At 37.3% G+C, this 144,179-nt stretch overlaps 3 protein-coding genes across 6 annotated transcripts in view; 1 reads left to right on the top strand and 2 right to left on the bottom strand.

Moving 5' to 3' along the window:
* Window positions 1-3,348: 3,348 nt before the first annotated feature.
* LOC117329537 (eukaryotic translation initiation factor 5B-like) lies at window positions 3,349-106,434 on the bottom strand. 4 transcript variants are annotated; one of them, XM_033887526.1, is made up of 27 exons: window positions 106,241-106,425; window positions 102,586-102,705; window positions 101,991-102,099; window positions 78,415-78,582; window positions 78,149-78,154; window positions 72,598-72,870; window positions 71,831-72,043; window positions 70,519-70,618; window positions 69,350-69,453; window positions 68,195-68,311; window positions 67,795-67,945; window positions 67,393-67,485; window positions 66,285-66,506; window positions 65,602-65,756; window positions 64,729-64,836; window positions 59,921-60,031; window positions 57,709-57,776; window positions 57,103-57,244; window positions 55,992-56,123; window positions 55,348-55,530; window positions 43,400-43,561; window positions 42,376-42,507; window positions 28,547-28,678; window positions 28,022-28,098; window positions 23,621-23,924; window positions 12,701-12,862; window positions 3,349-5,712 (listed from the first exon to the last, which is right to left on the bottom strand). In XM_033887526.1, the coding sequence occupies exons 1-27, from the start codon at window positions 106,285-106,287 to the stop codon at window positions 5,605-5,607; spliced, it is 3,699 nt and encodes a 1,232-aa protein (XP_033743417.1). In that variant the 5' UTR covers window positions 106,288-106,425; the 3' UTR covers window positions 3,349-5,604. The 4 variants fall into 4 exon arrangements, with proteins under 4 accessions (XP_033743417.1, XP_033743415.1, XP_033743416.1 ...); XM_033887524.1 differs by having other exon boundaries at window positions 70,513-70,618; XM_033887525.1 differs by lacking the exon at window positions 78,149-78,154 and having other exon boundaries at window positions 70,513-70,618; window positions 106,241-106,434.
* A 19,433-nt stretch (window positions 106,435-125,867) lies between these two features.
* LOC117329538 (FMRFamide receptor-like) lies at window positions 125,868-128,539 on the top strand. Its single transcript, XM_033887529.1, has 2 exons — window positions 125,868-125,920; window positions 126,663-128,539. Exon 2 carries the CDS (start codon window positions 126,687-126,689, stop codon window positions 127,854-127,856), a length of 1,170 nt encoding a protein of 389 aa, XP_033743420.1. The 5' UTR covers window positions 125,868-125,920; window positions 126,663-126,686; the 3' UTR covers window positions 127,857-128,539.
* Window positions 128,540-132,662: 4,123 nt separating this feature from the next.
* Window positions 132,663-144,179, bottom strand: part of LOC117329539 (urea-proton symporter DUR3-like) — a 14,002-nt gene continuing 2,485 nt past the window's right edge. Inside the window, exons 2-8 of the mRNA XM_033887530.1 lie at window positions 141,620-141,742; window positions 140,907-141,150; window positions 140,083-140,199; window positions 139,175-139,811; window positions 138,462-138,627; window positions 137,526-137,929; window positions 132,663-137,090 (exon numbers count right to left, since the gene is read on the bottom strand). Coding sequence (XP_033743421.1) covers window positions 136,477-137,090; window positions 137,526-137,929; window positions 138,462-138,627; window positions 139,175-139,811; window positions 140,083-140,199; window positions 140,907-141,150; window positions 141,620-141,684 — 2,247 coding nt within the window. The 5' untranslated portion in view covers window positions 141,685-141,742 and the 3' untranslated portion in view covers window positions 132,663-136,476. The remainder of the gene's footprint in view (window positions 137,091-137,525; window positions 137,930-138,461; window positions 138,628-139,174; window positions 139,812-140,082; window positions 140,200-140,906; window positions 141,151-141,619; window positions 141,743-144,179) is intronic.

Genomic DNA, 144,179 nt, shown 5'->3' on the forward strand with positions numbered 1-144,179 from the left:
AATACAGAGTCTAAAACATACCCGTTTAGATAGTGAAGGACTTGAAATTAAAAAAAATCTTTTACGTGTAATCGTTTATTTGATATAAGTCAATATTAACGGGCATGCTATGTTTGTAATAAAATTACATGTACATAATCACATACATGTAAATTTTCCGTGTTTATGATATATACTTTAGAGTCAATGCCCCAGGGCGTTAAAACTGTACCTGTTGTCTCCATCCCATGATCGTAAGAGGCGACTAAATTTGGATTTTTCTCCTTGACACTGTCTCACTTTGACCTTTAGTCGAGCGTTCGTCCCTGTGAGGAAGGCTTTGGGTTCTGTTCCCTGGCGAGGAGGAAGGCTTTGGGTTCTGTCCCCTGACCGAGAAGGGAGCCTTTGGGTTCTGTCCCCTGGCCGAGGAGGGAGCCTTTGGGTTCTGTACCCTGGCCGAGGAGGGAGCCTTTGGGTTCTGTCCCCTGACCGAGGAGGGAGCCTTTTGGTTCTGTCCCCTGACCGAGGAGGGAGCCTTTGGGTTCTGTCCCCTGACTAAGACAATTCTATAGAATAGTAGTTGCTACTGCTACTTAACTCCCAAAATACAAACGCAGATATCTCGCACACAGGGGAGGCCGTCCTTCAATGGCCTTAGCTGTTGATAGGGAATTAAACAATTCAAAACCAAATCTCAACAGTCAACCTGACCTTGGCCTGCGTGGTTGGATTGTATTAATCAAGAGTCTACTAATTTATAAGACGTACAATTTAACAAGGTGGGGATGACATACCGGGACCTTTACTCGCCATGGCAATTTGTGCCGAGGCATATAGGTCACCCATAATTGTACTGAGAATTTACGGTTACGCTCGTATGTAGATTGGAAAATATCAGAAAATAAGCGATGTCACCGGAAGACCCTAGTGATATACAATTACGAAGTACATGTACCGTCATCATCGTATATATCGTATACAGATTAACACAGGGACTTGGCTAACTTCGTCTATGGACCGGGGGTTGGCGATTAGAGCCAAGCCCTGAGGATATTCACTTTTGGCTACCCTTATATACAGCGACATGACTTACAATGGAATTCATAATTTACATAAAAATAAATCGAAACTAAAAAGATTCTAAATCATGTTTTGTAACTTGAGCAGTGCTCCTTCTTGTTTAATATTCTTAGAAATTATCACAAATATATATTGCACAAAATATTGTTAAAATTGTATTTACTCTACGCCATGTATCATTGTTATATACGCGACCCCTTGTTAGAGAAATTAGTGCGTCTGATTGATACCAATAAAACCTTGAAATCTTGAATTCAAATTTTGTTTTTCCTTCGTGCAATCCTGGTACAAATGGTTCGTCCATCCGAAGTATATTTTTTTATTGCTACACTTAATCAGAGACGTACATGTCTTAGATACAGTCCTGTATTGACCTTTTTATACCTGCGTATCAGAGGTCAATCACCCATATTCAAGGTCATTATAAGTAAATAATACCGATGATTCCAATTCTTGTTAATGGAGAAAAAACATGCTAATTATAGGTCCCATCTGGTCTGGACGAAAAACGTAGGTTCCTTCAAAATAGTAAACACTTATATCAGATTCTATATCGACATATCTTAATTTGAAGTTATACCATTTTGAATACACTTTATTTTTCACTGATCAACCTCCCATCTGATCTATATGAGAGTTAACTCCCTTTCTCACCGGTAAAAACGAGGGTTACAGCAAGGGGCTGAAAAAGGGAAATTTTCTTTTGAGCAAACCTGTTATTTTCAACTAAATAAATGGATTATGACTTGCATGGCAGTCACCTAAATATTGTTCAAATTGCTGTCACAACATCATAACAGTTTTGAATTATCTCCCCTTTCACAATTAATCTATGGATCAGTGAGAATTCTACCTTATTATAAATACCAAAGTGTCACCTGTTCTTAATGTACATTTCCTTATCACTAAGGTTAGTTAAGAATTGGACAATATAATCCAGACAACAATATAATCCAACTACATGTATTCCCCTTATGATTTTCTCAAAAAATCTCAAACAAGGGCTCAATGGTCTGAATCGCTCGTCTGTTATCCAGTGATCCTTTTTATACAAAAACATAATTAAGAACAGGTGTATCACATACCAAATATAAGATCTCAGGGTCTCACACTTATTTGAAATGGTGTCTTTTAAATATTTTGGCCAATATAACTCATTTAAACTCAAATTATGGTCCAGGTAATTCATTTGGACAAACTTCCTTGCCTTCACCCAAGCATGCTACAGACCCAATATGAAGTCCCTGGGCCTCTTGGTTATTAAGTTGTTTAAAGGTTTTAGCCTATTGGACCACTTTGACCTTAAATGTAGGTCAAGGTCATTCATTCGAACAAATGTTGCCCATTACCCCAGCATGCAACAGACCCAATATCAAGTCCCTGGCCTCTTGGTTACCTAGAAGAAATTGTTTAAAAGAATTTAGCTTATTTGACCCCTGTGACCTGAAATGAAGGTAAAGGTCATTCATTTGAACAAACCTGTTAGTCCTTCACCCCAGCAATCTATAGACCCATTATGAAGTTCCTGGGTCTTGGTTATTTAGAAAAACTTGTTTAAAGATTTTAGCCAATCGGCCCTTGTGACCTTGAATGTAGATCAAGGTCATTCAGTTGAATAAAATTGGTAGCCTTTCACCCCAGCATGCTACACACCAAATCCTTCGGCCTTTTGGTTATTGAGAAGAACTTGTTTACAGATTTTAGCCTATTTGACCCCTGTGACCTTGAATGAAGGTCAACTTCATGTTATTTGAATAAACTTGGTAGCCCTTCATCCCAGCATGCTACATGCCTTATATTAAGTCTCTGAGCCTCTTGGTTATTGAGAAGTTGTTCAAATGGAAAAGTTGATGCTGGACTGACGACAGACAAGACAACTGGTCAAACTACAGTCCCCAACTACATGTAGAACAATGTACAAATTGTAGGTCAGTGTGACCTACTTTTTGTACATGACACATACCACACCAAGTGAACATTTGCCTTAAGTATGAAGTTTCAGTGACATGAAATGTATGATAGGGCCCAGACAAGTAAAGGTGAGGAAGGACAGACGAAGGAGAGACGAAGAGAGACGAAGGAGAGACTAAAGGAGAGATGAACACAACACAATCCAAAAGTTCCTGGTTCCTGTCGGTGACGTTATTTAATTGCTATAGCAACCCATACTTCTGTACAACAAACATGTGCTTTTACCTAAGGTTGTGAGAATATTATGAATACATAGCGATCATATTATATCCATATTTGAGAGTAATCTCTCATTCAAACAAAAAACACCAGACACAGTTATAGTACTGAAGAAATAGAATTTATTCTTGATATATTCAACTTATTTCTTCATCATCCATAGCAACTGCAAAAGAAGCATTTTGGGAGAGAATTGCAATCTTTTGTAAAAATAAATATCCCCCAAAATTTTTCAAGCATTTTGAGAATTGTGGAGATTTTCCAGCTTGTCTTTGTAAATGCTGTACATAGAGGTACCTCTATTAACAGTTTATATAATACACAGACAGAGGTGCATCACAAAATATCTACTTTTTTCGTCGGTATTTCATACACCTACATTTCATCAAAAACCACAAGGAATCGTCAAGATGAAGAAATTTCATTTCTGATTGACAAGTATTTAGACACAGACTTGGATTAATATTAACTCGAAGTCCGTGATTTAGATAAATGCTGTAGGTGTTGGACAGAATCTTATTATGGACAAACTGGCTGTTTCAGATTTGTAGTGGACACCTGAAATGCTGCAGTCATTATGGACAATTTTACTGCTACAAAGTACTTTTACAGTACACACTGCTGCAGTCTTGTTTAATTACGTGAAAAATGACTCAACTTGTATTATATGCTATTGGTGCATAAATCATTATAACCACGACAATCTTGTTTATGAATGGATAATTGCAGTCTTCCATATGAAATATCCCTACCTATTTTATTTTTTATTATATATCTTTCGACTTTTCTCTAGGTACTGTTTCATGATCACACACGAGAAACTACCAAATTACCTTTAACATAACCCATATTCTGAAATAAAATGAAAAATATATGCTACTTTATCATCAATTTATCCCCTTGGGAGGAAATAGCTCCACACTAAAATATTGGTATGACCTGATGCATAGCCGATTTAAGTGGTGATAATTCTGAATTATCAACAAACCAGCTGTACAATTAGAAATTAGAATATACTGTTTGGAAACATGACTTCAGAGTTGCTTTTTCATTTGTTTATTATTTTATTTAAGAAGGCGTTGTATACCACTAGGCATTATTCTGAAGTCTAGTAGATGAACCAGAACACATATGAATGTAGTAGAGAGTTGATTCTTTGAGAATCTTTCCAAATGGAAATTTTTCTCTGCTGGTTTTATAAACAAAAAAGAGAGTTCATTTTAAGGGAGATAACTCAAATTACATATACTAAAGATGGTAGAAGGTACCATAAAGCCTTAAATCATTTCAGATTATCAGGCGAGGCACAGTGAAGGATCAGACCCTTGTTAACACCTCCCACAGAGGGATTATGTGGAATGAATTTAGTAAATATCTTCTTCACAAACCTTTAGTAAGGAATAGTCAGATCTGTTAATCTGTTTCTGACCTCCACATGTAAAACATAAAATTCCACAAAATTACAGGACTTCCAACAGCATTTTCGTTTAGTGTTGGTTTTAACACTATTCCTTTAAGGACTCAAAAATGTTTTCAGATATGTTTTACTCTGTGATATGATATCAATATTATTGCCTTATTAAGAATTGATTTCCAAAAGGCTTGAGCTAATAAAAATGGTACTGGTTGTTTTTTGTTAATTTGTTAAGGCCAAGTATACCGATGCAGCTGTTTTAATGATAAAACAGAATCCTATTTCAGAGCCATTTTCACAACCCTCAACATTATGGAGATTGAACAAAATAAAAGGAGTTTTGTTGGTTACTTCCCTTAGAAAGGTAAAACTTTTTTCATTTTGAGATTGCACAACCACATCTCAGCTATTCTAGATTTTTTTTTTTTCAGCCTTTGAAAACAAATCCACTCCCGATGGACTCTATAACATATCACCCTCTTGTCCACAGGGAAAATAATAAAAGTTGGACAATTAAATGCTGTTTTACAGAATTAACTAATGATTTTACAGTAGTAATGTAACCAACAACAACACCACGCTACCTCCCAGAGGTAAGTGTAGGTAGAATTGGCCATATATCCAGTTGCTACTTATTATCATCCAGTAATTTTCCCCCATAAGATCATAAGAGCATGCTGTCAGTCTCTTTTCCGTGCCATTCAATTAACAGCACTTAATTCTTCCTCCTGGTCACGTTATCTGGGTATTCTTTTTTTCAGCAAGAAAAAAGCATGAAATTCTCTCATAAGCACTTGTTACCATGGAAATATTCCTCCATGAAATTCTAAGAGCCAGATCTATATGACATGTTAGGGACTGAGAGTCCTAAAGGTGTCTCAAACTCTCTTTCCTTGGTCATGTCTTTCATCCAATCACATGCATGCAGACGTCCAGGGATTTCATAAAATCTCAAATTTCTTTTTAAGTTCAACCATGAGTTGCCAGTCCTGTTTCAGCATGTCCTCACGGAAGTAGTTCTTCACAGCGTCTATAGAGTTCCTGGAGATCTGTAAGTACAGGAGAAACATACAATAATGAAACAAATACAACTGTATGTGTAAACTGGACATACTGGAAGCTTGCACAAAAATTACATGAAATAAGGTTTGCTGTATCCTGCTTTTAAAACTCCAAAATGACAAAGTACCAGAAATCACTCAACCGGATGACAGTAGGAATTTGGATGTAATTTTTCTCTCTTTGGTATAAGCTATGCCAATAGGTGGCGCTACTGGTATTTGCATGTGCAAATGGGCCTAGGTATAACTTATACGTGTCATTCAGGCGACACAGGTAATCGTGAGCACACGTAAATATTCATCGGGAGTTTTCTGTACACAAAAATGGAGGGCAGCGGTTTGAATGCTGCCAGTAATGTCTTGTTAAATGACATTTTCCAACAGTTGGATACAGAAAGGTGAATTAAGGCGTATTTAGATACCACTATGTGAAATTCAAAACAGGAGAGATGTATCTATGCCTACGTTGCTGTGAAATACAGTTGTTGTATTTGTGTTGTTTATCCTATCGGATTAGGTAGAAGAGAAAAAACAAAGCTTATATCAAATGTATAACTAAACTTTAATATTGGATTAGTTTTGAAACTAGAAAATATTTATAAGACATAAATGCCCCCACTGCCACTTGACACTCCGAAACAAAGTTTGGTGAGGATCGCATCAGCATTTCCTGAGATTAGCTAGTTACATTGCATCAGGACGGGATGGGATGGGATGGACATGGGTTACACTATATGCCCCCCTCCGTTTCATGCGGGGACATAAAACTTTAAGCCAATTATCAAAATTCCATGTTGTTTTTCACCCAAAAATTGGACCACAGTAATCCAAATTTTCTGTTTTGGTTCTGATTTTAGTTGTATGCTCAATGATCTTTAACTAGGTACCAACCTATTAAAATTTTTCATCAACAAAAATTGATCTTTTCTGAAAATTTTGTATCTGTTGTACATTTTTGCACAGGTAACTGATAGGAGAGGTGTACTCGCTCGCACCAGTTCTGAAATTCCTTGTTTGCAGTCAGACTGGAATCAAGTTGTCAGCGTAATCTGTGCTATATCCTGCCCCCACCCCCCGGGGAGTCTGGACTGGCCCCAGTGACAGGTACATGACAGCGGGGATTATCTTTTGTCGTCCTGTAATCCCTGACACGGGGCCAATACATCAGGTAGATATGACAGGTATGTACAGGTATTCAGGTGACACCTGATAAGTCTTGTGACCAGGTCATCGATACTGACTGATGACAAAGCAGCCCCTAGTACTACCTCGTAACCTGTCAAAAGCAAAACCCTGTGTAAAACAGAAACCTGTGTAAACTAGACTTTTAACCATATTTTGTCCTTCAGAATCTCTCCTGTTGAATAAGTGGATCACAGAACAAAGCTAAAACGGCAGGGTGTCCAACCACATGTCGAGGTCTGACCTTGGGGAGTACAAATGGCGAGGTCTGACCTTGGGGAGTACAAATGGGTCGGACATTGATTCACCCGAGGTAAAGCTACAAGCTGCTGCTTAAATCATGGCGACTGTACGCTGTCATAATCAGGGAAGGAAAAGTCTACAGGAAGAATCATTTAAGCAAACTAACCAGAACTTTAGCTATAAGTACCATGTTTCTACTATTCAGCACCATATGAAAACCTATGGCTTTTGAAATTCATGCAAGTGCCACTTGCCTACAAAATATTAAACATACAATCATCAATTGGGATTCCAATTGGAGTGGAAAAAAACCTTGACAATTATAATCATTTAATTCTAGAGGATACTGTTTATACAAAAATGTGAATTATTACCTTACACATTATTTCTTTAATTATAATTAGAGCTACCTCCCTTAAGAAGTTTGTAATGCAAATTAGCTGATTATTGAGATCTGGAGAATATGAACACTGAACAACAAACTCTTGTGTCACTTTCAAATGTGTGTCATCAACCATTCAAATGACCATACATAAATATATATCAAACTAGATTTCTAACAGTGTCAAACGGAGGTAGATATACAAATCCAGTATGGTAGCATATATCCTTAAACTAGGACACAAAGTTGTGTGTTTTATATAAAGTGAAGAAATTGTATACAGAAGTAAGCCATTCAACAAACAAGGCCAAAAATAGATATCAAATTCACCAGTCAGAAAATCTTTCAGTGCATGTTATAGTTTCAGGCCAAAAAAAGATATTATTTTCTTTTCCGATTATAGACTTGGTGTCAAAAAATGTCATAAAGAGAGATGAGATCAGTGAATGTGTGGAAAAGGCCAATGTATACTGTTGATAGTGAATACTTAATACTCGGCTGGAGGTAGAAAACAAGTGACAGAGAACTCCACTTCAGGATCGGAAATAATCTTATTTACTTAAACTTTGTGACTGATATGATATATATATACAGTGCTTACAAATGAAAGATTTTCTTTTCCAAAATCATATTGTTAAAGTTGTTTTGACCAGAAAACTTGTCTTCATACTAATTTACTTGGATACATAAATAATATAAGTATTTATGTTTATGAAAGTTATCAATTTACTGGTATATGTATTTAATGAATAATACACATACCACTGGCAACTGACAGGAGATAAATTTACAAATCCTTTTGAGCTATTAAGCAATAATATAATTTATGAGCAGTTACAATACAATCTATTTACTATGTGGAAAAGTGAACTTGCGTTGTAAACAACATCTAAGGAATTCCTTCATGATATGTACTGGATGACCCCGCTAAATCACCTGCACTTTTGAAGGATGTATATGTCAGAAGATGCCCCGCTGTGATTTGCTGAATTCTATGACAACACACCATAGACGCATGTGATTAAATACAAAATTACCTGATGAGAAGAAGAACTTATATCGCCCAGATCAACCTACTTCTAATTTTGTATTCATCAAAACATGTTACGCACAAACAATGTTCCCACAAAACCATGTCAACTTGACAATTCTTCATATTTGCTTTGAAGTTCATTGTACTATTCTATATTCTACATAACACGAAGGTCTGTCGGTAGTAGAGGAATAAGATAATGATTTTTATTTCTGAAAATCTTATGAAAAATAAATGATCTTGGCCGGCCATAGTGGTATGGGGACAGGTGTACTGTATATATCTGACCTGACTAAGTTTATTACTAACACTCCTATCCACTCGGCCCTGGACAACAACATCAGCCTACGACTGATTTCTGATCCCTCGGATCAACAAACATCCGAAGTGAATGTCTCCCCCTGCCTAATTGAAATGTAGACAGACATGAACCCGTCTTGTTTCTAGTGCAGAACCCATCCACCTAATATCTCCTACATTGTCCTGATGATTTCATCATACCTGGTAACATTTACTTTTTGCAAATCACTGTACTGATCAGAATTAATCCCATGTTATAGTCCGACTCACACAGACATCTTATATGATTCCCGGTGCTTGCTTGCAAATAAGAACTGAATATTTCTTCAAAATTATATACAGGAGAGACAAGAAAACAATTTTAGCTCATCAGGCTTAAGTTGTTGTACACTTGCCAAGTTTCAGGTTATTCATGTGTCAACAGACATTAAAAACTAACAAAAGAGACCCACAGGGCCTGTATCGCTGGCATATTTAATGGTGTTGACAATATACATATATCTAATGCTGAAAAATCCTTGAGAGTTGAGAAGTCACTTGACGTATGACTTGTGTACTTATACCACAGATTCTAAGGTTTTGACATATTCTGTTCTGAGTGAGGGTTAAATCATTTATCTAAATAATTTTGATCTGCAATACTCATCAAGATAGTGATGCAAAGTGTACAAGAAATTTTTGACATCTGATTTTTCGGCATAGCTGTATAATATTCTTTTGGCCCCGGATATGAAGCGACAGGTGTGGCGTTACTGGTCAAGATGAAGTATGTGTTTGGTCAATGTAGTGGTAAATGCAAAATGCAGATATGCAGTTAAAAATGAAACAAAGTTAAGATTGAATGCAAGCTGAATAAGTGGACGTATCTTTTCAAATGACACATATATTCCTGATTCAAATGCTGTCTTATTATCACCAAAAATGATTCAAACTGATATAATTTTGTTATCCATGCTGAAACGCATTAGTTCACCAGCATTTTTACATTATAACAACTAGCATTAAAACTATGCCATTTATCTCTTTTAAAGATATTTCTTGTTTCTGATATAACAGACTTATTAATTTGCAAAGTTAAGATCTTCACTCTACAAGCTAGCTCTATGGGTCAACAACCATGTTTCTAGGCCCCAAGGTTCTCTTGAAGAAGTTTATTTAATGGTTTGATTGACAAATGGAAGCCAAGATAGGTATATACCTGCCTTAAGGTTCGTTTTGGACAGTCTGAACTAAAACACTGAGTGGGGAAGCGACCACTGGGTGCTGTGCGATAAGCTCCAAGTGACTAGTAAAATCGTCCCATACTAGCCCTGTACATGTGTAGTAATCACTGTCATTCTAACTACAGGCGAACATACAGTGATAATTATTGTCACCAGGAAATCACTTTTCACAGCTGACAGCTCAACCACAGCCCTAGTTAGTCTCACAGCTCTATACTACCTGGTGTTACTACTGAGATACCTCAGAATATCAGCTCTCCTCATTGTCGAGGAGCTGGTTTTCCAAACTACCTGGTGTTACCAGAGATACCTCAGAAATATTATCTCTCCTCATTGTAGAGGTGAAGGTTTTCTAACAGACAGGGCTTACAGGGTTAGGGAGTAGGGTTCTAATAGACAGGACTACAGGGTTAGGGAGTAGGGTTCTAATAGACAGGGCTACAGGGTTAGGGAGTAGGGTTCTAATAGACAGGGCTACAGGGTTAGAGAGTAGGGTTCTAATGGACAGGACTACAGGGTTAGGGAGTAGGGTTCGAATGGACAGGGCTACAGGGTTAGGGTTCTAATAGACAGGGCTACAGGGTTAGGGAGTAGGGTTGGAATGGACAGGGCTACAGGGTTAGGGAGTAGGGTTCTAATAGACAGGGCTACAGGGTTAGAGAGTAGGGTTCTAATAGACAGGGCTACAGGGTTAGAGAGTAGGGTTCTAATGGACAGGGCTACAGGGTTAGGGAGTAGGGTTCTAATGGACAGGGCTACAGGGTTAGAGAGTAGGGTTCTAATAGACAGGGCTACAGGGTTAGGGAGTAGGGTTCTAATGGACAGGGCTACAGGGTTAGAGAGTAGGTTCTAATAGACAGGGCTACAGGGTTAGGGAGTAAGGTTCTAATAGACAGGGCTACAGGGGTAGGGAGTAGGGTTCTAATGGACAGGGCTACAGGGTTAGGGAGTAGGGTTCTAATAGACAGGACTACAGGGTTAGGGAGTAGGGTTGGAATGGACAGGGCTACAGGGTTAGGGAGTAGGGTTCTAATGGACAGGGCTACAGGGTTAGAGAGTAGGTTTCTAATGGACAAAACAATGGTGAAGGAAATCAATTGTGGGGATCATGATGCATCTTTTTACAAACTATTTGAATAAGTGGTCAAGTGTGATATTTGACCCTTTCACCTTTTCTGGTTTGTCCACCCAAATTTAATGAATGCAACCTTAGCCTAGAAACATTTTTCAAAAAACTTGGTCTTCAGTAAGGGCTTTAATATATGATGTATTTTTGAAAGTCTATTCTGATATATTTTAAGTAACCTTGACCTTGACCTTAGGAAGTTATCTAAAACCCCTAATGCCCATCTCGGCATAATCTCTCGAAAATGACCAAATGACCGATAGAAAGATGGACACTGTGATTATAGAGCACATGCATTGGAAGACCCTAATTATTTTGGAGGGACACAGGGTTTGTTGTTATTTTGGAGGGACACAGGGTTTTGTTGTTATTTTGGAGGGACACAGGGTTTTGCTGTTATTTTGGAGGGATACAGGGTTTTGTTGTTATTTTGTCATCATTCTTTAAAGCAATGTAGGTTTATGTTTTTTTGTGGAGAGGGATTATATAAAACAATTCCCAAAGACATGATGGAAGTGTGAAGAATGGTACAGTCCTGTAGAAACAGGTGTTGGATTTGTATTTCTGAACTTAATAAGAGGCAATATTTTCTGAGGATATATTTTCTATATCAACAAGAGGCCCATGTGGCCTGCAATTAACCATAACAATGCATGCTGCATTACCATTGTAATGCAGCATGCAAATAGAACCTGCCACACAGCCATCAGCCATAGGCTTTAAGAAACTAGGAAATGTCTGAAAGACATGAATGCTCCGTACCCTACCCATGTAAGTTACTCTCCTTGCTTGGTAATTTTCTATAAAAAGTAACGTGACCTTAAACTTGACATATGAAGCGGAAGTATGTAAATGTTTAATGATGTTACAAAGTGACAGCGACCATGACCTTGACCTTGGACATCATAGAAATATTCTGATAAAGTTTGATCAGAATCCACAAGGTCATCATAGGAAATATTCTGATCAAGTTTGATTACATTCCACAAGGTCATCACAGGAAATATTCTGATAAAGTTTGATCAGAATCCACAAGGTCATCAAAGGAATTATTCTGATAAAGTTTGATCAGAATTTGCTAAGAAATGAAGTTGCTAATGCACTATCCCTGAATGGGATGAAGCAGGACAAGGTATAATGTGACAGGAATGGATGGGCCAGACACACAGAGAAAAGTGTTCCCTTGGTGGTGGGGGTGTAAGACGTCGATGACAGATGCCAGACGTCGCATCATGACACAAGGTAACCAGCGTTTCCTGGCAGGTGAGCTAACCAGTGTGACCCATCACATGACACTGATGTAACCGAGATCACAAATACACACCTGAAAAAGCTTCATTTAAATCTCAAAAATCTCAAGAATCAACAAAAAAAGGAATATCTGCACGAGTAAGTAATTACCATTTCCTGTTTTTATACAAAGGAACTGACTTTACAGCTACACCTTGGCACATCAGCATTAATATGTTATGTCATTGTAAACATACCTTGCTCACAAGCATGTCCGTTTCGTCAAAATGTCTGCCAATCATCTTAGGGGTGTCGCCAGGAATGGGTTCCACTTTTATACACACTTCCATGCCTTTCCTGGCAATGTCCAAGTGTTTGTGGTTAGCCTCTAAACTGGTAACCCGTCCAATATCCAGGAACTGTAACAAAAAAATATCTATATATTCAAATTGAATGTTACGCATCTATGTAAGGATCAAAGAACATCATTCATGGACAACAGGCACTTGGGGCCAGTATCATTCTTCATATCATTATGGTCACATTGCATTGTAGTTAATTTCACTTCAGCAGGCTTTAAATCTACACTTACTTAAAAAAAAAATCCACTGAACATGTTCTGTTATGGGACCCCTATATCCCAGTTTGTATTAAAAACCTGTTGACAACAAGAAGACTCTAACATATATGCTTCTGATGAAGAAGATTTTGTGAGGAATTCTACTTGTCCACATACAAAGCCCATTCTCTTAGATATCCCTTATCATTTGTTTGGTGTCCCCCCCCCCCCCCCCCCCCCCCCCTCTTATTACTTTGATATAAATTTGCCTAATTTCGAACTTCAAGTGGGTAGATCAATTGCGAAAATTACCCCCATGTGAATTCGCGAAATCATACCCCCGTGAAAATAACAAAATTTACAGTAGAAGAAATGAAAAGATGATAAGTTTTTCAGCCATCTGAGCATAATCGGGGATATAACTTATAACCTGTTAAAAGCCTTCAAAACCATACCCAGGAAACTTTCCAGGTAAGGCTCCAACAGGTGTATAATAGCATTATCTCGCAGTTACCCAACACCTGTGAGCTAAAATGATCGGAGAAACAGTTTACATAACACATTTAACTGTGTAGAGGACTGAGCTAAAATGATCGGAGAAACAGTTTACATAACACATTTAACTGTGTAGAGGACTGAGCTAAAATCATCGGGGTAACAGTTTACATAACACATTTAATTGTGTAGATCGAGGACTGAGCTAAAATGATCGGGGTAACAGTTTACATAAAACATTTAACTGTGTAGAGGACTGAGCTAAAATGATCGGAGAAACAGTTTACATAACACATTTAAATGTCTTTAATAACTAGGTATTTCTTCTTTTCACTTTTGATTTCACAAAATTCCAGAACACATCCGTGTCATGATTTTTACGAAAATACCATCTCTGGTAGTTCCAGGAAGAATGATTTGTTTGAAATGTTTGTTCCCCTTGGCCCATTAATGGTACCAGTAAAATCAAATCAAAATATCCTACATTTTCTGTATTCGTAATCTGTACCACAAAAGCTAGTAAATAATTTGCCCCATACTTGAGATAACCTATCTCAGTACACAGCCTTCTATGGTAACGGACAGGATTATAACATTATAATGAATTGGACAGGAAGTCAGAAACGTAAGTGGTCAGATTTTACAGTTTTTATTTGAGCGGTTTTGACCCCTACAGACACCCCACTACAGTGTTAGACCACTATTCTGTTGGCTGACAGGTAGACGGTAGGGAGGGAGGAGGAGGAGGAACACAGGTGTGGGCAGACCGCCAGACCCCACTATCTTCCCTCCAACACAAATCATCTGATTAAGCAAGATGTGCCGTTTCCTGTTTAAAAGTGCAGTACCAGTATTGTAGGAACTCTTTTAGAGTTCATCTTGTGATTTCCAGGCAGATAATGAGCTCGTCCTGAGATGGTATCTGCTTCCGAATATTAACAGCTAGCAAAGGCAGATTAGAACTAAGAAAAAAAAATTAACCCTGTGAAGAGCCGTCAAAACTATAAAAGTTAGCTGTAACACTTCTGCGTTATGAAAATGTAATATCAAGATTTCTGTATCTTATCTCTATACTCAGGCAGGGGTAACACCATACTACTTCCTTTCCGGCCCCTCCCCAGGTATGGGTTAGAACAAAGTGTCCACCTAAGGTATGTATTAGCCTCCCCCCTCCCCCCCACCCCCTGACTGAGGTATACATTATGACATAAACCTCTCCTTGCTCCAAAAGGCAAGCATAATGTCCATCCCCTAGGTATGGATTATGATTGCATCTCCTTTCCCCTAGGTGTGATAGTGTTTCCTACCCACTTGGTATGGGTTATGATAGTGCCTCCTGCCCCCTTGGTATGTCATGGGTTATGATAGTGTCTCCTGCCCCCTAGGTATGGGTTATGATAGTGTCTCCTGCCCCCTAGGTATGGGTTATGATAGTGTCTCCTGCCCCTAGGTATGGGTTATGATAGTGCCTCCTGCCCCCTAGGTATGGGTTATGATAGTGTCTCCTGCCCCTAAGTATGGGTTTCGATAGTGTCTCCTGCCCCCTAGGTATGGGTTATGATAGTGTCTCCTGCCCCCTAGGTATGGGTTATGATAGTGTCTCCTGCCCCCTAGGTATGGGTTATGATAGTTGATAGTGCCTCCCGCCCCCTAGGTATGGGTTATGATAGTGTCTCCTGCCCCCCAGGTATGGGTTATGATAGAGCCTCCTGCCCCCCTAGGTATTGGTTTCAATAGTGCCTCCTGTCCCTAGGTATGGGTTATGATAGTGTATCCTGCCCCGAGGTATTGGTTATGATAGTGTCTCCTGTCCCCTAGGTATGGGTAATGATAGTGCCTCCTGCCCCTAGGTATGGGTTATGATAGTGTCTCCTGCCCCCTAGGTATGGGTTATGATAGTGTCTCCTGCCCCCTAGGTATGGGTTATGATAGTTGATAGTGTCTCCTGCCCCTAGGTATGGGTAATGATAGTGTCTCCTGCCCCTAGGTATGGGTAATGATAGTGTCTCCTGCCCCCTAGGTATGGGTAATGATAGTGTCTCCTGACCCCTAGGTATGGGTTATGATAGTTGATAGTGTCTCCTGCCCCCTAGGTATGGGTTATGATAGTTGATAGTGTCTCCTGCCCCCTAGGTATGGGTTATGATAGTTGATAGTGTCTCCTGCCCCTAGGTATGGGTAATGATAGTGTCTCTTGCCCCCTAGGTATGGGTAATGATAGTGTCTCTTGCCCCCTAGGTATGGGTAATGATAGTGTCTCCTGACCCCTAGGTATGGGTTATGATAGTTGATAGTGTCTCCTGCCCCTAGGTATGGGTAAAGTTAGTGTCTCCTGCCCCCTAGGTATGGGTAATGATAGTGTCTCCTGACCCCTAGGTATGGGTAATGATAGTGTCTCCTGCCTCCTAGGTATGGGTTATGATAGTTGATAGTGTCTCCTGGCCCTAGGTATGGGTTATGATAGTGTCTCCTGCCCCCTAGGTATGGGTTATGATAGTGCCTCCTGCCCCTAGGTATGGGTAATGATAGTGTCTCCTGACCCCTAGGTATGGGTTATGATAGTGCCTCCTGTCCCCTAGGTATGGGTTATGATAGTGTCACCTGCCCCTAGGTATGGGTTATGATAGTGTCTCCTGACCCCTAGGTATGGGTTATGGTAGAGTCTGCTGACCCTAGGTATTGGTTATGAGAGTTTGCTGACCCCTAGGTATGGGTTATGATAGTGTCTCCTGTCCCCTAGGTATGGGTTATGATAGTGTCTCCTGCCCCCTAGGTATGGGTTATGATAGTGTCTCCTGCCCCTAGGTATGGGTTATGATAGTGTCTCCTGCCCCTAGGTATGGGTTATGATAGTGTCTCCTGACCCCTAGGTATGGGTTATGATAGTGTCTCCTGCCCCTAGGTATGGGTTATGATAGTGTCTCCTGACCCCTAGGTATGGGTTATGATAGTGTCTCCTGCCCCTAGGTATGGGTTATGAGAGTCTGCTGACCCCTAGGTATGGGTAATGATAGTGTCTCCTGCCCCCTAGGTATGCCATGGGTTATGATAGTGCCTCCTGTCCCCAAGGTATGGGTTATGATAGTTGATAGTGTCTCCTGCCCCCTAGGTATGGGTTATGATAGTTGATAGTGTCTCCTGCCCCCTAGGTATGGGTTATGATAGTGCCTCCTGCCCCCAGGTATGAGCTATGGCTCAACATCTTGTAGGTATGCCCCCCACCCTGTAATCACACAGTGCCCCTTTTCCCCTGTGGTATGTATTATGACTCCCCTTATCCCTCCCCCTGCATTATTATGACTCCCCCTCCCTCTGGTGATGACACAGTACCCCTGCCCCCTGTGGTATTATCATGACTCCCCCTCCCTCTGGTTATGACACAGTACCCCTGCCCCCTGTGGTATTATCATGACTCCCCCTCCCTCTGGTTATGACACAGTACCCCTGCCCCCTGTGGTATTATCATGACTCCCCCTCCCTCTGGTGATGACACAGTGCCCCTGCCCCCTTTGGTATTATCATGACTCCCCCTCCCTCTGGTTATGACACAGTACCCCTGCCCCCTGTGGTATTATCATCACTCCCCCTCCCTCTGGTTATGACACAGTGCCCCTTTTCCCCTGTGGTATGTATTATGACTCCCCCATCCCTCCCCCTGCATTATTATGACTCCCCCTCCCTCTGGTTATGACACGGTGCCAGATCCAGAGGTGAGGGGTTGGGGGAGTGCCAGAATCACCAGTGTGTGAGGGACTTCCACTATCACTGCCAGTAATATCCGGCACCGCTTCTGACGTCAATGAAACTGGCTCTGAGAGAAGACAGCTGCAGGGGTATACAAATACACAGGGAAGCATCTGCCCCAGTCAGCGCTGCATTCTTAACTACCCAACCTTATTCCCCCAAACAGTGAAGTAGATCTCATTTTGTTCATACCCAATAGTAAGGAATAGACATATTATTTTTGCTCTAAAACTACTATTAATCATTTTTTTGTTTTTATAGATACTTAGTAATTAGTGACACGTTATATTATTGTGTCCAACTGACATATCCCGTTGATATATAATATATTCCTCCAGACTTATTTACTTACACATGTATATTTCTTGGAAAAGTTGGTAGGAGGGAAATTAGGTACATGAAGCACCAATTTGTCACCTTGTCACAGGAAAAGTCATGGCAGGTGTAGCAACATGACATTCACATGAATTTATCTTGGCTAGGGGAAGGAGAGCGACTTCGTTGTGTAGAAAAACAAAACATTGACTTCAGTGTGAGCTTATCTCCTGAACTGAGTATAGTGATTAGATCCTGAACCGAGTATAGTGATACCGAGTATAGTGATTAGATCCTGACCGAGTATAGTGATTAGACTTAAATGTGAGTTTGTCCCCGTAACCGAGTACAGTGATTAGATCCTGAACCGAGTATAGTGATACGAGTATAGTGATTAGATCCTGACCGAGTATAGTGATTAGACTTAAATGTAAGTTTATCCCTGAAACCGAGTACTTGATTAGATCCTGACCTAGTATAGTGATTAGACTTAAATGTGAGTTTGTCCCTGAAACCAAGTATAGCGATTAGACTTAAATGTGAGTTTATCCCTGAAACCGAGTATAGTGATTAGATCCTGAGCCGAGTACTATTAGTGATTAGACTTAAATGTGAGTTTGTCCCTGAAACTGAGTACTTGATTAGATCCTGACCTAGTATAGTGATTAGACTTAAATGTGAGTTTGTCCCTGAAACCGAGTACTTGATTAGATCCTGAACCGAGTATAGTGATTAGACTTAAATGTGAGTTTGTCCCTGAAACCGAGTACTTGATTAGATCCTGACCGAGTATAGTGATACGAGTATAGTGATTAGACTTAAATGTGAGTTTATCCCTGAAACAGTGTATAGTGATTAGATCCTGAACCGAGTATGTGAGTTTAGATCCAGAACCGAGTATAGTGATCAGACTTAAATGTCAGTTTGTCCCCGGAACCGAGTATAGTGTTCAGACTTAAATGTGACTTTTTAACCCTGAAACTGAGTATAGTGATTAGGCTTAAATGTGAGTTTGTCCCCGGAACCGAGTATATCCTGGTATATAGTGCTTTGACTTCAGCACAGGGGAAATAAGAAACAGCAATTTCACTTCAGTTGAAAATAATCATGGAAAACTGGATAGAGATTTAGATATCAATATGAGTTTATCTAGGGGAACTAAGTATTGGTATTTGACATTCGCAGGAAATTTATCAAAGGAGAAACTTATCAGAAAAACTTAATTTTTTCGAAGTCTAATGCTACAGACATTTTGCCCAAGTACCTCTGCTGTTAAGTACTGGATGCAATACAGTATGTTGGTATTACACATTATAACTTGGGCATCCTGCGGGTGTCAATTTGAGTTTGACTAGAAATGGGGTTATAATTTCTCTTTAAGCTCCAATATCAAGGAAATCATCATCTCTGTGCTGTAGGCAAATGGAACAGTTATGCAAATAATTTCTTATGCATTTACCAGTTAATTCACTTTTTCCAAGCTCCCTAACCAAATCTGTTCCAATCTTACTGAGGGGTGATAAGGTCAAGGTCAGTCATTTATCTCTGTGAATCTTGGAGCCAATGAGGCCTATGATTGATAGGTGGTGTCTATTTCAATGTATCAATATATACTACCGCTGACAAAATCAATCTGTACGGTCAGGTTTTTATTTAGAGGTGACGATTAAAGCGTTCCACATCAACACACACGCACACAATTCCACTGGCCCAGTAAGTCCCAATACACACATTTAGATCCCAGTGATCTAAGGTGAAGCTAGATGTCTACTAAATATATCAATGGGAACCTTGTCAATCCCAGATGGACCTCTAAATATGCTATTCATTGCTGGATCAAAGACATTTTTTATTTCAAGATTTTACTTGTATGGTTTCTGGATTTTCCAAAATGCTATTTTTTCTTTTAATACAAAATCACATTTCCCAGAAGATATACACATACCTTTATTTAGCTAAATAAATATTTTACATCTTTGCATCAGCTAAGTTCATAATGGTCACAGTGCCCACAGATAATGGAACTATGAAGGGTCATTTTTTTGTGACAGTACACTAAATGCTGCAGCATAAAATCCCTGCCCAGTTCTATATTGAAAACATTGTTTGTTGGTTGAGCTTATTTCCCCATGAACAGTCAAGATCACTTTGATTTAGGGGGTGGGGTGGGGTTGTCTCCTTGTGGTAGTTTGTGGCTACCTCACTGAGCTGGGGGGGGGGGGGGGGGGGGGGGGGGGGGGGGGGGGGGGGGGGAGGAATCTCCTTGTAGTAGTTTGTGGCTACCTCACTGAGCTGGGGTGGGGTGGGGTGGGGTGGGGTGGGTCTACTTGTAGTTGGTGGCTACCTCACTGAGCTGGGGGGATTCTCCTTGTAGTAGTTGGTGGCTACCTTACTGAGCAACATATGATAGGCATGCAATCCAGAGAAATAAGGATAAAGTGAATGGGACAAGGACACAACCATGACAGCACAGACCAGCGAGTTTCTCGCCTTCCTGAGAAACGCATACTGCCACAGGTAAGGATATAGTCAAACCATGCACCTCAGATCTTAACCAGAGGTTATGTAGGGCAATATTGATTAAGTATCTGGTCATCAGTGAGTTGTACAGGGAAGCATGCTATGAACCAGTCCTGTTGCCAGTTTTCATTTTATTAACATATTCTCTTCACATTTTTTGTCCTTTGTTGGGAAGAAACCTGACGTATTTAGAAAGGCGAACCAGTTGTCAGTATAATGTGACCGGGTGGGGTACATTAACGTGTGCTGCTGGGTGTCTTCAGCAGTATGCTTCAGTGAGGTGGCACTATAAATCGGCAAAAGTTTCGGCCTATCACAAGGAGACTTAACATGAACATACCGCAGCCTCCCAAAACACACATACGCACTCACCACACGCATGCATGTCGCACGCACAAGAGGCCGTTCCTTAAATGACCTTAGCTGTTAATAGGATGTTAAACAAAATAAACCAAACCGAACCAAACCAGTATTCAGAAAGGAATTTTCAGGAGTAATCTGCAAATTTTGAGATCTCAAATTGGAAATGGGGCCCATTATCATACCCCCAAAAACCATCAGAGAAAGCCCTGTTTGTCTTCTGAAATGCACAGAAACACATTTTGATACATAGTAATTTATCATACGCAGAAAATACTTTTTGTGTTATATAAACTTGCAGACATAGACAGAGCTTCATACAGAGAGAACCTGTTATATTATGTATACTTGCGCTGTAAAGGTCGGCATGTTCCCATGGCCGTACCGATGACACTGAATTTGACATTGCTGCAACCCTTAACCAACAACACGCTACAACGATTACTACAACAAAAACTGCCAAACTGACAAGGAATTAACAAAACTGCAGATATCACCTTGAAAATTGCATAAGAAATAAAACGCTTTTGTCATCTAGAATGGCAGTATGAACTGTCAATTATGCGATGACATTTACAAATGAACTTTGCCCCAAGATGGGAACTAGCTACTGTTATGTATGACATATGCTCTATACTCCATAATTATATCTAGCTTCTCCGGAAATGGGGCCCCCTTTTCTACTAAATTAATCTTTTACAGTAGAGATTTACAAAATTTATGCTAATTACACAGCCAAAGAGGCCAGCGTTGCCTGCAGTACAGTAGACAGCATACTGGAACAAGTTCCTCATACTTCCCCATATCTTCCTTTACAACGTAGATCAAAATTCAACTACATTTTTTTAAAGTTGAATTTTTTTTCTCTGTTGTACATCAGAAAAAAACCCACATTGGGGTCAACTTCATACCTAGCAAATTTTCAGTTATGAAACATTAAATTTGATGACTTGGCAAGAGAAAAAATCAAAACAAACGAACAGCTAGCCAATCCTTCAGGTGTTGTTCCAGGATATGGGATCGGCTGGTATGTAGGGATGCTGTAAAACAAGACACAGTCTCTCATCTACACATACAACCTCACTAATACAAATCTTTTATATATCGGAAAGATTTTATTTGAAGTTCCAGAATATTATCTATTACAATAGTTGTTTTCTACAATAGCCATTTTTTTTTCTCAAAATGAGCTAGAATGTACATGATATATCAACGTTTCTCCTACCACTATAATTGGGGGAGAAAGCTGTTTAGTTTTCCCAATGATCAAAGTTATGAAAATTGCCCAAATCATTAAATCAGGTAATTTTCTAAGTGAGGACATGAAATCCAGCAATTACCCATTTCCAATTTTGAAACCAAAATTTCCAATTTTCGCCAGGTGGCAATTTCTCAAAATGGCCAGAGAAAATCAAAACTGACCTTCCACTATTATAATGTTCATTAAATGGTCTTGGCCATCGGTTGGCATGCACTATAATTTACAACTCTTAAGAATTTACATGCACAGAAGATGTTGAACAAGTCCAGGCTTACGGCCATGTTTTACAGGATGCCGTAGAAGAGCATCAGAAAAGGAGCCCCGCCCAGTACTACAACACGTGTCTGATATTCTCCCTATCACTCTGACAAAATAACAGTATGCACCTAGGAGGTAGATTACACTTCAAAACACTAAATCTACACTGCCAAATCGGTATAGACTTAGCATTGCTCTTCCAACACAGCAAATCTCTCAACATCTTCGAACTATCTACAATTACAGCCGCAAAATTTTAGTACGAGAAAAACTTTCAGTGAATTGAAAATCACAAAGCTAGCACATTGTTTCAGAAAATTTGAAGATTCAAATTCTGTGACTGAATACAAGTTTCATGATAAACATACCGGATGAAGTTAACCAGACGTGGAAAAAGAGAGAAATCCTCAAATCTCACTAACCACAGTTCTTATCAGTGCTCAAACTCCATTATGTACCAAGCCAAAATTCTTGCTCTGTTTATTTACAAACCTGAGTCGCGCCATAATTTTTCATCTCTGCAATCTTTGATAATTTCTTTCCCAACTTTAAAAATATTTTCAACACTTTCAGGAAATCAGATTTTTTTTTATGTAATTATCTTTTTTCTCATATATTTTTTCTACCCTATTCATCATCAGGTATACTTCTAAGTGTATTGGTATTTTGAAAAAACTTGAAACTACCGCAAATGTAAAGTATGCTGTTTTCAAGTATAAAGTTGAATTGAAATGGTCAGAATACTTAAGATTAAGATTGCTGGGTGGGCTATCCGACATATCAGGAAGCAAGTAGATGGAGGAATGTGTGAATGGAAATAATGAGGAGCACTGTATTTGACCCAATAAGCACACCCAAACTTTCAAAGTGAACAGCTGTGCTTAAGTTAAAGCCTGTTATAAGTTTCCTTTTCAAATCTCGATTTCACATGGAAATGTTTATGAACTACATCTCATGTCTGTTGTGAGCACACAATATCTTTATCAGGTTGAATATTGTAGGAGAGCTTTGGAGTGTCAGAGTGAGTGAGAGAGTGAATGAATGAGGAAGAGTAAACATGAAAGCAACAAAGTAAACAGAAGAAAGAGCGAGTAAATTGGAATTTTCTTATAGTAAGTGAACTGGAAAGGTGAGAAAATGAGAATAATTACTGTTTGTTTGTTGGGTTTATCACCCCATGAACAGCCAGGCTCATTTTAAGGCAGAGTCTTCTTGTAGTAGTTGGTGACTACCTCACTGAACAACATACAGGAGGTCCTATACATGCCATTCAGAGCTATTAAGGTAAAGTGTCTTGCCCAAGAAAAACACCACAACAGTACAGACCATTGTAATTTTCAGCCTCCCAAGAAACACAAAACCAACACGGGCAGGAAGTGCTGAACCAAGCACCTCCGATATTTAACTGAGGTTACCTGGCTGGTGCTCTAACCGACTGAGCTATCACAGCCCCTTGAACCAAGCACCTCTGATCTCAACCTAAGGTTACGTGGCCGGCGCTCTAACCGACTGAGCTATCACAGCCCCTCAGAATAACAAAGTGGTAAACTTAATTCACCATGGTTAATAAAAAAAATGATCAATATTATAATGAATACAGACTTAGAAAATACTAACAAAATTTACTGATGTTGTCAAGCGTCTTTATAAAATGACATGTCTTACCTCTTTACTTGGTACACAGAGTGGCGTCCCTTCCTTGAGGAATCCATCCTCTATGATGACACCACACACAATAGGGTCACGCGAGTTAAAGATGTACTGAGGGAGAATGCGAACTTTACATGGAAACACTGCTATATGTCTATATAGGTCCTGATTTTTCTTTTTGATAGCGTTCCTATAGGCAATGAACTTGTCAAACAAGTTATATATAATGTCCGCCGTAAATATTGTAACACCTAAACTGTCGGCCATTTCCTGAGCTTCTCTTTCCACCCGTACATCAAATGCAAGAATCACAGCATACCTATTGACAGAAAAATAAAGTCACAAAATTAGGAAATTAATTCAGAGAAAGATTTCTTAATGGGAAGACCTTTCAGCAGTTATGACATACCATTATAATTAATTTTCTGGGATCTGTTTTAATGAAAGGCTAATCCTCATACAGTTTTGCTTGCAACATAAACAACTTTCATGAATGGTCTAGAATTTATTAAAACGACTTTATGTGATGTAAGTATACTGTATGTTTGGTCAAGACCTCTTTAACAGTTTAGAAGTTTTGGTCCGCACAGGAAATTATTAGAAGAACCAGTACTTATACAACATCTGTCTCCCTTCTTTCGAAGGGGAGACATAATAATCCATGTTGTGAATTTTCTGTTTTCAAAAATCTAGTTTCATTACGTGAATAGAAGAAAGCTAATAATTCTTCCTGGACAAATATTTGATGGTTTTAATATTTTAATTCTCAGTCTTGAAATTGTGTAGCTAGCTGGTGAACTGTAAGAATTGGGGTAAAGAGTATTGTTCAATGATGCCAGCTTTATAAGATACATTTCTAATTTCCCACAATGTTGGTATTCACTTATACAGCTGGGTAGAATATTAACAGTAATGTCCAAAGACACAAAGAGAGTAAAATTTTGCTTTCAGCATAATTACACAACCTAAAATATTTCAAATCAACACCAGCTGGTCAAGCCTTAACACACAGTCTGCCTCAAGAATCAGAATTCATCCTTACTGACCCTTCAGCCAAAATAAGTTAGAAACTATCCTGCCATAAAAAATTATGTATCTAGTAAGTCAAATTGACCTAAATGTCATAAAACACTTGAGCCAACAGGGTTGGCCATGTATTTCAGCAAAAATTTTGCCATAAGAAATTTGGGATGGCCAGGCCATTTTGCCCAATGATCTAGTTTTGGACAAAGTAAAATGCTTAAACCTCATAAAAAGATAATTTTAATATTTCTAACAAAATATAATAGCTGTTAGAGCCATCAAAAACAAGGTCAAGTCTGTCATAATCATGTAGCAATTCCACAATGGATGGGTTCTGTTTCGATACTGATGTACTAAAAGAGTATGGGTGATATGTAGATAAAACGGGTTCTGTTTCGATACTGATGTACTGAAAGAGTATGGGTGATATGTAGATAAAACTAACAAGGTTGGCCAACCACTGGCAGAGTACTGGTGATGGAGTTCTCTGGGTACCAGACTTTGGTGTTAGCCAGTACAGGCACCATGACCTCATTCTGAATTCTTGTGGTCACAGTTATGATGGCCACCACTGTTTGGGAAGGTGAAAGACATTTTAACAGATTCCTTCTGGCTGTAAGGTTACTTAGGTGGATGTGAACAGCCTAGTACCAAAACCACAGAACAACTGTACTGTCTGATAACCAAGTCGATTGACAAGACAAGATGCTTCAGATATTTTTTTTATCAAAACCACAGTTTACTGTAACTAGGAAAAGACTGACAATTATTCTTTACTAGCAGCCCTGCAACGATTGCAATTGTGATATATTGTTCCCGTCAAGTAGTGTCATTGGAATCCTGAGCAAAACTCAGTACACCCTAGACAAAATACGATGTTGAGCTGCTGTCAGTTCAAATGAAATAGATTCATTTTGGATCTTCATTTAAACAATTTTCAAGTCTGAATAAAAACAAAAAAATTATTCTACAACTTCATGCTTCAAGAAACCAAAAACCTATAGAACTGTGAGGTAAACTGTATATCAGTAAGCCTATATATGTTCAGTTAACATGAAAATAATCCGAAACGGGAAAGTTTTAAAAGTGATCTTTTACCAAATTCATAAATGATTTATTCATTTGTGTAAGTAATATGTACATGCATCTAACATGGTTTTCTTGACCAGATTTGTCAAACAAGTAACTTATTTCTTATTTGATAAAAAAAATAGTCGTGTGGCACAGTGGTAGCACGCTTGCCTTTCACTTAGGCGTCCCAGGTTTGATTCCCTGTTTGGACGTAAAAAGTATGGAGACACCTGCTCGGCCATATGGGTTTTCTCCCACAGTAAGGCCCTTACACACTTCAATCTGGGCCAACAAGCGTGATAATTTTAAGTTGATACAACTTGATTCACGACTATTGTAAAATAAAGTTTATATTCAAAAAACAAAAATACCCTACAAAACTAATTTGTGTATTAACAACCTAAGAGGGTGAACTTGAATGATGAATGGAAACAAAAAACAGATCTAGAAATACTAGGATATACTTTAAAGTAATGGTGATTAGGTTGGCCGAGGACTGGCCCCTGTAGGTGACTAAGTAGAAAATTTGACCTCTGACCTGGTATTGGGAACATGAAACTGAGGGGTAAGATGGCCTCTGACCTTGCCACTTTGGTTTACTAATGGGCAGTGGTTTAGCTGACCTATAACCCAATACTAGGGATACTACATCCAGTATTGGTATTCCCAAAGGCCTCATCAGATACTCTTACCAAGTTTTCTTTCAATTTCTCTACAACTGTTCCATCAGCATACCATTTAAATTTCCACATTCTATTTTCGTCTAAGATGCCCCGATGCCCTGCACAAAATCCCCATAATTATATTCTAAGTTTGGTTTATTTAAGATAGCACTTGGTACACGGACCCAGCTGTAGCTTTTTTAATTGAGGCAGACATTATCCACATGGCCTGTATTAGCTGTTCTGTCTGAAGCCAGCGTTTTTGTGGTCAACCGCAAGTCCAGCATCAAACCAAACAGTCTGGTCAGTCTGCCAGTAAGCTGCACAAGGTCTATAACTCTGGAAGTAGCTAACTGAGGCACCTGATCATGATATTCCTATGATCAGCAATAATCCAAATTTTAAAGTCTTGTGATAAATACCAGAAAACAGTTGATATTTTGAGCATCATCTTTCCATATACTATGACTTATCAGGGTTCACCCTGGACCTAAAAATCATGGGCCATTTTGACAAGATTTCAGAAATCAGATGGGCCAAAACATAGAAAATTGAAGAAATTTGTGAGTTTTGGTGGGCCAGTTTGGAAAATATGGGGCAAATGGCCCCATGGCCCCCTCCAGAGTTATCCCTGACTTATGACAATGACATCAACTAATTAGTTCTCATCCCTAGATTACAAGACTCGTTATTAATGTGAGTATCTAACTTACTGAGACTCATATTCCATTATAATCAGATCTTGTCCTGAGAACATGAGACTGTTATAAATGTATCTAGTTCATCATACTCAGATCTGGTCCCGAGACTACGAGACTGTTACAAATATATCTGGTTTACTTACCGAGTATCATTATCCATTATAATCAGATCTGGTCCCGAGACTAGGAGACATGTCACAAATATATCTAGTTTACTTACCGAGAATCATATTCCATTATAATCAGATCTGGTCCCGAGACTACGAGACTGTTACAAATATATCTGGTTTACTTACCGAGTATCATTATCCATTATAATCAGATCTGGTCCCGAGACTAGGAGACATGTTACAAATATATCTAGTTTACTTACCGAGAATCATATTCCATTATAATCAGATCTGGTCCCGAGACTACGAGACTGTTACAAATATATCTGGTTTACTTACCGAGTATCATTATCCATTATAATCAGATCTGGTCCCGAGACTACGAGACTGTTACAAATATATCTAGTTTACTTACCGAGTATCATTATCCATTATAATCAGATCTGGTCCCGAGACTACGAGACTGTTACAAATATATCTAGTTTACTTACCGAGAATCATATTCCATTATAATCAGATCTGGTCCCGAGACTACGAGACTGTTACAAATATATCTAGTTTACTTACCGAGTATCATTATCCATTATAATCAGATCTGGTCCTGAGACATGTTACAAATATATCTAGTTTACTTACTGAGTATCATACTCCATCATACTCAGATCTGGTCCTGAGACATGTTACAAATATATCTAGTTTACTTACTGAGTATCATACTCCATCATACTCAGATCTGGTCCTGAGACATGTTACAAATATATCTAGTTTACTTACTGAGTATCATATTCCATCATACTCAGATCTGGTCCTGAGACAATTTGCTATAATTTGCATATCTCACAAACTTACTGTGTGTCATGTTCCAACATAATAGAAGCTTTCATTATGTCTTTTCTGTGGACTGGACCAATATTAATGCCCGCATACTGAAACAAATAAGATTTATTTATCAGCATTATATGCAAAAATACATGTAAAGCCATGTTATACTGTTACTGTTTGTACAGTAAAACCTTATTATACTGTTACCATTTGTACAATAAAACCTTGTTATACTGCCACCATTCACTGTCACCTTTTGTCAAGGAAAAGGAAACCATTTCACCAGTCAAAATTTTGTCACACTTCTACAGTGAATGGCATTATAATAGAATAGCTGATATATTGATAGATGTGTATAGAAAAATGTTCAGATATATGGACCTCCAATTCATCATGTCATAAGCAAGATAGTATTTGTGAGCATTGACCAACATATCGCTTTAAGTTTGATAGTAATTTTATAAGCCATATATAACAGGCAACAGCAGAAGACTACTATAAGCTTCCTCAGAAGTATGAAACATTGCTCAGATGCAGAGTATTTTTACTTACTGGAATATTGGAAACTTTAAGAAACTCCAAGAGAGCTTCCAGTGAGCCTAGCGTAGAAGCTTGAACAAACACCCCTCGCTCCGAGAGCTTAATGGCATTCAGGACTTCCCTCAAGGCTACAGACAGTTCTTCCTATAATAGATAATATTTCACATTAAAAGATTTGTGAGCAATGCATTATAAAAATGATAATAGACTCCATATATGATATGGTACAATACCTTGAAAGATTAACAAAGGGCTACAACTCCATATATCATATGGTAAAAGGCCTTGAAAGATTAACAAAGGGCTTTAACTCCATATATATGATACAAGACCTGCATTCATGAAACCTTTCTCAAGCTCAAATGAAAATCTGTGCTCAACACAACTTCCTTGAAACTCTCTTAAATCAGGATATAGTGGTTTAAAAGAAAAAAACCTAAACATAAAAAAAATAAAAAATAAAAAAATACCCGAGTTCTTCCTGAAATTTCCTCAAATCATTGAAAAAATATTAATTAGGTATTGGATTTATCAACGCAGTATTTGAGCTTGAGCACAAAATGTCTATTTGAGTATGGTTTCATGAATATGGCCTGGATCTTCTTATGCCACACCCTGGCAACATCACATTAAACAGAGTTCAATATCATATATCAATTAGGTATATTCACACTCTCTCTATATACAATTGTATGCACAGATATTTGCCCTTAAAAGCCACAAAGGGCCAACAACTGCTTACATGACATGACCTTATTTTAGTTTGAATGTACATCCCTTCACTCTAATTCCAAGATGTATTGCATTCATAATATGTTAACTATATGTAACAATGTATACAAGCTATATGTCTTGTGTAAAGTAACATCTAGTGAATAAAGGGCTATAACTCTGCTGCTATATTCTGAAAGAACCTCTATCACTTCTCGTAGCACAAGGGTAGATTTCTTTGGCTCATCTTCATCCCATACATGTTAATTTTTCTCCTTAAATTCCCACTTAAAGGCTCAGATCTAATTCATTTACAGTATAAAATGGTTTTCATTTAGCAAAATGGCAACTTTTATCATTAAGCCAAATCGCAGTCTTTGAAAGATATTTTTGTATTGTGCTTTTAGATTTTTAACAAAACTTCAATCCATGGTATTAACGATACCAAAATAATTCTTTTTTTTTAAGAAGTAGAATTACACTTATCAAACTTACTGATTGATATTGAATCGCGTCTGCCACTGTTAGTGGTGAGGAAAACATTTGTCAGACCTTTATCTCAACATTCCCCTACCCTCATCATTTCCCCCCTTGTATACCCTTTCCTCTTGTATTCTCCTTACACTTTTATATCTTTACCCTTTCACACTTTTTTCATCTTGTATCCCCTTGTATATTATAAATTTTACATCTCACACATTCTCCTATATCCCCCTGCTCTTTCACACTTTTAGATCCTCACCCCTATAACCCTCTCCATCCCCACCTTACACACCCGACCCTCCCACCCTTTCACATTTTTCACCTTCATCCATACCCTCCCAATATCCCACCTTACACACCTCTACCCTCCCACCCTTTCACTTTCACCCATACCCTCACACTTTTCCCACCTATATCCCCCTACCCTTTCACACTTTTCACCCTCACCCATACCCTCCAACACTTTCCCATACCCACTCACATCTATATCCCTCTCATACCTTAATACACCTGTATCCCCCTGCCCTCTCACACATCCCCACATATATACCCCCTACACTCACACACCTATATCCCTCTCACAGTTCCCCACACCTTATGCCCCTACTCCCTCACAGTTTCCCACCTATACCTTCTCCCACACCTTATCCCCTACCCTCACATACACCTATACCCTCTCACACTTTCTCCCACACCTTATCCCCTACCCTCACACACCTATATCCCTCTCACAGTTCCCCACCTATACCCTCTCACACTTTATCCCACATCTTATCCCCTACCCTCACACACCTATATCCCTCTCACAGTTCCCCACCTATACCCTCTCACACATCCCCACCTATATCCCCTACCCTCACATACACCTATACCCTCTCACACTTTTTCCAACCTATTGGTATACCCCTTACACTCCCAATCCTTTACACTACCCTATCAAATCTGCTATGATGGCCATGTTATCATTCAGGTTCCATCGCTTATCATGATATTTCTTTACTCTGATATTTTCTGCTGCTCCCAAGAGCAGACATACTTATCATACTATAGACTGCATGTTTAAGCCTATCATATTTGAAAACAAGGAGCTGGTATGAGCTGTGATCCCTTCTTCACAGGGTTTCAGGCCCTAGATAATTGATCTAAGTCTCTACCTTGTAATTACCTATGACTGGGGAACCACCCTTCCTATCCTCTGATAAGTTTCTATGAAAGGCTTCTCAGCCCTGCAGCATAATCTTACATACAATCAACCACAAAATCTTTTCCTTTTGCATATGTAACAGCGATAGCACACAAATATATTTTCTCCATATGTTGTTCCCAGGCTTCCTGTAACTAGTGATTCTCAAACAATTAACCTTTCCATCCTCAATCTGCCCTGCTGGACCCAGGTGTGTGACAGAGTGTACCTGAAACCTTCAGTTTAGTGAAAATGATGCCCTTTCTAGACAATTCCATATTCATCCTTCATTAAGTAATATCATGCTACAGTTTATTTTTTATTATGTCTTTATTTGCTATTAAGACGGATTGAGTCTCATTAGGAAGAGCAAGCAGAGTGAAAGAGTATATTGTAAGGAAGGGGTATATTGTTGTGAGTATATTGTAAGGAAGGGGTATATTGTTGTGAGTATATTGTAAGGAAGGGGTACTGGGGATATAGGAGAGTTACAGAGGATGTATGGGGATATGGGAGGGGGGTACCGAGGATGTATGGGGATATGGGAGGGTACAGAGGATGTATGGGGATATGGGAGGGTACAGAGGATGTATGGGGATATGGGAGGGTACCGAGGATGTATGGGGATATGGGAGGGTACAGAGGATGTTTGGGGATATGGGAGGGTACAGAGGATGTGTGGGGATAGGGGAGGGTACAGAGGATGTATGGGGATATGGGAGGGTACAGAGGATGTATGGGGATATGGGAGGGTACAGAGGATGTATGGGGATATGGGGAGGGGGGGGTACCGAGGATGTATGGGGATATGGGAGGGTACAGAGGATGTATGGGGATATGGGGAGGGGGGTACCGAGGATGTATGGGGATATGGGAGGGGGGGGATATGGGAGGGTACAGAGGATGTATGGGGATATGGGGGAGTACTGAGGATGTATGGGGATATGGGAGGGTACAGAGGATGTATGGGGATATGGGAGTACCGAGGATGTATGGGGATATGGGAGGGTACCGAGGATGTATGGGGATATGGGAGGGTACAGAGGATGTATGGGGATATTGGAGGGTCCAGAGGATGTATGGGGATATGGGGGAGTACCGAGGATGTATGGGGATATGGGAGGGTACCGAGGATGTATGGGGATATGGGGGAGTACCGAGGATGTATGGGGATATGGGAGGGTACCGAGGATGTATGGGGATATGGGAGGGTACAGAGGATGTATGGGGATATGGGAGGGTACAGAGGATGTATGGAGATATGGGAGGGTACTGAGAATGTATGGGGATATGGGAGGGTACAGAGGATGTATGGGGATATGGGAGGGTACAGAGGATGTATGGGGATATTGGAGGGTACAGAGGATGTATGGGGATATTGGAGGGTCCAGAGGATGTATGGGGATATGGGGGAGTACCGAGGATGTATGGGGATATGGGAGGGGACCGAGGATGTATGGGGATATGGGAGGGTACAGAGGATGTATGGGGATATGGGAGGATTGCTACAGAGGCTGTATGGAGATGGTGTTAGTAGGAAAACAGGATATATGGGAGATACTTTTGGAAGGTTAGAGAACAGCTAAATAGTGGCTGTATTTGATAAGTCCTGATAAATGGTACTCTAGAAGAAGGAATTACCCATTACCAGGGCCCCTACAGTCTTCCTCTTGACTTCATTTCCTGACCCAGATTTTGTGCAGGCCTGCCTATCTCCCAACATATCACACTCTTGTGACCCTGGTTTTGTTTAAATCCTTCACAATTGTTTAAGTCCTCCCCCATGTTTTTCTGATGCCCAAGCCTATTTTTTTTTCAAATTCAATTTCGAAATACACCTAAATAATTCATGAGATCGAATATGTAATTGCAGGGGTTATCTTAGTGAAGGAAACCGCTGGTGTCATCCTTAAAGGCTACTGATACATCTCAACTTTAGTCACATGGTCGTCCAACACAACATTAGTGTCACTCAACCTAACAGGGGTCAGTACCAGTGTATACTAGTCAGTCAACACTGACACTCCAGGCTCAAACATTAATGTGCTGGTTGTTTTTAAATTGAAATTGAACACTGAAGTTTTTCCAGGATTGATGTCTACCTAATATTGGGGAAACAGGGAATCTTTAAGATGAACTTATCATAGACTACCAGCCTCTCAGTTTTTGTAAAAAAAAAAAAGTCCTACTGAACTGAATATTTTATATGTACATAATATACAGGATAATACATCAGGTAGACAATGGTGTGTAGTAGTGGATATAATACAAAATGATACATTTACATACAGGTACATGACCGTACCTGAATATACATACGGTCATACGTACAGGTATGGTCATATATACTGGTATGATTATATGTAATTATGGTCATATATACAGATACATACAGGTTATGTCATACATACAGATACAGTCATACATATAGATACAGTCATACATACAGATACGGTCATACATACAGATACGGTCATACATACATACAGGTACTGTCATACATACAGGTACGGTCATACATCATACAGATACGGTCATACATACAGATACAGTCATACATACAGATACAGTCATACATACATACAGGTACTGTCATACATACAGGTATGGTCATACATCATACAGATACGGTCATACATACAGATACAGTCATACATACAGATAGTCATACATACAGATACAGTCATACATACAGATACGGTCATACATACAGGTACGGTCATACATCATACAGATACAGTCATACATACAGGTACTGTCATACATACAGATACGGTCATACATACAGGTACGGTCATACATACAGGTACGGTCATACATACATGTACGGTCATACATACAGGTACGGTCATACATACAGATACAGTCATACATACAGGTACGGTCCTACATACAGGTATGGTCATACATACAGGTAGGTACGGTCCTACATACAGGTACGGTCATACATACAGGTACGGTCATATATACATACAGGTACGGTCCTACATACAGATACAGTCATACATACAGGTACGGTCCTACATACAGATACGGTCATACATACAGATACAGTCATACATACAGGTACGGTCATACATACAGATACAGTCATACATACAGGTACGGTCATACATACAGGTACGGTCATACATACAGGTACGGTCATACATACAGATACAGTCATACATACAGGTACTGTCCTACATACAGATACGGTCATACATACAGGTACGGTCATACATACAGATACAGTCCTACATACAGGTACGGTCCTACATACAGGTACGGTCCTACATACAGGTACGGTCATACATACAGGTACTGTCATACATACGACAAGGTTATGTAGATAACATTCACTTTTTCATTAAAAATTGATGACAGCTAGTTATTAAAATATAATGGTATCTGTTTTACAAATTTGAAAACAATATTAGAACAGTAAGGAATAATAATAATTAATCATAATAATTAAATATACAGATAGTAGCTTTAATATTAATAGTCAACTATCACACTATTTTGATCTTTCAGTGGAGGAGTATGATATAGAGTTATCCGTCCCTGTGTTGTTACACACAGGAACAAGATAAATCCTCAACAGATCAAAATCAATAAATCTCATTTTTATTGATGATTATTTTATGGAAATAGAATCCAACATGGGTTTTCTCTGAGTTACCCCATTATCCTCCTACAGTAAGACCCCTTTGTACAATTTAACCTTGATCAAATAAGAGTGATTAATATAAGGCATCATAACTTGTCTCTCAGTTGTAATTAAATTGAGTTAAAAATTTCATGACAGGGCTAAAGAAAGATAGATTCTTCAGGGAAGGTATCTTCAGGATCAGGAATATTGGGATTTAGGTGTCATGAAAATTGTATGTTGAGAAGAGGAAGTCTTGAAGACTGATCCACTGGGAGGTGCTTTCTTGAAACAAATATTCTTTGTAGAGGGGGAGGCTTGAATTGTTCAATTGGCAATGTGAAGCCTTGGAAATAGTAACAAGACAAGGCTTGAATGAGGGATGATGAGAAAAAACTTGTTGGGTTGTGGAGTCGTAAGGGAAGGGGTCCTTGGAGAAGGAAACTGTTTGAGCGTAGGGAGTTATATGACAATACAAAGAGAACATTTGTTTAAAACTGAAGCAGCATTGTCTATGACTTTGCGCCAGTAGTCTTTTTACTTATCACAATTCGCTTCACTTCATTCAGAATTTATGACAATGTATCGTGTTGCACTGAAGATGATTGGTCTCGCGTACCGAGACTGAATCGTACCTGACACCTGACGGTCTACATGATATAAGGTAGGGTGGATCCCTAACAATCAATGGGGATGTCACCTACAATTCTTCTCCAATACAAACACTTTCCATTTAGATTTGTCGGATATTAAAAAGTCTTTTAGACGGCCCTAGTCCTTTATACTGCCACATGCACCTATGACTTTTTAACACTAATTTATCAAAATTAAATTTAAGATTTTTTTTTCTTTATAAAAGACCATGTGGTCTGGCAGACATTGTTGAATAAAATTTCCATCCTAAAGACAGGAAACTTTCTCATAATTCATACAGCTTCCTGCTCCATTCATCACAATAGAATGATACAATAGTAAACAAAGCAGGTCAAACATCCAGAAAACCATCACAAAAAAATAGGTCGTTAAAAATATATTACTTCCCCTATGGGAAACGTCAATAACCTATCGAGGTAGAGTGTACTTTCCTCTAACACAGGTGACATTTGTCTATTGTAGACTCCCCCACTCTGTACTTTCTCCCTTACACAGGTGACATTTGTCTATAGTAGACTCCCCCACTCTGTACTTTCTCCCTTACACAGGTGATACTTGTCTATTGTAGACTCCCCCACTCTGTACTTTCTCCCTTACACAGGTGATACTTGTCTATAGTAGACTCCCCCACTCTGTACTTTCTCCCTTACACAGGTGATACTTGTCTATTGTAGACTCCCCCACTCTGTACTTTCTACCTTACACAGGTGATACTTGTCTATAGTAGACTCCCCCACTCTGTACTTTCTCCCTTACACAGGTGATACTTGTCTATAGTAGACTCCCCCACTCTGTACTTTCTCCCTTACAGAGGTGATACTTGTCTATTGTAGACTCCCCCACTCTGTACTTTCTCCCTTACACAGGTGATACTTGTCTATTGTAGACTCCCTCACTCTGTACTTTCTCCCTTACACAGGTGATACTTGTCTATTGTAGACTCCCCCACTCTGTACTTTCTCCCTTACACAGGTGATACTTGTCTATTGTAGACTCCCCCACTCTGTACTTTCTCCCTTACACAGGTGATACTTGTCTATTGTAGACTCCCTCACTCTGTACTTTCTCCCTTACACAAGTGATACTTGTCTATTGTAGACTCCCCACTCTGTACTTTCTCCCTTACACAGGTGATACTTGTCTATTGTAGACTCCCTCACTCTGTACTTTCTCCCTTACACAAGTGATACTTGTCTATTGTAGACTCCCCACTCTGTACTTTCTCCCTTACACAGGTGATACTTGTCTATAGTAGACTCCCCACTCTGTACTTTCTCCCTTACACAGGTGATACTTGTCTATTGTAGACTCCCCCACTCTGTACTTTATCCCTTACACAGGTGATACTTGTCTATTGTAGACTCCCCCACTCTGTACTTTCTCCCTTACACAGGTGACATTTGTCTATTGTAGACTCCCCCACTTTGTACTTTCTCCCTTACACAGGTGATACTTGTCTATAGTAGACTCCCCCACTCTGTACTTTCTCCCTTACACAGGTGATACTTGTCTATTGTAGACTCCCCCACTCTGTACTTTCTCCCTTACACAGGTGACATTTGTCAAACTGTGATGCTTGGCTATTTTAGACTCTCATAATTTCCATTCTTCTTCCTTCTAAAGGTGATACTTGGCTGTTTTACATACTTGGGCCTGGAGTATCCCTGGTACCAACATAATCCTGGAACTATCTCTTGGATGGCTGACTATTATATCCCCCCTTCATTCCTCACATCGGTGCTCAAAAATCATGTTGGAGGAAACATCTTCATTAGATCAATTTGAACATTGTGAGCGGGGCCAACTACATTTGGTCACAGTTCATATTACCCATGTAGTATGAAAAATATTTGCTGTTTAATAACCAAATGCATATGACAAATATTGTCTACAGACAGATGTACGGACCAATATGGATAGACGGACACAGATGAACAGACAGACGGACAAGGTGATCAATTCCAGTATACCTCACAAAAGGCTGGCCTTTCACCTGAGGGGCCGGCGTTTAACACTGGCCTTTCACCCAGGGGCCTGCGTTTGATTCCCTGAATGAATGTGAAAAGGTATATGGGATCATCTGCCCTACCAGATGGGTTTTCTCCGAAACCACTCCTCTCACACTTCCATCCGGGATGTTTAATATGATATACTTTCTCAATTGTTGTAAAATAAGAAAAAGTTTACATTTTATTTCATACTCCATTAACTTTGTAATAACTATTATAACAGCAAACATTGCTTTATTTGTAGCATTGACAGCAGAAACACCATTCTTCCGATAAATTACAGGTATATAGCCTTGGGTGTGGTGAAGTACAGGGTGGCTTTAGTACCAGATATACCTGGAATGGACATCTACAGGTCTATTGGGTGTATTCCTTATCACAGCTATATCATAAATCACAATTTCTGACATATTTTAATTTTAGATATGATTTAGGCCTAGGTGTTGTGGGAGTCTGATCTGTTCTCACACAGGGCCTAGTAGTTTTGGATGACCTTAGGTGACCTCCGTGTGTACCTGTTAGGGTGCCAGCCTCAATACACGTGTCGCTGTTTCAAACGTGGAGCATTACTTCACTTGAATTACCACACAATATCACCATGTGATAAACAAAGGAATGAATAACACTACAAAAAATACCCCAGAAAACCCACCTCACATTTTCAAAGCCACCAAAATGTTTAGCACCTTAATCAATCTGATATAAACTGAATCCAATATAAATGAATTATTACAATTTATAGACATTTTCAGATTTTGAAAGTTTCTGTCACAAGAAAACTTTAAACTGCTGTCAAATATTCCTCCTAAGACATGTTGTTATGATTGAGCTCTATCACTCCTTTTGATTAAGACCAGGCTATCAAAATGCCCTCTTCCTCAAAAATGAATTCTTTTTACCCGCTCTCATACATCTTTGGTTCGTTTATTATCTATATATTATGTTCACAACCAACCACATACCTACTCTAGTCCCCACCTCCCTAGATATATTTTATAGCCCCTTCCCCTGCCCAGAAGTATTTTTTGATCTTAGTGTCCTTCCCCTGCCCAGAAGTATTCTATACTTCTTCCCTTCCCCAGAGGTATTCAAATGTCCTTCCCTTCCCCAGAGGTATTCAAATGTCCTTTCCCTGCCCAGAGGTATTCTATACTTCTTCCCCTCCCCAGAGGTATTCAAATGTCCTTCCCTTCCCCAGAGGTATTCAAATGTCCTTCCCTTCCCCAGGGGTATTCAAATGTCCTTCCCCTGCCCAGAGGTATTCAAATGTCCTTCCCTTCCCCAGAGGTATTCAAATGTCCTTCACTTCCCCAGGGATATTCAAATGTCCTTCCCCTGCCCAGAGGTATTCAAATGTCCTTCCCTTCCCCAGAGGTATTCAAATGTCCTTCCCCTGCCCAGAGGTATTCTATTCTTCTTCCCTTGCCCAGAGGTATTCTATTCTTCTTTCCTTTCCCAGAAGTATTTTAGTCTCTACCTCCTCTTGCAAACTTCAAATGACCTCAAAGATATTTTATTTTAGACCCCCCCCCTTCCCCCTAGATATCATAGGTACCCCCCCCCCCCCCCCCCCCCCCCCCCCCCCCAAGGGATATTTTAGGTCCCTTCCCTTCCCCTACAGATATTTTTGTCAATTCCTTTCCCGAGAGATATTCTAAGTCACCCTCCACAGTTTTGTTTTATATATAATTTCCCCTTTTTTTCTCTCTAGATGTAACAGTCCTCCTTTGAAATTTTGTGACTTAATTTAGATCACTTTTCATTAATAAATAAATATAAAGACTTGTAAACAACTTCCATTTCAACACTTATATGAAGCCTCTGATCAACCCTTATCACATATCTTCAATGAATAATATCCACCCTTGTAAATGTTTCAAATAAAACAGGACACAAATAGAATCATTGAGAAAAAAGACAGTTAATTTCACAAAATGTTCCTATCACAATACTAATTGTAGCCTGCTTGCCAAATGTTGAACATCAAGGCCAGCTAATTACCCCATAACTTTGTATGGAGCTGACGGCCTTCACATGGGCCAGTAGACCAGAAATAGTCAGCCATTCATAAAATCTATCTACAGTCAATTGTCGATAATTAATCACAGCCTTTTAATACAAAATTCATGGTGGGGACAAATGATATTTTGACAGGTATGAGTCGGCTCTTCCCCAGGTGTCATCAATAAGTTACTGGGATCAGCTTGGATATCTTCAGCTGATGTAACACAAAATCACCGCATCTGCAGATCCTTCAAATTTTTTTGTTTCCGTCTCTCCACACAAATGTTAAAATCGCCAGACATCTTATATCTCTACCTCTTAAATAATGTCTTTCTAGACTGTTCTCCGGTGTAGGTGAATGAACAACCTTGTGTTGTAGAATGAGGCTGACAAAGCCTGCACACCTGGGCTCTGTATACTGCCGTACCTGTACATAACTGACAGGAAATATCAGATTCCATTCACCAGCACTGAAAGCTATAGTCACAAACCTAACAAAAGCCGCCATATCACATTTCATCTTCACAAATCAACTAAACCCCTTCTATTACAATTGTACACTTAGACACCTGTAGTTAACGACTTACATCCAGGTAAGACCAATACTGTTACACCCGTATACTTAAGACACCTGTAGATAACGACTTACATCCAGGTAAAAACATTCTGTTACACCTGTATACTTAGACACCTGTAGTTAATGACTTACATCCAGGTAAGACCAATTCTGTTACACCTGTATACTTAAGACACCTGTAGTTAACGACTTACATCCAGGTAAGACCAATTCTATTACACCTGTATACTTAGACACCTGTAGTTAACGACTTACATCCAGGTAAGACCAATTTTGTTACACCTGTATACTTAGACACCTGTAGTTAACGACTTACATCCAGGTAAGACCAATTCTGTTACACCTGTATACTTAGACACCTGTAGTTAACGACTTACATCCAGGTCAGACCAATTTTGTTAAAGCTAATTTATACTTAAAACTTCTGTAGTTAATGATATAAATGTCCATGATTTTCCAGGTAAAACCTATAAATATGCTGAAATATGTAGCTAAAGACATGTATATTTGATTTTCCAGGTAAAATCTAGAAATATATGTGCATTTAGACCCCTGCTGTAGTTAATGACATACATATATCTCTTGATTTTCCAGGTAAAATCTAGAAATAGCTTTACATTCAGTCTTATATACATTGACATTATAGAAAAAAATAATGAGAATTTGAAATAATTCTGTAAAATACAGAATTTGGGATTACCGTTATCATAATCAAATACAGTATTCCAGCATAAAAATCACTAATATAAGATAGCCACTAATAACAGTGTGTACATAGTATGTATACACACCTGTATATTAAAGGGGTTTTTCAAAAGCTTAAGGAATTTTTTTTTTTTTTGTGGAAATCATAAAACAAATAAATAAATTCATTTTTGAAGATTATATTAAAAAAATTAAATAAAATTGAATATAATATTTTCACTATTTTGACACTTTTCTGTTGAGACACAAAGACACTTAAAGTAAATAACAAGCATACCTTATCCAGGTAAAAAAAAACAACATTCCAGTACACACCTGTATATCTTTCTGTAGCTTTGGTATACATTTCATATAAACAATCAATTATCAATCTACACATCACATTACTTAATGATTTTTTTAAATGTGGTTTTAAGAACCTTCCCTCGGAAACCTCTTAACACAGGGACCCTGCTTTATAGATTACGGAGATAACAAAGATCAGCGAAGACAATACAACTAACAGTCTGTCTCTCCGAGATAAAGACCCACGCTCTCTTTGGTAAAAAACTGCAACATCATGGACCCATTATACACATAGTGCCTGTGATTCATTTCAACAAGAGAAAAATAAATATTGTGGTTTAAATGAAAACATTTACCTTTCATTATAGGGTAATAACAGATCCCAAACTTGTGGTTTGTATATATATCTATATATTGAAAAGAAATTTTATTTGGAAAAGTTGAAAGAGCAACAAAAAACCCAGCTGATTTGTGTATCACAAGTCTGCGGTTTGAGGTTACGACTGACCTAGTGTAATTATATCACCATCACGTGTCACGGTCTGTCGACTCGGTACAGCTTGGTAGCATTTCTCTACTTACATCAATATAACACTCACAAAAAACTATACAGAACTTGCCTTTTTTCCACATATTGATTACTATACTGAATATCATTCTAACAATGAACCCCAGGACAATTTTGGTTTGGTTTCTGTCAGGTCTATAAGTAGGACAGACCACAAGCTCGAGACCTATACAAACAAGGGTGCAGCCTTTGAAATCAATAGAGATTACAAACCCAGAAAATTAACCTCCATTTTTCAATACTTTTTTTTTCACTTAGTCATGACAGTCAAGAGCTGGAAAGTGCACATGCATCATTGCCATTTTTCAAATTAGACACGAAAAAGTCGACACCGTATTATTTCTTTCCAACATTAATGCATGATATTGACATTTAAGATTCCTAAATTCAGTCACCCATAATCCTGTTTTCAACAAAATTCTGACAGCAATCTGGAGGACTATTGTACAACTTTTAAGGAGACCAGGACATTATACATGCACTTCCACACAATTAGGAGAAAATTGTATAATTTCAACGGACTCATTTGACCTTAAAAGTTCACTTTTATAGACAAATAATGGGTTGCTTTTCATAGTTAAAATTTATTCACTCTTACCAAAACAATTTAATTAAAAAGGAAGCATTTTCTATTACCTTTATTTTTGAGGTATCCATTTTTCACATTTCTATTTTTTTGAAAAGGGCACAGAAATCAACAACTTTCACAGTAATTACCAGGAAATTATGACACATCATAATGATAGGACAAATATATCAACTTCACATGACTGTAAAAACACTGAAACAGTAGGAAAGAAAATGTAAACCCAACAAATCAATGGAGCACACAGGCGGCAATGGACTGTTGTGGATGTATCCTTGAATAACACACTTTAATCCAATTGTTCTTGATAGCATGCAATGGGCCTCCCTCACTTTGTCAAGGGTGGTAGCCACCAGCTACTACAAAATAATTCCACCCCAAATAGACTTTGGCTGTTCATGAGGTGACAACCCAGCAAGCAAGCAAAATGAGATGGAAGTCTCACCTTATAATACTCGGTTTCATCCTGATTTCTGGCAACATACAGAGGTAGCCCTGCGATGGCTTTCTCCATGTCCTTGGCGATGACCTTCACCCCCTGGGCAGCCAGCACCTCCTTATGATGTTCCCACTGACTCTGTAATTTAACCACGTATTAATTACCAATAGTAATGAAGTAACAAGGGTCTACATACAAACCTATTTTTTGTTCATTTTTCGCCCTTGTTTTAACAATGTTTAGTTTAAGTAATGATTCTGTCTGCAGGTTTGTATTCCCTCCTGGTTTTAACCAAGGGTGTCAAGATAAATTTTGCCCTTATAAAATTTTCTTCTTATATATGCGTATATATTGGGTAATATATACTTTATAATATTGTATATGGTGAATTCCCGAAATTTTGTTTTGCATGCTACAAGAAAATGTACTTCTTTTTTAAAATATCAACTTTGCATCAAAGCCTTTCTGATAGAGTTTCATAATTCATTCTGTTGTGAAGGTAAAACCTCAGATTCAGCTGATTATTTGTTTCAGGAAAGAAACTGATAAAATTTGACACTTTGAATTGAATTGATAACAGTTTTGAAGTTAATCACTAAAACAATGTATACGGCAGTAATATCTAGACCAACATTTCTTGTTAGAAAAAGTTAAATATTGCAATTTGGCTATTTAACCATATAGGACACAATTTAATCTGAAATGAATCCCATTTATAACATACCTAGTGAACCCCATAAGGCTGTTTAAAGTTTGTTTTTTTGTTAACACTCCTACTAAAGAGTCAATCTAATAAAAATTTGCTGTTCAATTTAACTCTGTTTGATTGTTCACACAGAGTTAAATTGAACATTAAATTTTAATTAGATTGACTTGAAGTCAAATTTATGTGTTGACACCTGGGTTTATTACATGTTGAATATGTTAATGTGACATCGTTAATTAAGCACTACAGAATGCTGGAATTAAGTGACAAACATTTACTTAATTTAATACTTTTGTTATGACCACTGATATCCAACATACTGACCTTGACTCGGAGTTCTCTCATCGGCTGGGGCATCAGCAGACCCCTGACTTGTGTAACGATTGGCCCCTCTGTGCCAGGTACCACAATAAGGTTACCCTCTTTAAGCTTTCCATTGACCAAGATTACATCTATCGTTGTCCCCAAACCATGGAGTGCTTTCACCTAATAGAACAAATAAAATAAAGAGAAACATTTCATAAACTCGAATAAATTGGTTGAATATTGGTACTGCTCCCAACTGAAAAGAGAGTTATTACTTCCTAAATGAGACAGAATTTTTACCAGATTTAAATTGCCAGTTTATTTTCTACCCACTTCTGTTTTATCACATGTAACTGTACAGATGATCCGATCATTTGTGTGCTTGACATAATTTCAAAGTATTTAATGTATCAATGACTTGTTCACTTGCAAAATGGATTCCAATAACATGCCTACTATTCGTAATAAGGGACTCATTTATTGTTTTCACACTGACTTTCAGAGCATTTACTTCTGTTTTTTTTTTCATTATTCAAGAAAGATGTGTCGCCTTTACAGAAAATTGGGTGGATACAAGAGTTATCGAACAGAATTTTTTAATTTTAGTAACAGTGACCTTGATCTCTATTGATACCTGTATGTCGCCTGCTTTTTGCATTGGTCTATGATCTAACAGTAAAATCCTGGATGAGGTAACATCCTTCAATATATATCTGAATGCCATACATATGTATAACAAGAATTGTTTATGGATGAATGGTCGCTGGACCACATAGATACAGGGCAACTTGAATAGCCATCCATCTGCAGATTTTGGGCTAAAAACATGTTAAAACTGTTTTTGAAGAGTTATGCAATTTCCCCATTTTAACCTTTAATGCTGTAAAATTTAACCAAAGTGTCAATTTCTAAAATTTCCAGTAAAGTCCCTGAATGAAGTTTTAAACATTTCATCTTCAGTGCCAACCATCTACAGAAAAGAAGCACAGGTATATTATGTATCTAACAAACAGTATTATGTTTTGGTCAGTTGTTACCAAATGCCTGTGTCACTATAACAAAAACTTTTTTATCTAGTAATAACCTGTAAACAATAACAAGCTTGTCCATGCCAGTTGCTTCATTTTCATCTCAATTAGCCCTCATCCCAATTTGAGTCAAGTTTAAGTGTTGGCTCCCTGGCATAATACATCTTACAGTATTTTTCAACACTGCGTCCACCAGAACCTGATAATATGGTATACTAAACTCAGTCTTCCAAAATATGGGACTTATCTCATGATAAATACAATTTATTTCTAAACCAGTCCCCTAGATTCCTGGGTACATTACATGATATTACAGTATTTTTCTACACTGCTGACCAGTCCATCAGAACCTGGGCTTATCACAAGATAAATATGGTATACTAAACTCACTCTGTCAGAATCTGGGCTTATCACATACAGTATAGCACAGGATAAATACGGTATACTAAACTAACTCTTACAGAACCTGGGCTAATCACAGGATAAATACAGTATACTAAACTCACTCTGTCAGAACCTGGGCTTATTATAGGATAAATACGGTATACTAAACTCACTCTGTCAGAACCTGGGCTTATAACAGGATAAATACAGTATACTAAACTCACTCTGTCAGAACCTGGGCTAATCACAGGATAAATATGGTAAACTAAACTCACTCTGTCAGAACCTGGGCTTATCACAGGATAAATATGGTATACTAAACTCACTCTGTCAGAACCTGGGCTTATCACAGGATGAATACGGTCTACTAAACTCACTCTTACAGAACCTGGGCTTATCACAGGATAAATATGGTATACTAAACTCACTCTGTCAGAACCTGGGCTTATCACAGGATAAATACAGTATACTAAACTCACTCTTACAGAACCTGGGCTAATCACAGGATAAATACGGTATACTAAACTCACTCTTACAGAACCTGGGCTAATCACAGAATAAATGCAGCATTTTACTAAACCAGTCCCCCAGAACATGAGTTATATGTATATCAACCTTCTAATTATATATTTGTAAGAAATGATTTAGCTAATGGCCAAGATAATGTTCCACACAAGATAGTATGTTAAGATACAATGAATCAGCAGAGTGCTCCTCGTATTTATATCTATAAAATTGAGATGGACATTTATTGGGAATGTAATTTTCTCAGATTTCCACAACCTCTTATATACACATAATATATAACTTATATTATATTTCAGGATCAGGACCCCAATGTGACCTCTGTATCTGCAGCACATCTAACTCCTCCCAGTACAGAAATCCCAGACCCCCTGTAAAGATTGAAGTCTAATTCAAAGCCTATTGTTAACACATGTGTTTTAAACATAAACCACTCTCAGGATTCATGACTTTATTACATGGATTCTGTTACATGTCTCATTTTGCCCCATGAGTGAAATCGTAAACTGAAACAGAAGAAAACATTGAAACATCTGTTTCAGAGAGTGGAGAGTGAATGGTTTCTTGTCTTACAGTATAGAACTTCCAAATTAACAAAAACTAGAAATATGTTGGTGTAATATGAATGCCCCTATTCCATGCCTCTTCAAACCACAACAAACGACCTCACAAACTTATTAGAAACTTGAACTTAATCATTGTGGCAGTGGACAAACAGAAGGACAGACAGATTCTGGGTAAAACAGTATGCTCCCGACTAAGTCTTAGTCGTACAGGGCATAAAAATCTCTGAAGCCCAAGGTCTAAAAGAAGGCGAATGCGATCTCAACTAGGGACAGGTCGAAAAGTAACCTCATGTTGTCTCTAAGGACAGGTTAAAAGGTAGCCACATGTGGTCTCTAAAGACAGGTTAAAAGGTAGCCACATGTGGTCTCTAAGGACAGGTTAAAAGGTAGCCACATGTGGTCTCTAAGGACAGGTTAAAAGGTAGCCACATGTGGTCTCTAAGGACAGGTTAAAAGGTAGCCACATGTGGTCTCTAAGTACAGGATAAAAGGTAGCCACATGTAGTCTCTAAGGACAGGTTAAAAAGTTGTCAAATGTGGTCTCTAAAGGCAGGTTAGAAAGTCAAATGTGGTCTCCATGGAGAGGTTTATAGTAAACGTTAATATCAGACAGTTACAGCTTCACGGACTTGCATAACACAGGATATGATTTTAGGAATGGTAGATGAGAAAGTGGTCTCTGAAGACAGGTCAAGGAAAGGTAAACAGAAGTGAAGCTTATACATGGGTATAGACATGTTGTCTCCCAAGGCAGGTTTAAGGTATAGACAGTATGTTTCTCAAGGCAGGTGTAGAGTATAGACAGGTGGTCTCTCAAGGCAGGTGTAGAGTATAGACAGGTGGTCTCTCAAGGCAGGTTTAGAGTATAGACAGTATGTTTCTCAAGGCAGGTGTAGAGTATAGACAGGTGGTCTCTCAAGGCAGGTGTAGAGTATAGACAGGTGGTCTCTCAAGGCAGGTGTAGAGTTTAGACAGGTGGTCTCTCAAGGTAGGTGTAGAGTATAGACAGGTGGTCTCTCAAGGCAGGTTTAGGGTATAGACAGGTGGTCTCTGAAGGTAGGTGTAGAGTATATACAGGTGGTCTCAAGGTAGGTGTAGAGTATAGACAGCTGGTCTCTCAAGGCAGGTGTAGAGTTTAGACAGGTGGTCTCTCAAGGCAGGTGTAGAGTATAGACAGGTGGTCTCTCAAGGCAGGTGTAGAGTATAGACAGGTGGTCTCTCAAGGCAGGTGTAGAGTTTAGACAGGTCTCTCAAGGTAGGTTTAGGGTAAGGACAGGTGGTCTAAAGCCAGAATAAGAGAATAGACAGGTGGTCTCTCAAGGCAGGTGTAGAGTATAGACAGGTGGTCTCTCAAGGCAGGTCTAGAGTATAGACAGGTGGTCTCTCAAGGCAGGTGTAGAGTATAGACAGGTGGTCTCTCAAGGCAGATTTAGGGTATAGACAGGATGTCTAAAGCCAGAATAAGAGAATAGACACATGGTCTCTCAAGACAGGTTTAGGGAAAAAACAGGGTATCTCAAGGTAGATTTAGGGTACAGGCAGGTGGTCCCTCAAGGCAGGTTTAGTGTACAGAGGTAGCTTTATTCTTATTACGCTTCTCAAGGGAGACATGGGGTTGAAAACAGTTTGTATATATGATTTACATAGAAACGCAGTTTTGTCATCTGACTTGAATAAATTAATGAAAAATCTGAAAAGCAATTTTTCTGAGCAGGTATCAGATGTTTTAGGGAATTAAACACTCTTGTAAACAGACTTTTACGATGTGATGTCCTATCCAGTGATCAGACCTTAAATTGAAGACTTTTGCCAAATAATCCCATTACATATTGCAGCGCAATGGTGTAACCTGCTGACCTCACACCTGAATCCTAGGTTTCCTGTAGCCAGCTCGGTTTTCCTTTGTATAAGGGTAACATCTCTGTTGGTATACCCTATTGCACTAGAGAAGGATTCTATTACAGCCGTAATACCGACCAGGTATCAACTCAGAGCATGTTGGCAAACTACACCTTAATTTTGTTTGATAAAAATCTTCATTAGCACAGCAATAGTTTTCCAACCAAATCTTCACTATAAGTTTTTACACATTTTTTTTGGAGGATACACTCAAGGCGCTGTTCATCCAGCCACCATTAATACTTTAATATGGCTGTCTCGCTATATATATATAGTCATCTTAACAGCATTTCCTGTAATTCAACCATCTTGAAATCCAGCTAATAAAGTGGCAGTTTAATATCAAGGTCTCAGTTTTTTTAAAGCTCATCAGAAACTCCCAAAAGTTATAACTCAGTCCGACTTTATCCTTCCTCACGGTTACAAATACTTTTCATCCTCTGTTAAAAGTGTGGACACAAGAAAGGCAATTCATGTATAGTTTGTATAAATAAGATACATTCAACTTCAAATATCCTATTGATTTACCTATAAATACACTATGGATGAATATATATATGAACACTGTATACAGCCTACTCCCTATAACATTGCATCCCCATCTTTTTTCAGGACGATGGGCATGATAATTGAATCATAAAAAAATTCTCATCTGTTAATATAACCTTCAGTCTTTTAACCAAAGACTCTGGATTGTCTTCGCTACATGAAAACGAACAAAAAAAAGAAAAAAAAAAAAAGAAAAAAAATCCATCAAGATTTTACATGGAAACTGCCCTGTACAATGTACATGGTTTGATTAAGTGCACATCTTTTGAGTTTTTTAAGCACACTGAGTGGTTATTAGGTACGTATGTCATAATATATTTGTAGTATGTAGATTATAAAATAACAACAGTGTATCAGGAGGATTCCTAGTATTGTATTCAGAACATATTTATATAGGCCTTGAAATGACTGGACAAAGAAAAAGGAAAAAAATAGTCATAATGTAGTCGGTTGTCTTGCAACAGATTTTTCAGTTATGCTGAAAATCTGTATGGATCAAAGTTTCAAATATAAGGTAGACTTGTGCTAGATTTCTCAGTTATACTTTAATCTGTTTGGATTAAATTATGAAATATTAGGTAGTCTTGTTATCGATTTTTCAGTTATACTGCAATCTGTATGGATCATGCAAAGTATGAAATATTAGGAAGCCCAGTGATACATTTTTCAGTTATGCTGAAAATCTGTATGGATAGGAGTATGAAATATAAAGTAGTCTTGTAATCGATTTTTCAGTTATGTTGAAAATCTGTATGGATAAAAGTATGAAATATTAAGTAATCTTGTGATAGACCTTTAAGAACCAAAACAGAAGGCTGTTGATGACCGTTTTTGTTCTACAGAGGGGGTCTTTATAGACAGGTTTCCCCTATGTACAGGGATGAGGTGGGCTCTGAATACAACAGCAATACATGGCAAACTCACAGATAAGTGCAGGCTTGTTATAATAAATAAGTATTGATGGGGAACAATTAATGTTTATTTTCCATTCACATATTTAGGTTCATGTATAATGGATTTTATAAATATTCAATAGTGAAATTTTCTAACAGAAAGTATCTCTGATTTTGATAACTATTTAGAATAATGTACTCTGGTAGAAACAGCTTCTGATTTTTTATTAATATCCCAACGTATTTTTATGAATATTCATATTGATGGTAGAAAGTGTTTCTAACTTATGACTGTTGTTATATAGTAATTGCACTGATTAGTCAATGGGCAGCAGCCCGAGAACTTGGGTAGGAGATCTGGAGCCCCACATCAATACTAGCTCGGGGAATGTTAATTTATTGCGAGTGTTTGAGTAGGTTTTTTACGTCAGTGCCGAGCAGAAAACTTTGTTGGTAGGAATGTTCCGAGTCCTGTAGCTGATCAATGGTGAACATAGGTCTATGTGGTTAATTGTAGAACAGAAGCTGGCAGCCTCTCCACAGTAGGGAGTTCTTCATTGATGGTGGTGCATGAATGGAAAGTGAAGCTCGCATGTCTGCCAACTGGCACACAGCCCACTAAAACCCACAAACCCTAACAGGTATACAGGGTACAGTATACACAACAACCCAGCTGGCTATAGCACTGTTACAGGATGACAATTACACAGGCAACAAACCAGAATATATCAATGATGACTTATCTATTTGTTAAATTCATGACCATTCGGAATATATGCAAATTTGTCAAATTTTGCCCACAAAGAAAACTTATTAATATTTCCAACAAATTGAAGAGACTTAAAATTTATATCAGAATCATTTGCAAAATTAAAGGCAATTTAAAATAAACAAGAGCCAAGCTTCCATCAGCATCAAGTCTCTAAAGCTTTTTTCAGTATAACATCTAAACTTTACCAGATAATCTCAAAACATTTTCAGTAAAATATGAATATAATCCCTTAATTTTCTCAGTATAATGTTCATTCTTCAGTACAACCTCTTTGTCAGTGAAATTTCTAATCTAAGCTGTGCTAAATCAGAAATTAATATTTGCAGAAAACAACCATTTTGTTGTTGTTGCTAATTCTACAAAAAATTGACATTTAAGAATCCATATTTTGTTAAAATTACTCCTAATATTTGATCAAATTAGACACTATGCCTGCTAAAGAGTTGAAATTGTATAATGATGTCCAAATGATCCCAAAAAGATGACATGTTGGTCATTCTACAACTACGAATATTGATGATGTATAAAGCTGATGTTGATGATGATGACGACGACGACGACGACGACGACGGCGATGATGATGATGATGATGATGATGATGATGATGAAAGAGATGGGGAGAGTGTGTATGTGGTGTTAATGTATTTATGTACCGGGCAAAACTTTTTTTTTTCTTCAAATTTTAAGAAGAATATTTTATTTTTTTAAGTTGATAAATTAACATGAAACCTGCAAATACAAAAAAATTCTTAATCCCTTTTAATCCTAAAGGAAAAAAACCTCATTTCAAAGTGAACCAGTATGCTATCTTATGATAAGGAAACTATAAATTTAAGAAGTTTAGATTTATCTTTTCTAAGGGATATAATTTCGGTACTTAAACTAGCATATATAATGTCTCTCTTTGCCAATTTTTATTTTATTTGCATAATATTTGGTCCAAAGTATATCCATAAAAAGCCAATCAATGTTAATGGCCTACAATTTCCGTTAAATAATCTTTTATAAATCCCCTGCCCTTACCAGTCAAACCAATATCAATAATACTTCGCTCAATAAAGGTGATATCTTACATTGCTGAAAATCCCCCAATATAACAAATTGCATTAGCTGGTTATTTCATCTCAAACAGTGAATTCCTTTTAAGTAAAGATTAACCTTGATTCTGTTAGGACATATTGTGAACTAACAGATTTATGGATGATGGTCAACATTCCTGGTTAAATTGGCTGGACATTATCTGCTCAGGACAGGAAATGGGACTGGTGGTCAGTGGTCAGATGAATGGTCAGTCATAATGACCATCTGTAACCTAAATCCAATTATTGCTGAAGGTGATGTAAGAAATCCCTCCAATGTTGACCCTTGGGATTTCCTCTCGGGCACAGTTATGTCCAAACCACTCTAGGGCCATAACCACAGGTCTCTAAGCCTGTAAGCCTGAACCACTCCAAGGTCTCTAGGCCCTTACTCATTTTCCAGCACTTTAAAATTAGGTGAAAGATTCCTCAAAACTATATAAAATGACTATAAAAGCTTAAGTGTTTTTTTAGGTCATCTAAACCATTGTGATCATCCACATCTGCAAAATTGGTATTGAATACATTTTCCCTACTATTTTTCTCTGCACAATTGTTCTCCCAAAGAATGTAATCTTGGTGATTTTTTATTTTTTTTTTCATATTAAAAAACAAATGAAAATAAATGAATGCATCTTTTGAAGATTGATACGCTACTTAAGTTACAAATAATACTACAGAATACTTTGAAAGCATCTCTGTCTGTTGAAACATCTACATGAAGTCAGCAGGAGGGACCAAAATGTGGGTCAGTCCAATTAGAGGGTCATATAAATATCAGTCATTGTTTTACAAGTGGGTCATTCACTTAAGGGGTCAATGTATTGCAAGAGGGCCAATCCCTAAAGGAGTCATTAACACTGGGGTCCAAAAACAACCCTTCTCACTCTAAAACAATGCATTTTATTCTACACATAAAGGACTTTTTGATCATAGGTCAATATGAAATAGCATGTAGTTTCTTCTCTGCTGATATTACTTATTGTAGTTCAAGTAGTTGATACCTTTCAAGGGGCCAGTAATATTCATCAAATGACAAGTCGATCAGCTACTTTAGAGATCAATAACATTCAATAAGAGATAAAAGCTGTTTTAGAAGTCAATAACACTTGTAAGTCGGTCAGCCACTCCTTGTAAAACAAGTGTGTCAGCCCTTTACTGGGGCATTAGGGACTCATACAATGGGGCTACTATGGCGAAACATTGACACAGCAAACCTGACAGGGCCTAAGAAAAGTAATTCATATTCTATTGGGAAGGATATATCTAACACATGTTTGGAAGGCCAGTATATGTATAAGGGTTAATTTCCTTGTTATAACTTCAAAGAATCACCTTTCTGTATCATGAAACCAGATCCTACCTGACAATGATTTGGAATCTTTATAAAGCACCAGAAAAGAATATTTACATGGATGACAGAGTTAGAATCTGAAAATACTGAACTGGCAAAAAAAAAAAGTGTTTTTCTTTGCAAGAAAAAACAAAACAGACTATTTTGACACACAGGAGGAGAAATATTCTTAAAATAGTTAATTCAGTATCAATTAATGTTGAAAGCTTTCAACTATGCAATAACAGACCTAAAGACAAGCTTAACCTTAAAACAACATATTTAACCTCCTCTTTCTGTTGAAATTTCTTCTAAAATTGGCAAGCAATTAAGTTTGGCAAAGTATTGAATATTTCTACAGAGACTTTAAGATATACCACAAATATAAATGTCCTTGTGGTTTTCTTGTGTGACTATCAATACGCTATATACAAGCAGTGTTTACACCCTATCTAACACTCCTGTGGTCAGTTTGAAGAAGAGCTGGTTATCACTAAGTAAACACAACATTATACAATGTCCAGTTCTTGACCACTATTAGGTCCACCACATACTGACAGGACAAACTTTCTCTATCTGTGTATATAGCACAAAGTGACCTAAATATAACGCTTATCTATCATCCAAATTTATTTAGTTAGTAAACAAGAATACAAATTCCAATACATTGACATCAAACTGTGATTGTGATGGTCTAGGGGAAGTAACTCCGAAAATTGGCAGGAAATTTCTTGCCAAAAGTTAAAGGGAGACAACTTGTTGTATTTTTCTACCATTTTTGGTTCCTATTTCTGTTTTTATCACATAAACATTTCATAAAATGAAATCAAGCAGCTTACATAGATACAATTGTATAAATGGCAACAATTATGATATTATTAAATCAGGTAAGGTTTTTTTTCAGGTATCTTGTAAACAAGATTTGTTCTATGGAATAATTGATGAACAAATATAGTGATTACTAAAAGTCCCTCTTTACTTGGGAGTATGAACACACGTAAATGAAATGATTAAACACGTTAGTGAATATCATTGTTGAATATCAATTCAGTAACTGATACTGTACATTAGTATAAGGATATCAGAATTTTTTTTATATAGGGACATAAAAATAAATACACCCTGAATTGGAATAGGAATTTAAAAGTGGCATGGGTGGGGGGGTTACACCAACAGCCTCAGAGACTTCAACCGTTTAAACTGTTTCCTTGCATGTATGCTAGATTAGACAAGGAATAAGCAGACTGGTTTGAAAATATCAGCCATTTTTTATTCTCTTATTTTCATGAAAGCACGAAAAAACTTTTTTAACTGCAATAATTTTGCTGTCTTAATTATGGTTTTAATTTGTGTTTTATTTTTTTTGTAAAATATTGTGATAAAGATAAGAAAGTTTACTTGTGATATACAAAATACTTGTTAAATACATTTATCTTAATATAATGTGTCATTTGTCAAGACAAAAAATGTTGGCTTCCTGCACAGTTGGTGCAAGTTCTAGATTTTAATTATTCTGAATTTCCACTTCTTAGTAATTCTTATGCCCCAAGTTTTTAAGAGAAACAACAAGACATCTATGGAATTAGCTCTCTGAAATGACACAATGACCCAAACCACACAAAAATTCAGATATGATGTGAGCCAAAACTTTCCTAGTATATTTTTTGTTAATGTACATGATTTATTGAAGGTGTGTATATAATTTATTGGAGGTGTGTACATAATTTATTGAAGGTGCATACATAATTTATTGGAAATGTGTACATAATCCAATGAAGGTGTGTACATAATTTATTGAAGGTGTGTACATAATCCAATGAAGGTGTGTACATAATTTATTGAAGGTGTGTACATAATTTATTGAAGGTGTGTACATAATCCATTGAAGGTGTGTACATAATTTATTGAAGGTGTGTACATAATCCAATGAAGGTGTGTACATAATTTATTGAAGTTGTGTACATAATTTATTAAAGGTGTGTACATAATTTATTGAAGGTGTGTACATAATCCAATGAAGGTGTGTACATAATTTATTGAAGGTGTGTACATAATCCAATGAAGGTGTGTACATAATTTATTGAAGGTGTGTACATAATTTATTGAAGGCGTTCGAGTCAATTCTTCTTAAGAAAGACGTATAGCATTTGTGTTTATTTTCTGTACCCTTGGCAATATAAGGGCTGCTGGATTTGGGGAGACTTGGGATGAGCTCCCAGAACAAGAATATTTAGCTGGTATCCTCATGTCAGACAACATTTGTTCCGACACATTTCCTTCAGGAAAACTCACCAATATGTAAAATGTTCAGTTCAATTATTGAATGAATTTCCTTTTTATAGGAATGTAAAATAAAGACTGAAATAGCTATAACCTAAAATCAGGAATTATCTGAAAGCATTGTCAAACATCTCAACTATAAAAGCTAAAATTGTAGTCAACACAAATCTTCAGATTTGCTTGTTTTGGGTTTTTGTTGTGTTCTCAACAACCCTGCAACAGACTTGCCAAAGTCCCAAGAAATGTAAAACTTTCATGGATTTGGCTTCACTTTTGCCATGTTTTTAAGAAAAAAATAAATATTAGGGAAAAGAACAACGGAACTACTTTAAATTTTAAAGCTTTACAGAAATTGAGCAGTGTAATGATGAACAGGAAAAAAGTGAACAGAAACTACAATTAGAGCAATCATAATTTATCAGAATATTAATATCTTATTTAATTGTGTTTCATGCTTAAGCATGGAGTTAAATTATGATTGCACTGATATCATGTAATACATATACACTATTTCTATAGTATCAAATATCTTTGAACTAAACTGTAAAAGTTTATGAATGCTCTAAAATTGGAGTGCACTTAATTTAGTACGATTACAGAATGATTTTACGTTCATAATTGTTCCCAACGCTAACTGAAGACAACTAATAGTCCATACCTCCATAACTGTGGCCTGTAGTTCACTACAGTAGGACAGACGTTTGGCCAGCATGGTCTGTGACAGCTCACACAACAGAGCGATCAGGTTTCCCATTCCGTCCCCGGAGTGAGCCGAGGTGGGCACAAGAGAGATGTACTCCTTAGGGTTCTTGTTCTCATAAAACAATGCTGAGTTCAGTCCCTGCAATGGAAGAAAATAATTAACTGTACGTGCAACAAAATGCTGAGTTCAGTCCCTGCAATGGAAGATAATATTTAACTGTATGTACAATAATAACATGAAGGTTCTGTATTCTCACTGATCTCTGACATTTATAAAATATACTCATTTCGGGAAAAAAAAATCAAAAGAAATATCACCCTTTACATCTACATGTAACAATTTTGAAGAAGTTTCTTGTAACCTAGGATATAAAGCAATTGATTTATTTTTTAAGTATTTTCACCACAGCATGATACAGGACAACTTTGACTTGTTAATTTCCAATAAATTCAAAGCATGATCTTAACACCAGACAACTCCTTATACTTAACGATATCAGTACCCAGCCTAATGATTCATTAAAACAACCCTGTAACTCGTTTGGTGATTGTGATTAGCATGACTAGGAGTAACTGACAACCTATGACTAGTTAACTTACCTGTTCAGCCATCTGAGTGATAACCTCACGGGCACGCTTATCAAACTCTCCTTTTGTCTGAGGATTCTGTTTTTTAATGACATTGACGATATCAGTTTGAGGCATGGGTTTCCACTGGTAGAGACGGTCCACCTGTCAAAAATTTAAAAACAAATGGAAAAAAATAATATATAATAAGATTATGAAAACATTCCATACTCCATCTGACAGGAATTCTTTTATCGAATTCATTCCAATTAAGGGTGCACAAGAAGGCCTAATAAATATCTCAATGCGAATGAACATTCAAATTCATGAAATTTCTTTTTCTGACATATTACACCATTGCAAGACTTCTCGTCTCATCTGCCATTACCAAAGCCTATCATGAATTTGGCTGAGTCCTTAATATATTGAATCCTGTTCCTAATTTGAATTCTTTCAGAAAGTATTTGGGAGCTGTTCCTAATTTGAATTCTTTCAGAAAATATTTGTGAGGATTATTCAACGGCAAACAACAAAGTTTTTCATAAATCAAGGGAGGATAATTAATTCTGTTACAAAGTTTAATATAAACTTTATTTCATTCCATTTTCATATATAAGTATAACAAAGAGTATATATAGAGGAATGGGATTCAGAAACAAGTTTTGAAAAACTTATATGGATCCGTTACAAAGTTTGATGATAATCTGATAGTATTTGTGGGAGGTATTGGATGGAGACAGCAGAATTTATATATATTTTTTTGTTAATCAAGGGGTAATAAATTTCCAAAATAATATTCAGCGAAAGTGGCAATCAAACATGGTATAGCCATTAAGCCATTTAACCTTGTTATCAAGTTTGAAGAAAATCTGTTATTAACTCTCTTAGTTATTTCACAGAACTAGGATCTGACAATTCCCCAACAGGGGTCTCGCCCAGCTGGTGAAAATCTAGCAACTTGATGATGTGATACAGAGGATGTTCTAAGAACCAATGCTGATTGGCTAGAGTAAAGGTCATCAAACATGATCCCAAACTTATCTGTGATTGGCTAGAGCAATAGGTCAAAAGAACATGACCCAAGACTCATCAGTGATTGGCTAAAGTAAAAGGTCATCAGAACATGACCCCTTAGTTTTCTTACCTTGTTGAGTGCGATCACAAAAGGTGTTTTACGTTGCTTTAATAGATTAATGGACTCGATTGTCTGAGGTTCAAGGGCATGCATGATGTCCACCACCAATATAGCAATATCACAGAGTGAGGATCCTCGGGACCGCAGGTTACTGTACAGAAACAAAGGCATCTTAAATATCATATATAACATGTTACTGTACAGAAACAAAGGCATCTTAAATATATATAACATGTTACTGTACAGAAACAAAGACATCTTAAATAGCATATATAACATTTCTTAAAAGATTTTCTTGTCACATATATCTACTTTTCAGTGATAACAAATTTATTCAAAATATGTGGAAATGTCAACAAAGATATTGTAATTTAACAATGATAAGATAATCACATGACATTTTAGCATAAAAAAAGAGTTAACATTCTTATAAACAATTTTTATGATGTTTTACTTGAAAGAGAGCTTCGATCACAAAGTTATGCTGACTTTTCCTCAAATTATTTACACTGTGACAGTAAATACCAGAACAGTTGAAATGTCCATCAATCTCGTGACTCTTAGACACACTATAGGACAAAGAGCTTCCCAAACTGTATACATCATTAAACTTACCTGAAAGACTCGTGGCCTGGTGTGTCAATAATTAATAATCCTGGTAATTTCAATTCTTTCTTTGAAAACTGAAACAAAACATTAATAAGTTTTCACTACAGCAAACACCCTAATAAATCAATACCTACTGAATTTGGAACTGTAATGAATAAGTATGGTATTTGTGATACAGAGGAAATGAAACTTGAGTATCATGAAACATTTATATTCAAGGTACTGTGTGCATTTTTGATAAGATGACAGATTACAATATAAAACAAGAGGTCCATGGGCCTTAACAGTCATCTGACTCTAAAAGACCCTTCTACTATTGCAGTATACATACTCTGTAGGAAGAATAGTGGCACTATTGGCCATGGTGGCCATCTTGGATTTTGGACCGACCCAAAAAATAACAACACTTGATCAGGACCATCTCAGGATCATTTCAAGCAAAATTCAGCTCAATTCCAGGGTTGGAATTTGAGAAGAAGTTTGAAATGTGAAAAATTTACACATAGCACACGGCCTACAGCGCATGGTGAGGGACGAAGCACGATGATTATAGGTCATCCTGACCATTCAGGTCAGATGACCTAACAAGGATATGCCAACAATGGCAAAAAGTCGTCTACGATCACGCTAGCACAGGTATGTAAATATGTCTGTATTCAAGCTTGACCTGGTGTAGACTTGGTTTGGTTTATTAACGTCCTATTAACAGACAGGGTCATTTAAGGATGTGCCATGTTTTGGAGGTAGAGGAAAGCTGGAGTACTGGAAGAAAAACCACCGGCCTACGGTCAGTACCTGGCAACTGCCCCACATGGGTTTTGAACTCGCAACCCAGAGGTGGAGGGCTTGTGATCAAGTGTTGGGACACCTTAACCACTCGGCCACCGTGGCCCATCCAGGTGTAGACTACGACGATTGCAGTCATGCACAGCCTAACATCATCTTTTAGATGAGGTGATATAAACACCTGGCTTACAGAAGTCATGTACATTCACAACAGTACCATAAAATATTAACAATTTCAAAATCATTGCTCTGACAAAAGAAAAGGAATGATGAAACAAGAGATCCCAGAGGAATCTTGGCGCCCACCATTGAATGATCTTTATACATTCTATGTCAGATTGATCTTCTCCCTACTTTTCCCTTCATTTTACTAATCTGTGCAAATTGAGAAACATCCCTCCAGTACTTTTCAAACAAGGGAATCCTAGCTATATAAGAAATTTAGCGATAATGGCTGTTTGTTTGTCAGATTATTTTCAGGACAGACTGGTCCTAAAATGCAATACGATAGACTAAGGGGAACCTACGTATGAAATTTGAGAAAGATCCATTCAGTACTTTATGAGAAATAGCGATAACAAACTTCAATTGTCAAAATCTAAGATGGCTGCCTGTCGGCCATGTTGTTTTCTAACTGGTCCAAAAATGGAATATGCTTCACTAAGCACCAAGGGCAAACTACATATGAAATTTGAGAAAGATCCCTTCAGTACTTTATGAGAAATAGCGATTTATGAGAAATAGCGATAACAAACTTCAATTGTCAAAATCCAAGATGGCTGCCTGTCGGCCATGTTGTTTTACGATTGGTCTCAAAATGCAATATGCATAACTAGGCACCAAGGGGAACCAAATATGAAATTTGAGAAAGATCCCTTCAGTACTTTCTGAGAAATAGCGATAACAAACTTCAATTGTCAAAATCCAAGATGGCTGTCTGTCGGCCATGTTGTTTTCCAATTGGTCTCAAAAAAGCAATATGCATAACGAGGCACTAAGGGGAACCTACATATGCAATTTGAGAAAGATCCCTTCAGTACTTTCTGAGAAATAGAGGTAACAAACTTCAACTATCGAAATCCAAGATGGCTGCCTGTCGGCCATCTTGTTGATGGATCAGTCCCAAAATGCAATATGCATAACTAGGACCCAAGGGGAGTCTGCATATGAAATTTGAGACAGATCCTTTCTGTACTTTCTGAGAAATAGCGGTAACAAGAATTGATAACGGACGGACGGACAGACCACGGACGAAAGGCGATTTGAATAGCCCACCATATGATGATGGTGGGCAAAAAAAAAGTGAAGATGAAACGAAAAATAATTGACAAACAGTATCGAGAACAGGTGGAACTACAAATGAATTCAGTTTTTACTACCCTAACCAGTTGGGTGAATGTTAAACAATGAATAGAGGATAAATCAATTCTACCTCTTTACACATCTTTGTCTGGTCCTTGATGGCGTGCTCGGGAACATTTGTAGCACCAATTTGTTGAGTTATTCCCCCTGCTTCACCATCCTGGACATTTGTTTTCCGGAGCTGTTGAAGATATTGAAAAATACCAGTTATTCATGAGTAGCAGTTGTTTAAACATTCTAAAAAAAATATTGTACTGTCTTAGAAATATGAAACAAATTTGGTCTTGTAAAGTGTTGTTGATAAATAAATCTGTCTAGGCAGAGTGTTGGGGACAGAAAAGTCCTCCTCTGAATAATATCAACTGGAAACAAAGGATGCTAGATATCTACCCGGAACAAAAGATACTGATTGTCTACTAGAAACCAAGGAGGCTAGATTATCTACCTGGAACAAAAGACACTGATTGTTTACTAGCAGAAGTGGCTTGATTATTTACTAGGAACAGAAGTGGCTAGATTATTTACTAGGAACAGAAGTGGCTGGATTATTTACTAGGAACAGAAGTGGCTAGATTATTTACTAGGAACAGAAGTGGCTTGATTATTTACTAGGAACAGAAGTGGCTTGATTATTTACTAGGAACAGAAGTGGCTAGATTATTTCGTAGGAACAGAAGTGGCTTGATTATTTACTAGGAACAGAAGTGGCTAGATTATTTAGTAGGAACAGAAATGGCTTGATTATTTACTAGGAACAGAAGTGGCTGGATTATTTACTAGGAACAGAAGTGGCTTGATTATTTACTAGGAACAGAAGTGGCTGGATTATTTACTAGGAACAGAAGTGGCTAGATTATTTACTAGGAACAGAAATGGCTAGATTATTTACTAGGAACAGAAGTGGATTGATTATTTACTAGGAACAGAAGTGGCTGGATTATTTACTAGGAACAGAAGTGGCTAGATTATTTACTAGGAACAGAAATGGCTAGATTATTTACTAGGAACAGAAGTGGCTAGATTATTTACTAGGAACAGAAGTGGCTAGATTATTCACTAGGAACAGAAGTGGCTTGATTATTTACTAGGAACAGAAGTGGCTAGATTATTTACTAGGAACAGAAGTGGCTAGATTATTTACTAGGAACAGAAGTGGCTAGATTATTTACTAGGAACAGAAATGGCTTGATTATTTACTAGGAACAGAAGTGGCTAGATTATTTACTAGGAACAGAAGTGGCTTGATTATTTACTAGGAACAGAAATGGCTAGATTATTTACTAGGAACAGAAGTGGCTTGATTATTTACTAGGAACAGAAATGGCTTGATTATTTACTAGGAACAGAAGTGGCTAGATTATCGAAAAGGTGGCTGGATAGTTAACTTGAGATGTAAGGTTAATGGGTCATCTATTGAAAGTATAAGGTTAATGGATTATCTACTGGTAATGTAAGGTGGGTGGATTATTCTACAGGGGATATAAGGTAGGTGGATTATCTACTGGGGATATAAGGTGGGTAGATTATCTAGGGGGGATATAAGGTGGATGGATTATTTACTGGGGATATAAGGTGGGTGGATTATCTACTGGGGATATAAGGTAGGTGGATTGTTTACTGGGAATATAGGGTGGGTGGATTATCTACTGGGGATATAAGGTGGATGGATTATTTACTGGGGATATAAGGTGGGTGGATTATCTAGGGGGGATATAAGGTGGATGGATTATTTACTGGGGATATAGCACTGATGAAATATAAGGTGGGTGGATTATCTACTGGGGATATAAGGTGGGTGGATTATCTACTGGGGATATAAGGTGGGTGGATTATCTAGGGGGGATATAAGGTGGATGGATTATTTACTGGGGATATAAGGTGGGTGGATTATCTACTGGGGATATAAGGTGGGTGGATTATCTAGGGGGGATATAAGGTGGGTGGATTGTTTACTGGGAATATAAGGTGGGTGGATTATCTACTGGGGATATAAGGTGGGTGGATTATCTACTGGGAATATAAGGTGGGTGGATTAGTTACTGGGAATATAAGGTGGGTAGATTATCTAGGGGGGATATAAGGTGGATGGATTATTTACTGGGGATATAAGGTGGGTGGATTATCTACTGGGGATATAAGGTGGGTAGATTATCTAGGGGGGATATAAGGTGGATGGATTGTTTACTGGGAATATAGGGTGGGTGGATTATCTACTGGGGATATAAGGTTGGTGGATTAGTTACTGGGAATATAAGGTGGGTGGATTATCTACTGGGGATATAAGGTGGATGGATTATTTACTGGGGATATAAGGTGGGTGGATTATCTAGGGGGGATATAAGGTGGATGGATTATTTACTGGGGATATAGCACTGATGAAATATAAGGTGGGTGGATTATCTACTGGGGATATAAGGTGGTGGATTATCTACTGGGGATATAAGGTGGGTAGATTATCTAGGGGGGATATAAGGTGGATGGATTATTTACTGGGGATATAAGGTGGGTGGATTATCTACTGGGGATATAAGGTGGGTAGATTATCTAGGGGGGATATAAGGTGGATGGATTGTTTACTGGGAATATAGGGTGGGTGGATTATCTACTGGGGATATAAGGTGGGTGGATTATTTACTGGGAATATAAGGTGGGTGGATTAGTTACTGGGAATATAAGGTGGGTAGATTATCTAGGGGGGATATAAGGTGGATGGATTATTTACTGGGGATATAAGGTGGGTGGATTATCTACTGGGGATATAAGGTGGGTAGATTATCTAGGGGGGATATAAGGTGGATGGATTGTTTACTGGGAATATAGGGTGGGTGGATTATCTACTGGGGATATAAGGTTGGTGGATTAGTTACTGGGAATATAAGGTGGATGGATTATTTACAGGGGATATAAGATGGGTGGATTATCTAGGGGGGATATAAGGTGGGTGGATTAGTTACTGGGAATATAAGGTGGGTGGATTATCTAGGGGGGATATAAGGTGGGTGGATTATCTACTGGGGATATAAGGTGGGTGGATTATTTACTGGGGATATAAGGTGGATGGATTATTTACTGGGGATATAAGGTGGGTGGATTATTTACTGGGGATATAAGGTGGGTGGATTAGTTACTGGGAATATAAGGTGGATGGATTATCTAGGGGGATATAAGGTGGATGGATTATTTACGGGGATATAAGGCGGATGGATTATCTACTGAGGATATAAGGTGGATGGATTATTTACTGGGGATATAAGGTGGGTGGATTAGTTACTGGGAATATGAGGTGGCTGGGTTATTTACAGGATATAAAAGGTGAATGGATTAATTACTGGGAATATAACACTGATGAAATATCTACTGGGGATATAAGGTGGGTGGATTATTTACTGGGAATATAAGGTGGGTGGATTAGTTACTGGGTATATAAGGTGGGTGGATCATTTACTGGGGATATAAGGTGGGTGGATTAGTTACTGGGAATATAAGGTGGGTGGATTAGTTATTGGGAATATAAGGTGGATGGATTATCTAGGGGGGATATAAGGTGGATGGATTATTTACAGGGGATATAAGATGGGTGGATTATCTAGGGGGGATATAAGGTGGGTGGATTAGTTACTGGGAATATAAGGTGGGTGGATTAATTACTGGGAATATAAGGTGGGTTGATTAGTTACTGGGAATATAAGGTGGATGGATTATCTAGGGGGGATATAAGGTGGATGGATTATTTACAGGGATATAAGGCGGATGGATTATCTACTGAGGATATAAGGTGGATGGATTATTTATTGGGGATATAAGGTGGGTGGATTAGTTACTGGGAATATGAGGTGGCTGGGTTATTTACAGGATATATAAGGTGAATGGATTAATTACTGGGAATATAACACTGATGAAATATCTACTGGGGATATAAGGTGGGTGGATTATCTAGGGGGGATATAAGGTAGGTGGATTATCTACTGGGAATATAAGGTGGGTGGATTATCTACTGGGGATATAAGGTAGGTGGATTATTTGCTGGGAATATAAGGTGGGTGGATTAGTTACTGGGGATATAAGGTGGATGGATTATTTACTGGGAATATAAGGTGGATGGATTAGTTACTGGGGATATAAGGTGGGTGGATTAGTTACTGGGAATATAAGGAAGGTGGATTAGTTACTGGGAATATAAGGAAGGTGGATTAGTTACTGGGGATATAAGGTGGATGGATTATTTACTGGGGATATAAGGTGGGTGGATTAGTTACTGGGAATATAAGGTGGATGGATTATTTACTGGGGATATAAGGTGGATGGATTATTTACTGGGGATATAAGGTGGATGGATTATTTACAGGGGATATAAGGTGAATGGATTATTTACAGGGGATATAAGGTGGATGGATTATTTACTGGGGATATAAGGTTGGTGGATTAGTTACTGGGAATATAAGGTGGATGGATTATTTACTGGGGATATAAGGTGGATGGATTATTTACTGGGGATATAAGGTGGGTGGATTAGTTACTGGGAATATAAGGTGGATGGATTATTTACTGGGGATATAAGGTGGATGGATTATTTACTGGGGATATAAGGTGGATGGATTATTTACAGGGGATATAAGGTGAATGGATTATTTACTGGAGATATAAGGTGGGTGGATTATCTAAGGAGGATGTAAGGTGGGTGGATTATCTACTGGGAATATAATGTTGCTAGATTGTTAAAACTTCAGACAAATTTGATTTCTTCTCAAAATGAGACAAAAAGGCCCCTTCCCAAATCAGTGAGAAAAAGCCCTGCCATTATCGACAAAATGTTGTCATCATCATTATGGACAACATTGTATCATCACCTTTATGGACAAAATGTATCATCACCATTACCTTATCAAGGATCTTGGTTTTTCCAGTGTCGACATGCCCTAATACACATACAACAGGAGACCGGAGCGTATCTGTAGTACGATTCTTCTCTGCCTCTTCTCTCCGTTTCTGTTGAAAAAATGTACAATACAGAAAAGTGGTATGAGTAATACAAATGACATTCAAATTCATAAATATTCAAATTAATCAAAATGCACATACAATGTAATATTAAATCATACCACACACAATTATGTTTTTGTTAACTTTATTTCATATACAATTTTTGAGATACCTTTTTTTTTGTCTCTTGAATGGATTACCTATGTAAATTTACAGTTTCAGTCCCAATTGATCGGATTGAATTCCTGCTTTTCTTGGAATTCATTTGACTCACTCTTTGCAGCTAAGATCTCAAAATAAGGAGAGATAAATTTTTAAGTGACAAAATAACAAATACACAAAAGTAACAGTTTCTCATTAAGCTGATGATCTCCTATTTTGGACAGGACTGATTATTCGTATACCATCTGTTTGAATGTTTTCAACTGAAAATCTAAAAACATAAATAAGCCATTGTTGTTATCACATGACCTCCATTGCCACCCCTAACTACATAAACACCGTGCAAAGCTGTGCCCTGATGACGGCCTGCCTAAGACTGTAAGATGTCATCGACGAGCTCTAGAAGAAATTAGAATACACTTGATTGGAAACCTGGCTTCGGGAGTTGCTCCTCTTCCTTTTCAAATGTATTGGAGTGTTTACTGCAGAATGCTAACAAGACATGGTTGCGTGAAATTAATTAACATGTACATGCAATTTAGAGGCAACTGGGAGATCTGCAATATATTAGCCTTGTAAAATCTAACAACTATACAGTAGGTGTCCTACCATAATGCGTTCCTTAGCACGTTCTATAGGCGTCAAATCATCATCTTCACTCTCTTCTTCTTCTGAGCTACTTTCTTCCTCTTCATCTTCTTCATCATCTTCTTCTTCGCTCTCCTCTTCACTTTCCTCTGCTTCTTCTTCCTTCTCTTCCTCAACTGTGATAAAACATGTATTTACTAAATCATAACATAAACTTGATAATAATGAGAAACATGTACCTCTTCACTCCTAAATTAGTGGCAATTGAGACTACCACAAAAATTAGCCATTGATGAAAATGTAGTAAAGCAAGAAATATTTATTAAAGCAACAAGTTTTTCTCCTGATTTCCCACTAACACAAGGCACAACAAAATTTTAAAGACATGATACATCTGCCAGAGCAGGAATAATACTTTGTAAATCATACTTAAATTGACAGCTATGATTGGGTTTAAAATAACGTCCTATCAACAGCTATGATCATTTAAGGACAATAACAGCAATGACATTTCTTCTTATTTTCCTAATAACCATATTCAGTGGATATGCATTGATAGGATATTCTCAACTTACAATAACAGTGAAAACTGACTGCATATAACCTATTACCATAAAAGCTCACAGGAAGATTTCTCCCCTGTGGAATCGAAGTCCCTAAGGCCAACACCTAGATACACTCATTCGTATTCAACTAACGCTAACCTGGAGGCTCGACAGTTTTCTCCACCTCCTTTTCCTCTTCTTTTTCTTCTTCTTTATCCTCTGCGTCCCACTCATCCTTGGTGTCATCCTCTGCATCCCAAGCATCAGCTACGTCATCTGCGTCCTCTTTCGGCTTTTCCTCAGTTTTTGTTTCTGGTTCGGGCGTTTTCTCATCCATCGAAGCTGTGGGCGACACCTCTTCCACTGGTGATGGTGTATCCTCTGTATGATAAAGAGAATTAGGTCAAGGTCATTGCAAGCCAGATCACACATAAATATAGCCACTACACTACTCCTTTTTACCTCTTTTAAAGAATTTCTTTAGCGCAGAATATTTTGTATGGTAATTTTTGGAAAATTTGAAAACTTTTGTCCTTATACTCAATTTAAAGAATTTTTCAAAGTTTGCCCTTAAATTAAATTTTATCTAAATGGAGGTAGCATTTAAAGATCTCATACAAGGTATATTTATATGAATTAAATCTGTTCCTGAGATATCTTGTACAAAATTATTTGTAATAAATGGACCTGTATATACAAAGTCACTTGTTTATACCCTCATATTAAGTAGGAGTACAAAACTAGCAAAGAAACAAACAATCACTAGGTATTAATCAAAAGTATTAACTGGTGGAATTTTCAGTGAAACAAGACTCATAAGAGAGTTGCAAGCAATCCAAAGCCTCCTAACTATCACAATAAACAAAGAATTGTATCTCGGTATGTTATGAGGTAGCGAGGAAAGCCAATTTTAGTACAGGACACTCATATCCCAATACATTCTCCCACAGAAATTTATTGCTGTAGGTGACATTGCTCAAGACACATGCTTTTGTTTGTTTGATTTTGCTTAACGTCCTATTAACAGCCAGGGTCATTTAAGGACGTGCCAGGTTTTGAAGGTGGAGGAAAGTCGGAGTACCTGGAGAAAAACCACCGGCCTACAGTCAGTACCTGGAAACTGCCCCACGTAGGTTTCGAACTCGCAACCCAGAGGTGGAGGGCTAGTGATACAGTGTCAGGACACCTTAACCACTCGCCCACCACAGCATATGCAACAAACATTGTAACAAAAAGACAAAGGGAAACAAATCTGATTATATCATACCAGTTTGTTGATGTTGTTGCTTCTGGTTCTTCTTACGATTGGAGTAGACGGGACGCTTCTTCACAATTTCGTCTTTGTTAGGAACATCAATACCTAAAACAAATACATGCAATTCTAACATTATCTTGGGTATTCATGATGTATTTATGTGTCATATTGAGTCTTATAAGTTACATTATTTAAATTCTGCCACAAAATTAAATAGTGATCGATATCTAAGCTTCGGAAACCCCATCAATATGATATAATCTTTTCTCTCCATTAATTGTCATATCTTAATTAACAAAATCAAATGACTGACGGCACATCACAATAAATACTTGTAGAATTAAATAAATTAACATAACATTTAAGCAATACCAAAATAAAGAAGGATGGAAACGGACACATTCTAGATTTTACCTCTGGCCTTCATTTCCTCCAACATCTGCATCGCTCTTTGTCGATCCTGTTTCTGTTTTCCTGTCAATAATTTACCCTCCTGTTTCAAGCGTTCCTTCTTTTCTTTCTCTTTTTGCTTTTTCCTTTGCTTCCTCTCCTCCTCAAGACGTTTCTACAATGTGTTTTAAGATCAGCACATCAACAAATGAAATTCATTAACAAACTTCTTACAGTTGAAATACAGATTCATGAAATATTTAAGTTTTATCTTAAGTCAGAATTATTTGGGAAAGTATTTTATCAAGACAAGTCAAGCAGCATTTTCGATCTCTGACTCAAAATATGTCTAGTAATTTCAGAGGAATACACAAACAAATTTTCACAATGAAAATGCAGCAACACAATATGGAAAGAATCCTACCTCTTCCTCTTTTCTCAAACGTTCCTCTTCTTCTCGTTTTTCTCGCTCTTCTTCCTCTTTCCGGATTCGCTCCTCCTCCAATCTGATCATCTCTAACTGCGCTTTGATGGCAGCCACCTGTACATTTAGATAATGATAATTTTTAAGAACTTTTCCACAAGTAGGCTAGCACTTTATGATGCCTTTATATACAGGTATCATATGTTTCATCATGCCTTATATTCAGACTCAATTTTTTGGGGATATGGTACAAAATAATTTCAGCTGAAAAATGAGTTAAGCATGAAATGAGGACCGCACGGCGGAACAGGCACATCAGATAACATATACCAGTAGTGTTATATACTATCTTGTATTGAAGTAATATTTGCATCACATTATAAATGGTTAATGGTAGCAGGCTTTAACCTTCTTTCACTACAAAATTGGTGTTTAATTTTCAAAGCTTGAGGAATACCAGTTATCAGGAGTCTAACTCCTTTAACACAATTTGATATCATGATTCTAAAGCCTACAAAGTTTCAAAGAAATCACTTGGAAAGTGTGAGATTTGTGGACAAAAACCAACACTAAAATAAACAAAGGAGAATAATCTTTGCCGAAAAAAATCAAACCAAAGTGACCCTCAGGGAAACACATCTATAATCATGATTATAATATCTACCAAGTTTAAAAGATACCAGTCAAAAAATGTAGATCTCTGGACAAAAAAAAAATCAAATACCAAAATAAACTAATTATAAGGGCATTAACTTTTGCAAAAATAGTAGACTCAAAATGGTGTTCAGGAAAATACAACTATATATCATAGTTATAAGGTCTATGAAGCTTCAAAGAGATTAGTCAATAAATGTAGGACAAATTAAAGTTTACGTGGGATGGATGGACAGAAGACGCAATATCATAATACTCCTGTCAAATTTGCCATGAATATGGTATTGGTTTCGGGCATTACAACAATGTATCTTTATATTCTCAAAACCATGTACCTAGGTTTACTGGTATTGAGTTGTACAAGGCAAAGGTGAGAACAATTTAAAATGCATTTTTTTTCTGTCAGACAATGTTGATAGAAAATATCTTTTTTTCAAAGCATGAATTTTTACCATGAAAGAATATATTCAAATCACTTGATATCATTCAAATTGATCTTACAGGAGCCCTTGGTTTTTTCTTTTTTTCTTCCTTTTCTCCTTTCTTTTTCTTCTTCTTTCCTTCTTTTTCATCTTTCTTCTCGTCCTCATCATCCTTCTTTTCACCTGAAATGTTTTGAAGATATATCTATATGAACTAGCGACCCCAACATTACAATCAGCCTGATCATTTGGGATAGGAATCCTCCCGTCTTTTTTACAAGTATGTACTAGGCATTACAATCAGAGTGTAAACATTTGGGATGGGAATCGTCTTTTCTTTTACATGTTTATATTGGGTATTACAATCAGAGTCTAAACATTTGGGATGAGAATCCTCTTGTCTTTTACAAGTATGTACTAGGCATTACAATCAGAGTGTAAACATTTGGGATGGGAATCGTCTTTTCTTTTACAAGTATGTACTAGGCATTATAATCAGAGTCTAAACATTTAGGATGGGAATCCTCCTGTCTTTTACATGTTTATTGTATGTACTTGGCATTTATGCAAAGTAAAATGTAACATGAGAAATATTGAACTTTTCGTGTATTATTGCCCGTGTAAATGAAATATTGGGAAATGTTCATTCACAAAATTTTTTTTTTGGCCTCCAAATGTCCATTCCAACATACAGACTTTAGTGGACAGTCTAAGTGTCCAACATGTCTAGGAAAGTACTGTAAGTTGCCTGTCTTCTTTGATGACATTCAAACTATTGAACTCTTCCCAGAGACATATTCAAATGCTGTCTATCCCAAGAATTTTTTCATCTACTGAATACTGTATGTTGTTGTTTTCTTTCAACAGACCCACTTTTCGAACAGCATTTAATTGGGATTCAAGAGCCTTATGTGGGAGCCTCATTTGTATACATTTGTATATTATCTTGACAACTGATAATTTAGATCTGATAGGGATTTCCATATAATCATGTAATTACACATTTTTCGCATGAAATTTTATTTGACATATAGACAATCTAACAAAATTTCCACCTTGTTCAATTTCATCAGAAAATTGTCTTTTGCTTAGATGTTAACCTTTAAATATCATGCTCTTTTTCTGAATTTCAATTCCACAAAAAAAGAAGGAAGTTTAAATATTCTTCACATTCCCATAAGAATGTTTTTGTCACAAAGACTTTATCTTGTATACAAGAACAAGAGAAGAATTGATCAAAACCTTTATCTTCAGCATCTTCAGCTGCTGCGGCTCCTTCTGTACTCTCGGCTTCTACCACAGTAGAAGCAGCTTCTTCAGATGGTTTTGCTTTTTGCTTTTTCTTATCCTACAGAACAAAAGTCATGTTTTATGGAAGTAGTGGTATTCACTAATGAATCTGACTGATTCTGTGAAATTAATAGTCTTGTAATTTCGAAGAAAAACAAAAAAAACTAGTCTGGAAATAAATCTTGTTTCATTTTAGGTTTTCATTTGGTAGAGTTTTTGACCTACTGAAAATCTATCAGTTACTAAAATGCTGACATCAATATTGCCTGGGAGATAAGTTTGGAGAAGAGGCACTATACTTTATATATGTGTGAAGACAGAGAGGCACTATACTTTAAATGTGAAGACAGAGAGGCACTATACTTTATATGTGACGACAGAGAGGCACTATACTTTATGTGTGAAGACAGAGAGGCACTATACTTTGTGTGTGAAGACAGAGGGGCACTATACTTTATATGTGAAGACAGAGAGGCACTATACTTTAAGTGTGAAGACAGAGAGGCACTATACTTTAAGTGTGAAGACACAGAGGCACTATACTTTATATGTGAAGACAGAGAGGCACTATACTTTATGTGTGAAGACAGAGAGGCACTATACTTTATGTGTGAAGACAGAGAGGCACTATATGTTATGTGTGAAGACAGAGAGGCACTATACTTTATGTGTGAAGACAGAGAGGCACTATACTTTATGTGTGAAGACAGAGAGGCACTATACTTTATATGTGAAGACAGAGAGGCACTATACTTTATGTGTGAAGACAGAGAGGCACTATACTTTATGTGTGAAGACAGAGAGGCACTATACTTTATATGTGAAGACAGAGAGGCACTATACTTTATGTGTGAAGACAGAGAGGCACTATACTTTATATGTGAAGACAGAGAGGCACTATACGTTATGTGTGAAGACGGAGAGGCACTATACTTTATGTGTGAAGACAGAGAGGCACTATACTTTATATGTGAAGACAGAGAGGCACTATACTTTATGTGTGAAGACAGAGAGGCACTATATATACTTTATATGTGAAGACAGAGAGGCACTATACTTTATGTGTGAAGACAGAGAGGCACTATATATACTTTATGTGTGAAGACAGAGAGGCACTATACTTTATGTGTGAAGACAGAGAGGCACTATACTTTATGTGTGAAGACAGAGAGGCACTTTACTTTATGTGTGAAGACAGTCTCAGCTAATCCAATTCCTTTATTGAACTAGAGATAAAAAAATCTTTAAATTTTTTCTTCAAGAAATTTACCTGTTGTTTCTTGAGTTTCTCTCGTTCTCTCTTTTCTTTACGTTTCTGGGCATTAGTCTTCACTGTTGATCCCTCCTCAGCCTCTTCTCCTTCTTCATCCTCATCCATTTTATCACCCTCTTCTTCTTCCTTAGTGTCCTTCTTCTTACCTTTCTTTTTCCTCTTTTTCCTATCGTCCTCATCTTCCTCTTCCAGGTCCTCCATTGTTACCACCTACAAGATCACATGGAAATCCATTTATTATGTATACTGTATTATCATGGTCTAAAGTTATATTTAATGGTAGAAACATTGTGGTCATCCCATATAAAATAAACAACTGTTTACCAAACCATATTTGAAGTTTTATTCTACACATCTATCAAAAATCATAAAATTCATCCACAACAAACATTTCATATACGTTTTTCAGTAGAAAGGATTTGCTCAGATGAAAAATATAACAAATAAATTTGGATTCCATGTAACTCTAATGTCACACAGTGAAACAACTGACTGACATCATATTCAGACACACAGTGAAACAACTGACTGACATATTAAGACACACAGCAAAAAACAACTGACTGACATATTAAGACACACAGCAAAAAACAACTGACTGACATATTAAGACACACAGCAAAAAAACAACTGACTGACATATTCAGACATACAGCGAAAACAACTGACTGACATATTCAGACATACAGTGAAACAACTGACTGACATATTCAGACACAGTGAAACAACTGGCACAAAAAGGCAATATCAAACATATTCCTAACCTTTGCTTGCATCTTTGCCTCCAGTTCCTCTTCAGTCGGCAAGTCATTGTTGGCAGCCTTTTCTCCCTCTTCTTCCTCAACATCCCCTCCTTTCTTTTTCTTACTCTTCTTAGATGCTTTGGGCTTTTCTAGGTCAGCCAGAATGGCATCAATGTCCTCGTCTTTTTGTTCCTTTTTCTTGTCCTTTTTACTTTTTGACTTTGACTTATTACTTTCAACTTTCGGTTTGGCTTCTATTATTTCCTCTTTCTCATCATCATCATCATCATCATTCTGTAAAATAAAATTGATACATGATAAAACTACTAAAAAGAATTATTGATATCTTATCTTATTTAGATATTTCAGGTTCAAACTTTTTTTGAAAAATACTGTGGGTATATGTTAGGGATGCAACAGATATCCAGATATCCAGGCAGTTAAGATTTTGTCATAATTGTTTTGAAAACTAAAAATCCTACAACTGACTAGTCAGAAAGAGACTCAAAATTTGTATGCCTCTAAACCTGAGCTTAACTCGAGTGTTACATTTCAGTTGGAACTAAGGCCATAAAAAATTAATTACAGTGCATTCCACTTAATCGGGTAACGCTTAATCGGGTATTTCGTTTAATTGGGTAAAATTTCAAAAACCAAAACCATTTTCTCTTAAATCATGTTAAAAAAATTCGTTTAATTGGGTTGGAAACGTCGTATTTTTCGGTTATTCGAATAGAACAATCGGGACAAAAAATAGAAATGCTCCGATTTTCACGAAAGTCATCGCGTATTTCTTTAAGTTTTAGACATTTATCAACAAATAGTGTAATTTTGATGGTTAAAATGTCAAAAAACGGTTAAATATTACCTTAAACGGTAATGTTATGTCGGGGTTTTGTCATGTTCAGAACTGTGTTGTTGTTGATTCTGCCTCGTGTGGTTTTTCCCCCAACAGGAAGTCGACTAAGAATTGTGGGTAAAATTAAATGTTATTTTTAGAGTCAGCAGCAGGCAAAACGTAATGGGGTTTTAAAAGCATAATTAAGCGACTAGACAATTAAACTTTTACGTCTGGGATGTAAAATCTACGAAGCAGAAACCAAAACAATAGGTTTTGACCTGGGTCTGATATTGCTACAGATCGATTGATATCGTATGTGGCGAATCCAAAGTGAGGGGTTCGCCACGGGGAAATGTGACGACACCGGTACACAGGTGAGTTAAAAATCAGTAGCGAGCAGTAAAAGGACAGACGCCCGACGTTAGCTCATAATTCCTATTCAGGTAAGGATTAGAACTGGTTAATAAAAGACATTACATTGGATTTCGTGTTGTTTTATCAGTGACTGCCAGTGTCAAGTTCGTATAAATTTATACCACAGGAAACGACCTAAATAAACTCGGTTTCTCCGATCTCTGTGCTTTGGTAATTGGAAATAATATGGAATATTTTAAACTTCAAAGCGAACATAGAAATGTGTCAATGATAAACATAAATGATTTTAGCTGCAATTGTCGGCGAGTCCTTAGATCGTATGTCAAATTAGGAACACATGGATGAAACGGGGATGTATGACCCCCCGATTTGAGGTGCTAGAGCAAGGGTACGTAATTTCGCACAGTACGTAAATTCGCACACCTGACGATTTTTTGCGTTTTTCCTCTTAGTGGTCGAGGACTGTGTTTTTTTGTTTATATGTTGACTAATGTCAACCTTTAGTGGAACATTTCCCATTTTAAGTACATCTTTCCAGATTAAGTTCGTTTTGAAAACAAATTTTAACTGATACAACTCTCTTCCGATAAAATTGTTACTGGATGATTAAATATTTTATTTAAAATAATCCCAGTTATTGATTGGCATGTGAATTTGCAAATATTTAAGGAAAATATCATTTGATCAGATTGTAAACAAAACTGAATACAAATCCACCAAGTATAACCAATAACAGCGCTGACCTGCTGACACCCCGTCATTTTCGCCGCCTTGTTTACATTACCTCTGTAGGGAGCGGTCATTATTTAAAGCAAACATGGAAGCAAATTGACACTTTCCAATTTTACATTATTTTGTTTTTAAAGATTTTTTAATCATGGCATTGGGCTTAATCTTAGTTTAGGATGTTGTTTGTCTACAAAATGGTTGAAAACTATTTTTACTAACAAAATTTAAGAAGTTAGATGGGTGTGCGAAATTACGTTCCCGATCGACTTCAAACCCAGCAATAAACACAAGTTAACAACAGCTCCCATGCGCAGTGTTACGTGTGCGCATATCAGGTTGCACACTTGTATGTTACGAAGCATTTGTACATCTAACAATGTGAGGTATTCTTTTTTGATTTGAACTTGATTTGATGGAAATGTATTTAAAAACATACCGAAAGTGTGCGAAATTACGTACCCCCACTCTACGATTGCACTGTGCCGCGAATAAGAAAATCATTAAGGTTTTGTTATTTTAATACACACATTTTTATACAATTAGTAATAGTAATCTGACAATTTGACATCAGTAAAAACACAAACAAAAACACCGTTTATTAACAATAATAACGCAAATATTTTCATCCAAAATCGACCCAAGTCTAACAACCATTACGGACCAAATCCAAGATGGCGACGTGCATTTCGGCTTATCGGGTAAGTCGGTTAATCGGGTAAAAAGTCCCCGCAAATAGGCAACCCGATTAAGCGGAATGCACTGTAATTGGTTCTGAGGCCTGCCTGCATCAAAAAACATGTAGCCACATTACTGATTTTATCGCAAAAAAACCCCAATAAAACTAGATTCCCTTATGAGCCCGTATACTCGAGAGACAAAAATCAGGAAGAAGTGTTCTGCATTCTGATTTGTGCTTTAGTCTCGCCGATATTGCAAGCGGTCAAATGAAAAGCAGTTACAAGCGCTAAAGAGACCAAACGAAAAGCAGTTACAAGCGCTAAATAGACCTAACTAGTTGATGCAAATGGCTATCTCCACGCAGACGATGGTTTTGATATCCATGCACACACGTTGTGCAGAGTCGGAAAGGATCAACATTAAATACTGCCAGAGAATATACTTGGGGGATTTTTGGAAGCTTTACAATGGCAGAACTATACACTTAAATAAAGGATGGAGACATGTTGATTGGGACATGGATGTTTCCTGACAAACTGAAACAATGCCATGTTTCAATTTTGTGAACATTTTGCTGTTTCTTGATAAAAATAATGAACACAGAAGTTTTTAAAATATTTAATTTTGATGTGAATGAAAATTAAAAAAAAAAAAATTGCCCTCATCTGTTTTGTAACTAATAAAATGATAAACAATGGGCCCAAATCGCTCACCTGCAATGCAGTGATCTTTTCATACATGGATCCTTCAGTTATTTGAAAGCATGCTACAGGACCAATATAATGTCTCTCTGCACTTTGGCTTTTCACTAAAAGTCATTTAAAGATTTAAGCATACTTGATCGACGTGACCTTGAATGCGAGTCAGGGTCATTCATTTGAACAAACTTGGTAACCCTTCACCCCAGCATGCTGCAGGCCAAATTAGGTCTCTGGGACTGTTGGTTATTGAGAAGAAGTTGTTTAAAGATTTTAGCCTTTTTGACTCCTGTGACCTTGAATGAAGGTCAAGGTCATTCATTTGAACAAATTTGGTAGCCCTTTACCGCAGCATGCTACAGACCCAATATCAACTCCCTGGGACTCTTGGTTATTGAGGAGAAGTCATTTAAAGATTTTAGCCTTTTTGGCCCCTGTGACCTTGAATGAAGGTCAAAGTCATTCATTTGAACAAACTTGGTAGTCCTACACCCCAGCATGCTACAGACCCAATATCAACTCCCTGGGACTCTTGGTTATTGAGAAGAAGTCATTAAAAGATTTTAGCCTTTTTGACTCCTGTGACCTTGAATGAAGGTCAATGTCATTTATTTGAACAAACTTGGTAGCCCTTTACCCCAGCATGCTACAGACCCAATATCAACTCCCTGGGACTCTTGGTTATTGAGAAGTTGTTTAAAGATTTTAGCCTTTTTGACTCCTGTGACCTTGAATGAAGGTCAAGGTCATTCATTTGAATAAATTTGGTAGCCCTTTACCACAGCATGCTACAGACCCAATATCAACTCCCTGGGACTCTTGGTTATTGAGGAGAAGTCATTTAAAGATTTTAGCCTTTTTGACTCCTGTGACCTTGAATGAAGGTCAATGTCATTCATTTGAACAAACTTGGTAGCCCTTTACCCCAGCATGCTACAGACCCAATATCAACTCCCTGGGACTCTTGGTTATTGAGAAGAAGTTGTTTAAAGATTTTAGCCTTTTTGACTCCAGTGACCTTGAATGAAGGTCAAGGTCATTCATTTGAACAAACTTGGGAGCCCTTCACCCTAGCATGCTGCAGGCCAAATATTAGGTCTCTGGAACTGTTGGTTATTGAGAAGAAGGCGTTTAAAGATTTTAGCCTTTTTGACTCCTGTGACCTTTAATGAAGGTCAAGGTCATTCATTTGAACAAACTTGGTAGCCCTTTACCCCAGCATGCTACAGACCCAATATCAACTCCCTGGGACTCTTGATTATTGAGAAGAAGTCGTTTAAAGATCTAAGCCTTTTTGACTCCTGTGACCTTGAATGAAGGTCAAGGTCATTCATTTGAACAAACTTGGGAGCCCTTCACCCCAGTATGCTACAGGCCAAATATTAGGTCTCTGGAACTGTTGGTTATTGAGAAGAAGTCGTTTAAAATTTTTAGCCTTTTTGACTCCTGTGACCTTGAATGAAGGTCAAGGTCATTCATTTGAACAAACTTGGTAGCCCTTCACCCCAGCATGCTGCAGGCCAAATATTAGGTCTCTGGAACTGTTGGTTATTGAGAAGAAGTCGTTTAAAGATTTTAGCCTTTTTGACTCCTGTGACCTTGAATGAAGGTCAAGGTCATTCATTCTAACAAACTTGGTAGCCCTTCACCCCAGCATGCTACAGACCCAATATCAAGTCCCTGAGTCTTTTGGCTATTGAGAAGAAGTCGTTTTTTTTTTTTTTTTAGCATATTTGACCCCTGTGACCTTGAATGAAAGTCAAGGTCATTCATTTGAACAAACTTGGTAGCCCTTCACCCCAGCATGCTACAGACCCAATATCAACTCCCTGGGACTCTTGGTTATTGAGAAGAAGTTGTTTAAAGATTTTGGCCTTTTTGACCCCTGTGACCTTGAATGAAGGTCAACGTTATTCATTTGAACAAACTTGGTAGCCCTTCACCCCAGCATGCTACAGGCCCAATATTAGGTCTCTGGGCCTTTTGGTTATTGAGAAGAAGTTGCTTAAATGGAAAGTTGACGCCGGACGGACGGACGACGGACGGACGACGGACGCCGCGCCACGGCATAAGCTCACTTGCCCTTCGGGCAGGTGAGCTAAAAATACCTACCTCCCTCATCTATTTTTTCAAAAATTGGCCTGAGAACCAACTTATTAATTTCATATGGCCTAATATAACCCGAGATATTGTGCATACTTGGTAAACTGATTTCTCATATCTCATGATGCTGTGCTCTTGATGATAAGACATCATTGATGGATACCTTTCGTTTTCTTATGGGAAAGCTATCTTTCTATAATCCAAATTTTGCTCAGTGTCATTTGGTTGTTTTCCTTCATGTTATCTGACTGGAGATTTTTTAATTTTATATTCCTTGGTCATCCAGATCTCAATTAGCATTAAAAACTTTGATTTACTAGTACTACTCCTTATTTACCACTGCAGTACATAGAAAATCATATTTTTTCCTATGCCATTGAGGAATGGAACTTATCACCAAAAATAACACTGTACCTTGTCCGACCCCGAGTCATCTCCATCATCATCCTCCATCAGTAACTGGAATGCTGACATATTCGACTTTTTCTTGCTTGTGCTGTTCTGGACCTCAGTTTCTTCCTCAATGATTTCTTCCTCTAAAGCATCATCTTCATCTACTTTGGCCTTATTTTTCTTCTTGTCCTGTTAGTAGAGGAATTACCACAAATCAGAAAATCATAAATATTCATACTGGTTTATGTTATTTTATAGGTTTGGCAACCAAATGACATTATTTGGAAAATAGTATCATGATTGTATTTTCGGACAATATCTCCATTTTGATCAGAAGCCTCCAATATGTTTCCGTAACAGTACTAGTTCTCCAAACATTTGATGTCTCAAATTGTAGTCATAAATAAGTTACACCATTTGACCAAGTTTAAAGAGGCATACTGGGTAAAGATGTCTCCTACCAGGCCTTGCAGACACGGAGGAAACCTATTTAGTCCCCCAAGTTTCATCAGTAGGGGGCTAATAATTAATCGAAAGACACATCAATTAATGGCCATTAGACTAGTTAAACCTGTGTATAGTGACCTGGTCACCATAGCAACCAAAGTTTCCAGAAAACAAGAGGCCCAATGGGCCTGTATCGCTCACCTGGCATTAATGTAAGAAATTGGTTTAACATGAATCATCTTTAACCTTGGTGAGTTATGATGTAAGATCATATCATAATAAGGTCAATCATTTGAATATCAGTGGTCTATAGGCTGATAAGCATTCATCTCAGCGTATCGGTAACCAAATGTTATCAGTCACCTTTTCGTGTTTTTTTTTTAAAGAATTTACTTACTTTATACTTTACATTTTTATAAAACAAATTTGACTCCTGTGACTCTAAGAGTAAGTCAAGGTCATCCTTTTACACTTTAATCCCAGCATATAACATTCCCAACATAAGGCCTCTAGGCCTCCTTGTTAAGAAGACAATATTTTAGAACATTTGAAAACATATGTCCTTGAAAGCAGTTCAAGGTCATTCTTTTGAACAAGAGGCCCATGACATGAGTTTTGATGTGTAAAAAGGAGGTGTTCTCTTTACATGAAGATTTGAACACATCTGATCTCTATGACTCTAAAAGACTTTAAAATAACTTGATAGTCCTTCTTTTCAGTAATTATTGCTACTTGCACAATACCATGATTCTGGGTTTCTTCTGAAAGGTGAATAAGTTGTTCATATTTTAGCACAATTGACAACTATGACCTACATGTACAGAAGGGAGGGTTGAAGCATGCATTTAGGTGAAGTGTTGATATATGTGGTTTGATGCTCCCTACCTGTGTTTTTTCTTTCTCAAGAAGCTGAGAAACTGGTTGGTTTGCCTTTTGTGGTAATGTCATTGGGTGAGACAATTTACCCTAATTGCTCTCGATGTAGTTTAAATTAAATGACTTTATTTTCCAAAAATCATGTTTTAAATACACCATATAATAGAAACGTCAAGTAACAAAGTACTGTATTATGGCCAGGCACTATATGTTGTTCAGTGAGGTAGTCACAAACTACTACATGGAGGCCCTGCTTTAAAATGGCCTCAGTTGTTGATTGGGCACAACAAATTGTGACTTTCACTTAACAAAACTGGTAACACTTTATCACAGTATGTATTGTGTTACATTTCATGCATGGTTAATATACATGGAAAAGAACAATAAACATATTGTGTTTGCTTTAAACATTTTATTAATAACATGACATTTTTGTAGATACAAATTTTTTTTGTAGAAGGGAAATAGATATTTTCATATCAATGTATAAATAGAGGAATTATCGACTACCTGAGATATGGACTACAGCAATAACGTCCTGTTAAGTTTACATTACTTGCATATAATACTATCTGAATATGCTGTTTCGAATGAATTATGTTTTTATGGAGGGATTTTTACCCTTTCTTTACAGACCTGCCAGTGATGCTCTCCATTTAATTATTACTAAAGGCTATATTTTTTTGGATTGATACTGATCAATGCATGCAATGGTGGAATTATAGTATAGATTAGTATAGCTTACAGATTTCTTTATTACATGATATTAAAGTAGAACAAAAGGTATACATAACAATATTTCCACATTAAACAAAGAATTGGTAAAAGCTAAATACAATTATTTCAACACTGTTAAAGCAATCATAGAGTCATTTGATGTCTTCAATATTAAGATAATATCTTTTTTTAATGATGTCACATTTTCATGAAAAAAGTTACTAAAAAAATGATTACAATAGTTTGCATATTCAAAAGTTCAATATCAACGTCATGATAGTGTATGATCTTTTGAATATTGATTAAGTGAGTGTATGATAATCAATTGTTTTCCCAGCATCCAATATAGTGGATGGAAGACTTTGGTTAAACGTCCTTTCCATGGTACAGTATAGTGATAATCAATGTTCACAGTTGATGGAATACTTTGGTCAAACATCCTTTCCATGGTACAGTATAGTGGTAATCAATGTTTACAGTGGATGGAAGACTTTGGTCAAACATCCTTTCCATGGTACAGTATAGTGGTAATCAATGTTTACAGTGGATGGAAGACTTTGGTCAAACATCCTTTCCATGGTACAGTATAGTGGTAATCAATGTTTACAGTGGATGGAAGACTTTGGTCAAACATCCTTTCCATGGTACAGTATAGTGGTAATCAATGTTCATGGTGGATGGAAGACTTCAGTCAAACATCCTTTCCATGGTACAGTATAGTGATAATCAATGTTCACAGTGGATGGAAGACTTTGGTCAAACATCCTTTCCATGGTACAGTTTAGTGGTAATCAATGTTTACAGTGGATGGAAGACTTCAGTCAAACATCCTTTCCATGGTACAGTATAGTGGTAATCAATGTTCATGGTGGATGGAAGACTTCAGTCAAACATCCTTTCCATGGTACAGTAAAGTGGTAATCAATGTTCATAATGGATGGAAGACTTTGGTCTTCAAACATCTTTTCCATGGTACAGTAAAGTGGTAATCAATGTTCACTGTGGATGGAAGACTTTGGTCAAACATCCTTTCCATGGTACAGTTTAGTGGTAATCAATGTTCATAGAATTAGTGGATGGAAGACTTTGGTCAAACATCCTTTCCATGGTACAGTATAGTGGTAATCAATGTTCATGGTGGATGGAAGACTTCAGTCAAACATCCTTTCCATGGTACAGTAAAGTGGTAATCAATGTTCATAGTGGATGGAAGACTTTGGTCAAACATCCTTTCCATGGTACAGTATAGTGGTAATCAATGTTCATAATGGATTGAAGACTTTGGTCTTCAAACATCCTTTCCATGGTACAGTATAGTGGTAATAAATGTTTGAAATATTTTTAATTCTTACCATTATTATATAGGTAATTAAGGATAAAAGAAAAAAAATAGAAGTCAAATGAAGGCAATGTGACATCAGATATATGTACAAATCATAGTTTGTCATCGTAACTCATTATCTTCATGGCAAAAAGTCCTGTAATCGTATTTGAAAAACAGTACAAGATATGTTAACAAGCATGACACAATGATAATCATTCAATTTTCAAAACTATTTTGTAGATAGTTGTTGGAAGTCTATATATAATATTTAGATTAAAATGTACATTTTACATCTATATTTATAAATACATACAGAAGATTTTTGTTATGACATTGCTGACAGGACTCTCTACTGTAAATGTTTTGTTTTAATTCTTAGCATAGAACTCGCTACTTTTTCTTATACAACTCCATTTAAGGGGTTGACAATAACAGTATTTTGGGTTGGTATATCACTCAGCTGCTGGCAGTTTAGCACAGTATGTGCTTTGAACATCAACGTGAAGTCACAAAGCTGCATTATAAGGTGGGGGTTTCCTGTATTGTTGGAATTGTAGAAAACTGAAACATAGCAAATCCATACTATAGAGATATTAGATATAAGAATTAGTGGCACATATGGAGAAAGCTAAGAAAATAGATCTAATGTGCACACATATGTCTGGAAATTTTAGCAGCATCCTAGCAGCCATGAGCTGTTGTGTAATACTGTCAGTGTCAACCCCTGTGATCAAAACCCCACCCCTCCCTTTACTGATTCACACATTCAAACAGAATAAAAGGAACAAGAGGCCCATGGGCTTTAACGGTCACCTGAGATTTGAAATATTTCAGTTAATTTAAATGACCCATTTTAGCCCCGCCCATCAGCCCCTGGGGGTCAGTCAGGGCCAACATGTGTATACCATCAAACTGCCATCACAAGCTGATAATGTTTACGAAGTTAGAATTAATTCCAATACTAATCAAACAAATTATAGTCAAAAAGGTGATTTCCCTTCAAAACTATAGTAAAGTTTACCCCCTCCCCAGGGGGTCAGTCAGGGCCAACATGTGCATACCATTATTTTGTCAACCCATGCTTATAATGTTAACTAAATTATATTGAATTCCATTACAAATCCAACAAATAAAAGTAAAAAATGTGATTTCCCTATATAAACTATAGTAAAGTTTACCCCCACTCCAGAGGCAAACATGAGACCCCTGGGTCATGAAATTCACAATTTTGGTAAAGCACCTTAAGACCCTTCCATCTACGAAGAGTGTTTGATTCCATCATACCTGAGAGTAGAGAAGAAGATTTTTGAAATTTCAGTCAATTTGACCCTTTTTAACCCTGCTCCTCAGGCCCCTGAGAGGTGAGGACCATATAATTCACAATTTTGGTTGACCTTTAGCCATAGAAGCTTCCTGCCAAATTCCTTGAATTTGGTTTAGGGGTTTTGGAGAAGAAGTCGAAAATGTAAATTGTTTACGGACGCATGACAGACGATGCACGGCGGCCGACGACGGACAAAAGGCGATTAGAATAGGTCACTTGAGACTTTGTCTCAGGTGACCTAAAAACAAAAAGCAATTAAAAAGAAAAGTGGAGGGCCGGAAGAACTGCATTCCCCCCAAAAAATATTTTTGTTCATTCCGGTTTCGTCTTGGATGCTACAAAGTGATGTCTAAAAAGCAGAATAAACAAGTTTGTGATCTGACCAGCAACATTCTACAGTGCTTGATATACAATTTTGTTCATTCGTAAAAATTAGGTCAAGTTTAGAACCAAAGTCAGTTGTGACACATGATACAACCTGTCTGCAATTGAATTCTGACTCCATCCAGTGTAGAAATGTTTCGTTTTCTGAGGTATCAACATTAAAATCTCCTAAAATGACAAAAGGTTCATCGGTGTTTATCACAGGTTTTATATGGTGTCGAATTTGTGCTTTTAGATTTAAATACGAGCATTTTGGTGATTTGTAAATAATGGCAACTTGAATTTTCTTGTTTTCCTTGCTGACATTGGCAATCATGCACTCAAAATCAAATGAAGTGAAGATATATTTTTTTGCAAATTGAATGTTTTTGCCAAAATAAATTGCTTGTCCATGATGTGGAGTCTGAGTGTTTTGTTGGTCATTTCTCTCAATACAAAAACCTTCAAGCTTCAAACTGTCACTTGAATTACTCGTTTTCAGTTTTGTTTCTGCAAAAGCCAACACATCAGCTGCTATAATATTGAAATCATGTCTGATATCTTTGATATGTAATGGTAAAGACCTTACATTGAGGAAAGCTACTTTGAGTTTGTTAGAGGAGAGAGTGTAAGGTGGTATGTAGCACAACTGTAATGGAGCCTCCGTGTACATCCGCAGCATTTCATCTGTAACTGCAGTGTCAACTGAAATTTTTTGTTCATTGAGATTTATAATGTGCAAGTCAGACAGATTTCTTACACGACTCATTGCTACATAGTGCATATGTGGCTGTTTTCTAGTGGAAGTCATGTCCACTACAACTTTGTTTAAAGTGCATCCTTGTGATTTATGTATGGTTTTAGCTGCTGCTGGTCTGAGTGGAAACTGTATCCTGATGAAGGATTTTCTGTTGTACAAAAATGTGCGCTGTGTATCAAATATGGGAGTCCAGGTAGGCAAAATGTGGTGTGAACGTAAATGTTTATATGTTGACCTAGCTTCATTTCCAGTTGTATCATCCTCAAACTGTACCCATACAATGCTGGGTCTGTCTGTGTTTGATTGCTTGTATTCTATGTATTTTACATGACAGCATGCACCATTGACAAGCCCATCTTCAATGTTTAAATTGACAGTGATTTCATACGCCATACCAACAGCAATGGGAGCAACATTGAGTAATCCTCCTGTCTTGCTGATTTCATTTGGAAGTGCTCTTACAAGCCTCTCTTTTACATTTGTAGGAATGTCGCCAACAGCTGTATCAAGTGATGGTATTCTGACTTTGGTGTTTTCTGTTTGTTCAAATATATTATCATTGAAATTGTCTACTTGTTTGTTTGTTGTGAACAGATGTGGGGCCTCTTTTGGATAATTTATGTCAGTTGGTTTGACAACTCGTGACATCAAAGTGGAAAGATCTGATTCAGATAGCCTGCCATTTACCATACAACGCATTCTGTTCAGAAGTTCAGCAAAGTCTCTGTCATCTTTCTGACGCATGATTTCATTCAGTTCGTGTACTGTAAATAATGCTTTCCATATGTTTGTTGCAAGTGGACCCAATTGTTCTTGTAGATTTTGAAATATCCAGTGGTCCATCACAGGTTTCAACTGATAAAGGTCACCAATAAGAATGACACTAACTCCTCCAAACAACTGTTTTTGATTACCTTTGATTCTCTGCAAACATTCATTAATCAGTGAAAACATTTTGTTTCCAACCATGGAAACTTCATCTATGATGACAATAGACAAATCTCTGTATTTAACCCTGAGTGAATTCAGTGTGTCTGAATCAACATGGTAGCTCTGATAACCACGGTTTGGAAGGATTTTAAATGCAGTGTGTATTGTTGTACCATTGATGTTATGAGCAGCTTTTCCTGTTGGTGCACATAAGAGAACTTTGCAGTTTTCTGGATTGTCGCCTTCTCTAGCACAAAGATGTCTTTTCAATGCTTGGTACAATGTTTTGATAACAACAGATTTTCCTACACCAGCACCACCTGTTAAGAATGCATACAATGGACAATCTTTTGTTTTGATCCAGTGCAACACATGCAAGAAAAATTCCTTTTGTTTTATATTTAGTTTGCGTACGAGTTCCAGGTACTCTGTGTTTGGCAATATGTTAGGTGTATAGTCTATATTTGGGAATGTTTGTGATACACCGATATCAATTCCAATATCATAATCTTTGTGAGAGGCACTCTGTGGTTTGTAGTACACAAATTGTTCACTATCTCGTGAGCCAGCTTGATCATCTTCCTCCTCAATATGCTGTGTCAATGGTGCAATTTGGTCAAATTCTTCACCCATGTCATCTGTTGCTGTTTGTAGGGCAATATCAAGTTCATCTGCATGATGTTCATATTCAATAAGTTTGGTGTCAACAATGTGTCTAACATGCTCATAATGTTCTTGGAATGTACTAAATCCCCCTAGTAAGTCAGTATCCTCTTTTCTCCATGGCAGGAATAATAGAAGTTTTTCTCTGTAGTGGTTTTCTGGGTCAGTCTTTGCATTGTATCGCACATAGCGAATTATTTTTATATTTTTTCTACGTTTAAACACAATCCCATTTGGCATGGTGAATGTTGTCCAGTTTTCTGAAATAGTTACGGTTTCATCCTCACTGTCAGAATCAGACATAATTATGTCATCATCATTGTTTTCCTCTTTTTGGTCTTTTTTCTTTGGATATGTTATGTCAAGTTCCGAGACATAATCTGCCAAACACATTGTTTGAAGCTGTTTTGGTCGTTTTGAATAACGTTTCACAACATTATCTGATTCAATGTCAGTAGATTGTGGTGGAAGTTCTTCCAATATATCTTTTTGCTTGAGAAGAAATGTCCTTTCACTTGCCTCTGATGTGTTGATAAAAACAACATCTCTAGATGATTTGGTGAGTGGAAGTTGGAGTGTAAGATATGCTGCTTCTTGTGCACAAACTTCAACACTGTTTAAAAATTTGTTGCCCATATGTCTTACTTGACGCTTGATATCCATATTTCCTTTTCGTGCTTCTTTACAAGCTTCATCAAGGAGTATACTCATTCCTCTTTGGGATTTGCTGATATAAGCCACAATGTACACAGCACATGCATAAGGATCAAGTACAAATTGTAGATCATGATTAGCGTTCCATGCCTGTAGTAAGGATGTCATGTACGGATTGATTCGTACCTCAGACGGCTTTCGTTTAAGAAAGACCTTTGGGGACTTTAGAGATGATCTAATACACAAGATGTACTCTTCTTCTGACATGTTGGCCACATTTTCAAGAAAGCTGTTAAACGTCAAATGCTCTGCATCTTTCATATCTGTAATTTTCTTCTGTAGTTCTTGGTATTTCTTTTTTAGATTTTCATGATCCTCATCTAAAGGCTCCAATACCATAGTTTTGGACATTGGCGGCAATGGAAAGCCAAATCTACATACAGGTTTTCCTTTCTTTCTGCATGTTTTTGAGTGTTTGTGTGTTTGTATATCGATATGCGAGGAGAGATGATCTTGTACATTTGCATTGCAAGAAGTATGTTTGTCAACAAATTCTGATATTGCTTGTGCAGAGTCCTGTTTGTATTTAGGAGCATTTTGTACCCACATCAACATGTGTATATGGGGCGAGCCTCTGTGTTGAAATTCTACTCGATAAAAATAATCTGTCAAAATGCCAAGTGGAGCATGGTCAGACTTGAGTACAGTAGTAATGAAGTGTTGAACTCTGTGATCAAAGTATCTTGCACATGTTATAGGGTCTTTTTGTACCAAGCTTGTTTTGTCGTTCCATGTCATGTTGATTATTTGGTCTTCAGTGTAACAAAGTTTGTCGTTCAACTCACCAAGTATTCTCAACAGATCATGCCATCGGGTATCACCGGCAGATAACGAACCAAACCAAGTTGGTAGTCCCAGTTGTCTTATCATAGCAAACACATCTTTTTTCCTTTTTTCTAAGTAAGGCGGAGAGTTTCTTAGAGTCCTGAATATGTAATAACCTTCATCAAGATTAACTAATTTGTTCATATGTGAAGAATTTAAGGCATCTGCAGCAGTTATATTTTTCCCTTTGCTTTTGCATCTTCTGATAGCCAAATATACTTTGTCAGATATTTGTTTCATTTGGATTTTCTTCATTTTAAAGAAAATATTTGGAACCGAGTTTGCAGCTCTTCGGTCTACATGACGGAGTTCCCACTTTACAATGTCACTATAGTGGACCTTCACTTCTCTTTGTGAATTTTCAACTCTACTTTTACCACAGAAAATGGCAGGAAAAGATAACTCCTCTGCATTTTTGTCAGAATATAAACTCAAAGGATGTTGACCTTCTCCAGGTGCAAATGTGTATGTTGAATCACATTGAGGACAAATAGGTTCTATCAATGTATCTGAATTGCCAATTACTCTTTCTGTTTGATCAATTTCACTGAATGTGTCAGATTCATTTCCTCCATCATCTGATTGATCAGCACTTTCACTTGAAGGATTTGCCATGAAAGAATGAATAGATTCATCAGCTGAGGTGTTCAGTTTCGAAATCCATTCTTCATCAATTTCAATGCCAGATGATTTATATAGATCACTGTTATTGAATAACCAGTGGAGAGCCTGAAGTACTTTGTAAGGGCGTACGTTTTCTGTGAACTCACACTTATTGTAAGCCAACTTTCGTTTTATCCTAACTGGTATGGTTGTTTCATCAAACTGGCGGGGTAGTGCTTTGATTGTTGGTTGTATGTCTACTGGAACATTCACAACATTGCCATGAATACTCAATTGACCACCTCGAGGGAGTTCTCTCATCTGCATGAAAGGTATGCGTAAAGCAACCAATCTCTCTTCAAGTTGATGTAAATCCAGTTCAAATGGTAAGGGAGGAAATGACAATTTATTTGCAGTTGACAAAGTTGGCAGTTTTTTATTTTTCAAACTTAATGAACATGTTCTACATATCCATTCTTTTCTATCTTTGGATTTGAAACCTGTGCTACATCTTTGAAAAAGGGGGGAGAGTTCAATGTTTGAAGGCAGCTCTGTAACTGAATGTCTAAACCATGTTTGGTGACAACAGGTGCATACATATGTTGGACCATCAGCAATAGCTTTGTGGAATTTATCAATAGTAATGTCCAAGGTAGACCCACACTTAAATTGTTTTTCCTTTAAGGACATGGCTGGGTCTTTTCTGATTTTTCTTTTTGATTGTTTGCCTTTTAGTCTTTCTTGTACAATACTTGACAAAATTTGTCGTGATGACTGTTTTGCCACCCTTTCTTTTTCTACATAATATTTTGAAAGTCTAGCTTTCTTTTTACTCTGAAGTTCTCTTGCTCTTTCTTCCTGTCTAAAGTGTTCATTTGTTCTTGCTTTCCTTTTGTGTGTTATTTCTCTATCTTTTTCTATTTTTCTGTATTCATCATTAAGTCTTGTTTTTCTTTTACTTTCTGCTTCTCTGAGCTTTTCTTTGCCTCTGTACTCATTATCAAGCCTGGCTCTTTTTTTGCTTTCCATTTCTTTAAGCTTTTCTTTGCCTCTGTTCTCGTCATCAAGTCTAGCTCTTTTTTTGTTTTCTATTTCTCTGAGTTTTTCTTTGGATCTATACTCATCATCAAGTCTGGCTCTTTTTTTGTTTTCTATTTCTCTGAGTTTTTCTTTGTCTCTGTAATCATCATCAGATCTAGCTTTAGTTTTGCTTTGTTTCTCCCATTTTTTTTCTTTGTCTCTGTACTCATCATCAAGTCTAGCTCTTTTTTTGTTTTCTATTTCTCTAAGCTTTTCTTTAGATCTGTACTCATCATCAGATCTTACTTTAGTTTTTCTTTGTTTATCCCGTATTTTTTCTTTAGTTCTGTACTCATCAGCAAGTCTGGCTTTCTTTTTTATGTGCATTTCCAAAGTTCTTTCTTTACTTCTGAACATATCATCAGATCTAGCTTTTGCTTTATTTTGTACTTCTTTCAGTCTGAAATTCTTATTCAGTCGTTGTATTCTTTTGTAATTCCGATTATAAATTTTTCTTTGTTCCCTTTCTTGATTCTGAAAAATTTCACGATTATGTAAAGATTTTGCTTCACTGATTTTTTTAACTTTTTTTTCATTAAGTTCTTTTTGAACCTTGAAATACACTTCAAGTTTATCAAATATTTCATTGTTTTGTTTCTGGTGGACACAGGGAGGTGGATGTGGAGCAGTAACATTCTGTTCAGGTTCTAATGTAACACAACGCAGTTTATCAGAACAATGTTGTGCAGAAAGAGGCAAATATAGCTTTTGTTTTGTGCCCAGGCCTTGGCTTTGGGAAGCTTGGAGCTCATTGGGTAAAATTGATATATGTCTTTCTTCTGTATTCTCATCACTTCTCGAGAGGTGTTCTTCTTTAACTGTTACAGCAGTAACTTCAAATGGATCATGTACAGAATAGTTCATTGACACTCCCAAATTAAGACAATGTTCATACACCTGCTGAATAGTTGAGAAAGTCAAAAGAACACTTTTCCCATTTGGTACTTGCAAACCAGAGACACTTCTAGAATGGGAATCGAAAACAAAATACTTATTTGCTCCTTTTATGACAATAAATGTATTTCCCTTAAAAGTGATGAAAGCACCATTACTCTCCTGTTGATCTAGAGCCAAATTCAATGCTTCATATAATGTGAATGATAGGAAAATATCCAAGTCTTGACCTGTGTTTCCCATTGTTCCCTGAAGTGATTCTTGAAATTCAAATTTGTAAATTTTGTCATAACATTCCAGCTGCCTTGGTATTTCTTGTATAGATACATACTCATTATGCATAGTAGAACTGCGACATAACAATCCATACATTTCATCACCTTTTATTAATGTATGATCAAGATCTGAGGATGTCCATGATGTCATACATTTTTCTCTACTCAATACAAGAGCAGACAAACTATTAAGGACACACTGCTTTCCAGAATTTTCTAAAAACCTATCATGGCCCTGGTGAAAATGTCCTTGAACCACTGTTTTAACACAGGTTTGACTAAGATATTGTACTTCTTTTTCAATAGGTTGGATGACTGAATCATTTGCCATTGGAACACATTTGGGTGGTTTTATTTCCTTTTTTTTACTTTCTGTGTCAATAACGGATTGAGTGTGGATATTACAGACACCAGTATCTCTTTGTATACAACTACCTGCGAATGCTTCAACATTGTGTGGATCATTTGCTACATTTAAAACAGGTTCATAGTGTGCTTGATACTGATGTACTAGGTATATGGCTTCTTGTTCTACTTCATTGTTCCTGTCTACTTGTTTTGCAGAGAATTTCATCCAGGACAGCATATTTTCCTCATATATGTAAATATCTGTATGTAGTAAATCAGCAGAGGAAAGAATTTCAACTTCTGTAGCCCAGGTACCATTTTCAAGCATACGCCTTTTTTTGACCCAGTCATGAACAGACTTGTAACCTGATCGCAAGTGGCTGATGTATTGCTTTTCCTTTTCTAACATATGACGTACAGTAGCTTGTCGTAATTGACCATAGTGCAATTCGTTACCAAATATACTGTAGGATAAAGCTCTAAAAAAACAGTTGCCATCCCCCTGTATTTCCTTTGTCTGTACTGGTTTACCCAACTGTTTAACATCACAACAGGTAGACACAGAGGTTGATTCAGCTGTTACACCAAACATATTTGCTAGTTTCTGTTTTGTGGCTGTTGATAATGGACTATAAGTGAATTTATCTGGCATAGTTTGTTTTTCAAAGATGACATCTTCACCAGAGTTTTTTTTACTACTAGATATGTCATCTTTTTTCTGGTTGCTGTTTGTTTGAGTGAGAACTCTTTGGAGTAAATCCTTTTCAATATTTGGTTCAGACAACATTTCTATTCTTTTTTGTATCAGCTGTTTCATATTCAGAGAAATCAAAACTGGCTGGTTTTCATTGTCAACAGTAGTATTTTTCTTGTCATGTGATGTGGTTTTGTTCGTTCCGTTTGTGTATTGTTGTTTGTTGAATTTACGCTGGATTATTCTCCTATATCTTTTAGCTTTCGATGTCTTTACTACATGATTTGTTAAATCAGGAGGTGACTCGTTCAATGTGCTACAATCATTCTTTGTTGAAATTGAAGGGTCAGTTTTGTTTGTTTTCTTTGTAATATCAGTAGTATTGTTTTCGTTTTTTCTTTTATAGCCTGAAGAGCTTTTGCATACTTTTTTGGTACTTCTCTCTTTGATTTGTTTGGAGCTTTTCATTTCAGTATCTGTGCATGTTTTGATTTTGAGATTTTTTGTTTTAATCCTTTTTCCATTTGATGGTTTTTGACAAGAGTATCTTAATTTTGATACAGGCATTTTTTTCCTTGGCCTTTTGTCTATGGCATTCATATGCGACAGTTTCTGTTCCTTTGTTGGAGGTTTTCTCCTGTCATATTTTGCTGTGATAAGCATGATGTTATAAAGTTTTCTTTCGTCTTTTTTCACATGCTTTCTTTCATTCACATTCTTTTTATCACATAAAACTGCTTTATCATGTGCAATTCTTTCAACTGTGGTTTTGTGTGGTTTGTTTGATTTTCCAAACAAATCAGACATTGGTTCACTAGATTCTTCGTGCTTTGATTTATATCTTGTTTCCATCATGATTTCTGATCTTCTTCCATGCATTGTCTCAATGTCCATTTCGTAAGATTCAACTTTTGGATCATTATTTATTTCAGAGCTTTGTTCAGTTTCTTGTTTTGTCTCAAGCATATCTTCAGGGTTTGATTCAAGCATACTAAGGCAGTTAATTTCACAGTTTATTTTATTGAAGCTTGTTTGATAAGAATTCATTTCACCAAAGTTTGTTTCAATGACTGTTTTAATTATGGAGTCAGATTTTGTTTCACAGTTTGTTTCATAGTTTATTTCAGGCTTTGTTTGACAGTTTGTTTGATAGTTTGCTTGACAGTTTGTTTGACAGTTTGCTTGACAGTTTGCTTGACAGTTTGTTTGACAGTTTGCTTGACAGTTTGCTTGACAGTTTGCTTGACAGTTTGTTTGACAGTTTGCTTGACAGTTTGTTTGACAGTTTGCTTGACAGTTTGTTTGACAGTTTGTTTGACAGTTTGCTTGACAGTTTGTTTGACAGTTTGCTTGACAGTTTGTTTGATAGTTTGCTTGACAGTTTGTTTGACAGTTTGCTTGATAGTTTGCTTGATAGTTTGCTTGACAGTTTGTTTGATAGTTTGCTTGACAGTTTGTTTCATAGTTTGTTTCATAGTTTGCACAGTTTGTTTCATGGTTTTTTTCAGGCTTTGTTTCACAGTTTGTTTCAGAGTTTTCATAGTTTGTTTCAATGATTTTTTCAGATTTTCTTACTGTTTTAAGGAGGGCAGTATCCTCACAGTCTCTGATACTGTTTTTACCGAGGCCAGTATCCTCAGTCACGTCACTCGTCAGGTCTCTGATACTGTTTTTACCGAGGCCAGTATCCTCAGTCAAGTCAATGTCTCTGATACTGTTTTTAACGAGGCCAGTATCCTCAGTCACGTCAGTCCGTAAAACTGCCACCTGGGACTTCTTCACCAACGACTTCTTCCAGAATCTTCTGCGAGGCATGGCTAATCTGAAATAACAGCAAACAATATCTTGATTGATCATAGACAACAAGATTAATTGATAACTGATTTGATTTCATCCTTACTTCTTATGTGTGAATCATAGCATTTTATCTCTCTTGGACATGTATTAAATAAATGTTAACATGGTTAGTCCAGAACTAAAACACTGGCAGGTCCGCAAGAACCTAACCATGTGGCTGTATATATTAGGTTAGAGATCTGGACTGTTAAAAAACAACTAAGACTATCCTCTGGAGGCCAACTCATACCCCCTCACTCCACTACCAATGAGTTTATTTATGGAATAATTGTAATTGTAATACAGGGTCAAGGTCAATTTAGATTTCCGATACGAGAAGGTAAATTCTACCTCTTATAGATCAAGCACATTTATAATGTATAAGAATTATCTCTAGTAATAAAGTTTAGTTAAAATCTCGTTGCATTTGTATGATGATGACTAATAGTAATGGGAAACCATTACAAAAGTCCCCCAAACACCTTCCATATTCCCGAAGATGCAAATGTGGTCTCTCTGGCAACAAAACAGATACAGTTGAATTTGCACCAATCAGAAGCCAGTAAATGACGGCCATTTTCTTACAATGTGAAACTGAGGTTGTAAATATATACCAAATTTCATCAAAATTGGTGCCATTTAGGCCGACAGCCATTTTGTTGAAAATTTCAACTTTTTTTTTTATACAAAATTAAAGTTCATCATGTTTTCAACCTTCCAACAAAGTTGAATTGAATTTCATTGAATAGTAAAAGAGTTATGATAAACTAGAACTGTCGCCAGGATAGCCGACTAATACCTCTACAATCTGCTGCAGTCAATGGACAACTGTTATTTGGAGGCTAACTAAGATAATCTGTGCATGCCACTATTTCTGAAATTCAGAATGGCTAGAATATGTGTTGTTCATAATAAAGAGAATTTAGTCATAAGTTTTGTTGAAATCAGTCCATAGGTTTAGGAAGAGTTGTCTGGAACCTGTTAATAATGACTAGTTACCATGGCAACAAAAACTTTGGAATTTAAACAGATGCATGCACATATGCACATGTTCTCTAACATTTTGACCGATTGAATGGAAACCTGATATAAATACATTATGCACATCTACAGATTACGCATATCTACAATGTATAAGGATTATTGCCAGCAAGTTTTGTTGAAATTCCCTCAGTAGTTTATGAGTATAACCAATACAATTTTTGACAGAATATGCAGCCAATACCCTTCAACACTTGATTTCTATCTAAAGTGTGACCTTAACTTTTAACCTTCAAATCTGAAAACCAATCCCAATAAAGCACTTACAATAAGGAAGCACTTATATCAAGTTTGAGGTAGATTGTTTTGAAGTACAAATTGATTGGAAAAAGCAAACTAAAGTTACTGTATAGAAACTTGATTTCCTATCTTTAGCAACATTTACCTTGACCTTTGACACACAGAAGCAATAAGAAAGCACTGTATGAAGTTTGAGTTTGATTGGCCCAAAGAAATTAAAATTATTGAAGGGAAATAAAAGTTGATGGACAGACAGAAGGATCGTTATATCTACAGACAGAAAGACAAACAGACAACCTGATCCAGTACCCCTAACTTATTCAAACAAAAATATACATTATACATGTACTTTGATATTTATCTTGATTTCATGTTGCTTATGTCACACGTGCACAAATGTACCCAAATAAGAAATTCATTTATCAAAAATAGGAAACTAGCAGCTTTTCTGTCAAACCAGGACTACTATTGTATCTTTCATCCCCCAAAACCTTTTCATATTATTTTCAGCTTAACTGGACAATATGTCAATATTAACCAATCAGAAGCATTTATAACATTTTCTATAGTAATTGTTCTGAAAATAATGTATTTCATAAATAAAAAGCATAATTATAGAAGTTACATCATTTGACAAACTTTGAATGAAATTTATCCAAGAACTGTGTAAAGAGACCAGCTAGTTACTGTATAGCGTGAAATTTTAGCAGTCATAAAATTTTGCGATTTGGTCCTGAAAACTAAAAGCAAAAAATTTTGGCGGGTTAAAATTTTGTAATTTCCCTTAAATCAATGGTTTTAATTTGGCGTTGAGCAAATATATTACCTACCGGTATATATATATAATGTTATGTCCATACACCCTATCCATGTTGATCAACAGTGTTAACATAAGTTCATTAAATGGTATTGGTAGATATATATAGATGGCTTTCTTTACGTACATGTATCATAAGTAAGTTGTTCACCAGCTATTCGTATGTACCTGCATTTTGGCTGACAGTTTCCAGGCAACAACCAACGTTAAGCATCGGCGTTACTCTTGGGAGTTATCAAAGGTAAATGGCAGTCGGAACGAAAACTATTGGCAAAATTGAAATTTTCGCGTCTTTTTAATTGGAGGTGTTAAAATTTTACAGTTTAAATTTTGGCAATCTATAAAGGGGTCGACATTAACTTTTTTCTGCACTTGTCCCTTTGGACAAGTAACATTTATATCCACTTGTCCGAATGGAATTATCACTTGTCCCACTTAAGTTAAATGATGTTTTTCAATGACTGTGTATCATGCAGTAAAATGATAACATTGCAATGACAACTATATTACTGATATTTATTGGTGTTTTGTCCAAGTTACATAATGAAGAGAAAAAAAATGCTACTGACAGCCTATTTTCGATTTACAGAAACTAAACTAGTCTAATAAGAATAGAAATCAACTGAATAAAACATGAATATAATTGTAGAAATGCAATAGTGCATAAATATCTGAAATACTATATTTGCTAAATCTTGCAATAAATAGCGAGCCTGCATCTGTTGCTACTTTAGTCCTTCAAATACACTTGCAATTTCCTTGTACACTTTTATTCATATTCCTTCTTTTTCCAATATGCATATTCAATTCAAAGACACCAATTCGGCCGATTGAATATTTTTGAAAAACACAGAAAGTTTAGTTATCATCTGCATTAGTGTTCTGAATTAAACTATTTTCGTTAATATGAAAAAGTCACTTCCAATGTACACTATCCATGTTTTCCTTTCTTTTTAATCATAGGTATAAGGTGAAGTCTTGTGAATGTTGATTTCAGAATATAAATAAACAACATGAAGACAATATTTGTTACTTGTCCCGTCGGACAAGTGTTTTGATACTTTCACTTTTCCGACAGCAATTTAGTCTGGTACCGGACAAGCGGACATGCAAGCCTTAATGTCGACCCCTGCTATATACTCTCCAAATTAAAGCCCCGCTAAAATTTCCTACTATACAGTATCATGTTGGCCAAAATTTCTGTGGAAAATAACTCTGAATGCGCATCTTCTATGACATTCCTGTTTGGTTTTCTTCATATTGGTTTGAAATAGTTTGGTAGTCACTCTGGTGAAAATTGATGCAACTTAATAACTTTCAGGGAAACAACATCATGAGTAATGTGTTCAAAATGGGAGGTGTAAGCAGTAAAAAGATGTAAAGATGGGTACAATTCATGACATTGACAAAATGAGTTAAATTCTCAGAATTTGTTTGGATTGGAGTGTGTTTTCCATCAACACTTTCTATCTTGAAAATGATGTAAGAGGATTTTTTACAAATCGTTCTTTTTATATACATTTTATACCTGTCTAAACTTTAATGCAGACCTCCAATTGTTCTTTCTCAAAGTAGAGATTTTCTGTAATAATTAATATTTTAACCAAGCACAGTGCTTGTATCAACATAACGAGATCTCAAAGGGATCTTGCCACCCATCATTGAATGATCTTTATAGTTTTCATGTCAAACTGATCTTCTCTATATTTTTCCTCTCATTTATTTTATAACATGAACACATGGAACCCACGTGTGAAGTCCAAGAAAAATCCTTCCAGTACTTTTAAAGAAATATTGTAACATATTTCAATTCTCAAAATCCAAGACGGCTACCTGTTGGGAACTGCCAGATGAAGTTTGAGAAATATCCCTCATTTGTACAGAAATAGCAATAACAAACTTCAATTGTCAAATCCAAGATGGCGTCCTATTGGTCATGTTGTTTTCCTATTTGTCCCAAAATGCAATATGTACCACTAGGGACCAAGAGGAACCTACATATGAAATTTGAGAAAGATCCCTTTAGTACTTTCTTAGAAATAGCGATAACAATTTTTTATTGTCCAAATCCAAGATGGCTGCCTGTCAGCCATGTTGTTTTCCGACTGATGCCGAAATGCAATATGTATAACTAAGGACCAAGGGCAACAAACATATGAAATTTCAGAAAGATCCCTTCTGTACTTTCTGAGAAATAGTGATAACAAACTTCAACTGTCAAAATACAAGATGAGTGCAGATCATCAATGTTGTTTTCTGATCAATCTCAAAATGCAATGTGCACCACTAAAGACCAAGGGGAACCTACATATGAAATTTGAGCAAGATCCCTTCAGTATACTTTTTAAGAAATAGTGATAACAAGAATTGATTACAGACAGACGGACAACTAATTAACGTGTAGTGTAATACTACTACACAGAGGAGGATGTCCCACAATATATGGGGGCTTAACTTCATTCTAGCCGTGTTAGCTTACCAGGTAGATTTATAATAAAAAATCTTTAAGGAAATAATTTTCAATAGACAAACATTTTTATTTTTATCTAACAATCATATTATTTCCCAAGAAAAATCACACTATAATTCATGTATGGGAAGAAATTTCCTTGAAGGAAATGTCATAAAAAGTCATAAAGGTTGACAATTAAGACTTGGTATCATTGCAGAGCTGATAACTTTGGATCATTTACTGATATTGCATGTCTATGAGTTTATCTTTTATAGCATCTAATCAAGGTATTCTATTGGTGGCATGGTCTAAACACTAGTCTCAACACTAGTATAAGGCAGGGCGATTTGAACAGCCCACCATGTGATGATGGTGGGCTAAAAAAGTGCTAGTATCAATATCAAAAGAATGAACACAAATTATTTGGTTTACAAAGTGTCAATGTTATTATACATGAATGATTAGCATTTCTGCTGTTTATGTATCAAAATAAAGTACCATACATTAACTGATAACACTACTTTGTGCTGAACTGCATCAAAATCATACAATATGTCAAATCTGTATAAACAGACCACTCATGGGGAAATCTTAATTGAACTAGACTGTTCTTTTTGTTCTATTCACTTAAGATATACCTGAAGCAATGCAAAATATGCAATATGTAAAAAAAAAAACAATCTCCAGTTGACAAGTTGTTCAGGACATTGCAAAAGCTAGATTTAATGTATTTTTGTAATCATTAATTTTGTGAGACTTTCTAAATAACACAGCATATCAAATAATTATCAAATTTACCTAACAAATTATTTCATTATTTTTTATGTTTTCATGCAATATATTTTAATTCCTTTCGTTGCTGAATCCTGGTCCGGACACCGTCCCGATTATTCGTCACATTGCTGTATTTCCTACTTCATAATGCGACTTTTTCAACAGATATTGAATATCTGTCATACATGTTTCAAAAACTATATAAATCATGATTTTAAAGCAGAATGACTGTTGATGTATTCCTTTCTTGACGTCTCAGCAAAAATACGCGTTATATCAGTCAAATCATTGACCGATCTCAAGTAGACTACAGTTGATATGAAGGCCTTCATCGTATAAAATCTACGAAACTCTTGCTTAGGTTTACGACAACGCTCCGCTCTGAAAGAGTTAATATATCTGTTGGATTGTATTAAAAACTAAATAACACTTCGAACAATAGACGACAACTTGAATAATTACTAGTATAGACGTATTCGATGCACAAAGCTCTTATCTGGAACGCGACAGACGGAAGTGCCTAACCTAGTTTACGGTCCAAATATATTAGTTTACGGTCCAAATATATAAGCCTATGTCAAATTGGCACTGACTGGTCTCATTCTTAAAATATAAAAACATTAACAGTGTTTACATTATCAATCAAACCACCCTTCAACTCTTTTAAAGCGGGCAGTAGCACTAGCTTTGCAATATATCCAATTGTTCTCAGCAAAATATACGACGCCGCCATCTTACCTATAAAGGAGATATGAAATAACACGTGACATCAGAGTTATCAAAACGTTTGAAATTTCCCGTCGATTTCAAGCGCAAAAGGGACAAATGTAGACTTGCCCAAGTTCCAGTGGGGAATGAAATGTTCCACTCGGCTTACACGTTAAATAATAAAATTACACAGAAACAAGATCATATAAATTTGCTATTTCATAATCTTAGCTTAGGTTATTTTTACCCTTTTTTTAAAATTTACTTTTGATGTCCTTATAATTATCAGCTATAATTGCAATTTAGTTTCATAATAACATTTTTTTTTAATTTCTTTTTCTTAACAGCTCATGTATAGGCCTGTATGTTTTGCAAATGTTTAATCTAAAAGACAGAATTTAACTATTCTTTAAACCAATGGAAAATAACACATGTTCAGGGATATATTTCAATGGGAATAAGATAAATTCTGAGAAAAACATCCAAAATCATTATACATTTATTACCTATTCACTTATATCATTCAAGCAGCCTTATTCAGGACAAAGGACAAAAAATTTCAAAGTTACATATCTTATCAAAAGTTTCCAAGTTCATGTTCAATACTTGCAATCATAGTCAACAGTTATATATATAATTACTATAAATCAGTGCAAATATTGAACAATACACATATATTATCTTTGCATAACATAATTTTTCATTTAATATCACACTGCTGATGGCTGATGAACCTTTAATTCATGTATTTCTCTTCTGCACATCACCAACATGGAAATCTTCTTCATCAGAATAATTTGATAAATATCACTTAACAGCTTAACAGATTAGGTGAAAAGAATAAGGTGATTGCATGTGACAACAATGTTTAAACAAAGTTCCGAAAGCTATGCTGAAGAAAACATGTGAAAAATCTCCAACCTCTGCATATACCTCTTGACACAATTTCAAATGATTTGAACCATGTGGTCTTCAATGTAAGTCAAGGTCATACATCTGAACCAGCATACCATTGGCCTACTTAAAAATCATTTTTAAAGATTTAAACCTATTTGATCCTGTGACCTTTAATTAAGGTCAATGTCATTCATCTAAACAAATGTAGTAGCCCTTAACCCTAGCATGCTACAGGCCCAATATCAAGTCCCTCATTTGAACAAACTTGACATCCCTTCACCCCAGCATGCTACAAGCCCCAATATCAAGTCCCTGGGTCTCTTGGTTATTGAGAAGTCGTTAAAATTTTATAGTCTATTCTACCTTTGTGACCTTGAATAAAGGTCAAGGTCATTCATTTGAACAAACTTTGTAGCGCTTCAGCCCAGCATGCTACATGCCAAATATCAAGTCCCTGGGCCCCTTGGTTATTGAGAAGAAGTTGTTTAAAGATTTTTGTCTGTTTGACCCATATGACCTTGAATGAAGGCCAAGGTCATTCATTTGAACAAACTTTGTAGCCCTTCACCCTAGCATCATACAGGCCCAATATCAAGTCCCTTGGCCTCTTGGTTATTTAGAAGTTGTTTGAAGATTATAGCTTATTTGACCCATATGACCTTGAATGAAGGTCAAGGTCATTTATTTGAACAAACTTTGTAGCCCTTCACCCCAGCATGCTACAGGCCCAATATCAAGTCCCTGGGCCTTTTGGTTATTGAGAAGAAGTTATTTAAAGATTTTTGTCTGTTTGACCCATATGACCTTGAATGAAGGTCAAGGTCATTTATTTGAACAAACTTAATAGCCCTTCACTCAAGCATGCTACAGGTCTAATATCAAGTCCCTGGGTCTCTTGGTTATTGAGAAGAAGTTGTTCGAAGATTATAGCTTATTTGACCCATGTGACCTTGAATGAAGGTCAAGGTCATTTATTTGAACAAACTTTGTAGCCCTTCACCCCAGCATGCTACAGGCCCAATATCAAGTCCCTGGGCCTTTTGGTTATTGAGAAGAAGTTGTTTGAAGATTATAGCCTATTTGACCCATGTGACCTTGAATGAAGGTCAAGGTCATTTCTTTGAACAAACTTTGTAGCCCTTCAGCCCAGCATGCTACAGGCCCAATATCAAGTCCCTGGGCCTCTTGGTTATTGAGAAGAAGTTGTTTGAAGATTATAGCCTATTTGACCCATGTGACCTTAAATGAAGGTCAATGTCATTTATTTGAACAAACTTTGTAGCCCTTCACCCCAGCATGCTACAGGCCCAATATCAAGTCCCTGGGCCTCTTGGTTATTGAGAAGAAGTTGTTTGAAGATTATAGCCTATTTGACCCATGTGACCTTGAATGAAGGTCAAGGTCATTTATTTGAACAAACTTGGTAGCCCTTCAGCCCAGCATGCTACAGGCCAAATATCAAGTCCCTGGGCCCCTTGGTTATTGAGAAGAAGTTGTTTAAATGAAAAAGTTGACGCCGGACGCCGCACCATGGCATAAGCTCACTTGCCCTTCGGGCAGGTGAGCTAAAAATCACTGCATAACATGTACATCGACATATGGCCCTAACATTCCTGTGTAGTTTCAATGAAGTGAGGGGGAGTAGTCCAGACAAGATATGTCTCATCATAACGTTTATATTGGTTACCATGGCAACCAAATGACATCTATTGTTTTGGAAAATAGAACCATTGTAATTGCCATACATCAAAACCCTAATATACTCATTTTTAGCTATATCTTAATCAGTCAATCAGAAGCCTCTATTTTGTTTGCATAGTAACACTTCATTAAATACCTGAACATCAAATTATTTAATAAAGTACACCACTTCATCAAGTTACCATGGCAATCATAATTTCTGAAAAAAAAGAGAAAAAAACAAAAAGAAGAAAAAAATCTTCATGATCTACACAAGATTACAATTCAAAATGACCTCTGTACCGACTGACTCACTTTTTTCTTTGGGGCATACACTGGTTCCTCCTCTTGCTCCTCTCCATTGACTCCATCAACTTTATTCTCCATCGACAATGCAGCTAGTTCAGCAGCAACATCATCCTCCCTGTTCAATGTTAGGAACATGTTTTACATAAACAGACATGAAGTCACTTTGAAATGACCATAAACTATTGTCATACTTTGTATGTGACACTTCTTTGTGAAAACATATTGAACTAAAAAATGAGCATATTAACTATGAAGAGTTCTAGACATATTATCAACTGACCTGGTTCACCTTCCTTAATGACTAAAGCTGTTGGTAGGATGTTAAACAATACACAATCAAAAGACCTGATTTGGTCAGAAGAATCCTGACGTTTGTCCTATCATATCAAAAAATCAATTTTTAAATGCTACAATTAATGTACAAAGATACATTATTCTTTTATACAAATGTGATAACTACACAATAAAACTGAACTCAGTTTTTCTACTTGATGGTCCTTGAAAGCATTTTTTCGCCTTTGGTTTTGACCTGATTACTGTAGGGGACATTCAATGATATAGCCAAATACTGCCCTTATGAACACATTAAAATAAAATTTACCAATCATCATCATCCTTTTTCCTCCTGCTCTTCTTTTTTCCTGCTGACTTTGTTGCTGGTTTAACATTTTCCTCGTTTGCTTTTTCTGAATTTAAGACTGGGTCTGGAATATCATCATCACTACAAAGAAAAACATAATTTTTAGGTCAAGTTGTCAGACTGTATGGCTTATATCAGATTTATAATTATTTCTAATAAAGTACTCAAAAAAAAAAAGAAACAAACAAAATTAATTCCCAAATGAAATCTATGTTGTCCTTGACAGGCTCTACAGGTACATCCATACCCTACATTAGGACAATAACACAATATCTCTCTGAACTGTAGACCACTAAAGAAACTTGCACCAAAATTTAAACCAACTGTTGACAGACAGACGGATGACTAGACAGCTGGTTGGACACAAATGTATGCCTATCGTTGACTAATAATAACAAGGGCCCAATGGGCCCAAATCGCTCACCTGCAATGCAGTGATCTTTTCATTTATGGATCCTGCAGTTATTTGAAAGCATGCTACAGGACCAATATAATGTCTCTCTGCACTTTGGCTTTTCACTAAAAGTCATTTAAAGATTTAAGCATACTTGATCTACGTGACCTTGAATGTGAGTCAGGGTCATTCATTTGAACAAACTTGGTAGCCCTTCACCCCAGCATGCTACAGACCCAATATCAACTCCCTGGGACTCTTGGTTATTGAAAAGAAGTCATTTAAAGATTTTAGCCTTTTTGACCCCTGTGACCTTGCATGAAGGTCAAGGTCATTCATTTGAACAAACTTAGTAGCCCTTTACCCCAGCATACTACAAACCCAATATCAACTCCCTGGGACTCTTGGTTATTGAGAAGAAGTCGTTTAAAGATTTTAGCCTTTTTGACTCCTGTGACCTTGAATGAAGGTCAAGGTCATTCATTTGAACAAACTTGGGAGCCCTTCACCCCAGCATGCTACAGGCCAAATATTAGGTCTCTGGGACTCTTAGTTATTGAGAAGAAGTCGTTTAAAGATTTTAACCTTTTTGACTCCTGTGACCTTGAATGAAGGTCAAGGTCATTCATTTGAACAAACTTGGTAGCCCTTCACCCCAGCATGCTACACACCCAATATCAACTCCCTGGGACTCTTGGTTATTCAGAAGAAGTCGTTTAAAGATTTTAGCCTGTTTGATTCCTGTGACCTTGAATGAAGGTCAAGGTCATTCATTTGAACAAAATTGGTAGCCCTTCACCCCAGCATGCTACAGACCCAATATCAACTCCCTGGGTCTTTTGGCTATTTAGAAGAAGTAGTTTAATTTTTTTTTAGCATATTTGACCCCTTTGACCTTGAATGAAAGTCAAGGTCATTCATTTGAACAAACTTGGTAGCCCTTCACCCCAGCATGCTACAGACCCAATATCAACTCCCTGGGACAGTTGGTTATTGAGAAGAAGTCGTTTAAAGATTTTAGCCTTTTTGACCCCTGTGACCTTGAATGAAGGTCAACATTATTCATTTGAACAAACTTGGTAGCCCTTCACCCAGCATGCTACAGACCCAATATCAACTCCCTGGGACTCTTGGTTATTGAGAAGAAGTCATTTAAAGATTTTAGCCTTTTTGACCCCTGTGACCTTGAATGAAGGTCAAGGTCATTCATTTGAACAAACTTGGTAGCCCTTTACCCCAGCATACAACAAACCCAATATCAACTCCCTGGGACTCTTGGTTATTGAGAAGAAGTCGTTTAAAGATTTTAGCCTTTTTGACTCCTGTGACCTTGAATGAAGGTCAAGGTCATTCATTTGAACAAACTTGGGAGCCCTTCTCCCCAGCATGCTACAGGCCAAATATTAGGTCTCTGGGACTCTTAGTTATTGAGAAGAAGTCGTTTAAATATTTTAGCCTTTTTGACTCCTGTGACCTTGAATGAAGGTCAAGGTCATTCATTTGAACAAACTTGGTAGCCCTTCACCCCAGCATGCTACAGACCCAATATCAACTCCCTGGGACTCTTGGTTATTCAGAAGAAGTCATTTAAAGATTTTAGCCTTTTTGATTCCTGTGACCTTGAATGAAGGTCAAGGTCATTCATTTGAACCAAGGTGATTCATTTGAACAAACTTGGTAGCCCTTCACCCCAGCATGCTACAGGTCCAAGATTAGGTCTCTGGGCCTTTTGGTTATTGAGAAGAAGTTGTTTGAATGGAAAAGTTGACGCCGGACGGACGACGGACGCCGCGCCACGGCATAAGCTCACTTGCCCTTCGGGCAGGTGAGCTAATAAACTAATAAACACCAATGTTTTCTAATTGATTTGGTCATCACAGTATGAATGTTTATGTTTTTGTTGAGATCAATAAGAATTCTACCTGGACATCAAATTTTGAAAAGAATATATACTTATATATATAGGAAGCAGAAGACGTGTAGACAAAGAGTCTGTATATTGTGATTCAAGAACAGTAAGTCGGATTAGCAATCTATCCATGAATCGAAGTGCACTTGCAGGTAGGATGTAAGAATGGCACAATGTACTTGCTGCCCATGTCACTTCTGCATGATCCTAAGAGCAAAACAATTTTGGATTTTATTGTTTCTCCTCTTTCTAAACAGCTTTATGTCTCACATGACATAGCCTCATTTTGGTATTTTAATTGAGTTTTTTCCCTTGTGAGGAAGCGAGGCTTTGGGTTTTGCTCTCTGGTCAAGACATACATGTATGTACTAGAGCCGTGGTACTCCTGCTTGAGGCACGGCATTCTGGAAGTGGAAAGACTGGTGTGGCTGTTGACAGTATAATGTAACTAAGTGGGATTTTTACTGGGGATGTTGTCAGCAGTTACATGCTTTAGTGATGAGGTAACACAATAAAGTCAACGTCAGTTTGACACTATCAGAAGTAGTTAAATATGGATATTAGTGGGAATATACTGCACTCTCCCAAAACACACATGCATGCATCTCACACAAAAGGGAGTCTGTCCTTAAATCACCTTAGCTGTTCATGTTAATATGATATTAAACAATTTACAAACAGAAAAGAGGATTGGTGCACGATTAATTTTCCTCCTGTTAGTTTGGTGTCTACAGCTAGAACAGTGTTATATGGAGTAAGTGGACATGTACCCGGAATTGGTGGTCAGACTCAGGTTCAATACATACATATACATGTAGCTCAAGTGATTAAACAGGGTTCACCTGTGTGTAGTTTAGTTTGAACTCTTTCTATTTTTTATGAGTAGTAAGTTACTTTGAATATATAATTTATCAATTATTCAGTGACATAATATAATCGGATAGGATTTCGTCATTTGGGAAAATGCCACATAGGTGAAATTGATTTTTTTCCTTGTTTCAGTAAAAGTGTAAAATTTCATAGGAGAAGGAACGTTGGATGCTGGATTTCGTGTCATGTTTTATATACACTAACAAGAAAACCGATATTTAACGGACATGATTCACAAACAAAACAAACCCATACTGACACAGGTTCAATTTTTTAAAAGTAAGCCAGATAGTTGACACTAAACAATCAAAGAGGTGATAATTCAAATCAGCTGTCACAAAATATGTGTATCCATTTATAAACATTATCAGTACCACGATATTGCACCATCGCAGAACTTTTCACGTATGGAACCGGGTAACAATAACATAGTGTACACTTACAACTCTTCATCCTGCCCCTTTTTCCCTTTGTTCTTTGGTTTACCCATTCTTCTAGAACGAATATCATGAATTCTAGATACTGTCTCTCAAGTTTTACTGAAAAATTATATTTTTTTCCGTGTCAAAGGCCTTCAATATTGTCGATTCTCGACTTCTATGTGCGCATGGAGTCGACGTTTCCGGTTGCAATGAATACTGGGATAGGGGAGCAAACAGTGATCATATTATGATGATCAGGGATCATTTATTATTTGGAATGACGGTGATCTACGGTATAACATATATACTTCTATAAGATTTACAATAAAATAATTACTACGTCCTACCAAAAACATGATCTCATCAAGTATATTGGAATATATAAAGAAAACTAAATGATATATAGCCAGTTTAGCCCCTCCCACTGGTGGTCTGGCTTTGGTGGTTGATTATCACTGGGTGACTTCAATAGACCTGTATCACTGTACAATTAGAGGAATCTTTAATATTCAACATTTCCCTCATTTTTGACCAAATTATAAATTAACATGAAGATATCCTATATAGATATATTATATGTTTATAACTAAGAATGAATCTTAACATCTCTCACTTCTTCTGCTTAGTAAACTCTGACTGCGAATAAATTAGCATATACGCAGTGAAAAAAGCTCAGCGGTTTAATAAGCCCGGGAATCGGTAATATAATTATGACGTCGTCTATTTGAGACGTTACAGGAACGTCAACTAGACGGCATCATTTTGAAAGGACTGATCAACGCAATTTTAACGTTTTATCCTTGTACCCAATGATCTCTGCACAAAAAGCTAACATCAAGTGAGTATTTTGTCGAAAACTAAACTGAATATTGCGGAAATGAGTGCATATTTAACTTTTCCACGATCTAAGCTAACAATAAATGGTTGAAGCGTACATTTCCTAGAGAACATTTTGACCCCGTCACTACTAAATCTGTGTCAATACACGCTGTACTTGACAACCATAGTTAATTCGAGACGGAAAAAGTGGATTGTAAATATATCAATTAATTAAAACGTAAAAGGTATTAAACAAAAATGTTGAGTTGTTTCTATTAATTTTGTTAACAATATTAATACTGGTGTCTTTGCGTTGATTCACTGGAACTATATTATCTTAGCAACCTTGGCTGCCATAGCTACCAACGTCGCAACACACCGTGCATTTTATTTTCTTCGTACTGTATTTTAACGATTTGTTTGATGTAAATGTAAGAATTGTACCTCATTTTGACAGTGCATACGGTAGATTCTAGTATGCCCGCAGTTTGCAACGATCATATCCTATGGAGCGCTACTGCGTATACGGTAGTATGTCCGCAGTTGGAAACGATCATATCCTATAGGATATGTTCGCTGCCAGCTGCGGGCATACTACCGAATATGCAGTCAAAATGAGGTACAATCCTTTTCCGCCTATCCTGACCTTAGACATACAGTTAAAATATCACGTGACTTATTGTGATTCCCACAGTACCCAAATAGATCGCCATGGACCGCTTATGAAGTCATCGCTTAAACAAAGCGAATTGATCAATTAGACAGAAATTTTACACTTTCTATCCATGGATGTGTCTTGTCGACGTGTTAGTTTCTTTACGTTCTACTTTATTTAATTTTCTATCCAAATGAAAACTGAAAATTAATTTCAACAGGGTTTCGATTGGATCTATGATTAGAAAAATGTAAATAAGAGTGATACTGTTTTAAATATAAAAAAAATAACAATGAACCATCAAAATAAGCTATTATTATAAATACTAAATAGTGAGTCTACTTAATTTTAAATTACAATATGTTTTCAACTACGGGTTTTCATTTTTTAATACCAGACCATCAGAGGAGCACTTTTTAAGAATATGATTTTAGTCTGTACATAGGGTAAAAAACAATGAGACATTGTAAAACTTGGTCCTCCGATGAACTCTTTAAAAAAAATAAGTTTGGAGAAAATAGATATTAGTCTGTGATAAAACTGGTATTGAGGAACCTCTGATTGACATTCTGGTTTATAGGATTTGTTGTATGTGGACCCACAACAAGAACAAGTTTAAGTTTGGGCCTGACAGTTGCTCTACCACTCTATAAAATGATACGTTTGTATATTTTTCATTTGACTCTAGGATTTCGTCTGAGAAAGTTATATATTGATTTTTGCATTTTATGCTTTAATGCATTGTTTATATGCTCTTTTATTTTAAGTTTTGTTTTAATAGCAATGCCTAGATATTTTACTGAACTAACAGAAGATAGAACCTTGCTGTGGAGAATATAGTTATATTTTAGGAAATTATGCATATAGTTCAGACAGTATACTACAATTTAAGGATGGAATGAAATATATACAATGTATATATATATATGAAAAAAAAAACAATGAGCAGCGGCACCTATATGTCTCCTTGTAATTAACAGTGTCTGATTCAGAACTGATAGTTTGATAATGACACTGTCATCAATGGGCGGGTGTATTCGGTGAAATCTTGTCAAACGTAAAATGCAATGCCTCATCACTGGATTTAAGGATTTAAGGCGTGAAATACACTAGAATGCAGGATTTTGCATTTACCTGCTAACATTTTTTCCAGGGGAGTACCCCCGACCCCCCGTAATTTGGCACGCTCCCCCCCCCCCCCCCCCCTCCCCCTCCTGTATCCGACCTTGCTCATTGTATTCTCCGTTTACTTTCCTGACAGGAAATGGAATCTCTAGCGGCCTTGCTCTTTTGTCGTGTATTAATTTTCAATATAATTTCTATCTTATTTCTATTCCATGATTATAATCAATGCAATACACCAAACTTGTCTCTTCTCTTTATATCAACCGACGCGCTAATCTTATTCCGATTTACCAGAGTTGCTTCCCTTTGTACGACTAACTCGTGTTTGCCCTGCAGATTGGTGAAATGTTTGTTTGTGATGGCATGTAGATCAATTTTGGATATTATGGAAATTCATTTTTTTTCAAGATGGCCGACAAAACTAAGATGGCCGCCATTATTAACAATTCAGTAATGTATTTTGGATTCCATCATTATTGTTACTGGTACATGTCTAAATCTTGTAACTGTTCTCAACTGACAACTTTAATAATTGAACATATGATAAATTTCCAATATGATTGATAACTGATAGTCAATTATATAAAATTATGTATTTATTTAATCATGTTTTCTTTCTAAAACATTATGTATATGTATACAAGACATGCCCATTTCTTCAATGGCGATACACATATATAATATAGGTAATTTTGGCTACTTGAAAATATTAACATATTTCTCCTTTTTCTCGAATGCTAATGAGCTTAAATTCTTTGCGTTTATACCAAATTTGGTTATAACTCGCTGTATACGTAAAAAAACATTAAAATTCCATTTCTCGGATTTTAATGGTTCCCGCCTTATACGCCTACACATTAACACTATATTTGGAAAAAGACAATCACGTGACAAAATAGTAACCATTACGCATAAAGCATCATAGTTTCAAAGTCCAACCAATCACACGAATTAAGTATAGACACGTGCAACGTGTTCCTACGTATTCATTATAATCTATGCACGTGCCGTTTTTGTGCAACATTGGATCCAGCCACACATGGCTTGGAAATTAAGATAAAGGGAGCAAATACTAGAATATCAAACCAACTGGGACATGTAAATAAAGAACGGTAGGGAAAGTAGGGATGCTACTATCTAGAAATGGAAAATTAACAACTGGGAAATTGGCATGATCCATTTTTTTTCTCATTTTTATTTTTATTTTTCCAAGTTCAACAAACAATATTACATTCAACTAATTAACCCGGAGGTCAAAGCGGAAAGTGTAACTTCCACAGAGGTTACTAATGAGCATCGTTATTGTGATCCATCTCCATACTTATCATACAGTTCAGTTGTAAGCTGTAGATACTTGTTACACTCTAAGTAAAGAACTCGGTAAGCGGCTTTGATGTTGAAGATTCTTTAGTGCCATTGAATTTAAGTTCGACGGGGCGATGGCCATGGGCAATTGGAGAATATTTTTTAATATTATATTAATATGTCAATATTATCATAACGTCAATAATTCTAAATGATGAATTGAATATCTGCCAGATCTTTGTTGTCTGTTCTGATATGCCTTTTATTAGAATAAGCCTAAAAAGTGGGTTTTGGTGCCAAAAAAATAAGTCCACTAAATTGTAAAATGCCAAAAAAAAGAATGTGATTTTTTTTCTGCGCATGATTTTGCCATAACATCACTCCTGGACCTCTAATGAATGTATAAACCAAATTAAAAGGGTGTGAGGTGTATACTTTTGGACTTACAAGCTTTCCAAAAACTTGCCCCAAAAACTTTAAAGTGGGTTTTGGTGCCAAAAAAGTTAAGTCCACTAAATGGTAAAATGCGAAAAAAATCACAAATCTTTTCTACATGATTTTGCACTAACACCACTCCTAGACCTCTAATGAATGTATAAACTAAATTAGGAGGGTGTGAGGTGTATACTTTTGGAATTACAAGCTTTCCAAAAACTTATCCCAAAAACTTTATAGTGGGGTGGGACGCCGACACCAACGCCAACGCGGACGCCGGGGGTACAGCATTAACTCACGGTTACTCGTAACCGGTGAGCTAAAAATATGTGTTTTCTAAGAAACATTGATCGTAATATCTCGGAATAACGACATGTTTATTTCCGTTGAGTTATCTCGTAACATTTTACGACATAAATATTGTGACTTGACCTAGTTACCTCATAACATTTTATGACTTAGTTATCTCGTCAATACGACTTAGCTATTTGATATTTCGACATAGCTATTGCGTTACATTTTACGACATAGTTATCTCGTAATTTTGGCTTAGTTATCGCATGACAATTACGACTTTGTTATCTGTTAATTTGATTTGGATATCACGTGACATTTTACGACTAAGTTATCTGTTAATTCGATTTGGTTATCGCGTGACATTTTACGACATAGTTATCTGATAATTACGACTATTCAACTAGTATTTCGATTTGTTTATCGCGTGACATTTTACGACATAATTATTTTATAATTACGACTTAGTTATCTGTTAGTTCGATTTGGATATCACGTGACATTTTACGACATAGTTATCATATATTTACGACTTAGTTATCTAGTATTTCGACTTAGTCATAGCGTGACATTTTACGACATAGTTACCTCTTGATTAGTAATTAATTATTGCACGACATTTTACAACATAGCTATCTTGTAATTACGACTAAGTTATCGCTTTGTATTTTACAACATAGCTATCTTGTAATTACGACTTAGTTATCGCGTGAAATTTTACGACATATCTATCTTGTTGTTACGGCTAAATTACCGCTTGACATTGAATGGCATATTTATCTCGTAAATACGAGTTATCTCCAAATCATAAATCGTAATTAAGACCCTATCATCTCGTAATCGCAACAATGTGATGACTGTAATGATCAATTTGAGTCGATCCTTGATTTTGTAGACACCCATTGACAGCAATTTTCGAATTGCATAACACATATAACTATAGCTTATTCTTTTTTTCTATCGATCATGACCAAGGGAACGATTCTTAAGCTGCTAAACACGACCCTTGTTGAGTGTTTGGCAGCTTAAGAATCTTACTTCGATGATTGCGACACTCCTATCTCGCTACCAAGGGGATGAATGACGATTTTTTTCTTACACTGTTTAAATATTGCCGGTACATTAATGTAAGGCACTACTGGTGACGTGGCGTAAATGAATTGTCAATGTGACGTCATACAATTGTTGTGAACGGCATATGTTGCTTGTGTCAACCATAGGGCGAGATAAGAACATCTCACAACTGTAAAAGTGTGGATTTCCCTGTCCAGGATAAGAGAAAACAGATTCAAACATGGGTCTGTTCCGGGGACAGGGATATCTCAACCTAAGTGCAAGATTTTGACAAGTCAGCACGAGGCTTGCCGACGTTATGTTATTGAAAGCAGCGTCATATAGCGCGTGCCAGCTGTCTTTACCCAATGTGTGAGATCGATTTTTCTCACACTAGGGAAAGATGACCCTTCATATGCTACAGTGAAAAGGCGGGCGGCGGAATTTAAGCGCGGCCGATAGAGCCTTGATGATGACCCCCGTCCTGGAAGGCCTGTCAATGTTGCAACCCCAGAGTTGGAAATGAAAAGAGTACATTCCATTCTGACCGAGGATCTTGCGATGAGAAAGCTTTCGGCCCGATGGATACCAAGACTTCTGACAGTTGATCAGAAGCACACCAGGCGCCCATTATCGCGTGCTAATCTGAATCTTTTAGAGGAAGATCATGCCACCTGTCTTCAGTGATTTGTCACTATGGATGAAACATGGGTCCATCATTTTACCCCAGAGGCCAAACAGCAATCGAAACAATGGAAGCATCCTGGCTCTCACCCGCCAAAGAAGGTTGTTCCATCAGCTGGGAAGGTTATGGCCACGGTTATCTGGGATGCGGATGGTATTCTGCTGATAGATTATCTCCAAAAGGGCCAAACAATCAATGGCACACACTATGCTTCACTGCTGATGCACTTGCGGGAAAATATTAAACTTCAGCGCAGCGGAAAACTCACTAAAGTTGTGTTATTCCATCAGGACAATGCTCCCGTTCACAAGTCTGTCATTGCCATAGCTGCCATTCACGATTGTGGCTTTAAATTTATTGAATATCCGCCTGATTCACATGATCTCGCCTCATCAGACATTCATCTATTTTCAAAACTGAAAACAGCTATTTCAGGCACCAACTTTCAGTCCGATGATGACGTCATACATGCAGTGGATGACTTTCTGAACAGTCCAGAAAAGGAGTTCTATAAAAGTGGCACAGAGGACTTGATACTAAAGGGGATTACCGGGTATGTTGAAAAATAATACAATATGTCCGGCAAAATTCAAATTCTTCAATTATTGACTTGACGTCACTGTGCTGTTTCATTGAAGTCATACAGTTGTTATAAATGGGTAAAACGGGTTAAAACCAGACATTTTGGTTTTTGGTGATGGAATTATAGATCAATGGTTATTCTGACTGGGATTTGTTCATTTGTAAGTATGGGAGACAGTAATTAAAACTGTTCCGTAGATAGATATGCCATCCCTCGTGTAAGAGTGTGTCTGGCTAGAACTCAGCAAATCTCCTACTGACCAGTTGAACCCTTACAATGTAGACACACTTTGTATTTCAAGTAGTTAGTAGATAAGTATATTATTTCATATGTTGTATTGTATTGATTATATGTATAATGAGATAACATTGTTTATAATGACGTTAGTATATACACTCTTGTATTTTCACGTTATTACCCTGTAAGCCATGTACATTGTTCTGTCATATTGACCTCTTGTTACACACTTTGTGTGTCTTGAGTGAATAAAAAATCTTGAAATCTTGCTAAAAATAGAAAGGGATATGACGCGTTCAACAAACTTTATGTGATTCGGAAAAGTTAGAGAAGGCTCAACATGAAGCTTCTTGAATAATTACTGGGTTACCGTCATCTGCTAGAAACGATTCATTATATACAGAAACAGGTTTAGAATTACTTTCAGATAGGAGGAAAAGACGAAAACTGCAATTGATTTATAAAATGGATAGGCATCATACACCAAATTTCATAACAAATTTACTTCCCACTACCGTTGGAAAAAACAGATGCGGTCTTAGAAATAGTGAAAATTATAGAATTCCAAACGTCTAATGATCTCTTACAAAGCAATCTTTTCTACCTTCATCTTTGATGATGTGGAATGCTCTTGGCGATGATATTAGATCCATGCCCTTCTCTTCTTTCAAGTCCGCTTTAATTTCAAAAGTACATTATTCAGTCCCCCTTTACTATTTAAGAGGAGAACGAAAACTTAATATTATCCATTATCCATTATCCTAAATTGAGACACAATTGCAGTGCTCTCAAATATGATCTTTACTATGCAAACCTGGTTCAGGACTCAAATTGTATTAATTGTGGCTACCCTTGTGAGAATGCCTATCCCTTCTTTGAATACCAGACTTACTCAAATGCCCGTGCTGCCCTTTAATCATTAACGTAGTTTGAATATGAATATATCTCTAAGATTGCTGCTGTTTGGTAATGAAAATATGTCTTTGGATTTAAATTGTATTATGTAAATTTTATTAGATCCAGCGGAAGATTTTGAAATGTTTAATTATGATATTATGACTTTATACAAATTAGTATTTTATTGATGTATTGTAATTAACAGTCTATGTTGTCATCTGTCTGTATAATTGTTGTAAGGAGATAGCTTCATAAGTTGCTATAACTTGTGTCGGATGCTTTTCACCGATTTTGGTTAATAAAATATGTTTACAGTCAAAGTCAAAAGTTCCACAAACTTAACTAATGTAAGGGATGTGCAAATCACATACAAGGTTAATATCAAGGCTAGTTTTGACCTTTAAGTTCTGTTGACAATTCACTCGTGCAAATTAGAATTAGAAAAAGGCAATGATAAGATGTTTTCCAGACCTCAATCAAATACATCAGTAAATACTGTATAGTGTATACTATAAGTAAGACAGACAACTTATGGGTAATCAGCAGAATTAAGAAGAGTAATACGCCAGTAATTTCCGACACTAATTCGGCAGTTTGGATGTATGTCAACTGTGCTATCCACTCATATTTGTCCGGGATTTCCTCAAGTATCCTCTTAATACGAGCTGTGCATAATTTCCGCAGCACGTGCCAACTAGCTGCCTTCTAAGGGTTTGAATTTGCCGTTTTAAACTTATAGCTTCCGGTTAAGTGTTTGAATATTTTTCTATCATAAACGAGTTTATCGACAGTATGGTATCCTCCATTTGCACTGCATATAACATATGGTGATAGTACCCAAATCGGATCACCAAACGAACATTCTCTTCATTCGATCAAAAGGTGTTTCAAAATGCAAAATCAGCCACAGCTTAACTGAGTTACTTTTGTTAATAGTATTTTTAGAACGCTTTCCCGAATGCCAGTTTTCAATATTGTAGACTTCAAAATTTATTTTTGTAAGCCCATCACGATATTAGAATAATCTTAAAAATTTGAATAAAGAAATAAAGAAAACAAGTCTACCGTCTAAATTTTTGTCTTTCATCCCATAAATAATAATAAAAAAACACCCAAAACAAACAAATAAACTTTGGCTTACACGCACCATTTTTAACGACTTAACAAAAACTTTTTCTAGTGTCATTGAATTCGTAAATTTAACAACAATTTATAGTACATTGTACATAGCCAATGATACAAATGGCTATGCATTCCAACTACACGTAATTTAAACTTTGAACACAGTTGTTGGTAAAATGTTTTTGTCAAAAGTGATCCGTTTTGGGTACTGGCCCGATTTGGATACCGTCACTTTAAAATGGTATAATATACATGTATGTAACAGTGCGCAGGATTAATTAAATTTAAATCACTGTCTCCGCTAGGGATCAAACCCGGGACCTCTGGCTTACTAGTCTTACGCTCAACCGATCGAGCTAAAGAGAAGATCTCTCTAGCCGAGCGGTATATTGCGGCTAGTATTTACCAGGGTTACATGTATAACACCACTGACGAGTCCTAGAGGGACTAAACAGCTGCGTGATGTCCCTAACATCACTAAGAGTCCTCGAGGGACTAAACAGCTGTATGATGTCCCTAACATGACTGACGAGTCTTAGAGGGACTAAACATCTGCGTGATGTCCCTAACATCATTGACGAGTCCTAGAAGGACTAAACAGCTGCGTGATGTCCCTAACATCACTAAGAGTCATAGATGAACTAAACAGCTGTTTGATATCCCTAACATCACTGATGAGTCCTAGAAGGGCCAAACAGCTGTATGATGTCCCTAACATCACTGATGAGTCCTAGAAGGGCCAAACAGCTGTATGATGTCCCTAACATCACTGACGAGTCCTAGAAGGATTAAACAGCTGTATGATGTCCCTAACATCACTGATGAGTCCTAGAAGGACAAACAGCTGTATGATGTCCCGAACATCACTGACGAGTCCTAGAAGGACAAACAGCTGTATGATGTCCCTAACATCACTGACGAGTCCTAGAAGGACAAACAGCTGTATGATGTCCCTAACATCACTGATGAGTCCTAGAAGGACAAACAGCTGTATGATGTCCCGAACATCACTGACGAGTCCTAGAAGGACCAAACAGCTGTATGATGTCCCTAACATCACTGACGAGTCCTAGAAGGACAAACAGCTGTATGATGTCCCGAACATCACTGACGAGTCCTAGAAGGGCCAAACAGCTGTATGATGTCCCTAACATCACTGACGAGTCCTAGAAGGACAAACAGCTGTATGATGTCCCTAACATCACTGACGAGTCCTAGAAGGGCCAAACAGCTGTATGATGTCCCTAACATCACTGACGAGTCCTAGAAGGACAAACAGCTGTATGATGTCCCGAACATCACTGACGAGTCCTAGAAGGGCCAAACAGCTGTATGATGTCCCTAACATCACTGATGAGTCCTAGAAGGGCCAAACAGCTGTATGATGTCCCTGACATCAGTAAGAGTCCTAGATGGAATAAACAGCTGTATGATGTCCCTAACGTCACTGATGAGTCCTATAAGGGCCAAACAGATGTATGATGTCCCTAACATCACTGACGAGTCCTAGAAGGACTAAACAGCTGTATGATGACCCTAACACCATTGATGAGTCCTAGAAGGACTAAACAGCTGTATGATGTTCTTAACATCACTGATGAGTCCTAGAAGGACTAAACAACTGTATGATGTCCCTAACATCACTGACGAGTCCTAGAAGGACTAAACAGCTGTATGATTCAAGCCAAATTGATTTTACTGTCTCCAACTCTCAATTTGTAATTTTGTTTTGGTATTTGCTAATATCATGTGTCTTTTGTGTCATCAAACTCAACATGAACTGGAATAATCCCACTGGCCACAATAGTCACTGAAAGATACAGCCTCCTTAACTTAAGGTCAAATCTCAATTATATTTCCCTTACATTTGTCATTGTTTACCAATCTACAGACAACACATGGATCATGATAAATCAAGATCAAACATAAACAAGGAAAAAGGATGTCCTGAATAGAGGGACATCAAGCGGAAACTGATTCCCTGATGTAAAACGTTACATTTTTCTGTTATTTTTTTTTCTATATTTTTCAGATGTAGCTCATTACAGGGAAGGATATTAAAACGAAAGTATTGTATGAACTTTGTAAAGTATATTAGCAATTCTATGTAGGTGTGGTGTTTTTAGACCCTCTGTCTTCATAGGCCCAATGTTTCGTATGGCGTAATTAGTGATTTTTGTTTTAGACCCACTACTTTAGTACATAGATGTTTTGTTCTAGGCCAACTGCCTTAGCACAGATGATTACTGAAGAGGATTTTTTATTTCAGGCCCACTACCTTAGTACAGAGGGTTTTTATTCTAGGCTCGCTGTATTAGTACAGAGGGTTTTTATTCTAGGCCTACTGCATAAGTACAGAGGGGTTTTATTCTAGGCCCGCTGCATAAGTACAGAGGGTTTTTATTCTAGGCCCGCTGCATAAGTACAGAGGGGTTTTATTCTAGGCCCGCTGTATTAGTACAGAGGGTTTTTATTCTAGGCCTACTGCATAAGTACAGAGGCTTTTTATTCTAGGCCTGCTGCATAAGTACAGAGGCTTTTTATTCTAGGCCCGCTGCATAAGTACAGAGGGTTTTTATTCTAGGCCAGCTGCATAAGTACAGAGGCTTTTTATTCTAGGCCCGCTGCATAAGTAAAGAGGCTTTTTATTCTAGGCCTGCTGTATTAGTACAGAGGGTTTTTATTCTAGTCCCGCTGTATTAGTACAGAGGGTTTTTATTCTAGGCCTACTGCATAAGTACAGAGGCTTTTTATTCTAGACCCGCTGCATAAGTACAGAGGGTTTTTATTCTAGGCCCGCTGTATTAGTACAGAGGGTTTTTATTCTAGGCCTGCTGCATAAGTACAGAGGGTTTTTATTCTAGGCCAGCTGCATAAGTACAGAGGCTTTTTATTCTAGGCCCGCTGCATAAGTAAAGAGGCTTTTTATTCTAGGCCCGCTGTATTAGTACAGAGGGTTTTTATTCTAGTCCCGCTGTATTAGTACAGATGGTTTTTATTCTAGGCCTGCTGCATAAGTACAGAGGGTTTTTATTCTAGGCCCGCTGCATAAGTACAGAGAGTTTTGTTCTATACCTGCTGCATTAATACAGATGATTTTTAGTCAAGGCCTGCTGCATTAACATAGGATTTATTGTTATAGGCCCACTTCTTTAGTAAAGAGGATTTCTGTTCCTGGCCCGCTGATGTCATAAAGAGTTACTGTTTTTTAGGCCAACTCCCATTGTATAAAGTGTTTTGTAGGCTCAGAACCATCAAATACAGTTTTTCCAAGTCTACTACCTTCATGCATAAGAGTCATCCCCATTCACTGCCGTACAAAACTGCTATGTACACACATTGCCCTTATTTGTCATCTATCTACTAAATTGGATAAAATTCGTTTTAGTCAAGACATTCATTGCAAAATGACAACAATGTATAAACTGCGGTCATCATTTGGATCAATTGCTCTTCGACACAGGGATAGGCTTTTGCGAAGAACAATTATACCTCGCCCTTCACCGAAAAATACAGCACGAGGATCCGGAACGCTTAATCCTGAAAATCCCAATAAATCCTGAATGGGAAACAGTAATTCTTGTTCCTCTTTTGTCTTGGTGTACTCTTGTCATCTACATTAATAATATGCTATATAGAGCTGTGTCCTACGTACGTCTTTGGGAAATGTCCACTTAAAATGTTCGGGTTATTGATTAAGTGTTCTCTTAAGATGACAACACATGCCACCATTAGATGTCAATAACGTTAACCTGACCTCCGAAGTGTTTATTGTTCTACTTTAATCCTTTTAACTTCCGGGTTGAACGGTAAACATTTTAGAACATGTGTGACCCAATGAACCTGTTATAAGATAGAACCAGTTGTTTAGCTTTGCATCGAATTGATGTTGAACAGTACACATTGTTTATTTACTCATCAATTACATGCTATTTAGGATACTACAGCTGTAATTTATTATTAGCTTATAATTGCTTTTATCTCTGACTCTGTTGGTCTTTTGATAAATGTAAATTTGATGTTGGTTGTTGTCCTGACCCGATTGGATTATTGTCGTGACGTCATAAATTGTAGTAAATTCACCATCTAGGGTTAGGGTTAAAAGAGAAATGAATAATCTTTTCGGAAGAGGAAGGGACAGTAGTAGGGTCATAAAGGAAAATTTGAAATAATTTTAGTTTGAAATAATGTTGTTGTTTATTCTTTAAATATACGAATCTATATCATATATAGTAACATCATACGTATATTTGTGAATTCGCACATTTACTTTGTATTAGGTTTTGTCTCTCAAGCGTTACGTCTACTGTTGATCTCGGTCTGAAATGTCTTTTAATTGTATTACCACTGAGTTTTACAAAAAAGTTTTATTGTAAACATTTCAAACATTTCTAAACAGTGAAAACAATACATTTTGTATGTGTATAATAATTTTTCGTAATAGGCTAGTGAATCATTTACGGTATACATGATACAAACATGTATAAATATACATATATATATATAACTTGCCGTAATAGGCTTGTGAATCATTTACGTTATATCAATATATATATGAAATAACTTGTCGTAATAGGCTCTATACAAATTTTCCTGTTCACAAACACTAATATTATATCATATTGATATTAAAAGGAAACTATTTGGATTTGTTTTCATCTCTCTTCTTGATCATTTCCGGATCACCAAACGTTCATTCGAAATATGTCCTCGTAGACCACGTGACATTTCCGTGTCTGTGCAATTTCTGGTGATTAGATGTGCTGATTGTGCTATTGTATACAAAGCAATGAAAGAACCAGTTTTCTAAACATGCCAACACATCTGTAGATATTGGTGTGAAGAAATGGTAATAAATAAATCAACATGAAGATATTCCCTACTTTAACACTGGTCCTACCGAATCACTCTGACAAAATCCATGACGTTTATTACAGGTATTATTATCATTATTATCAACGGGTTTAATCTCGGCTATTACGACCTGTGAACGAGAGAGGAGAAGAGAATTGGTATAGTACGGTAAGAAAGGGAGATAGAGAGAGGAGAAGAGAATTGGTATAGTAAGGTAAGAAAGGGAGATAGAGAGAGGAGAAGAGAATTGGTATAGTACGGTAAGAAAGGGAGATAGAGAGAGGAGAAGAGAATTGGTATAGTACGGTAAGAAAGGGAGATAGAGAGAGGAGAAGAGAATTGGTATAGTACGGTAAGAAAGGGAGATAGAGAGAGGAGAAGAGAATTGGTATAGTACGGTAAGAAAGGGAGATAGAGAGAGGAGAAGAGAATTGGTATAGTACGGTAAGAAAGGGAGATAGAGAGAGGAGAGGAGAATTGGTATAGTACGGTAAGAAAGGGAGATAGAGGAGAGGAGAATTGGTATAGTACGGTAAGAAAGGGGGATAGAGAAAGGAGACTGGGAAGTCGTCCTAAAATACATCTATGATTTTGAAAAGGCAACTCCTTATCCAAAACGTTTCCCCATCCTTACTCTGCCTAAGCCTAACAGCTGGGCCGCGTTTTCACGCCTTCTCTTTCTTGAATACCACAGAGGGTCTATTTCTTGTGGGTTGGACATTCCCATACGGGCCGACGTTTTAAGTCCTATCCGGCGGACTGGGGATTCGTCGTTATTGTTGTTAGAGACTAGGGATTTATAGGGATTTAGAGGGATTTATAGGGATTTATAGGGATTTAGAGGGATTTATAGGGATTTAGAGGGATTTATAGGGATTTATAGGGATTTATAGGTAGGGATTTATAGGGATTTATAGGTAGGGATTTATAGGGATTTATAGGGATTTAGAGGGATTTATAGGGATTTAGAGGGATTTATAGGTAGGGATTTATAGGGATTTATAGGGATTTATAGGTAGGGATTTATAGGGATTTATAGGGATTTAGAGGGATTTAGAGGGATTTATAGGGATTTATATTTGTTGTCCTTTCACGATATCCTACTCTAACACAATGTCATGTTGTATACATATCAACTGTTCAAAATGTCCACTCTCTGATGTAACCACTCTGTGACTTCCGTTTGTCTAACGTGCCGACAGTTTTATTTTATCTAATAGTGAATTACACATTGTGAATGTTAGTAGAGGGGGTCATGTGACATTAAAAAGGCGGGATTATTTTGTGTTGGTGTAGTTTTTTTCAAAGTTGACGAAATGGTAAGGCAATGTAAATATACGTATTGAACAGTGGTTTTAATGTTGTTATAGTCAATATGACAGCAAGATGTATGATGGGCAAATGTAGCATGGGAACCCTAACGGGTTCCCATGCCATTTGCCCACCAAACATCTTGCTGCCATATCGACTATAACAACATTAAAACCACTGTTCATTGCTTAAATGGAAGAAAGTTCAAAGTGAAGAAAAAAGTGATTGTTTCCAATTGCTAGGCGTAGAGAAGTAGTCATGATAGTATGAGATAGGTGATAGGACAGGCTTAAGGTATGGGGAAGAGAAGGTTCCTTTACTTTAAATGGACGGGGAGGTACCTGCTGCTGTGATGGTATGAGATGGGTGATAGGACAGGCTTAAGAAGGTATGGGGAAGAGAAGGTTCCTTTACTTTAAATGGACGGGGAGGTACCTGCTGCTGTGATGGTATGAGATGGGTGATAGGACAGGCTTAAGGTATGGGGAAGAGAAGGTTCCTTTACTTTAAATGGACGGGGAGGTACCTGCTGCTGTGATGGTATGAGATGGGTGATAGGACAGGCTTAAGGTATGGGGAAGAGAAGGTTCCTTTACTTTAAATGGACGGGGAGGTAACTGCTGCTGTGATGGTATGAGATGGGTGATAGGACAGGCTTAAGAAGGTATGGGGAAGAGAAGGTTCCTTTACTTTAAATGGACGGGGAGGTACCTGCTGCTGTGATGATATGAGATGGGTGATAGGACAGGCTTAAGAAGGGATGGGGAAGAGAAGGTTCCTTTACTTTAAATGGACGGGGAGGTACCTGCTGCTGTGATGATATGAGATGGGTGATAGGACAGGCTTAAGAAGGGATGGGGAAGAGAAGGTTCCTTTACTTTAAATGGACGGGGAGGTAACTGCTGCTGTGATGGTATGAGATGGGTGATAGGACAGGCTTAAGAAGGTATGGGGAAGAGAAGGTTCCTTTACTTTAAATGGACGGGGAGGTACCTGCTGCTGTGATGATATGAGATGGGTGATAGGACAGGCTTAAGAAGGGATGGGGAAGAGAAGGTTCCTTTACTTTAAATGGACGGGGAGGTACCTGCTGCTGTGATGATATGAGATGGGTGATAGGACAGGCTTAAGAAGGTATGGGGAAGAGAAGGTTCCTTTACTTTAAATGGACGGGAAGGTACCTGCTGCTGTGATGGTATGAGATGGGTGATAGGACAGGCTTAAGAAGGTATGGGGAAGAGAAGGTTCCTTTACTTTAAATGGACGGGAAGGTACCTGCTGCTGTGATGGTATGAGATAGGTGATAGGACAGGCTTAAGAAGGTATGGGGAAGAGAAGGTTCCTTTACTTTAAATGGACGGGAAGGTACCTGCTGCTGTGATGGTATGAGATGGGTGATAGGACAGGCTTAAGAAGGTATGGGGAAGAGAAGGTTCCTTTACTTTAAATGGACGGGAAGGTACCTGCTGCTGTGATGGTATGAGATGGGTGATAGGACAGGCTTAAGAAGGGATGGGGAAGAGAAGGTTCCTTTACTTTAGATGGAAGAGGAGGGTACCTGCTGCTGTGATGGTATGGTGTAAATGTATCTTAGAAAACGGACCTCCAGTCCCGTGTCTGTTAAGTGACTGGATGGTTTGATAACCAACGAGTATGTGGATAGCTACTCTCGGGGTGGGTAACCAAGTCAGTCTGCATAATTGTATCGTCCAATGTGTTGTGCCAGACTCCTGGTATTCCTATACTGCGTTCCTCGTGGGTCCTAGTCAACATTATCTGTATATTATATCTAGCAGTTGTCGAGTGCGGTATGCATACTTTTCAAACGTCTATAGTACTCTTATAGAACGACTAGCTGGTGATACATTACGCTGGATCCAATCCTTCCTGAGAGAACAACGATAGTGACATTGGATCAACTGTATAGGACGACAAAACCTTCGGGGTTCCTCAAGGGTCCAATCTGGGACCAAGAAAATACTGTCTTTAAAATCAATCGGGAAAATTTATCGTCGACATAGCCTTCAGTACCATTGTTATGCCAACGACACGCAGATTTACATGGTGATCAGACCCAAGGACAACTCGAACGCAATAACAGCAAGCCGAAAGGCATGAACTCCAATAAGCTAAATCAGGAAAAGACAGAACTAAATGTAATAGTCTTTTCCCATAACTGTCAGCACACTTAAGATCTCCACGTAAAGGTTGGTGCCCAAACTATTGAGGCAGTCCAAGCTGTGAGATACCTTGGTGTAAACTTTTATAGCTCTGTGAACATGGAAACAAACGTAAACACTATCGAAAGTATCTGTTATTACCAAATCAGGAACATTGGGTGTATCTGGCAGTTCATCACCACAGATGTATGCAAGACATTGGTACATTCGTTTGTTACTTCTCGATTAGACTTTGGTAATGCCTTGCTCTTTGGTGAATCTGATGCACTGATTAGAACATTGCAGCATGCCTGGTGCTTTATTCGTTGCATTTGTTACCTATGCGTTTCAGGTCACAGCACAAGATTTTGATGTACGTACGCATAAATGGAACAGCTCCAGAGAATTTACAGGAAGTTGTCACTCTCTACCAGCCGTCACGATCACTACGATTGTAAACAAAATCCTTGTTATGCGTTCCAAACTCTCGTACGATGACTTATGGTACCCGATGATCTGGAAAGGCAGTGACCACTTTATGGAATAGATTACCGCCTGTTACTAGGAAGTCGAAAACCCTGACTAAGTTCAAGAAGGTTAAAACTCATTTGCTTACGTGTGCTTTTTAGAGTCTCTTCCAGAGGTCGTGTACATGTTATCACATAACTGCTCGAGTCTAAATGTCGTTTATATATGTTCTGTACTTTTGAGTAACGCTAGGAATAAAATGAAAATGTTATACATGTATTTTGTAATGTGAAGCGCATCAGAGTAACTTTACAAATTAGATAGTACGCTGTATAAATGTTGTACATGTATGTAATCACTATTATAACTCGGATCCCCGGGGGTACGTAACTGAATATTTTGACTAGAAAAGCCACGTTACTTGAAGTAGAGAATATACAACTCGGTTATATACCCAGGGGTGACACAACTGCTCTGGTGTCATATAATGTATCAGTTAACGGATAGTCAGTAGGCAACGATCCTGGTACAGTCCCTTCGGGTACCTCGGTAACCTAGCTAGTGTGTTATATTGTAGCTGTGCCATAGCGTCATACGCCTCGAATCTCCTGTCAGATACCATTACCTGTGTATTCCGATATATTCTAGGTAAATGATTTAAGATATTTTAGCGTACGGTAAGTGGCGATTCTCCGTTTCCCCAGTGGGACTAGTAATTGATTTGTTTGAAGCTATAGCGATTTTATTTTTATTTAATTCTTGTAAACAATTCTGCTGTAGCAGTTGTAAGTTTCTAGTATGAAAAAATACAGAAAGGACATTTTGGCTGTTGTTGTTTCTTAATGATACTGATAGTACAGTTTAATTTAGTTTTATCTGGTCTAAGTCTAGATATGATGACATCATCTTAGTTATTGTGGCCATATAATTTTGTCTTCTTAAAAGGGGTTTCGATCATTTGCCGGAGGTGATTATTATGATTTTTTACCCAATTATTATTTCATTTTAGAATAATTTTTTTTTGTAAGTTTTACATCTATACCGATTTCGCCATGTGTCCCTGGCTAGTTCATCAGCTTTTTCGTTACCTTGGATATCTACATGATACGACACATCTGCGTTTTGTAATAAACATAATACGGACTTTAAGGCGACATGTCTGGCACTATTTCTGGTTTCTATAAACCGAAGAGCAGAAAGACCCTCTGAGAGTATGATTACGTTTATAGAAAGGATATAATCTTCTCGCAAAAAAAGGCAGAACTGCTCTAGGGCGTAGTATTACAGAAAATATCACAAACAAAATGTCGTGACGGGAAAGGGATGTATGTCAGCATCAAATATTGCGTATGATGTGTGATGAAAAACACAGGAAGTTGATTTATCATCAAATTAAGATAAAAATAAATAATGACTTCGATCTTATATCGATTGAATAGTGATACTTCGAAGCGTAAAGTACTTGTTTACCGTAAAAACCGGAATTAAGGATTAACGTTGTATCAATCAACATCCAGGCTGAGGTCAGAAGGAAGTCACGTGCTGGAGATGACATGTACATCTCGGTATAAGAGGGCACGTGCTCACACCATCGGGCAAGTCTAAGTGGAGATTTCCAACGACAATGGTTATTACAAATTCGTAAAACAAAGATTTAGCGCACAACGAGAGTTCCTCGATCAATTTCTCAGGATCATCAGTAAGTTTTCTCAGTTTTTATTTTATCTCGACATATTATTTCCTGTTGTCTTATCCTTTTGTAACAAAAATATGTCGTCAATTTGCATAATTTTATCACTAATTACGTAATTGCGTCGTGTATTTTGTGGTCGACATCATGATACCAGCTGGAATTATGTCCGTATGCGATGTTGATATACCTAGTAGTTTCGTTATCATCGCCCTTCACCTCATTTCAAGAATGTGACACAACCCGTTTTATCGATTATTACTTGGAATTCTTGTTTTTTAACAACAATATACATGGAATTAAACATAATGATCAAATAAATTAAGGTTCATGCATGTATTACTTCTAGGTTTGATATTTACAACCGTTACTTTGTTTTCTTATCCTAAATGTGAGCTGGACAAATTTTTTTGTCGACTGGAAAGATGTTTCTGATAGCTTAGTGTATATATTATATTCCAATCTGATAAAATGAACATTTATCACATAAACTTCCTGCTATCCAGCTTGATCAAATCCTCCAAATTATTTATGTCTTTAAAACCTGTCAAAATGTAAGCTTTCTGCGTTATGTGATAAAAAGTATCTTAAATGCTCGTCTCATAAAATGAGACTTTCGCCAAGACTTGAAGAAAAAAATAAAATAAATCTAAGACTCGTTTCATAGAATCACATTATGAAATGAAACCCAATTTAAAACCCTATATATTTGAAACCTGTGTTTTATGATAACATCTCTTGTATGTTTTAGGATTCACCGACTGTACATCACGATATGAACATCCCGATCAGTGCATCCCGCCCGGACTTTGTACTACCAAACTCCACACTGAACGGAACAACTTTCCTCATCCGTCGGGATTACCTATCCAAGCTAGAATGGCCGGGGTTGGTCCATGTGACGTTCCCGGTAATCATACCGATTCTGCTAATTCTTGGTATCATCGGGAACTCGCTGACAATTGCCGTGCTATGGCATAAGAACATGCAATCCACTACAACCATCCTGCTGTTCCGATCCCTTGTCATTACGGACATGGCGGTCAGTTTGGTGTGGTCATTGAATGGTGTATCAGAATATTACTTATTCCAGATACCGGAAGGTCAGTCCTATTACCTGGACGTGGTTTACCCGTGTATATACATCTTCCTTCTCTACCTCATATACTTCTTCCGGGGCGTCAACATCTGGATCACGGTGACGCTCTGTGTAGAAAGGTTTATCTACGTCTGTGTTTATTACAAGGCAAACGTTATATGTACCAAGAAAAGAATCACAATTGCCCTTGCAGTCATTGTTGGATTCTTCTTTGTGTTCAGCATACAGCAGCTGATCGAGTTTAAGCCAGTTAGCTATCCATGCTACGGAAGCCTGTGTTACATAAATGAATTTACAGAGGTTGGAAAATCATTTTATTATTCCAAGGGGCCATTCTGGTTTAACATGTTAATGTACAACATTCTCCCGACTATACTTTTGGGATCACTTAGTATCCCCATCATCTGTAAACTCTGCACTATGTACCGGAAACGAGTACAGATGATGAACACAACTCAATCAAGTGGAACTCTTCAACGAAAGGAAACAAATGTGACCATTGTTCTTTTGCTGATCGTGTTGTTTTCGGTATTGTCAAACCTGAACGGTCCTTACCTTGTGGCCGTTTACGTATACAGCATTTACAATACCAGTTTCTTTTATCTTATTTGTATATTCAATACTATAGTTATTCTTAACTCCTCCATAAATTTCATCATCTATGGTATTGTTGGAATTAGGTTTCGAAGAATTCTTATAAAAATGTTAAAACAGACATACTATAAAATATTAAGGAAACCTCTACCGGCCAAAGTCAGGCGTGCAACCGTGAAAGAGGAGCCAGCTTCTAATGACAATGCGATAGAGTTAACTTCGAATGACACAACGCTTTACAATGGTATTTAGACCTCTAGATATGGGAGTTTACGGATCAGTGTTAAAGCTAGACTGGGATGGTTTCTTTAAGATTAAAATTATGTGGTTTGTATCTAGTTATTTAGAAACAGTGAATATTTCTTACAAAGGCAAATGGGAATGGATACAGCGATGTGGAAGACAATGAGACATAACTCAACATAACACGATGTGACTTAAGGATTAGTATTGTCATATCAGTTTATTTGTCAAACCTACAAAGACAACAATGGCTTGGGATGAATGTACAGTGTGTATTGGGGATTGTAAATGGATAATAGAACATCACCATCGACATTGTGTCGTAGGACTATACCAATCCTAATGTGACATTGTGACGTAGGGTAATACCAATCCTAATGTGACATTGTGACGTAGGGTAATACCAATCCTACAGTGACATTGTGACGTAGAGTAATACCAATCCTACAGTGACATTGTGACGTAGGACGATACCAATCCTACAGTGGCATTGTAACGTAGAGTAATACCAATCCTACAGTGACATTGTGACGTAGGACGATACCAATCCTACAGCGACATTGTGACGTAGGACGACACCAATCCTACAGTGACATTGTGACGTAGGGTGATACCAATCCTACAGTGACATTGTGACGTAGGACGACACCAATCATACAGTGACATTGTGACGTAGGGTAATTCCAAACCTACAGTGACATTGTGACGTAGAGTAATACCAATCCTACATTGACATTGTGACGTAGGGTGATACCAATCCTACAGTGACATTGTGACGTAGAGTAATACTAATCCTACAGTGACATTGTGACGTAGAGTAATACCAATCCTACAGTGACATTGTGACGTAGAGTAATACCAATCCTACAGTGACATTGTGATGTAGAGTAATACCAATCCTACAGTGACATTGTGACGTAGAGTAATACTAATCCTACAGTGACATTGTGACGTAGAGTAATACCAATCCTACAGTGACATTGTGATGTAGAGTAATACCAATCCTACAGTGACATTGTGACGTAGAGTAATACCAATCCTACAGTGACATTGTGACGTAGAGTAATACTAATCCTACAGTGACATTGTGATGTAGAGTAATACCAATCCTACAGTGACATTGTGACGTAGAGTAATACTAATCCTACAGTGACATTGTGACGTAGAGTAATACCAATCCAACAGTGACATTGTGACGAAGTGTAATACCAATCCTACACATAAACAGCAGACACACAAACACAGAAGACACATAAAGACAGAAGACACATAAAGACAGGAGACACATAAACACAGAAGACACATAAACACAGAAGACACACAAACACAGTAGACACATAAACACAGAAGACACATAAACACAGCAGACACCTACACACAGAAGACACATAAACACAGAAGACACATAAACACAGCAGACACACAAACACAGAAGACACATAAACACAGAAGAGACACAAACACAGAAGACACATAAACACAGAAGACACATAAACACAGGAGACACATACACAGCAGACACATCAACACAGAAGACACATACACACAGAAGAGACATCAACATAAAAGACACAAGAAACACACAAACACAGAAGACACATAAACACACAAATAACAAAACCACAAAAACACAATGATGTATCAATGTCAAACCTTCCTTTTTTAAATACTTGTTTCTGTTATATAATAAATAATAAACGTATATGTAATATCAGTAAATAAACAGTTTATAAAGATATTTCAGATATAAAATACTTGTTATTGTACGGTAAACTACATTGAAATAATAGATTCCTCAAATTCTGGCCCCGTCAATCTATATTTGGTTTCTCCCTGTATAGCTTGACGTGTATTTTGGATCTTTTGTACCTCCCCATACAGATTTTGATTTTTCTTTCTGTCTATTTTGATTTTTTTGGTCGCATCCTTGGCATCAACACTTTCGGCCTTATAGTCATTTAACTGATATCTTGGGTGTCTTTTTTACAGTCTTTTCTAAGGTAGAAAACTGAAGTAAATGATGAACATAAGTGTGTGTCACTACAGCTGTGTTCAGTGATGTACCGCAAGTTAGTATCAAAATTGGAGTTTAATCAATATACAATGTTGTTTACAGATAATAATTATACACAAACATGTTATACCGGAAGTGAGTGATCTAGAAGGGAGAATAAGAGGATACATTCGTTATCTACCTGACACGTCACTCACTTCCACCATCATTAGCACATGATAGCAGCTTGTCATCCACATGTGTGTACGTCATAGGATTATTAACAATGATTCTTAATGATGATACCGTAGACGTCAAAAGTAAGACCAGACGACACAACACTAGTGACAAGTTCACGTGGATTAGACGAGACAACAGTTGGGATATGACAACATCGTTCACATGACAACATATAGATGAGATAACATTGTACACGTGACAACATAGACCAGACTAAACCGTTCACGTGACAACATAGACCGGACAACACCATACACAGGGCAACATAGACCAAATAACACCGTACACGTGACAACATAGACCGGACAACACCGTACACGTGACAACATTGACCGGACAACATCGTACACGTGACAACATAGACCAGACAACACCATACACAGGGCAACATAGACCAGATAACACTGTACACGTGACAACATGGACCAGACAACACCGTACACGTGACAACATGGACCGGATAACACCGTACACGTGACAACATAGACCGGACAACACTATACATGTGACAACATAGACCATACAACACAGTACACGTGACAACATGGACCAGACAACACCGTACATGTGACAACATAGACCGGACAACACCGTACACGTGACAACATAGACCGGACAACACCATACACAGGGCAACATAGACCAGACAACACCGTACACGTGACAACGTAGACGGGACAACCCCGTACACGTGACAACATGGACCGGATAACACCATTCACGTGACAACATAGACCGGACAACACTACACGTGACAACATAGACCATACAACACTGTACACGTGACAACATGGACCAGACAACACCGTACACGTGACAACATAGACCAGAAAACACTGTACACGTGACAACATAGAACAGACAACACCATACACAGGGCAACATAGACCAGACAACACCGTACACGTGACAACATAGACCGGACAATACTGTTCACGTGACAACATAGACTATACAACACTGTACACGTGGCAACATAGACCGGAAAAGACTGTACACGTGACAACATAGACCGGACAACACCGTACATGTGACAACATTGACTGGACAACACTGTACACGTGACAACATGGCCCAGACAACACCGTACACGTGACAACATAGACCGGACAACACCGTACACGTGACAACATAGACCATACAACACCGTACACGTGACAACGTAGACTGGACAACACTGTACACGTGACAACATAGACCATACAACACCGTACACGTGACAACCTAGACCGGACAACACCGTACACGTGACAACATATACCATACAACACCGTACACGTGACAACATGGACCGGATAACACCGTATACGTGACAACATAGACCGGACAACACCATACACAGGGCAACATAGACCAGACAACACCGTACACGTGACAACATAGACCGGACAACACCGAACACGTGACAACATAGACCGGACAACACCATACACAGGACAACATAGACCAGACAACACCGTACACGTGACAACATAGACCATACAATACTGTACACGTGACAACATAGATAGGACAACACCGTACACGTGACAACATAGACCATACAACACCGTACACGTGACAATATAGACCAGCCAACACCGTACACGTGACAACATGGACCATACAACACTGTACACGTGACAACATGGACCAGACAACACCGTACACGTGACAACATGGACCAGACAAGACCGTACACGTGACAACATAGACCGGACAACACCATACACAGGGCAACATAGACCAGACAACACCGTACACGTGACAACATAGACAGGACAACACCGTACACGTGACAACATAGACCAGACCAAACCGTACACGTGACAACATAGACCATACAACACCGTACACGTGACAACATAGACCGGACAACACCGTACACGTGACAACATAGACCAGACCAAACCGTACACGTGACAACATAGACCATACAACACCGTACACGTGACAACATAGACCGGACAACACTGTACACAAGAATTACCCTATAACTAGACGTTACTGTGCACCCTCGCTATGTAGAATTATAACTAATACTAATCACTTATCATTGATTTCTTGCTTATCTTCATTCTTATAACAGTCCCGTCCATGTCCAGTTTCTTCAGTGTAGAAATCTAAATATAAGAAAATATATACGCATGTAGTTTTAAAGCTTTTTAAATCGTAGTAAGGAAAGTTATCCAAAACATTTTAACAAAGTATTTATGTTACTAGGTAAATTTGCGTTTTTTTATTTGAAAACTACTCCAACTTCTCCGTTTTATGACCTTTTTGTTACTTAAGTAGATCACTTTTACCTCAAATAATAAACTACTTAATTACGTGTGTATCTTAAATATCATGTTATGCACATATGATAATCAGGAAATCCTTATGTATGGAAGTACAGGATATCCGGATTAATAAACATTGTTTCGCCCAAAATGTCTCTATTATGCAACACAAGGTTTATATCATTTCAAAAAACATATTCTTGTACGTTGAACTTTCCATCACCTTTTATTAGTTAAGCAATGCATATAAATCTACATTTATATGTAATATGATAATATGTTATTAAACAACTGAAATAAACTAAAAATATAAAACTAAACTAATTTCAATTATTATTTAATTCCGTATATGGTTTCACGAGGCGTGGTATATATGTTATTAAACAACTGAAATAAACTAAAAATACAAAACTAAACTAATTGCAATTATGATTTAGTTCAGTATATGATGTCACGAGGCGTAACCAGCACCGCCAGGTTGTATATTTATTTACAACCAAGCAAGATATACAGCTGTATACAAAACAATTGCGCAAACACAGTCACAGCACTCTTTCGCACACACCTAACTATATACAGTTTGGGGAAAACCGCCAACTTGCGTATAATACGCAAATTCGCTTATTATAGGCCAATTGGAGAATGGATTTGTTACTAAAACTAGTGATTAAACAGTTTATTTTGAAATATATTATATACTGGCGATTTAATTTACATAGGTAAATAATATTTTGCATAAATATGTTTACTGAAAGTGTTGTCTACCTAGAAACTTGATGTTAGTCTACTGGAAATATTGTATACATTTTTGGTACTTTACGAGGTGTAAATAATATTCATTTTTGCACTTGTATGATGTGTCATGATTAAATAAATGCTACTTCGACGAAAATTTTAAGAAAGTTAACTTTAGAGTGATTTTGGCTATTTTTGATAAAACAAAACAAAACAAAACAAAACCAACAAAACAGTTGGTGATTTTTCCAAACCGGATAAATAGGCCCCAGGTTTACAAATACTTCACCCTACATAAAAGGACATTTCGTTCTACACAGATACAAGTTTTAATCAAGTCTATGCACATGTTTTCCGCCATGCTCCAAAAGTGTTATAATTCATATGTGCGCGTGGTTCCCGTGGTTACTCAAGACTTCTCCATGATGTAGAAAACGTTTCAGGTGTCTGATATTAAAGCAACGAACGGTGGTTTTAATGTTGTTAAAGTCGATATGGCAGCAAGATGTATGCATGGTGGGCGAATGGCATGGGAACCCGATAGAGAACCCGTTAGGGTTCCCATGCCATTTGCCCACCATACATCTTGCTGCCATATCGACTATAACAACATTAAAACCACTGTTCAATACTTGTATTCACATTGTGTTACCCTTTTCGTCAACTTTGGAAAAAAATGAACCAACAAAAAAGTCTCACCATTTTTAATGTCACATGACCAACTGGGTGTTATACATGTAGCCTGAGGCACTGGGTATTATAGGCGTATGGTGGCAACTGCCTCTTAGCATTGTGTCAATGGGAAAATGCGGAGCAAATGTAGATAAAGGACATAAAGAGGTTACCTACAAGGCATAACCAATGACATATAGTCCCTAATCTAGCTATGATACCTAGTACAACATTTTACATGCCTTCAGTATTTTTAACGGTTGTCGACCCTTTAATGGTCATGGCCGGGCCTAATGGCCGATACTGTCAGATGCTAAAGTTATTCAGAAAACATGCACAGTAACGTTTTCGCACAAAATTAGTTATTCATCGACGTTAATAGTGGATCAATAAATAGGAAAATGTTGGCAAAAGTGAAATTTGTCGTTTTCATTAAAATATATCAATATTTTGTCGGTGTTCAAGGGTGTGCAGTATTCTCGATTCATGAAAGATACATTATTATCCTACCTGCACGTGTGTTGTCCTGTACTTATGTAATATGTACTACATACATTAAGTGGAAACTATCATAAAAAGTACATTAACAATGATTTCCAGTGAATATGAGTTTCATTCTCCTATCAACAAGTAAATACATATTTGGCAACACTCACATCGACTCCCAGATAGCTGCAACCGGACACAGTCCTTCACAAAAACAGGACACGCTTCCTATATACCACAGCTTCGAATGGCACAAAAACAGGACACGCTTCCTATATACCACAGCTCCGAAGGGCACAAAAACAGGAAACGCTTCCTATATACCACAGCTCCGAAGGGCACAAAAACAGGAAACGCTTCCTATATACCACAGCTCCGAAGGGCACAAAAACAGGACACGCTTCCTATATACCACAGCTCCGAAGGGCACAAAAACAGGAAACGCTTCCTATATACCACAGCTCCGAAGGGCACAAAAACAGGAAACGCTTCCTATATACCACAGCTCCGAAGGGCACAAAAACAGGAAACGCTTCCTATATACCACAGCTCCGAAGGGCACAAAAACAGGAAACGCTTCCTATATACCACAGCTCCGAAGGGCACAAAAACAGGAAACGCTTCCTATATACCACAGCTCCGAAGGGCACAAAAAACATCATTAGCACCCAGCTCATTCATTGTCGAGATGAACCTCTAAACACCTCCTCAGTCAAAGTTCTGCCTGTCACTACCCCATCCCACCTTGGACACCGTAAAATACATTGAAAGAACATGCTTAGCTTTAGTTCCACACCTTACTGAGTTGACCGAGACACCCATGGTCCCCTACACTTGCCAGACCAGTTTTGGCCCGGGTGACAGCACGTGCACTACACGTGTATAAATGACCTGTCAACCTCAATAGTACACAATGTATAGTAAGTAGTATCCTGACATATGATCATGTAATAAAACGCTTATTTTGTTTACATTATCTTAATAAACCAAATCACACAGAGGGGACGCTGAGTTGATGATTACATTATATGCGGAATATGTGAATAAATGGAAATGGTGTGTGGGGGCAAGTCAACATATATGAGAAAGGGTTTTGGGAAATGAAAGGTATGGCGTGAAGAATGTAAATATGTGTGGGATAGTATTCGGGGGAATATATATACATTGTCTGGACATGTAAAGATATATGTGAAATGTATGTAAAGGTATGTGAGAATTGTATCTGTGGAATGTAAAGATGTGTGAGAAATGTATGTGGGGGATGTAAAGGTATGTGAGAAATATATATGGGAATGTAAACGTTAAGGCTTTTTCCGGGGAATGAAAATGTACGTGAAGGATATATCTGAGGATCAGGGGAATGTAAAATCGTTGTCTGGGAAATGTTAATGTATGTGAGAAATGTAGTAGAATAGGAATGCAAAGAAGTCAATGCATGTATGGAAATTTAAATACATGGTCTGTGCAATGTAAAGATATGTGAGAAACGTATCGGGTAAGTGTACAGATATGCGGGTTTCTAGAATGAACTTATGGTGCAGTGGACAATGCCATTCAACAGACAGCGGTGGTCCCACGGCAATGCTCGACCACGTGGATTGTATGTAGAAGCTCAAGTTAATCAATAGACATCTCCATTTTAAGCGTAGACGTGCTATAGCTCGACGACTCTGTTTGTTAATAATTGAAAATTACATCCTTGAATAATGATACACTGATTGTGTGTGTGTGTTTTGTCTTGTGGCTTGCATTTCGAACAACATAATCTTACAAATCAGTATATATATCTATAAATATCCATCAGTATACATATATATCTATAAATATCCATCAGTATACATATATACTTATTAACATCCAACTAAACACCACCTACGATGTTTTCTAATTAATAACAAAAGGCCTTCGGCCAACGACTTATCGACCAAAAGGATCATTTGCACAAACATAACGATATTGTTCGTTGTTTATCTACTAAACTTATATAACTGTTCTATGTTCTATGTCTGTAAATGGATGTTTCTGATTTACTTGTGTCTTGATAAAGGGACCAGTTTCTCCAATATAATACTCAGTGCAATTTTAGAGTTACACCACATATTGGTATTCGCAGTGAATTTAGTCCCTCTAATATAGTGTGATTCTCCTTCATTTGATCACTGTATTTTGTTATCTTATACTTATATTGTGGGAATCTGAATTGAATCAAAGATTTATAAGATTTGAAACAAATAAAAACAAGTCACAAATGTTCGTCATACGCTGTGTTTTCGTAAGCATTTTTGACCTTTTCGGTATCATTTTTTCTGTGTTGACGCCATACTTGTATAATTTCCTCGGCAGGTGGCGCAATGATCGCGAAAGCAGCTCCGACCATGCACCACACCTGACAGGCTGTGAGCCAGCCTGAAAACTGCTCGTACGTCAAAACTTCAAAACTCAACATTACTGCTGGAAAGACAACCAGGAAAAACAAAACGCTGATACCGCCTCCTATGTAAGCTACCCATTTGGCAGGGCGAAATATGGCGGCCATGTTTTTCCCTGTTATTTTCGTATCATGAGGAATCTTTGAAAGTTCTTCTTTATAGAGATTTCTCCATGGGTTCAGCGGGTTATCAATTGAAAGGGTCTTTTCCCATTCTTTCCCTGCATCCTCTGTAGATCGGATATTGTTCGTACATAAAGAAATGACTATTGTGACCACCGAGCTGGTGATGACACCTGCTCCAATACCGGCCAGAAGGCTGTATTCAGTCGAGGTATTCACCATGAAGTTTCTCAGGCCATCCTTATGGGCTGTTTCTCCCACCACCAGGATCCCTGTGATTGCTGCTATGAGCCCACTGGCACTCCCTATCAACATACGACGTACGAATTAGATATTAGCTGTCAATAAGATGTTTTAACTAAAGAAATCCCGATACGACATTAATACTGTCCGAATCCGTATATTTTGATCTTAAAGTTTCAAACAATTTCAGGGGGAAAAAAAAGAAAAAAAAAGAAAGAATAATAATAATAATACTAAAAAAAGATAAATTAATAAATCATATGAAATCATTATACATTTAAAGGAAAGTTTCTTAACTATGATTTTTCTCTTTAACCCAACAATATCTTGCCATGGAAAATTATGAAATAATAAGTGATTTCCTTAAGATAAGGAATTAATAAAGACCTGGTAGGATGTTCATCATCTATACATTACGTACAGTTGAATATTCATTATAGTCCAAACTTTACCTCAATATGAAATTAATTTAGAGGAATACATGTATTAGATCATACCTGCAATAACCCCAGGAGCTGTACTCTTAGACCAAGCAATAGTGAGAAGAAGGGGTATCAGGAATGGACTAAGGAGGGCCTGTAATGTAAATACGGCCCAGTTCAAGTTTACACCGGAAGCCATAACCAGGAGACCGTAAGGAACAACACCAATGGTAACCCAGACTATACACCAGCTCTTGTAGTGGATCAACAGGTCCTCATAATGACGGTACAGTCCATGCTTAACACAACCATATTGGACACCAAAGTTCTTACTTCCGCTCATGCGTATTTTTACATCCTCTTTACAGTCACGGCAGTCCTCGAACGGTTTACAAACACATAATTCCGTTTTTGCTGAATCCTTTGCCGATACTTTCTCTTTGCCACACAGCAAGCAACTTGTCGGCGAGGAGGACTTCCTGTAACGGAAATTTAAAAGAAAACCATGATAAATCAGAGCAAACTACTGTCAAGGGAATTATGGCTGCTTGTACACGTAAAATGACGTCGATTTGTAATTCTAATTCTGCACTAGGTGACGTAACTGCACTCGTATAGTATGACGTACGGACGTTGATTTGGTCAATACATCATTATGTAGACAGCAAAAGCACAACTTCGTAGGGTTAGATTCTGGAGTTATGTACCATCAATTGTGGGTGTTTTAACTTCAAATAAAGGCCCGGTATACTTCACACTAGAGAAGCTCCACCCCCTTCCCTCCTAACGATGAACTTCCACCAATAATTTGCACATTGAATGTTTAACACAATTGATTATTAAGTAAATTACTGACATGTCTAAACCACACAAATGATAAATCTATCGACCTGTAAACTAAGAACAGACTTTCAGCGCAAGACAGAAGTACATTTGACTCACCGGAAGTGGAAAATAATAGCTGTTATACCAATTTACTATGTATATTATCACAAATAACAACTACGCTACCTGTATGGGTTGACGTGGGTACGGTATATGTCATAGACGATGATGGAAGATACCGCCATCACCTCCCCAGATCCGGTTGACATAAGTGCCATAGTTACCATGGTGATGAGTAGGTATCCCCCTTGAGTTCCCATCAAGGTTTCCATCACGAATGGAGTTATGTATCCTTCAAAACATATTATACCATCATATACAATCAGGATGAGAAGGTTGTTTCAGGTGTGTTTATATTCGCTATTTTTGAGAATGGACGAACATGGGGAATACCTTTAAATAATAGATAATAGAGGAAAGTATGGACGTTCAATCAGTTTGTTGTTGGATTTTAATCAATTTTAGCTGTTTGTTAAGCTCAAGACTTCATGACAGAGTCGACTCAAGCTTCCGACACGCTCTATAAAGTAACAACCCGCTGTTTCATAATGTTGACCTAAAAAGACGCACCGTTTATATTTCCTTTAACCGACTCGAGAGATATATTTATGTGGAATTATGTAGAAATTTCTACCACATAAACTGTTGTAAATCTCTTGTGAAGAAACAGGCGTTTGTTATTTCTATTGCACTATAACGGTGAGAATGACTATCGCCTTAAAAACTTATCAAAAATTGATTCCTTTTATTTCTAATACAATCTTAACGCCTTGCTCCTTATCATTTTATCATTTTTATTTTTAATTTCAACATTCTAGAGCTATATCGGCAAAGCTTACCGGAATCTATGTCACTTGCAGTAAGCAAATGTGTGCCGTTTTGATAACCCAAAGACATATACGTCATCGCTGACGTCAATGCTATGGTTGTTGGAATGGCGAACCAAACGTAGGCTGCTATAAAGAATCCAAGGACTCCTTGAGCTGGCTTTGCCGCTATCCTACTCTGCCAGTTGGCCTGGTCACAAAAACTTAGCGACGTAGCCATGAAAAACAGCATAATACCATAAATAATTCCTGACCTTGATCTGAAGGTCATGAGGGAATTTTCATGGTTACCATCCGGTCCAGCAATACATGTCATTGCCTCATACATCGCTTCGTTCGTGGCGTAGTCCTGATTTGGCCCTTTGTCAGTGTAGCTGACCATAACCACAAATACCAGCAAAGTGACGAAGGTCAAGGCCGTGTTAAAGTACGAGATGTAGAAGGTTGTCCCAAGTCCCCCGATCAGACAATATGATCCAAACAAGACAGCTAGAATGAGAATGACGAACTCGTCTGAGGAGTCCTTTACCAGCACGTGCAGACTAGCCTTTCCCGCCAACACCAGTGAAGTCATGGTTACGAGATTCGCCAACAGTGCCACACAACAGAAGTAGATGTGAGCAACCTTTCCAAATCTAGAGTAGATAATCTGTCAAATTAAATAAGAAAAATCAACCTGAAAATAGGCTGACTGTTCCTGGAGCGATAAACCCACTAAACAAAAATATTAATTTCAGGAAATCTTATGATAGACCACAATATGATATAAGAGTATATCATCATTAATAACACAGACTGAAAGTTGAAATTTTTCCAATGTTTGGAAAAAAAAGAAAAAGTTAAAGTATGGCAAAAGAACTTAGGAGCGACATATTGACCACAAAGTGTGTTTTTATGAAAAGAAATTAACTAATTGCTACCTGAAGGAATGTTTTGGCCCCGGGGGCCCGAGTCTTGAGATGTATAGACAACATGGGGAAGAGGAGGATGTCGAGGACGATTCCAATGGAGAAGAACAGTGATCCACCCAATCCAGTCTGTAACAAAATCATGTGAAGTAGCGGCACGTCCTTATAACGTATCAAAGATTCTTGTTTTCAAAATACTGCTGATAGAGCATTGCCATGGATATTTAAGAATTAGTATTTTAAATGAAAATGCAATGAGGCTTGTGAAGAATGGTACATCAAGTTTTCGTCTTTTTGCATTCCCCGACAGCCAAATATATGGTATGTTGCGATGCGATGAATGAGCAGGTGGATTTGTCTAAACCATGGTTTTAATTAATTGTTTGAGTCGGCTTTTTTCTAGCACATGCTTTTTTTAATCGATAATGAGATAAGTAATTTAGATTCAAGAGCGAACATTTCTAAAGAGATGGACAAGTATTTATTGTTATAATGGTACATGAAAAAAAAAAAATTCACGTTTTTTAATGTAGTTGTACGACTGACAGGAATTTTGGGTCGAGGTTAGTTTTTGAAACATATTCCAAACAACAGGCACTTGTCGCATTCATATGTATGCATTTAATTTGTTTTGCAGGGAAACAGTTTAGCGTAAAATTGGTTTGACAGCAATATGGTGACCAGATGTTGATGGTCGTGATCATCTTTGACCGTCCAGTATTTATCCACTAAATTCGACTTTCAAAAAGCCAAAAGTTGCTTCCTATAACTACCATAGCTTGCTCCTAACAGTACACTCATATGTAAACAACTATGGCATCTGTTTTGAGAAATACCTTGATGGCAACAGTGGCACTTTGGAGGAAGTCTGCTGGCCACAACATCTGTGACGTCACAGTAACGGCGGTGAGACTGAGAGTGACCTTGCCTCCGGCGTCGAAGGCGGTGTCAAGGTTGTGTTGGTCGTGGTACACATGCCGTCTGAGGGCAGATTGTATGAGTGCGAGGGTGACGGACAAGCCCCCAAACCCAAGCAACATCAACAGGGCCGCTTCATGCTTTTCCAGGGGAGGATGCAACCTAAATCGATGTAGATTTTCCAGCAATTAATATAAATAGTGAGCGTATATAAGTCAAAAAGAAAAAAAGAAAAAGAAGAAGCTATTTGCATCACAGCTCGTCGCGTGAATGTATCAGCACAAAAACATATGGTAATGCAAGATTGCATGTTATATTATATCGTTGAATACATACATGTGTAATGTTACCGAATTTTGTGTCGAAATATGCTTTGAGAATAATGTACGATGTTGTAAAAATGATTGGTTCCTTGCAATTATGTAATTTGGCAAAGTAAAATGGCCACCACACTATCTGAAAGGGTGGACATTTTTGTATATAATGGCATATCTAATTTGTCGAATTGTTTAGTGAAGTCATTGCAATTTCATTACAAATGATCAGTTTAATAATTTGACACTTATTTTAACAAGCAATGTGTAAATTGCTAGAATTATAAATGATCGTAGTTATAATAATAACAACTTACAATGAATCTTGATCGGCCTGAAAATCTTGAAGTGACGTGGTACAGTTGTCATAGAAACCAGACATGACGAATTGCAAAGTGCAGAAAAGACAGCAAGGTGCAACGGACGTGATCTCGTTCGTACTGAAATCAACATCGAATTACATTTCCTTATACGATTCTGTTTACAAAAACAGATGGTTACTTTACTGAAGGCAAGTTTGTCCATTATCGCTTTGAAATAAAGTTGCTCCATTACAGACTTTTTTCTTACTTCTGATCGAAGCGGTAAGAATTAGGCAAGGATATACGCATACTCGTATATTTATACGAAGAAATTGCAATACATTACATTGAAAACACAAATACAAGCTTAGCCTATGAAAGCCAGCCACTACATAAATCAGTTATGTAATGATATTGATATCTCTAAAAGTGTATTGCAGCAAAGCACAGTATTGGGTAATGCTACTGTAAGGTCACACGATATACTCTGATGTTGAAAAGTTAATATTTCTATATGCCCTGCCCATTGTTAAGGTAAAATTTATTTATTTATTTAATTCCTAATACAGACATTAAACATTGAGTACTGCAAATCACTTTTTTTTTCGCGTGGATTTTTTTCTCGTGAATACACAAGGATAATCAATCGTCAATTCAAATTCTACCGATTATTTGAAAAAAAAAAAATATCTGGACGGTCGCCAAGCTATCGGTTAATGAGGCTTGCGGGGGCCATGGCTCTAATAGCTCATTATTCGTCAATTTAGAGTCATTTCCAGATCAATATTCTCAAAATAATGTATTCGCGAATGTGTCTGAAGAGGTAAGTTTGCGAAATAAAGTATTCACGAAAGATGAGTTATTTACAGTAATGTCACATACTCTACTAGAGTTTATCGTCATCCCTATTTCTATGCGAGTTTTGTCCCTTCCACTGTTTGTCAGTTGGGAATATCTTGATCTGTTATGACTAGAGTATACAGTATTACAACTGTTTTAGTCTGGATGAACTAGCTAGTTGGCTATGAGTTTAACATCTTCCATGTGTCAACCTTATAACGTGAAAGCTTCATCCTATAGACTGATGCATATTTGACTTAAACGACAAAAATAACTTATTCCACACTCTGGTGAGCTGAAAAATTTCATCACAAACTCTGGTGTGCCAATAACTTAATCACACACTCTGGTGAGCTGTAAAACTTTATCACACACTCTGGTGAGCCGAGAACTACATATCACACATTTGGTGAGCCGAGAACTATATCACACACTCTGGTGAGCTGTAAAACTATATCACACACTCTGGTGAGCTGTAAAACTTAATCACACACTCTGGTGAGCTGAAAAACCTTATCACACACTTCGATGAGCCGAGAACTATATCACACACTCTGGTGAGTCGAAAAACTTAATCACACACTCTGGTGGGCCAAGAACTTTATCACACATTTGGTGAGCCGATAATTATAGAGCACATTCTGGTGAGCTGTAAAAGTAAAGCACACACTGGTGAGCTGTAGAAGTATATCACATAATCTGGTGTGCCAAAGAACTATATCACACACTCTGGTGAGCAGGAGAATTTTATCACACTCGATCTAGTGAGCCGATAACTTTATCACACAATCTGGTGAACCGATAACTTTATTACATAATCTGGTGAATAGGAGAACTTTATCACACAATCTGGTGAGCCGAGTACTATATCACACACCCTGATGAGCTGTAGAACTATATCACACACGCTGGTGAGCCGTTATCCTATAGTCCTGGTAGATGCTTCCAGAACTATTGTTGTCTAATAGTCCTTTATCTAATAACAATGAAGTAGATTCAACATCGATGATCTGTCCAATCAGGGGTATTTATTGGTCAAACATATTTAACTTAAAGGAAACAGGAATTCCAAAGAAGATCCCTAATGTGACGATTGTCACTGCCTTCTAAAACTATCATGGATGTTATTAAGTTATATTTAATAGATAATTATACATTGTATTATTAGTTATTGTTTTACTTTCTACGTCTGTGCGTTTTTACATAGCGCAGTTAGACAGGTCGGGATGTACTTCCGGTCAAACGCGAGGGACCCGACGAGGTAAATAATATGCACGTGCATGAAATCCGTTGAGAAAAGCGATCTTCTTGAAGACTGATAGGACATGGAAAATATTAAAGACAAGACTTTAAGAATTGAAGCTTTCAGGGGTGAGTATCACATTGGATAGATCTAGAATAGGCTATAAAATGATCAAAACTAGCTGGTCAACAATTATCAAGAGTTGACAGTGGCAATTGCTTTGGCGACGATTTGTACAGGTAATATGTGAGGGCCGCGAAAGTAATCGGCACCAGACACAGATATACATGTAACTGTCTAACATTTAGAAATCGACAGTGACCATCGATGAAATACCCGATTACTATAAATAGCTTTCGCTGCCGCAGGTTTAATTTGTTTTCTTTATTATTTAGTTATCAAAAAACGCTCTATCGCTTAATTGTTCTTGTGATAAAAGTTATGCTGTTCTAGTAAAACCAAAACCATTAATCGTGTTATAAAAACGTTTGA

This window comes from Pecten maximus, chromosome 6 (assembly GCF_902652985.1).
Source record: "Pecten maximus chromosome 6, xPecMax1.1, whole genome shotgun sequence".
Taxonomy (NCBI): Eukaryota; Metazoa; Mollusca; class Bivalvia; order Pectinida; family Pectinidae; genus Pecten; species Pecten maximus.

Excerpts from the sequence above, each read along its gene's own strand:
- LOC117329537 (XM_033887524.1), bottom strand. The coding sequence starts at position 106,287 with ATGGGTAAACCAAAGAACAAAGGGAAAAAGGGGCAGGATGAAGAGTT. Across the intron at positions 56,124-57,102 it reads TTGTGATCGCACTCAACAAG|GTGGACCGTCTCTACCAGTG; the intron begins GTAAGAAAACTA and ends AATTTTTGACAG. Across the intron at positions 23,925-28,021 it reads ATGTTGGAACATGACACACA|GTATGCTGTGATTCTTGCAT; the intron begins GTAAGTTTGTGA and ends TTCTGTCAATAG.
- LOC117329538 (XM_033887529.1), top strand. The coding sequence starts at position 126,687 with ATGAACATCCCGATCAGTGCATCCCGCCCGGACTTTGTACTACCAAAC.